General features: G+C 28.5%; 5 protein-coding genes and 1 long non-coding RNA gene across 11 annotated transcripts in view; 3 read left to right on the top strand and 3 right to left on the bottom strand.

The window, feature by feature from the left end:
- LOC100209544 (uncharacterized) overlaps positions 1-1,527 on the top strand; it is a 2,785-nt gene extending 1,258 nt beyond the window's left edge. The window contains exons 1-2 of the mRNA XM_065804251.1: positions 1-842; positions 1,331-1,527. The exon at positions 1-842 is cut by the window's left edge and continues 1,258 nt beyond it. Of these exons, the coding sequence (XP_065660323.1) occupies positions 1-815 (815 nt within the window). The 3' untranslated portion in view covers positions 816-842; positions 1,331-1,527. The remainder of the gene's footprint in view (positions 843-1,330) is intronic.
- Positions 1,528-10,094: 8,567 nt separating this feature from the next.
- Positions 10,095-14,326, bottom strand: LOC136084094 (uncharacterized). The gene is made up of 4 exons (XM_065804250.1): positions 14,185-14,326; positions 11,075-13,887; positions 10,664-10,916; positions 10,095-10,454 (listed from the first exon to the last, which is right to left on the bottom strand). The coding sequence occupies exons 1-4, from the start codon at positions 14,242-14,244 to the stop codon at positions 10,230-10,232; spliced, it is 3,351 nt and encodes a 1,116-aa protein (XP_065660322.1). The 5' UTR covers positions 14,245-14,326; the 3' UTR covers positions 10,095-10,229.
- An 8,494-nt stretch (positions 14,327-22,820) lies between these two features.
- On the bottom strand, positions 22,821-94,617 carry LOC101241576 (centrosomal protein of 131 kDa). Of its 6 annotated transcripts, none has more exons than XM_065804246.1 (22): positions 94,409-94,600; positions 93,925-93,969; positions 85,099-85,145; positions 84,402-84,581; positions 81,299-81,359; positions 73,626-73,710; positions 67,736-67,799; positions 64,109-65,107; positions 57,794-57,922; positions 57,394-57,582; positions 57,030-57,249; positions 53,804-53,940; positions 53,401-53,586; positions 46,545-46,777; positions 40,533-40,719; positions 39,939-40,066; positions 39,526-39,751; positions 39,083-39,306; positions 37,067-37,306; positions 30,674-30,802; positions 24,480-24,540; positions 22,821-23,024 (listed from the first exon to the last, which is right to left on the bottom strand). In XM_065804246.1, exons 4-22 carry the CDS (start codon positions 84,501-84,503, stop codon positions 22,953-22,955), a joined length of 3,672 nt encoding a protein of 1,223 aa, XP_065660318.1. In that variant the 5' UTR covers positions 84,504-84,581; positions 85,099-85,145; positions 93,925-93,969; positions 94,409-94,600; the 3' UTR covers positions 22,821-22,952. The 6 variants fall into 6 exon arrangements, with proteins under 6 accessions (XP_065660318.1, XP_065660320.1, XP_065660315.1 ...); XM_065804248.1 differs by having other exon boundaries at positions 93,925-94,036; positions 94,409-94,590; XM_065804243.1 differs by lacking the exon at positions 85,099-85,145 and having other exon boundaries at positions 94,409-94,617.
- A 7,793-nt stretch (positions 94,618-102,410) lies between these two features.
- LOC136083568 (zinc finger BED domain-containing protein 4-like) lies at positions 102,411-105,031 on the top strand. The gene is made up of 3 exons (XM_065802972.1): positions 102,411-102,941; positions 103,014-103,203; positions 104,838-105,031. The coding sequence occupies exons 1-3, from the start codon at positions 102,411-102,413 to the stop codon at positions 105,029-105,031; spliced, it is 915 nt and encodes a 304-aa protein (XP_065659044.1).
- A 5,139-nt stretch (positions 105,032-110,170) lies between these two features.
- Positions 110,171-110,807, top strand: LOC136084429 (uncharacterized). The gene is made up of 2 exons (XR_010640559.1): positions 110,171-110,476; positions 110,600-110,807. It is a non-coding gene; the product is annotated as an uncharacterized LOC136084429 (long non-coding RNA).
- A 7,829-nt stretch (positions 110,808-118,636) lies between these two features.
- On the bottom strand, positions 118,637-143,273 carry LOC100203647 (chitotriosidase-1). The gene is made up of 7 exons (XM_065804249.1): positions 143,057-143,273; positions 130,232-130,406; positions 129,894-130,019; positions 129,579-129,738; positions 129,230-129,465; positions 119,678-120,025; positions 118,637-119,548 (listed from the first exon to the last, which is right to left on the bottom strand). Exons 1-7 carry the CDS (start codon positions 143,072-143,074, stop codon positions 119,430-119,432), a joined length of 1,182 nt encoding a protein of 393 aa, XP_065660321.1. The 5' UTR covers positions 143,075-143,273; the 3' UTR covers positions 118,637-119,429.
- Between the last annotated feature and the right edge of the window lie 906 nt (positions 143,274-144,179).

Genomic DNA, 144,179 nt, shown 5'->3' with positions numbered 1-144,179 from the left:
CATTTGTGCCACCAAAGCAACTTTTTGATAAACACGGCATTCCAATAAAGCAAAGTTTTGACTGTATGATATCTTATCAATGGAATTTTCAAGAATTAGTAAGAGCAGTATATTGTAATTTGCATATGGCAAATATATCTATTTGGTTTGATATATCAGGAGGAATGATAGGAAACCTAAATGATGCCATGGCAACTGCTATACAATCGTCTAAAGTAGTTATTGTCTTTTTATCAGATAGTTATCAAAAATCAGTTAATTGTAAGTTAGAGTTTTGTTATGCCGTTGCATTAGGCAAGGCATTTATTTTTGTGTTAGTTGATCAAAATTTAAAAGTTGTTGACTGGATAGAACCCTATTTTAATGCAAGTCCTAAATTTGATATAAAAGATACAAATGAAATGGGTATTTTACATAATGGAGTACCTAGAATATTTTGCTTACAACATGCTATTAGAGAATTGGGTAATGCTCAGCCTGATTTTGATGATTATGAGCTAACTGAAGAGATTTTAGACCTAAAAGCTTTACTAAATGATGCTCTTGATGAAATTGCTGAAATAAAAAATTTAGAAAGATTCCAAAAATGTACAAGATGTAATAAAAGCTATGATGACACATGTTTAACTGGGTGTAAAAAACATTCAGCTTATTATTTAGGAGGCACTATTATAGAAGGAAGATGGGTCTGTTGTAATCAACAAAGTAAGGAAGCTTTTGGTTGTTGTAATGTTGATCATATTTCTGTTAATAGAAAATGGATTCTAGATCCTGATTATGGTGTGTATTATTATGATACTGATTATTTAAAATAGACATGTAATGGCATCACATAATGGTACATCAAATGTAATGGTGTCATGTAATGGTACATCAAATGTAGTGGTATAAATCGTAGGTGACATTTAATGATGTGAAGTGTTGTACGATTGCACAATAGTTGTACAAAATATTTTTAGTGGCTCCAGGTGAAAGTGCCATTATTAGATTATCAAAAAATGTTTAGTTTTTACTTTTTTATCATATATTGCACTTTTTCTAACTAAACATATTTTTTAAGTTTTTTACATAAGCTTAAAACTACTTTTGATTAATTATTATTTGATTACTTATTATTATTATTATTATTATTATATTTTTGATTACTTATTATTGATTGTTTTTTACATAAACTTATAACTACTTTTAATTACTTCAACAAAATCGAATTAAAAGTTACATTTTAAAAGAGTTTAAATTTAATTAAAAAAAAAAAAAAATTCATCCAATTATTGTTTTTTGATATTTTTATTATTTCAGTAATTTTACTAGTTAGTTAACATCAGTTGACGTAGTACTAATGACGTAGTTAATGTTACTAATGACGTATTAATGTTACTATTGACGTAACGTAAAGAAAATGTGTAAATAATTTGGATTTTGTAAATTTGGTAAAAAAATGTGTAAATAATTTGAATATTGTAATACTTATTTATAAACATATCGAGTTGTATTATGTGTTGTGTTTAAAAGTTATGAATATATAGGATATACACTCAAATGATTATCATTTAGAACAGAAATCGAAGGATTATCATTTAGAACCGTAGATGATATGGTAAGGTTGCATTAACTTGCCAAGTGCAAAAAATACTTACTAATTTAACCGGATTTAATCCGGTTAAACCGGTTATACTGTTTTAAAAAATTAAGGTTTAAAGAAGAGCAGAATTTAAAAAATAGGGTTAGGGTTAGTCATAACCCTGAAATTTGATTTGATTAATAATTACTTACCTATCTTCATCCTTTGGAAATCTAAAAAAGGTATATTATTTCTGACATTCTTTCCACGCTTGTTTACACAACTGATGGCTGAGCAAAAGCCTGGCATGTTTAATATTATTAGTATTCATAGAAAATGCAACTTGGCTCTTGAAAAGCGAAACTCAATAATATAATATATAGTATATTTAGTAGACAACAAGAGGTTTAATAAATTTATAATGATGGTCTCGCAAGACATCCCATGATCCAATACATGCTTAATTACACATAAATATATGGATTTTTAACGGAATTGGCAGGCATTGATTCAGAATATTCACATGACCCAGTATTTTATTTAAGGTGGAATCCCCCGCCTCTTAAAAACATCAAAAGAATAAAAGTATGATCTTTTTTAGACAAAAATTACCAGAGATTTCATTTCTGTAAATTATATTTCATAAAAGTTATTCTAAATTGCTGAACTTTTGGGTCAGGGCAATAACATCCGTTTTTGCCATGTATAATAACATCCGTGAAACAACATCCAAAATTTCATCGATGTATAATAACATCCGAGAAATAACATCCCAAATTTTATTGATGTATAATAACATCCGAGAAATAACATCCCAAATTTCATTGATGTATAATAACATCCGTGCAACTACATCTGTAGATTTTTTGGATGTAACTACATCCGAATTTTTTTTTTTTTTAATAATGCATTATTTTAACCAGATGTAGTTACACATCTGATTTTTTTCGGATGTAACTACATCCGGAAAATTATTTATTTAATACATTATTTTAACTGGATGTAGTTACACATCTGATTTTTTTCGGATGTAACTACATCCGGAAAAAAACACTATAATAATACATTATTTAACCAGATGTAGTTACGAATTTAATTTTGTGCAACTACATCTGTAGATTTTTCGGATGTAACTACATCCGGATTTTTTTAAATGATGCATTATTTTAACCAGATGTAGTTACACATCTAATTTTTTTCGGATGTAACTACATCCGGGAAAAAAGTAATTTAAAAATGCATTATTTTAACCAGATGTAGTTACACATCTGATTTTTTTCGGATGTAACTACGTCCGGAAGTTTATTTCATTTTATTTTTTATTTTATTTTTAATAATGGATTATTTTAGGCGGATGTAGTTACACATCGAGGAAAAATCCCGGATGTAGTTACATCTTTCTAAAGATGAAATAAAATTTGGGATGTTATTTCTCGGATGTTAATTCAGTAAAGAAAAAAAGCGGATGTTCTTACACAAAAATGCGCGGATGTTATTTCACTACTCCGGGGATGTTATTGGACAGATGTAGTAATCTTTTCCCGAATTTTTAGGTTTTTAAAGGGTATTTCATGTTTTGATTTATCGAAAGCATATTTCTGTCGTAAATTTTTTTTCTATAAGCTGTTTTGAAAAGCGTTATTTGGATGCTTCATTCTGTTGTACTTGTTGTTCAACAAAGCAAGATTAAGCACAAAAACCCAATTTAGTAAAAATTATTTAATTAAGGAAGAGATACCAAAAAAATTGCATAGTATAACCTCGAACCAAAGTTGCTAAAAGAAGGATGGCTTTTTTCCAGTCAAAAAGTCTTTAAATTGTGAAAAAGAAGTTGTTGTTGATAGTGTAAATAAAGAATCTCCTTCAATTGCAGATATTTTAATAAACACTGTGGTTCACTGTGTGAATGATGAAAATAAAAATTACGATTTTGATGCTACTATGAATATCTCAACATCATGTTCAAAAATACAACAAATTGATAAAGTTGAATCTTCTTATAATACTCGACTGTCTGGATATAGAATTATAGATGTAAAAGAGTTATCTGATATTTTTAAAGAACTCACTTGTTCAATGTGCCACAATGGAAAATCCCTTGTGTTGTCTGACAACTTAAAAAATTGATGTTGACTTGCCTCGTTTTTAGTTTTAAAATGTTTGGCGTGTGTATTTTGTGTCAATTTGTAAAAAAAAAGAAGTCGTAAGAAGGGATATGACATAAATAAGCAAGTTGTTTACACAATGCAGTTGTTGTAGTCATGGTCACACGGGACTTGAAAAACTCACTTCATTTATGAATATTCCTCCGCTAATGATTATAACAATTATGACAAGCTTGCTAATTTAACCAATAAAGTTATATAAAAAAGTAACAATAGAAACAATGTGTGATTCTGCTGCAAAAATCAGGTACAATTCAAACACTGTTATTATTGATACTGGTGTTTCATGTGATGGGTCATGACAACGGCACGGTTTTTCTTTAATAGTGGAAATATTTTGTATGTAGAACCAAAGCTTGTGTTTTAATGGAACCAAAATAGAAAAGTAAACCATTTCATTTTGCTGAATGGAGAAACGTACTTAAATGTGCTTATGTCTACAATGATATGTCTGCTGGGGATACGGAGCCATTTGGTATAAAAAAAAAATATTCGAACTTTCTATAACAAAACTCAAGCTTTGTTTTGTAAATTATTTATATGATAAGGACAGTAAAAGCCATTTAAATTCTATCCTGGTTTGGAAGTAAAAAAAACTTGAGTATGTTAGACATTATTAAATACGTATAAGTACAGAATTAGGAAAACTGAAAAAAAAAGAGCAAATTGAATAATCATATTGAATAATAATAATTGAACCTAATAGCCTAACAATGTACATACATGAGTCAGCATGAGTCTTGTTGTATTAAACTAAGTATTAAGTCTTGGTCTTGGTATTACGTTATGATGTTTTGGTCTTAGTCTTGACCTTTACTATCTTGACTACATCTCTGGTTGTTCATAATAAATAAACATAGATATTTAACTAGATACTCAAACAACACTTATATTCAGCCCAAAAGTTTTCAACTTTTATTAGAGGACCAAAAGTATGGAATAAAATTTTATCTAATAACCTTAAAACTCTTGAAACCTTTAACAAATTCAAAGCAAAATTTGGTGGTACAGATGAGCTATTTAAATTTGTTTTCAAGTTTATGTTAGTCAACTTAGTGTCGCTTCGGTTGAATCATGCTTAAATATATATGTTTTACATAGCGAGATTTAGGTCCTTATCAATTTTGCTTTTGACTAATAGTTTAATTAGTATTTAATCTTGAATAATTTACTTCTTTTATATATTTTTATATTATATATATTTATATTTATATATTTTTATTTTAAAAGAGTTTAACCAACATTTTTTTTTTGTTTCTGTTTTTTGTAACTTTTTATTTTATTTTTTCAAAAGAAAAGTTATAACGTATAAATTTTATTGCAAGTTGTATATTTATTTTTATGTAAAGCCTATGAAAATATAAAATCTAAATATCATAAACTAAATATCAAATAGATTTGTTATGTTGTGCCAATTTGTTTTTATTTTTATTTTACGATGTGCTGTGCAAACTTATTTTTATATATTTATTTATATAATACTTTTTCTCATACGAATTTGTTAATTTATTTTTTTTTTACGAATTATTTCATTATTTTAAATCAAACTTATTAAATATTATTTGTAGTATCAACTTTGACTAAAGCGACTAGAAGTCGACTTGTCGAAAGTCGAAAATTAGTCGACTGAAAAATCAAATCTTTAATCGACAAATAACTTACTCATCGACTAAAAGCTAGTTGAGTAAAATTTTAAAAACCTTTTATCTTTTTATTCGATTTAATTTTTCAATTTTTAATTTTTGTTTGTTCACTTAGTAACAATAGTATGTACTACCATAACTATTACCTAGTTTTTTATTTTCTTAAAGTTTTATCTAATTCATACCATGTTAGTATTACTTCCGTTCTTCTGCGGTGCTCTGTGATAAGAAAGTAAGGACTTCTGTGATCACCATAATAACTACAAAGACAACAAAAACAAAAAAATTATAGGGAAAAATTGTGTACCTAAGGCTGGATTTTTCAAATGCCCAAATTCAAGGCTCCAGATTTGTCTAAAAAAAGGTGAAACTTTTTTTTTTTTTTTTTTTTTTTATACATGTTTTATTTTACAACTACAAAGTAATTACAAGTTACCAATTACTGATTGGCAGTAAAGATATACAAATTTAAATCATAAATATAAAGTTCAAAATATACGTGGTAAATAAAAATATAGTTGCTTACAACTCCGAGACATGAATAAAATAAATACCAATTACAACAAGATAATAACGTGTAAGTAAAAATAATCCGAGAAATATACCTCTATTTTACTCCAAATAAAATAAAAAATACAATAAATAAAAATAATCTGCTGATTTTTTGGAGGAGAGTTTAGAAGTTTCACTATAAGTTAATTTACCACATTTCAAGATAATGTTAGTGTATAAAATATGATAAAAACAAAATTTGTGTAAGATTGATAAGAAGAAATAAGGTAAGTATGGGTATTAAGGCCCACCTAAAAAAATGAAAATGTAAAGAAATGCTGATTTTTTTTTGCTGCAAGTGATAAAACCAGATAACTCTAATATTTTAATGTCGAAAAAAAGTTTCACAATTTATTTTTTCCCTAAGTTTGGATTAGTGGGCCTATTACCCGCCGGGCCTTAATACCCACACTTACCTTACTTATTTGTAGTCATAGGAAGCTCGCAGAAGACTTAAGTCAGTCTTGTCATCGAGTACCTATTTCTTAGACGTGTAATACACATAAAAAATCAGTTGCATACGCGGTATATATGTACGTGTTACATATATACCTTGTTATTAATATTATATTTATTATCGAATTGTATTAAAAGTTAAGTTACATTTATTTATTTATTCAAATTTAAAAAAATTCCTTACAGTTGTTTAATTTAATTATTGTAGATTTTAGCTTTTTTTTCAGAGAGTGTTCGTTGTTTAAGTTTAGTAGTGATTCGTTTCTGGAAACTAATTTGTTAAATAAATAGGGACCACGATATGTAACTGAGAATTTTGAGAGTCTTGTTGTTTCAAAAGGTATCTTAAAGTTGCCTGTTGCTCTTGTATTGTATTTATTTATATTGTTCTTAAAAAAGTGTGTTGTAAAATGTTCTGGAACCAGACTTAGTTTATATTTAAACATAAAAAGTATATTTTGAAAAATATTTATTTGGAATATATTTAGTGCGTTCATTTTTTCCAGTAAGGGTTGAGCATGAGTAAATTTGCTTTTGTTGTATACTAGTCTTGAAGCGTGTTTTTGACGTAAGTAAAGTGGTTGTAATTAAGATTTGTGGGTACTGCCCCATGCTATATTGGCATACATGAGATAGCTATGTATGAATGAGAAGTAGATAAGTTTGAGACTTTTTTGTGACAAAAATGGTCTTGCCTTGTAAAGTAAACCTATGTTCTTTGATATTTTTGTGTTTATGTAGTTTATGTGGGGTTTCTAGGAGATGTGTTCATCAATTAGAACTCCTAAAAACTTTGTATTCAGAGCTCTTTTGATGGATATATTTTCTATATTAATTGTTGGTAGGTTCAGGGGTATTTTTTTAATTTGTTGATTAGAGTGAAATAGTATATACTTAGTTTTTTCTATATTGAGTGACAGTTTGTTTGATTTAAACCAAATGTTAACTTTTTTTAGTTTAGCATTTGTTTTTTTATAGAGGTCTTCGATTGTCTTTGACGAGTAAAATAAGTTTGTATTGTCGGCAAACGTTATAGTTTTAAAGATATTAGAGGCGTTTGGAAGATCGTTTATATAAATAAGAAACAAAAGAGGAGCAAGAATGGAGTCTTGGGGTACACCACATTTTGTTTTTAGTAAATTTGAGTTGCTTTTTCTATCTATAATAACACTCTGTTGTCTGTTATCAAGGTAGTTTTTAAACCAATTTAAAGCTTGATTTTTTATACCATAGTTTTTCATTTTCGTTAGTAAAATCTTATGGTTGACGGTGTCAAATGCCTTTGACAAATCAATAAAGATCCCTAATGTGAATTTTTTTTTTTAAATGATCTACTTATCCTATTTGAGAGGTCAAGGATTGCATGCTCAGTTGAGTGCAGCTTTTGAAAACCATATTGACCTTTATTGATAATTTTGTTAGTTTTTAAATATTCATTTAATTTATTATAGATTATTCGTTCTAGGAGTTTTGAGAATACCGAAAGAATAGAGATTGGTCTATAATTGTTTAAAGAATTGGTTTCTCCTGATTTATAGATTGGTATAATTTTAGAGATTTTTAGTTTATCAGGTACAATACCTGTTGAAATTGATGAATTAAATGTTTGGTAAATTGGATTACGTATCTCCTCAAAAACATCTGAGACTACTTTGCAAGAGATATCATCGATTCCTGGGGACTTAATTTTAAGTGATTTAATAGCTATTTCAAGTTCATCTTGATTTATTTCATTGAAATTTAAAGAGCAGTGTGAGTCTGTTTAGTAACTTTTAAATGTATTATTTGGGCATTGAATTTTCGATGCAAGATCAGTACCAATGTTGGCAAAGTATTTATTAAATTCATTGGAAATATCTCGCTTGTTGTTTGATTCACTTTCATTAATTATTACTCTAGAAGGCATTTTGTTAACATTAAATTTACTTTTACCAATAATTTCCTTCATAATGTCCCATGTCTTTTTTAGATCACCATTAAATTTTTGTATTTGATTAGAATAGTATAAAATTTTGTGTTTTTTTTTTATTTTTTCAAATAGGTTTTTGTATTGCTTGTAAAGGGAAAGGTTTGCTTCGCTTCTATTTTTTAAGTATTTTACGTATAGTTTTTGTTTTTGTTTTGAGGATTTTCTTATTTCTTTTGTTATCCATGGACAATTTAAATATTTTGTTTTTATTTCTTATTCTTGAATTGGAAAACTTTTATTATATTGTAGTATAAATAACTTTATAAAGTTAATGTACGCAGAGTTTGTGTTTCCTTGGTCACATTCTTGGTAGACAGTTTGCCAATTTGTTGCCGATAGCAAGTCCTTAAATTTTTGAGTAGACGTTTCATCGATAATTCTTTTATAACATAAGATTTTTGAATTATCAATTTTTTTGGAATTTTGTGACAGAGAGAAGTATATTGGAAAGTGATCTGAAATATCTGTTTTTATTATTCCTGATTTTAGAGAAGGATCTTGTATTGAGTTTGTTAATATATTGTCAATAGCAGTAATTGATTTGGACTTTACCCTGGTAGGTTTGTTGATAATTGGGAAGATATTAAGTTGAAACATGTCGTCAAAAAATTTTTTAGTAATAGCATGCTTGTTGTACATTAAAATATTTATGTTTATATCTCCAATTATGAATAACTTTTTCTGTTCTCTATTTTTTGTAATTATATGTTTAATATAATTTGAAAATTCACAAGTATCACCATCAGGTGGTCTGTAGCACGTGGAAACTAGAAAGTTCTTTGAGGCAGTGTTAATAACTTCCATTGTGAAGACCTCACTATTGCCATCAGAGATTGAAAGGTCATTTCTTATCTTAGTGTTTAGATCATTCCGTATATAATTCACAATTCCTCCTCCTCTTTTGCAAACTGATCTTTCTTTAAAAAATAATTTATAGTTTGGAATTTGGAGGTCAGAGTTTGTTTCTGCTGCTTCGTCAGAGCACCAAGTCTCTGTAAGGCAGATCATACTGAAAGCATGTTTGCATTCAAGGAGAAAGTTTTTTAATTTGTCTATATTAAGAGTCATTTTTTGTAAGAATCAGGCAGTCAATGGAAGTGACCTCCTCCAAATTGCTTGAATTTTTTATATATTGATCAGAATATAGAGAAAACCTGTTAGGGAAAAAAAAAAATTTCAAAAATGTTTCGTTCACTCGGAATCTGGGCTTAAATTTTTGAGATTTTTTTAAAAATTTTTAGAAATTTAGTTTTTGCCACCTTTGAACCCATTTTTTTGGCAAGGCAAAAAGTTGCACATAGCTTTTGTAGTTAATATCAGACGTAAGCCAAAAGCTCTCTCCAAAAAATATAAAAAAGTTGCGTGACACTGTGCGGTTGGCTAATTATCATAGTTCAAAAGTACAAAATCAATCACTTTTGTCAATTTTTAATCGGAGTTAATTCTAGCGGCGAAGTGTTGCACACAATTTTTCTTTTAGGATTTGAAATTATCAAAGGTATTGAGTCTAAAAATGCAAAGAAAGTTATGTGATACCTAAGGCCTATTAATATATTAAGGCTTGAAATTGGAAAAAAATGTTTTAGTATACTTACAAAATGAACCATTACGGCAGAGGCGCTTAGTTTTGTAAAAATGTAAACATATCCAACTGTCAATACAAAAAGGTCCTAACATAATAATAAAAAAAATTCGTGTGATTTTGTCACACGCATGATATAACATGAATTAAAAACTGAACAAAAATCTAACATCAAGATAACTATATTGCTAATTAAATAAAACATAAATCAAACATTTAAATGTTTTTCCATTTAAAAATTAGTTTTTCATTTATTAATAGAGTCATTTACACACATTATCCACCACATCACACATAATTTCTACTCTGCTGCAGTAAGTTTCTCTAAGAATAATGATATGACTGTATTATAGTCTTCTTCGGATAATGAATAATCGCCACAACCACTGATTAGAAAAGGAGCATTTACTAAACAGATAATTTTATCAGTTTGGTTATTTATCTCCTCGGTAGTAACTGGCCAGCGAAAAGTATTCTTCTCTTGCCCGTTAATCATACAATTAACTCTGATCCCAGTTATAGATACCTAAAAGTATTAGCGCAACATTTAAAATAATATAATAAAGAGTTTATGATTTGTTTAATTTTGCTTACATTCAATAAAACTTGTAAAGTCTTATATAATGTCATTCTGAAATTATTTTTACATTTTATTTATATTCCTTTTATTTTAGAGCACTGTTTTGTAAAACAAAATAAAAACTTGAAGCTAATATATACTTTGAATAATATTACCTCCACAATATATCCAATATTCCATTGTTTTTCATATGCAACAGCAACCCAATCATTCACTTTCCATACAAGACAAATTTCTTTTGCAAGATTGGCGATGTCTTCCTCATATTTATTATCATCTTCATTGTCTCCTGCCAGATTAAAGTCATCATTTTCGCCATAAACTTCTTTGTTATCGTTAACCTGACTATTTTCATTATTTTCTGTTGTCGGTTCTACCAGCTTACCTTTTCTTTTCAGGTTACTAAATCTATAACAATATCAATTGTACATATTTTTAAACATATGTAAACAAACACACAAAATTATAACTTTCACCTAAATTTTAATTTCATATTTGTAAAAGAACTATTTAACAGTCAGAAACATAATCTAATTTGCAAAAGTTTTGATAGCAACAATGCCTACCTTGAAAATAAAGATCTTATCTGTTGGCTAGTTACATATTGATCAGGCGGAAGTTCTCTCCTCAGCTGCATGTGAACCTGCTCAGGGCTCATTTTATTACCTGATTCTTCTCCACGAATAAAGTATTTATACAACAGTTCTTTCTGCTGATTTGAAAATCTAAAAGAACTTCGAACTGGTAATGCCCAACCTTGCAATAGAAAAATGTTCAAGCAATGTGGTTTGTCTTTTACGGAAGCACTGTTAGAGGATGAAGAAATTGGCATATTTAGTTGTGAAGTAATTTTCATCTTATGAACAAACGAGTTGCGAACTTTATCCAATGATGTTAATGATTTCGGAACTGTATGAAGTCCGGATAGCATGTGTTCTTCTAACTCAGCATCGCTTTCAAATGATAAAGTACAATTCATTTCAGTGCAAAATCTTAATGAATATAATTGCCTGTCACTTCTTTTCTGTTTTTCCTTAAGTGACTTGTTACGCTTAATTGAATTATCTGTTTTGCTATATGGCAACAACAACTTAATCGAGGGTTGAATTTTAAGATTTCCATACTCTTGTTCAATTCCCTCACCGATATTGAAATAACGCCACATCTTCATACTTTTCTCACCAAACTCAAATGAGTGATAGTTGCTAATGTTCTTAATCTTTGGTCCAGTAACTACAGTTTTATCATTGCTAATTTGAGCAACTGCTACTTTTGCATCTTTAGCGCCAAAACTATAATGCATAGCCTTGTGTATATCTTCAGCAGTCAAAAGATTATTACCAGAGTCAACGTAACTCCTTAAAATTGTCTTTACAACTGCACTCTCCCTGTCACATTGATCTTTTCCACAACAGGGTTCATTATAATCATATCTCAGCAACTTTATATCTCTCTCTTTGCATACATTGTAGATTGCTTCAGCTGAAAGATTTCCCTGATAGCAGCCGGCATTATCAGATTTGGTAAACATTTTCTTGATATGCGGTTGATCAATTCTGAATTGGTCTAAAACTGCAGTGGCTAACGAAACAATATCACCTATTCCCTGATCACACCTATACATTGAAGTAAAGTAAACACGTTTGAATAACTTTCCTGCTATTTTTATGAAGAATATATCCACATGTAAACTCATTCCTTTCTTGCCAAAATACTCTCTTTGGCCCTCTCTGTATCGAACCGGAAGAATTTTTTGACAAAAATCTTTAAGCCAGAAAGCAGTTTCATCGTTTAATTGCTTAAAAGCTTCGATTTTTGCCTTTTTCTGTTGAGAATCTCTCATCAGGTGTTTTATGTAGTTGAATACATCCTTTACAGCAATTTCCAAATCATAAATAGAATCAGCATCGTCAGAATTTTGAATTGTTAGTTCTTTGATCATCTCGATAGCTTTGCACAAATCATAGCAATCGGCACATACCACTTCTGATATCTCTGTGTTGGATTGAAGATTTTTTTCAGATGGATCTGATAAGGCATGTTTTGAGCTATGAGAAGAAATGTTTGAGTCATTGACACTACAATTGGTTTGATAACTTGTTTTCAAATACCTTTTTCCTTTTTCAAGGGCAGCTTCGAGAGATTTAGAACTAAATCTTTGTGCCAATTTTTGTAATGTTTGAAAACCATTCATGCCTGAAGCAGTAACATCATCTAATCCAGCTAAGCTTTTTCGACTTGAAGGTTTTATTGCATGCAATACTTTCCACAAACTTGAATCAGATAATGGTATATAATTGTTTTCACTACAACTTTTTCGATAGAACATGATAGCGTGGCTATATTTTGTCGTCAGTATTGCATGCACTATCTTTTGTTCTTCACCGCTGTCGTATTTTAATTTGGTTATTCCATAAGCAACATCATGCAAAATACCGCTTGTAAATATAAAGTCTAAGAAATGTTCACACTTTGTTTGATCAAGACTAGATCGGACGAATACTTTCTTCTCTGGAAATGCTAACCCTTTATGAGATGCATGCCATTTTCTTGCTGTTTCTATACAATGTTTGGTACGCTCAAATGTGTTCATTATAAACTTTTTGGTATACTTGGTATGGTCTAATAATGAGAGGATAACTAACTTTCCCATGGAATCACTTTGCTTATATACTTTCTGAGCACGAATAATTTCAATTGGGAGAGGGCTATTTATTTCATCAACATTTTTACTGTTAAGAAAATCTATAAGTATTTCCTCTTGTCCAGGAGCAACAGCTTCCGCAAATTTTTTCTTTAATAAGTTTTCTAGGCGAACATACTTGCGTTTTAACTTATCTTTAGTAGTATCTTCCAGATATTCGAACTTCCTTTTTAATCTAAATTTTATTGGACTTGTATTAAGAACCTCAGTTACACTCTCACGGCTTCTTAGAGATTCGTCCAAAATCTCCTGTGAAACATTAATTTCACCGGGATCAAATTCTTCATCTGGAGTAGCAGGTGTCATATATGTTTGTTCTTGTTGTGTTTGTGTTTGTGTTTCTGTACATAAATTGGTGTTTTCGTTGACTCTAGATAAAGCAGTTTCTTGCTTTAAATGGGTAAAACACAGCATTGCACCAACTGAAAATACTTCATTGTATCGCTTTGACATTGATATGACGACATGTATTGGTGACGCCCTTAAAGCGGGAGATTTTTTTCCTTTTATATTTAGATGGTGAGGATGAAAGCATGTTTTTGGAGGACTCCATGCAATACCAAACGTGTACCGGTGAAAAGCACATATTTGTTCATCCTTTTCAAGATTTCTTTTAAGTCTATTTGCAATAAGTCCATTTTCTTCCCAAATATTATTATCGTTTAATCGCATGACCTAAAAACAATTTTTTAAACAATTATTAAGTGTGTCATTTAAAGCATTGTTTATAATCTGACTCTTCACAAAAAATGTTTACAAGTTTGAAATACATTGTAGTTATTATTAAAATACAATATTGCAAGAGTGTGATTAATTTAGTGATTATTTATTAAAAGAGTGAGGAATTAATTAAAAGAGCTATTTTTTTTTGTTTAAAGAACTTTGTCTCAAAATCTTATTGCAGAGAAGTTATAAAGTATGTAATTATAAAAATGATATTACAGTCTGCGTAAATTTAAAATACATAATTACCTTTAAGTTGATGAGGTGTTTCTTAACATCAACATCTCCCAGCTGATGAATGTAGAACATTTTGTTTATAATTTTATGTTTTTTGAATGATCCACAATTTCCTTTTGAAAAGCAACAACAGTTTTCATAAAAATATTTGTTTTGTTTCATACTCAACTAAAAACAAGTTCTATTTATGCAGTACCTATTTCTCAATAGCAATGATAAAATATCTACTCTATTTATGCAAATTTTAAAGATCGTTAAAATAAAGTTAAGACATTTTTATGGTAAAGTAAACAACCGCCCACTAACTTGTTTCTCCACAATCGTGATATCAGCGATTCTTCTTCCATTCGATCACCACAAGTTATTTGGTTATGACGTAAATTTAAATAATTCACTTCTGATCATGTATTGTTTTTTATTATTATTTATTTCAATTGTTATGATTTCTATATCATAGTCAGAAACGCTTAAATTTTTTCTTAACATTACGTGCAATGTTTTGTGTAATGCTAAATGCTAATTTTGGATGATAGAAATTTTATTGTGAGCGAAAACCTCATCTGTGTGTCCAAAAAAATATCTCTTCGTACTTAATCATTTTTAACAATTTGTACCTTTATTTTTAACTTAATATCTAAAGATCACACGAATTTTTTTTATTATTATGTTAGGACCTTTTTGTATTGACAGTTGGATATGTTTACATTTTTACAAAACTAAGCGCCTCTGCCGTAATGGTTCATTTTGTAAGTATACTAAAACATTTTTTTCCAATTTCAAGCCTTAATATATTAATAGGCCTTAGGTATCACATAACTTTCTTTGCATTTTTAGACTCAATACCTTTGATAATTTCAAATCCTAAAAGAAAAATTGTGTGCAACACTTCGCCGCTAGAATTAACTCCGATTAAAAATTGACAAAAGTGATTGATTTTGTACTTTTGAACTATGATAATTAGCCAACCGCACAGTGTCACGCAACTTTTTTATATTTTTTGGAGAGAGCTTTTGGCTTACGTCTGATATTAACTACAAAAGCTATGTGCAACTTTTTGCCTTGCCAAAAAAATGGGTTCAAAGGTGGCAAAAACTAAATTTCTAAAAATTTTTAAAAAAATCTCAAAAATTTAAGCCCAGATTCCGAGTGAACGAAACATTTTTGAAATTTTTTTTTTTCCCTAACAGGTTTTCTCTATATTCTGATCAATATATAAAAAATTCAAGCAATTTGGAGGAGGTCACTTCCACAGTTTCAGGAATTTGCCTGATTCTTAGAAAAAACGGCTCTTAATAAGTAAACTTCTGATGTTTATGTGTATTACCGTAAAGTTATTTATAGTGGTTTTTAGTTCAAATTTAAAATTTTGAATGTCAAAATATCGGAGTATTTTTCGTTTAAAAAGCTAAAGTCGTCATAACGATTATGTGGTAAAAATTTATTAGCAATTTCAAAGATATTTAAACGCAGCGTTTCAAAGTCTATTGTTTCATAAGCCGTAATGATTTTTTAGAAAATAGAAACTTGTTAGAAAATGCGCTCGCTTAAAACAGCTGTTTATTTTTTAAAATCTCTGCAATAAATTTTATCAAATTTAATGATGGCGTACTTACCAGCCTTACGAAGTCGTTTAACCTCCTCCCACAGTTTCTTTCAATGCTCTATTGTTTCTTTCGCGTAGTCTTCGTTTATGAATAGGCCAGTCTCTCTTAATTTTTTTGCGCTATTGAGAACTTTAGTTTTATCTGAATAATTCAGCAGTTTGAAGATTATTGTTCTTGGTAACTTATCATTTCTTGCATTTCCAATGCGATGGGCTCTTTCAATTTCAATTTCATCAGATATGTTAAGTTTGTTTTTAATTATTTCCTTTATCGAGTTTCGACAATCGTCCCAACTTTCACCTTCTTTTTCCTTTACGCCATCGATCCTTAAATTGTTTCTGCGTGAGCGGTTCTCTAAGTCCACTGTTTTTTTTACTAGATAGTTTATATTATACCCTAAATTAGTTGTAATTTTTTCCAATTTTTTATTTATATTTTCTTCTTGAAAGTTCAAGCTCTCTTTAATTTCGTAAATTTCTCTTTCAATGATGGCATCTTTTGAATTGCTTTCTTTTGCTTCATTTTCAAGTTTGTCGAGTCGTTCTGCGATAATTTTTAAGTTTCCACTTATTATTAATATAAAGTTTTGTTCTTGTTCTTTTAATAATTTGCTTGTTTCTGATAGTATAAAAGTTTTTTGTTCTTCAAGCTTTGTTGTTATTAACTTTTCGATGTTTTTTAACGTTAGATCCATATTCTATTTTTTTAATAAAGATTTAGTACCAAACTGGTACTATAACATCTCTATATTAATTACATTGTATGAGTATAAATATATTAACTCAAATTATAAAAGTCTGTCACGTAGAAAGGTTTAAAAATTAGTGGCTCTAGGTATAATAGGCTTTTTTTAAATTGTATCTATGGCCACTAGCTATTGTACCAAGAGCCACTATCTGAAAGTTAGGTTCCAAACTCCATAATAAATTTTTAACAAAGATAGACACATAAATTTGATTTGAAAATAAATGTTAAATTGTTTCCAACAAATTTATCTTGTGTTACAGACAATAAACAACTATATTGATTAATAGTTCTGACCAAAATTGATAAATAAGTCACGTGTAAAATACGTGTAAAATGGTAATCCAAAACAACCGCGAGAAAAAATAAATTCTGCACAACTCAAAATTCAAAATTCAATCTACATCGTTATTACTCAAACTCTTTACGCACATATGGCCCTAGATACAAACAAACTATATAACCCTTGATGCAAAAAATTATAGCCTCATGAAATGTCATATATTAAAGCAACCCAATTAAGAAAAAACTTATAGAACACAGCGTTTAGTACTTTAGTAACAAACAATAAAATATACAAGAACTTATAGAGAAGCCTTTCCTCTTGGATTGTAAAACAATTTAAGATACCAGCGGCAAAAACTTACTATAGACCATAAAAAGCGCTTTTTGATTATAACTTGCCGTAGCAACGCTCTCTGAGAATCTAAATAAGATTAAAAATTAATTTTTTTATAATCACCTTATTGAGAAGCATGACTTAGAACTTTATAGTTGTCAAATAAAATGGGGTGGCCCAAGGTACAAGGTGGCCCTAGAAACACGGAAAAATTATATGAGAGGGAAAATATTATTTCAAAATGAATTTTCTCCCCAGAAAGTATATTTTGAGTGCGGTATAATGGGAATAATGGGGAATTTATATTTCAATTGAAAATTGGGGAATTAATATAACAATTGAAACATCTGCTTAATAAGAGAGACAAAATATTAGGTAACCATTAAAAAAATTAAAATTTCATCTTTTAATACTCGAGACTAAATTTTTCACAATTTATAATTTATTAACAATTCTTGCAAGAATTGTTCTTGAACCAATTGGTTCAAGAACAATTCTTGAACCAATTGGTTATATTTCATCGCGTTGGTTTGACAATGTTTTAACTGATATTTTTTTCCAAAATTAAGATTGTGACTTTATTGGATTATTTGTATCATGACAAACAAAATAAACTTAAATTAATTGGGATCTAGAATAAAATAAGTGAACTACAAATAGTTTTAGTTAACTAATTTTCAGTTTGAATAGGTGCGATTGGTTTAGTTAACTAATATTCATGTTGACAAGGTTACAACTAACAGGTTAGGGTAAATCCTAACTGCAGACTATTCCAAATTTTTTTCAGTTAAGGGGGAACACTCCTCAAAAATTTATTTTCTAAAATATAGCATTACAAAAGTTGTTATATGTTTCAAATAGGAGGACATAAAATGTTAGGAAGATTTATCACAAATAATGGCACCCCGTTGCCATGGCAACCTGGTAACTAGGGAAAAAAGTGAAATTAGTTCCCTCGCCCTGGCAAAGATTGGAGTTGATTAGAATAATATTTTTAGCTGATTTTTTCAAAACTTATAGAATATTGACAGATCTATGCAATAAGCAGACAGTTTTTTCTAACAACCTTTCTACCAGGTGTTATCCATGTTTGATTGTAGAAATAATTTTTAGCACAAAAATCACATACGTTTTTCAATATTTCTTCTGTTTAAAAAATGTTTTGAAAAAGTTGTCTGTTCATTGTATACATCTTTATTAAAGGAAGCCTTCCTGAAAATTTCATACAAATCGGTCAAGCGGTTTTCAAGATATCTTTGCCGGGAGATTAAAAACCAGCGTTCTGAGAAAAATGCAAATAAAGATAAAATTGGAAAAAAAAATGTTATAAAAACAATAGTAACTCAAAAAATACCATATATAAAAGTATGTTAACTATAGTTTTTAATCATGAAAACCAGCCTCATACATATTTCCTTCTTTCTGATCAAATTTATCAGATTTTTTATGTTTGCGTCCTCTCAAAATTTTCCTACGCTTCTTGATGGTATCTTTGTTTTTATACTCCGACATCCTGATTCTTCTCCGGTTCAAGTAATTGCAACTAGAAATGGTATGCTGTCCTGGTATCATAAGTAGTTTTTCAAATATTAAAATACTAGACTTTAATCCTATATTAAAGGCTCCAATAGCATCATAGAGTCCGAACTTTAGCTGTGTAAGCGAAACATACTTTGACTTAGGTATTCTGGACCATATCATTGCATTAAAGCTTTCGTTCTGATTCTGCGTTTTCCCATGAAGTAAACGGTTTAAATAAGAATCTGATGTTAATTCAACATAAATGGGCTTCAATTTAAGAATAATATCAATAGGAAGACCTATTCCTGGTTTATACTCATTTGTACCATTAGCTTTATCTCGATTGTATTTACACCAACTATCTTTACCGACCGGACAATGCGGATAATGATAATTATTTTTCAATGAAGATGCAACATGAAATAAACTTGCTAAGGCTGAGGATCTCATACCTTCAAGGTTGCCACAATTTTGTCTAATAGAAATACCAAAATAATTTTGTAATCTATCAATTGTAGCATTTGTTAAACGGCCTTTACCATTTAAGCCCTTGACTTGTTTTTTTAATTGCCGACAGCGAGATCCAATACGCTTTTGAAAATGTCCAACGCAATCTAATTTAATTACTTCAACATCCTTGTATGTACTTTTAACAGTAGTGTAGCTCTTGCTATCCCCATCACCCAAATATTCTGTGTACCGTAATTTAAATTTCTCAAGAGAGCGATTAAATATATTTACAGCACCAACAGTTTCCATTCCACTAGCAGATCCATCATAGTTTTTGTTACAAACATGTGTTTTTAATTCTGCTTGGTTTTGCTGCTTTGAATTGAGGATATTTCGATTTTCATCGCATATTTTACATTTCCTAGATAAGGCTTCGACATCTAAAACCTTCCCATTTTTTATGGACAATGCTGCCGTAACCCCATTGTGGGAACTATATCCCCTTTTTTGCCATGTTCCATCGACAGAAACTCCAATATCAACTACCTCATCAGGAGATTTGCCTTCCCTGAGTTCTTGTACAGCTTCATGCATAGTTTCATTAGATACTGTTTGCGCTGCGGTTACTAATTTATGTACAATAACATTGTAGCTTTTATTACATATTCCTCTTGGCATATTCATAAGAGTGGCAAACCGATGTAGACCAGTTTGGCCCTGACCCAGTGTTCTCATAGCATATACCACTCTTTTATTAACATCATATCCTTCTACATTTCTTGATGTGTAAAAGTCTAATTTAAATCCACAAATACAACCTATAGATAATTTTGATGCAAATCCTTTGCAAGACTTTTTATTCTCGATTAAAGACAACAGAGGTTGGAAACATTCTGGACATCCAAGTTTATCAAATACGGAGGCAAGAATTTCCATATCAACAAATCTGTAGCCACTGACACATTTTGAGTGTTTACTCGGTACTATTATTGGTTTTACTTTTCTTTTTGATACACTTGCAAATACACTTTCACTATCAACATTATCAACAGAGTCTGTCATATTTACACCATTACTATTAACACTATTTACATCAATATTTACACATTTTTCTTGTTTTCTTAAACCATAAAATGTACATTTACGTTTCTTAAGACGTTTCGTTGAAAATTTAACTCTACCACAACTATATTTCGACTTAAAGCTGTCCATTTTTCTTCACTCGTGTGTAAATTAGCAGCTTAAAAGACGACTTACAATGAACAACACATAAAACACTTTTCTAAATATGTGGTTTTGAATCATGGCTTTAGAGATAGTAGAAAGTATTTATGATGAAACTGCAAAAAAAAAACGGCATAAAGAGGGGACTATATGCATTTTATTGATAATTTTCTTGTAACTAGGGGCGTTGCTAGGTGAGAATTGCAAACAGGTAGTCATACAAAAATGTCATTTATTTTACAAATAAAAGTTAATTTTGAATAATTTTTTCACCATTTAATTTTATTATAAATTTACTTTTAGAATAGCTAAAAAAAAATAAATAAAAAAAAACGTTTTTTTTGAGGAGTGTTCCCCCTTAAATATATTATGATAGAGAATTTTATGCTCATCAAAAACCATATAAAAACATTGGTCTCAATATCAATGTATAGTGGTCTAGTTTGACGTTGACGTAAAAATGAAAACATCGTAAAAACGCTAATATTCGCTATTTTTATAAATCTTTTTTATGATGCTACATTGCACAACAAAAAGTACTGGTTTCTATCACAGTTGAAATAACTAATAAAAACAAAAATAAATGGCGTTTTTAAGGTAAAACTCTTTTTTAAAATTTAATAATAACAGTTCAGTTTTCTCACAAACTTACCGAAGATGTAAGTATATCTTGCCGCACCTATCCTTAACTGTCAGTCAATGAAAGGACTTTTAACTGTGTCTAGCCCCCGACAGTCAATCATGCTTTGTCTAGCCCCCAACAGATAGCCATGCTTTATCTAGCCCCCAACAGTCAGTCACGCTTCGTCTAGCCCCAAATAGTCAGTCATGGTTGGCTTAGCCCCCAACAGTCAATCAGTCTACCCATCACTTATCTCTAATGGTCTGTTAATGTATAATTGAATGAACATAGTTGATGAACAAAATAATATAATTTTAATTTACTACATCATATACATTAGTAATATCAAAAAAATTGCACAATTTGTAATATAATGTTTATTTGCAATGTTAAAAAGCAGATTGTGTTATAAATAAAAAAGATTTTTAAAATAATTTAAAAACACTTTTAAAAATACAAATTAAGTAATGCTGGAAATAAAACTATTTTTTATGAGAGAAAGCAAAGTGTAATTAACTTGGCAGCTTATTATACAACAGCCAAGCAACAATACTGAACATTTTGGGCTGAATCAATAGTGGACAATACCGGCAAGCATTTTTCTAGTGCCTTTTGCAAGATATTATATGTTGTGACAGAGGAAAAGCAACAGGAACAACTTAGTTACTTGGTCTGACTGCTGCGTCCCTTAAAATATATGGAGCAGTATAATACTAAACTGTGTGTTACATTAAAAAATACTCACTTCCTAGTCATTTATGTGTCCAGAAAGTGGATCATGCGCAAAATTAAATTGAAAAGCTAACAAGGATAGCTGATTTTTGTAGTCCACTTGGACTAACAAGGACCCTCAAACAAGTTAACCGAAAAAATCCTTATCATTATTCATGTTAGTCAAAAAAAATCCACAAGACTTCAAGGACTGTTGTTTAACAGCAAAGCTTTTTAACTACAAGTTGGTTCCTTTTTTTAACAATGCTGTACTAAAATTATCTACCCATGATTGAAATGAATTTATGGCTTGTGCTAAATTTAATGAAAAAACTTAACAGAAAAAACGCCGGCACTAGCCCATCAACTGCATTTTAGGGGTATTTTTCAATGAAGAATGAAATATTTTTTAGTTACAAATATTAATACGTCAGGCAAATGCTTATGTTATCATGGGTGAAAAATATTATTAATTGATGCTAATAAATTTTTATGGTAATATGTTTTATTATGTTTTAAGAATAGACCAACTCAATAAAAATCATTAATTTTTTATCTTTCGATTCCCATATGTATTTTGAAAGTATTTTTTTGAATACTTTTTATTTTTAAAGGTTTTTATTTTAAAGCTTTTAATTTGAAAAACGTTTTTTTAATTCACCTTCTGTTGAGCCAATATTGTTTATCAGGTACATTTATATACCACGTTTTTTGATAAACATTTTTGACTCATTGGGAAAATGTTTTTAAAAAAATTGTTTAAAAAAGGCCAACTTTAATTGTATTTCGATTAATCGAAATACAGTTAAAGTTAGCGACAGTTGCACAAAAAATGTGTAAAGATCACATTATAAAACGTCACATTAATAGTTTGTTAAACAAAAAAGAAATTTTAAAGGAAATAAATACAGAAAATTGTAATTGTGAGCAAACAAATAAAAAATTAGCCAATGAGTGAAAAATGTTTATCAAAAAACATGGTATGTAAATGTGTTGTTTATTCTAAGAATATAACTGATATATTAAATAATTTATCCTACATCACATATATTTCATATAAAATAGCTATATAGGATGGATTTTTGATAATTTCGGTTTTTTTAAATTTAATTATATGTAACTTAAACACAATATTTTTTGAAAAATAAGTAAATAGAGGTCAATGTTATATATTACATATAAAAACTGTTTTGAAATAAATAAAAAACAGCAATAAAAACTCATATATACTTATATATATACTAAAATTCTTTTCCGATCAAATTTTCCACTTTTAAAAATTTATTCACTTGGCAAGAATTTTTTTGCGCTGCTCTGTAAGCAATTGTTCGAGATGTTCAGCTCGTTTTTCTGCAGCCTAAGAAAAGGAGAGATTAATAATAAAAAATTTTATATTTAATAAGAGGTAATTATAACTACTTACTAGTTGTATCAATAATTATATTATTAATATACAGTTAATTTCCAGTAAGTTGAAGATCGATTAACTCGAACTTTTATTATCTCAAACTATTTTAATTGGTCCCTTGAAATCGCCTAATCGATTACTTTTAAAATTCTCCGTTCGAACCTCGGATAACTAGAACTTCGTTAAGTCGAACAATTTTTTCGTCCCCTTTCAGCAAACTTTTTCGGATAACTTGAACTTTTTGTATGGGAGTTAAATATATTGATATTTAAATTTTTTTTGAAAAAAAGAAGTCATTCCATATAAAACATAAATAACTGTAGCCTAATAATTTCTTTATTTTTTCGTTGTATTTATATCTGAATAGAATAGATCGTTATCAGATGTAAAATAATGCTATTATAAAACTGTTAAAAGGTAAATCATAATAAAACCGTTAAAAAAAGCAATTATTTTATTGGTTAATGTATTTCTAATTAAAAAATACCTTTAAGACGCAATTTATTACCAAATGATAAAAAAGTCATTGTGTCACTAAACTTTTTAAAATACACTATGTAACTTCTTTCATTAAAACATTTGTATAACGGTGTAAATAAAATGTAAATACTTTAGTATTGAATAAAGGAAAATCGCCTTAACTCGAACTAATATCTTATATCAGCCAAAGTTCGACTTAATGGTATTTGCGGTAATGGTGAAGTGGCAGAGCGTTCGCCTCATAAGCGAAAAGTTCTGAGTTCAATCCCCACCATGTCCCTGGTAGTACCCCGCCCAACTTGTTTCTCCGCGCAGCGGCCTTGTTCGTCAAGGTTTGTGTTTCGAAGTTATAGAGTTGAGAGAAGATTGTAACCACAACTAAAAGTAGCTTCCTCGACTCTAGTAGCCTTTATGGCCTTGGGGAGGTGAATTGAAATTATAAAAATAAAAAGGAATTCGCTTTAGTCGAACATTCGTTAAATTGAACCATTTTCCATGGAGATTGGAGTTATCGGGAATTATTTGTAATTGTTTGTAATTATATCAATAACATAGGCAAGTATTCTTTAATCTAATTTATTCTAATAGAAATAAGAAATTTATCAAGATTAAGAGATGGAGAGGCTTACAGAAATTTAGAGATGATATAGATAAAAATAGCATAACTTATACCCCGTTCACATTGGAGATAAAACACGTTTTATTTTAAATGTGTTTTGTGTTTATAATGTTATAAACTCTGCAAAACAGTAATAAAACAACATGGCGAGGTTGTTTTATATTAACACATGCTTTTTATATTGACAAAGCAACCTTGCAGTATTGTTTTATTGTTGTTTTATACAGCTTTTTGCAATAACAATTTAATACGCTTTTAAGATAAAACGTGTTTTATCGTCAGTATGAACGGGGTATTAAACTCACTATTTTTTGCTGAATAAGCAAATTCGCAGTTTCTTCTTTCTTCGATATAGCCTTTTTTACACTAAACAAATTCATTAACAAATTTTCAATTTTTTTCTAAAGTAATTTATCATAACTAAAGTGTCAATAATATTGTTGTCATAACAACGATAGGTTAATAAATGTTAATAACATCAATGTTTATACTCTAACAAAAGGATGTTGCAATATTTTACTTATATTTTATCTTTTATATTATTAAAATTTTTGAAATAATTTTATTTTCAAAATGTCGTAATTAATATAAATCAAAAAGGAAAAATGAAATATAGTTAAAAATGTTCAAAATTTAAATAGAATGATACACAATATAAATATAAATATACAAAATATAAATGGAAAGGTATAAAATATAAACTGAAAAAGACAAAATTTTAACAGAAAGATACTAAATGTAAAAAGAATAAAAATCCGATGTTTAGTTTACCTAAGAAAAGAACCGAATTTCACAATGAGACAAAATATGCAGCAATATTACCCCAATTCGCCATGGATACAAAGAGAAATCTATTAGAAAAGCTATCTAGCTTCATAACAACAATGAGAAAACTATCAAAATTTAATTTTCTAATTATCAAATTTCTAATTTCAAATTATCAAAATTCTAATTTCAAATTATCAAATTTCTAATTTCAAATTATCAAATTTCTAATTTCTAATCATCAAATTTCTGATTTCTAATCATCAAATTTCTAATTTCTAATTTCAAATTTCAAATTTCTAATCATCAAATTTCTAATTTCTAATTTCAAATTTCAAATTTCTAATCATCAAATTTCAAGCTTCGCAACAAAAAGAAACAGAAACTAGAATAATTATCATTAATTAATATATATTATAATACTAAATATAATATTAATTAATTTTGAGAATTTTATGATTGATAATTATTCTGAAAAAAATGTAAAATCTAGCTTCACAACTTCTATAACACCCATTTTTTAAAATTGAAATTTGTTTAACGTAATATTTAATGTTTAAATTAACAATATTTAAATTAACAATATTTAAATTTAATAATTAAATTAACAATATTTAAAATTGAAAATTGTTTAACGTAAAACTTTATCAATACAACATCATGTTTTAACTGTTCCCAGTTATACCAATCTATATTTATATATCAAGATCTTGTATAAAAAATTTTAAATGTCTTTATAATTAAAAATTAAGAACTGTTTATATATAAAAATTTTATATAACAATTCTATGTAATAATTTTATAATTATCTTATGAGAAAACATTATACTTTAAAATTATATATTACTTTTTAATTAATCATTCCAAACAATAGTTTCACTTTTTGTTACAAATATTTTTACATAAGACAACTTCAATCTATAGACTTCTTTAATGTGCTTTCGTTTAGCACCACTTCACTCTACCGCCTTTCTCTTTGTTCTATATTGCTCTCCTTCATCTCAAGACTGCATTCTTTTTAATGTTATTTCTTCAAGACCGCACTCTTTTTGATGTTTATATTTCAGCCAATATTGTTGTTGTTGGTGACTTTAATGCTCATCACACTGAATGGTTTGGTTTTAGTATCAGTGACTCTGCAGGCGTTATGGCCAACAAATTTTGCCTTTCTCAATATATAACTCAAGTAGCCAACTTTTCAACTCGCTATCCAGACAATCCGAATCATTTTCTACTCAACTTATGTCATGTTTCTAATCCTAGTAAGAGCTCAGTTTCTGCACATTTACCCTTAGGTGCTTCTGATCACGATTTGATCTCTCTAAAACTATTATCTCATTCTTCTTTATCGTCAGAATCCCCTTATCATTGTACCTATTACAACTACCAGCCAACTAAAGCTGGCTGGGACTCTTTCCATGTCTTTATTTCATGATGGCCCTTGGGTAGAAATCTTTTGTCTTCCTGCTGACAAATATGCATTTTATGTAACTTCTTGGATTCAGGCTAGCATGTAATCCTTTATTCCCTATCAACCATTCCAAGTCAAGCCTCACTCTTCTCCATGGTTTCCTCTCATTATACTGCTGCAATTTTTAATCGTAACCATTACTTTCATATCTATCAGCAAAACAACTATCCAGAAAACAGACACCTGTTTACTATTGCTAGAAACAATTGTAAAAAGATTTTGTCTAATGCCAAAACAGCTATTCTCAGATCTTAAAATCTCCTATTTTATCTCAAAAATTAGACTCTAGAGACTTCTGGAGAATCTTTAACAGTGTCTAATAATATTCAGTGTATAATAAGGGCAAATCTGTTATTCCTCTTCTCTTGCATGGTTCAGATTTTGTTACCTCACCTAAACATAAAGCTAAATTGTTTTCTAAGAACTTTTCATCAATATCATCTCTTGATTCCACCTGTTGCATTTTAACTGATATAGCCGACAAACAGGTTGATCTATTGCTTGACATTTGTATTACTCCAGCTTCTGTATCTAAAGTGATTTCCTGCTTAGACTCTTCTACAGCTTGTAGTGCGGACAACATAACCGTTATAGTCTTGCATAAGTGTTCTCCGGAGTTGTTGTCTATACTTTCAAAACTACTTAACAAGTGCTTTTCAGAATCTTGTTTTCAGCCTGCTTGAAAGCAGCATCTGTTATCCCTATTTTCAAAAAATCTGGAAAACGATCTGACTCGTCTAACTACCATCCTAATAGTCTTCTTACTATCATAATCAAGGTTTACTATCATAATATAGGTTTTACACAATTCTTTAATCTCTCTTCAATTTCTAAGCAAAATCTGACACATCATCATGGAAGGCTAAGAAAAAGTCTAGCGGTGCCTAAGGAAAACAAGAAAAGAAGTGATTTGCTTCAATCAGGGCGTGATTCTAAACAACATTATTAATACGTTTAACAATAAACATATAAATAAAGTTGTTCCCAACCCAAACCCAGTGTTAATTGAGGAAAATGCTTTTTCATTGAATAAATAGGTTTTTGAGTCTAAACACTTAATCTCTCATCTTGAATCTAATAACTTTCTAATGTCAATATGGATTTTGATCTTATTTTTTGCTGTTCACCAGCCACTGAGAGCCTCATGCTGTAGCAGAATTCTTTTGTAGCAGAAGTGAAATCCTTTTCAAGCATTTCGGCTTGAAAAGGATCTCACTTCTGCTCTCAGTGGATAACACTCTCTGATTGCTTGGATCTCACTTCTGCTACAGCATGGAGCTCTCAGTGGCTGATGAACTTTAACTCTTAAATAAAACTTAATTTTTTTCAGCTAATCGTTATTGCAACATTCTAGATCTTCCTATATTTATAAATAGTAATGGACTCAGTGAGTCATCTACCTTCCGTCTTCTTGGATTAACTCTTACTTCCGATCTTTCTTGGAAACCATATATCAAACCGATTGCAAAATTAGCATCTGCTATGGTTGCATCTTTTTATTGTGCTCGCCACTTATGTATTCTGGATTATATTCTTTATCTCTATAAATATCAAAACCTTCTTTGTACGGAATACTGTTGCCATATCTAGAGCAGATCTTCAAACGATGCCCTTTCTCTTTTAGACAAGGTGCAAAAATGCATTATAAACATAGTTGGACCTGCTCTTGCAACCAACCTTGACACATTGTCACATTTTCCTAGTGTTGCTTCTCTTCCTCTTTTCTATAAATACTATAACTCTTGTGCCATCTACTTAAAGTCATTCTCATGTTATTCGTCATTCAACTTTCATCTTTTCTCCTCCAGTGTATTCCAACTCAAATAGCAGTTTCTTGCAGCATTGTTGAAAATGAAGGTGTTTAAAAAAAAATAAAGAGAATATTCATACAGTTTTTCATTTTTATATTTATGAAAAACACCATGATATTTTGCAGTGATATGTGGATTCCAGTTGAGGTATTATTTTCAAACAATTTGAGTAATTTTAAAAAGTAAATTTTATTGTCTTTTAACTATTTAAAGATTATCAAAACTGATCTGTGTAAAAGCAAACCCGACGATATCCCCTTTATTTGTTTTAATACAGATCTGTTTGATAATATTTTTAAAGACACTGAAGTATTGGAGCTCTATTTATGAAAACTCAATAGAGAAAATTGAAAAGGATGCAAAAAGTCCTTATATTTTTTTGATCATTTTTGAATTCCTAGTAGAGAACAGCAAGTCACAGAGCTCTTGATTAAAGTACCACTCCAGGTTAAAAAGAAATGAATTATGTAAATGACAGAAAAAGACAAAAAAACAGTAAAAGTTTTTTTCAATCAATACAAAAGTAACTAAGTAAAATGCTGACTAAGCAAAAAACAATTTACCCAAAAAAGTTAATAGATAAATATTTTATAATTTTTCAAAAAATTGTGCCAGGTTTAAAGTTAGCAAATAATTACCATATAAACAATTTAACACTAACATGTTGCTACTAACAACCGTAATTGTGAATTGTTGCCACTAACAATTCCTTTATAAAACTATAAATACTATTTGAAAAAATTTTAAAAAGCTTAAATTTTTTTTTCTAATTCAATGCAACTTTATGTCTACATCTTCCAGAATTTCAAAGACCTGTGCGAGTTTTTAAAGTATTGGGATATTATATTAATATCCATTTTATTGATATCTGTGTTGACTGGAAGAAAAAACATGCTGAAATGCAGGCACATGTTTAAAAAAATAAATGATATTTGAGGAAAATCCTCATCAAATCCTTATCATGTGATCAGAAGCACCTAAGGGTGAATGTGGAAAAATGAGCACTGACTAGGATCAGAAACAAGACATAAGTAGACATAAACTAGAGCCAAGCCATTCAGTGTGATGAGCATTAAAGTTGCCAACAACAACAATATTAGCTGATGTATAAAGAGAGAGGGCTTGGTCAATTTGATCAGAATTAACATCGAAAAGAGTGCAGTCTTGAGATGAAGGAAAGCTATATAGAACAAAGTGAAAGGCGATAGAGTGAAGTGGTGCTAAACAAAAGTACATAGAAGAATAGTCTGTGGATTCAAAACTAGTTTCATGACAAATAGGTGAATTCTTACGAATGTAAATACCCAGGCCAAGCATGGGACTATTGAAATCTTTCGAATTAAAGGAAGATAACCATCAAAACTAAGATCACAAGATGAGACAGTTGAACTCAAATTAGTCTCACAAAGAGCAAGTAGGTCTGGTGACCTTTGCAAGAGATAGGACTCAACAGAAGAAAAGTTACTTCAAAGACTACGAATATTAGTGAATGATAGGTTTAGAGAACTTGGTGATTTTATTCATTTTTAAATATGGTAAAGAACTTGACTCAAAGCATAGATAGTATTCAGTACACCGTTTAATAGCCCAAGCAATTGCCTCATTACTATTAATAAACCCTAAGCCGTAACAAAGGGCTCCAAATGTGGCCTTGGCAATGCACACCAAAAGTACAAACAGAGACACCATCCATACGCAACATGGCACTATTAATACTTTTATATTTTTCAGCTGTTGATGGAATCAGCCTCTCTGAGAGCTACCACAGAGTTCAGGAAACCTGACTACCAACTGGCCTCAGAACCACAAAACTGAGTTTTAGAGCTGTACCCTCATTAGGAGGTAATAGAATGAGTTGCCTAGTCATAAAAACAGAGACACAACCAAAACCCATGCATTGAGTTAAGAAGATCTTTTTTCTGGATGCGTTTAACATCTGCCCAAGATGAATATTTTTATCGAGACACCATCAATACATATATAACATTATATATGTACAAAACACATATATAACCTTAGACAAAATACATATATAACATTACAGTAGAGACAAAATACATATATAACACACATATTCAGACAAAATACATTTCAGCACAGATAATATATATATATATATATATATATATATATATATATATATATATATATATATATATATACATATATATACACATATATATATATATATATATATATATATATATATATATATATATATATATATATATATGTATATTATTAAATTAAAATTACAAACAGTAAACATTACAGTAAAAAAAAAAACACACCAAAACAAACCAACCAATCGAAACACACCAAAATAAACATACCAATATAAACACACCAGAACAAACCATTCAATAAAAAAAATCAATGGAATCTGCGTTTACATCAATTAATACCATAACTAATGGAAGAGGTTGCAAAAACAATCAAACAAAAAAGCTACCGATCATGTAGTTCATCCATTTCTTTTTCTTTTTCTTTTGTTATTCTTTCTACTTCAAAACGACGACGAGCTTTCTCTTCACTTAGTTCTTTTCTCAAGCGGTTAGATTCTTCTTCAGTAGCCACCAATCTGTTTTAAAAACTTTATTTACTGCTTTTACATTACAATGACTACATTTAAGTTACCATGACTACTTTTTTAACTAAGATGATTTTCTATTATTTTTTGAAAACTAAATAAAGTTTCATTTGTAAACTTTAAAACTTTAATCAAAAGAAATAAAAACTACAAAATGAATGGAAATAATAAATACTATAAATCAAAAGAAATAAAAACTACAAAATGAATGGAAATAATAAATACTATAAATATAATAAAATAAAATAATAAAAGAAATATTAATGAATAAATACTCAGGAAAAAAAAGTATTTACACATATTTTCAATAAAAAGAAAGTTTAAAGGTTGTAAAATCTGAATATTTATTCTTCTTAATTATTATTATATATTCCTAATAATATCTTTTTATTGAATACTCAACAATGGACACTTAACTTGCATTTAAGTATATTTATCAATTGACTGGATTGATATCAATTGACTGGATGCAGCAAGTTGCAGTCATTATGTTGGAAATTCTGACTTTTATTAAGAAATAATAAAATAAATGATTATGTTGATCTTTACGTCCTCACAAAATATCGCTGACTTCTTTCTTGTAATTATTTTGTTTAATTTTTTTCATTTTTGTAAATATTGTAATTTTGTAATATTGAAAATTGTTTTTTGAATTGTTTATTGAAATTTATTATTTTATGTAATTAAAATAATAACAACTATTTTTAGTTGTTGCCAGTTTTCATAAATAATTAATTTTTACCGCAAAGTTATTATGACATCTAGTATATATATATATATATATATATATATATATACATATATATATATATATATACATATATATATATATATATATATATATATATATATATATATATATATATATATCACTTTTTTCCTAATTAGTATATATATATAATATATATATATATATATATATATATATATATATATATATATATATATATATATATATATATATATATATATACTAATTAGGAAAAAAGTGACTTCACTTTTTGGATCGATGTTAGACATCTAGTATATAAAATATATCATTGGAGCTAAATAAAAGATAATGATTGGTTAAGATAATGGACGGTTTAAACACAAAAAGGTTTAAAGTAGCTCGTACTCATTTTCATGTAGTTAAACAATAAATAAAGAAGTTTTTCCAGGAATTTAATAAAAACTATTTTTACATTAAAATTTTTACTTTAATGAGAGCTGTTGTCAAATAAATAGTTATATAAATAACCAAATATTTTTTTTTAATTTTAAATTGCTTAAAAAATTTTCTGGTTATTTAACTAATTCAAATAATAACAATAATAATAATAATAACAATTTTTGTGCCCAGTTTTAAAAAAAATAAGGGAAACATAAATTTTTTCTGTTTTTTTTTTCATTTGATTTAAAACTTTTTGTTTACATTTTATTCTTGCTTGTTCAGCCAACAAATTTTATTCGAGGAGGCTGAATAAGTGCGAATTTCATAACTGCGAATCTGCATAAGTGTGAAGCAGTTGCAAAGACTGGCATAAGTGCGAACTGGCACAAGCGCGAACTGGTATAAGTGCGCCGAAAGAATTTGCAAACATTGGCATAAGTGCGAACTGGCATAAGTGTGAACTGGCATATGTGCGAATCAATTGCAAAAACTGGCATTAGCGCGAACTGGCATAAGTGCGCTGAAAGAATTTGCAAACATTGGCATAAGTGCGAACTGGCATAAGTGCGAACTGGCATAAGTGCGAATTGGCCTAAGTGCGAACTTGCCAATTCGCTACTTATGCCAATTTGCACTTATGCCAATGTTTGCAAATTCTTTCGGCGCACTTATGCTAATTCGCGCTTGTGCTAGTTCGCACTTATGCCAGTTTTTGCAATTGTTTTGCACTTATGCCAGTTTGCACTTATGCCAGTTCGCACTTATGCCAATGTTTGCAAATTCTTTCGGCGCACTTATGCCAGTTCGCGCTTGTGCCAGTTCGCACTTATGCCAGTTTTTGCAATTGTTTCGCACTTATGCCAGTTCGCACTTATGCCAGTTCGCACTTATGCCAATGTTTGCAAATTCTTTTGGCGCACTTATGCCAGTTCGCGCTTGTGCTAGTTCGCACTTATGCCAGTTTTTGCAAGTGATTCGCACTTATGCCAGTTCGCGCTTGTGCCAGTTCGCACTTATGCCAGTCGCAATTATGCAGATTCGCAGTTATGAAATTCGCACTTATTCAGTCGCCCCTTTTATTCTTGTTGCTTGCCAACAAATTTTATTCTTGCTTGTTCAGCCAACAAATTTTTTTCTTGTTGCTTGCCAACAAATTTTATTCTTGTTGCTTGCCAACAAATTTTATTCTTGTTGCTTGCCAACAAATTTTATTCTTGTTGCTTGCCAACAAATTTTATTCTTGTTGCTTGCCAACAAATTTTTTTCTTGTTGCTTGCCAACAAATTTTTTTCTTAAAGTAAACAAATTAATAATTTTACTTTTAATTTTGTTAAGAAGAAATAATAAAGTTACATAAGTTTTTGAAAATGGAAAATCAGTGGATTGTACCAACTAAAAAGCATTTTGAAGTTTTGAAACATGTTTTAATTGGTCCAATTTTCAAGTGTAAATATTACTCTGGAACATTTTAACTAGCAGCCACAAGACAGATGAAATACCATTTTAAAAAAGGTGAAAATACTAAAATTTAAAAACCTTTGGAGTTAAAGAAATAAAAATTAGTAGACAAAAAGAGTAGATTTCAATTAGAACTCGTCTTAGAACCAAGATTGATTCACCTGATGTTGTTCTTGCCAAATTTGTTCAGTAGATCATGTTCAGTATTTTTCATCATTCAGTTTCATAAATATTCCAAGTAAAATGCGGTAGTGGTGTAGTGGTAAAGCGCTCGCTTTATAAGCGAGAGGTTCGGAATTCGATTCCCATCACGTCCCTGGTAGTACCGCGCTCAACTTGTTTCTCCGCGCAGCGGCCTTGTTCGTCAAGGTTCGTGTTTCGGAGTTATAGAGTTGAGAGAGGGTTATAACCACAATTAAGTAACCTCCTCGTCTGTAGTGGCCTTCTGGGCCTTGGGGAGGTGAACTAACAAAAAAAAAAAAAAAAAAAAAAAAAAAAAAAAAAACAGAAAAAAAAAACAGAAACAAAAAGAAACCCTTTTGAAATATTTCAAAAAAGCCCAATTTAGCTGATGACTTTGAAAAGTTGAATAAAAAAATACTTTTGTTTTTCATTATCTTTAGATGAATGGACAAATTATCTTTAGATGAATGAACAAATTATCTTGAAATAAATGGACAAATTATCTTGAGATGAAAGGATAGAAAAATTGGTATATGTTTTTAAAGATGCTTTTTTAAAAAAACTTTAGGGCATGTTAAGAATTATTGGTTCTTTGCCATCAGAAAAAGCATTTGAAATGATTGTAAAAAAACTTAATTTCAATTTTAAATTTGATTTCAATTTGAATCTTGATCAATACATTCTTGGATTATTGAGTGATGGTGCCATGAATGGCACAGAATTATTTAGTGATAGTGCCAGTTTGATGAAGAAATTAGTAAAACTTTTGAAAATTGTTTATCAACTTTGTCACTCTAATGGTAATTATTTTGCTGTTGTTGATGTCATTTACAAAAAGAAACATTTCAAACAATTGGAGACTAACGACAAAGTGGGAAATGGCAGGAAGAGTTGGAAAACAATGATGTGATTGAATCAGCAAATAATATTTGTGAAAAATTACTCAGGAGACCAAAAATGATATTCTTCAACAACATTGTTTGAGAAACAAAAACTAATAATTCTTGACACAAAGCCAAGGTAAAACTCTTTGATCAAAATGCTCTTAAGATATGTAAAGATAAAAAAATGTTTTAGATACCATTCTTAATGATCTATGTGTCACTAAATTAATACTCACTAAATAAGAAGTTGATCTCATAAGGAACTTAGTTGATTGTTTAAAAATAATTGAGGTTGGAGCTACTGGTCTTTGTAAAAGAGATGTTGACATCTTGACAAGTGAAAAGAATTTTGAATTTACAGTTTCAAAACTAAAGGAAGACAGAAGTGTTGTTGGTAGAGATCTATATCTAGATTTCTACCAACAACACTTCTAGAGTATTTGAAGACTTTTTAGATAGAACAATTCAAACTGTTATGATAAAGTTACTGAAAACTCAATTCTTAATTATTCAAAAGAGAAGGATCTTCCAAAGAAAGCAAAAGATCTATACAAAAGACATCTTTCAGAAGATAGATCTTAATCTCAAATGAAATTAATCAATTGATTCAAAATAATTTGAATCATTTAATTAATTGATTTAGATAATAAGAGTGCTGCTCAAGAATCTAAAGAATTGTTGCCAAAAAAAAGCATAATTGATGAATATTTTCCTGACACAGTTGTTTATTAACTAAAAATACAACATTAACAAAAAATATCTTATTGTTTATTAAAACAGAACTTGAATTTTATAAAGCGTCTAATGATTGACCAAAAGGATTTGAAGAGTTAAAATCAAGTCTCTCTTTATTGACGTCTTTATCTGTGGAGGCTGAAAGATGCTTTAGTGTGGCTTATTCATTACTAAACTTAGAACATCATTAAGTGATGAACTGATTAACACATGTTTTTAAGGTCATATTCAACCAGAAATAAATAGTTTTCATGTGTTTGGCTGAAGCAATTAGTCAATTGTCTTATTTATAAGATAAAAAATGCTACCATATTTAATATTTTATTATATTATTGTATTGGTTACTAGGATATCAGCCCAAAAAGGGCTGCCTTTAGTTTTTACCATGTATCATTAACAAATGTAATTATTAATACCATAATTATTTGAATTATTTATATAATTTTTCTTAAAATTATTTATTATTTTAATAATTTAGTTTTTCAATAATTTAATTTGATCAATGAAAAATCGAATTTGTGTAAGTTAAAGCAATGTAATCACAACCTTAAAATTTTCCTAAAATTTAAACTTGGTTGCAATATGCAGACATTTTACATTACAAAATTTTACAAAAATTTTAAACTTTTGAATATTAATTGATAAGTTTAAATGAAAGTTATTTGAGGTCAACCTTCAGATTTTTAACCTTCTTAGTCAACCTTCAGAGTTACAGGGAGGGTTACAAGGGTGAACTCAGCTTTTTTAAATAAATCCAATCAATAGCCTTGAAATTTACTAAAATCATACTTATGCCTCAAACATGATAGAAGCCCACAAAAACAAATACAATTATTTAAGAAATTTACTAATTAAATACCAATACAAATATGCCAATTTAGCCTATTATTACCAAATACAAATACGTATTTAAACTCAACCCCACACATGGGTTTAATAAATTTACTAATGATGCAACATAGGTTAGACTTTTTTTTCTTTGAAAATACAAACTAAACTGAATTTCTATAAATTATCAGCCTAATACCATTTAGAGATTCAGTAAAATATGTTAAATGTGTTATGGTAACCTGTTTCTTTTCTTGGATATATTTTTATTTTGATGGAATTTTTTTTTTTGTAATAAGTATTGAATTCGTTGTGAATCTTTAATTAAAAAAATTAAGAGACTGGGAGCAAAAGATATTGATATACATTTTGATAAAGAAGTTGTGAAATTCAAGTTAAAAGTGGTTTATGCAAAAAAGCAAGACGAAAATAAAATTAAAAAATTGAAAAAGATTTCTTTTAGTTGACAGAGTGCCTGTTTAAACTACAATTCTCAGCCATTGTATGCACACTCTACTATGCATAGGTTAAAATAATGTATGTATACTCTGTTGTGTAAAGTGTATATACACTATGCTGAATAAGACCAAAAAATTAGTAAATGTATTTACATTCATTAACTTCTTAAATAATTAAGTTGTTGTTGTACACTTTGTCACAGGTTAAAATAATAATTAAAGGAATAAAAATAAATATAAAAAAATTTATGAAAATTATAAAAAACAACATATTTATAAAAATTTATAAAATTTTTTATAAAAATTATAAAAAATATACAATTATATATTTTTTATAATTTTTATAAATTAAAATAGTTTATTAGTGGTTTTTAAAAGAATGATAAAATTTAATGCACTTCAGCAAAGAATTTAATGGCTTTAAAATTTAGTCAAGTATAAAACAGCTTTTTGTTTAATTTTTAATCCAGTTGTAAAAAACATTTCTCATTAACATGCACTTAAAACAATCCAATCATCATAAAAGAAATTAAAATGGCTAATCAAAATAAATTACCTGTCTGCATATTCCTGTCGGATGATGTCACTTACTTTTCCTCTTTCTTCTTGTAACCGATCAGTAATTTTTTTGACATCAATTACTTCTTGATCTTTGTGCTTTAAACTGCTTTTCAACTGAATGAGATCATTTTCAAGTTTTTCAATTTGTTCTTTCAAATTATTACATTTATCCTGAAGTGCTCGCTCTGATTGCTCATAATCTTTTATCTCATTTACGTATTTATCACGAATTCGTCTAACAATAAAATTTTTTTTACACACAGAGATATATAGATATATATATATATATATATATATATATATATATATATCAGGGACTATTCTAGACCATTTTCAACAGCGCTGAGCATATTTGGCTGCCACTCAAAATCAAATTTTGAAATTGAGGACCTCTTTTTTTTTTCACCCAAAAAAGACCTACATACAGCAAATTTCCTTACAGAAGTTGCCAGAGCAAGGGGTATACTGCATACAATATTTTTCATTAGACAACTTGGCCACAGTTTTTTTGCAATAATTATTAATAATATATTATAATAATAATAATTATTATTTAATAATAATTTGCGTTTTTAAAAAATGCTCTGAAAAAGCCAAAATAAAAATAAACAAACCATAAACTAAAAAGAGAAACCAACTTAACGAATGATAAAAAAATTAAGGAAAAACTAGAAAAAAAAAGAAGCACAAAACCAATATATTTTTACATTTAGAAGCGTCTCAGTTAATAGTTCAAACATAATTAATTTAATTTAGAAGCGTCTCAATTAATAGTTCAAAGTTAAATAATTTAATTTAAAAGCATCTCAGTTAATAGTTCAAACATAATTAATTTAATTTAGAAGCGTCTCAATTAATAGTAATAACTTAAATAATTTAAAAGCTTTTAATTAATAGTTTGAAGAATTTTTCTTTCATCATCACATTGATGTAGCACTGTGGTTGACTAAATGTGTTGTTTGAGGCGCGGCTGTTATATTGCGCCTCAAACAACACTTTATTTATATTTTTATTTTAACAAATTAAAATAAAAATATATATTAATTTTAATCTTTTATTTTTTCTGGTTTGTTCATTTTATCATTCATTTTTATTCTTTAAATTCCTTAAAAATTTAAAATATTTTTAGATTAGTTTTGTACTTATTTTTTAGTTTTTATTTCTCTTTCCAGTTATGTTTTGTTTAATATATTTATTATAGTTTATTAGAGTTTTTTTTAAATTTAGTTTAAATTTAAATTTGTTTATTCAGTACATTTTTAAAATATGCTAACTTAAAACATGCAGGGAGCTGTGGCCATGTTGATAAAACAAAATATTATAAGCGTGGTCATATAAGGCATGCAATGACACATGCCTCCTGAGAAGGCTTGATATATATATATATATATATGTATATATATATATATATATATATATATATATATATATATATATATATATATACATACATATATATATATATATTTATATACATAAATGCATACATACATATATATATATATATATATATATATATATATATATATATATATATATATATAATATATATATATATAAATATATATATATATATATATAAATATATTTATATATATATATATATATATATATATATATATATATATATATATATATATATATATATATATATATATATATATATAGACACACACACACACACACACACACACACACACACACACACACACACACACACACACACACACACACACACACACACACACACACACACACACACGTACACATATATAAACAACAAAAATAAAATTACTTAATTTTACATTCTTGTTTGTTGACATAACTGTTGTTGCTTGTTTGCTTGTTAATTATGCATACTGTTGCAATGATTTGTTTGTGTTTATTGTTTGTTGATGTCATTTTTTTGCGTGCTATTGCTTATTTATTGTTTTAAGTGTTTTTATTGTTTTAAGTAATTAACTTTAAGAAAATTATTTTGTATGAATTAAAAAGAGGTTTAATGTCTCACTTGATTCTGTTTTCAGCGGCACGCTCAGCATCTTCTCTGCTTTGTGCAGTTTCTCTTTCTAACTTATCAATGACCATCTCAATTTCTTGATCTCTCGCCACCTTTACTTTATCTTTTAATTCACGTTCTTTTGACAGAAGGTGAGTCTCTTGCTTTTTCATAAAATTTTCAATCCACTGTTGTTTTTCAATTTCTAATTGCTCTTTGTAATTGCGCATCTCATTCTGTAAACAAAAATATTATTAGAAAAATAAAAAACTTTGCAAAGCTTCTTTATTTGATTTTTCAATATAAAATATTTAAAAATCCACTAAAGGCTGACTATCTGCCTTCCTAAAGGAACAAACTCAAATAATTCTTACAGTAGGTATTATTTTTTGAATAAGTTATATAATGTTAATACATCATTCATTTATTAATATCAAAGTATTTTAAATAATTACTTGACAGTTTTCTTGCATTTCATGCAGCTGCTTTTTTAAATCCTCTTGTAAGGATACCAACATTTGCTTGGATGTGTTTTCATATTCATTTCTTCTCTCATCAAATTCTTTTTTTGCTGTTTGAAGCAGGTCACTAACTCGCTGCTTTTCTTCTTCTATTTCAGAATACAAGCGCCGACGTTGTTGTTGAAATGAGTTTTCTTCTTCTTGAATTTGTTGTTCAAATCTAATAAGATGAAAACAAACAAAAAACTCAGTAAGATTTTTTTTGTTAATACTCTTCTGCTCATCTTCTTAAACCTTTTACCACATCTTCTGCTCAGTGACACGATTTTTTAGAATTTGCAAAATGAAGCAAAAAAATCTTAATCTTAGAATAAAATCTTAAAAAATTCTATTTAGTATAAAATTACCGCTCTCTGCAGTTTTCCCGTTCTTTTTGAACTGCAGTCTCCGTATCTATTTCATATTGTACCCTTAAATCATCCAACTGCTGCATATATTTTTGAGCCACTCGTTCATCAGCATTCATAACTTCTGTCTAAAAATTTAAAATCTGAACAGTTTCAATATACACAAATATAAACATAGCTACAAACAATAACATTAGGAACTATATTGATAAACATTGCTACAAATAATGCCATTAAGAACTTTAATATTATTAATATTAATATAATTAATATTAATATAATACAAAAACTATTAATATCATACATAAAAGAAGTAAACTTTTGAAAAATTTCCCATGTTAAAACACAAATCATGAAACAATTAGGAGTAATAATTAGTAAAATTAATAATAATTAGTATAATTAATACTAATACTAGTTAGTATTAGTAGTGTTAGTATTAAAACATTTAAATATAAAATTTAAAATAATAAAAATGTAATTTAAAAGTTTTATAATTTTAAAAACTAAACATGAAATATACAAAATGGAATGCAGCATGTTTATAAGAAAACAACAACCTGGTTAGCATTTTTATTTGCTTAAAATAACAACCTGGTTAGCATTTTTAATTGCTTTTATTTCAGCTTTGTGCTTTGTGATTAGTCGTTGAATTTCTGGTTCCAAGCCTTTAACAGTTAGCTCTTTAATTTCTTGTGTTTTTTCTTTGATCCATTTCTCTCTCCGAACTTTCTCAGCTGCTTCATTTATATCTTTTTGTTTCTTTAACTCTAGAGCATGACTGAAAATAAATAACAAATTGTGTGTTTTAATAATGTACATATAAAAAGTAAAAAATTATTTCAAAACAAAACTTGAAAAATGTTTATATATATACATATTATATATATACATGTATATACATACATATATATATATATATATATATATATATATATATATATATATATATATATATATATATATATATATATATATATATGTATATATAAACACACACACACACACACATATATATATATATTTATATATATATATATATATTTATATATATATATATATTTATATATATATATATATATTTATACATATATATATATATATATATTTATATATATATATATCAGCGCTCAGAATTAGGGTTGGCATTCGGCAATGCCGACCTAACTGCTGACCTCAAGGTGTTTGAGGCCAGTAAAAAATTACTGACCTTATTTGTATGTTTTATGGTAACCCCTTTGTGTAAAACTTTTTTTTGCTAACCTGATGCTGACCTCTAACAATTTGAGGTCAGCAATTCATTGTGACTTTGACTTTTCTTTCATTCAGCAATTCATTGCCACTTTGACAATTCATTGACCTCATTTTTATTAATTCAGATAGTTGATATATATATATATATATATATATATATATATATATATATATATATATATATATATATATATATAGATATAAATATCCTATAAATAATCAAGTTATTAGACGAAGTTATTATTACGACCTGATAAATTATTGTTGTATTCCTTTTTCGAATTTGCGTTTTTTAATCACATTTAATAAAATTAAATCAATATCAAGGGAGAGATCAATTTTAAACATAAGTCTGTAATGCTAAGGGCTGCTACTATGGTAAAGTTATCAGATAAGTCTAAATAAAGAGTAATACCTTACTGCAAACCTAAAATTGTTTGAGGTCAGCAAAAACTTGCTGATCTCACTTCTAAGTTTTATGGTAAAACCTTTTTGTCAAATTTTTTTTGCCGACCTTCAGCCGACCTCGAATTGTTTAAGGTTGCCGTCCAAATTTTTTTTCTAGAATAGCCCCTGTATATATATTAGGGTGGAGAGATTTTAATAACAAAAAAAAAAAGTTTAAATTCAAAATACCTGAGGTGCGAATTGTTGCATATTATTAGGAATAGGAAAGTGAATTTTTTTTATAGTTTTCATAACTTCTTCAGGTTCCTCCAGAGTATTGAATCTTAGAAAAACATTTATTTAATTTTCATATTCTACCTAGTTTAATATTGTTTGGTACTATTTAATTTCTCGGAAAAATGACTTTTAAATGTAAAATTTATTATAGAACACAAAATAAACATTACTTTTAACAAAAAAAGACAGAAAATGCGAGAAAAATTTGTTTAAAATGGTTTTTACTTTCATGACTTATGTTGCTTAGCAACACAATGTCACTATAGCTCATAGCAGCGGCATATTTACTATATAGCTTTAATTATAGCAAATATATCAACTGTAAAAAAAAAAAGATTTATACTGATGAAAAATTTAAATCAAAAACAGAACATTTATTAAAACTCAAACACGGTTGAGGTCCCTATTATGATCAACTATCAATCCACTCATCGTCTAATTTATGCTTGTTAGCCCTCGCTTTCGGCAATATTTTAAAGCTTTACTTTTGTAATTGCTACTTTTTATATTTTTACATTTATTTTTGAAAAATGTTGACATAAAATGAAATAAGTTACTGTTTAATTTTGTTGATTATTAAGAAATTGTGGGATTGTGGGTAGAATCAGATGTAATAATACAAAAATTGAGAGTAGAATCAAATGTTCTGCATTGACGGCAGAAGAATATAACTTTATTCAAATTTATAATTGTTTGTTTTTAAATTTATTTTTTTTATTAATTATTTTTTTTTAGATATTTTTACCAATAAAAATTAGAATAAAATATTTTGTCCAATCACTAACAGAGTTCCAAACAGGGAAACTACAGCCCCATAAAAAACTTAAAAGTTCTAAGTTTTATTCAGAACTTTTTTTATTTAAAAACCAAACAAAACTGAGGTTCCCATATAGCCATTAAATTCATTTACTTTGTTATAGTAATTAGGTAACTAAGCCATAGATTCTATAGTGATGGCAAAGACTCATTACCTAGACAATGTAAAATTGGAACCTTAGAAATAACAAAAGAAAGAAAATAAAAATAAAAAAGCTGTTGAGTGTTGATTTCTTTTAAAAATCATTTAGGCAGAATTTATATTTAATTTAATGAACTCATAAAATATTTTTTAGTTTCAAACCTTGGTAATTCATACTGAGATGTAAGCTTAGCTCGGATGACTCCATCTCTTGCTTTATTTCCACAAACTGATGTAGAAGTATTTGATACAAGTTTTATACATTGTTCAACTGCTTGAGTGTGGCAAGGTATTTTTTTCAATACTAATTGTATCAGAAATCATTTTTTTAAAATTATCAATTGAGATGTGTCTTGTTAAAGGAGGCTCAGTAACATTACCATATTGTCAACTAGTTATATCTATGTAATCTTCAGCATTAAAATTTAGATTTGGCACTTTAAATGGTCGAATAGTTCTCTGATTGTTATATGATTCTCTAAATATGATAATTCGCCTTAAAGCTAATTCTCTAATGTGCATTCTTTTATCCACTAGCATAGCCAACAAAATTTTTTCTGGATGACAGAAATAGTCATTTCTTTGTAATACTGGATTGACAATACCTTTTAAGTTCATCAGACAATACCTTTTAAGTTCAACAAGATTTTTTAATCATGCCAAAGAAATGATTAAAAAGGTTGGTTTCTTTTTTTTCTCAAACCAGCTAGCAGAGTATAATTTAATCACATAGTTAGTTAAAATTTTCAGATCTATTGATAGATCTAATGTTAAAACATATAACCTTAAAATTTTGTTGGGTGTTGTTGACCAACTTGAATGTGAAATTTTTCTCAAGATCTCGCAGTTACAAAGACATTCTTATACTACCTCTTGAAATTCCATTACAAATGTCAAAAAGATATTTATGATCAGTACTTAACTCTTTTGCATCAATTTTCAGGAGTTCCACATCAATAGGTTCAAAAGAAACAACTGAAAGTTTCTCACAATTTTCTAACATTTTTTCAACTGCAGCTTTGAATCCTGTAGGATTATTTGTTTTCCCAACTAAGTATTGTATAAAATGGCACAGAGGCAACTCATTAGTGTGTAGTAAGCAAACAAGCCACTGTACAGGACGGCCAAGGAATAATTCTAATTGACTTATAACACCGTTTTTCCATCCTGTATTTGTGATGGTACTATCACATCTAACAGCCTTTACCTGTTCTAATATAAATTTTTTATTTGGATCCTCTAAAAATGTTTGAATGCTTGATGCAATACCCAGTGTAGTTTCTGATGATGGCGTTACATGATACAATTATTTTAATCCAAGTTTGAAAACTAGAATAATATGTTCTCCTCTGTAACATATCTTCTGTAATACTTTGCCCCTTTCTTATCCTGCTGAAATGTTACATTCTTTATTCCATCAAAAAATAGTCCTTGAATCTCAAAATAACCCTTTCTTGCTCATTTTTGAAGATCTTTTTTTTTCATTCTCTTCTTTTTTTACTTGGATCGATTATTTTTAATGAATTTTCTTTTGTTACCATTTGAAAATCATTTAGAATAGCATTAACTAATAATGAAGCAGATCGATCTGAAACATCAGTTCAATCACATTTTTTTTTTTTTTTTTTTTGTTATTTCACCTCCCCAAGGCCCAGAAGGCCACTACAGATGAGGAGGCTACTTAATTGTGGTTATAACCCTCTCTCAACTCTATAACTCCGAAACACGAACCTTGACGAACAAGGCCGCTGCGGGGAGAAACAAGTTGAGCGCGGTACTACCAGGGACGTGGTGGGGATCGAACTCGGAACCTCTCGCTTATGAAGCGAGCGCACTACCACTACACAATACATGCTAGAGCTAGATTAAAGAATTTCATTTTTTTTCCAGAAGGGCAAGTATAGTAAGATTCTAATGATGTGTTGGGATCAGAAGTTTTAATTCCAAACAGTTCTTCAGATATATTATCTGAGTTTACAAAAGATGTCAATTTCTATTTTACATGTAAATTGAAAAGAAAATGTTCTTTTAACTTTTTTTAACTATACTGTCTGCATAAAAAAAGTTTTCCAGTCGTGATGATTGTATTGCTTTCCTTTTCATATTTTTATGAAGAAGTCGAGTTACTTTTCTATCAACATTACCTATTACCATTTTCAGTACGGTTTGTTGATTGAAAAGAAAATATCTTTCCCTAACAGCAGCTTTAATTTTGCAATGACAGTCAATAAAATTTTTACATTTGTAAATGCATATATCAAACAGGGTTATTTCATATTTTTTTCTAAATATTGTCGCCTTGTCTTGTAATTTATGAAGATTTTTTTAATAGACTTATACTCTTCATTTATGTTTGATATCAAGCTCAAAACTTGTTGATTGAATATAATTGGAACAGATGCTTTTTGCCATATACCTTTCAAATCTTGCAGTACAATATTTGAAATATCCTTCACAAAAGGATTCTTTCCATTAGCATTCTCTTTTTATACGAGTCTGAAATAAAAAATTAATGTTTCATAAGATCTACTTGTGTAGGAAGAACATTTTTATTGAATTCTTTGGCTCAAACACTTTGCAGAACAATTCCTTACGAGTTTGTAACACCTTTTCCTGATATTGATATTTTAAAATCTGTTAAAAAACAAATGTCAATAAGATTAGACAAATTAAAAAGCGGACGCGGGGAGCAACTATTTTAGCATTTTAAACATATTTGACTTGCACATGCATGTCTTCACATTAGATTACTTTTTTAGTCTATTTTGGGCAAAAATTTTTGAAACCATTCCACCCTATTATATGTATATACATATATAATATATACATATATATATAAATATAAATATATATATATATATATATATATATATATATATATATATATATATATATATATATATATATATATATATATATATATATATATATGTATATATATATATATATATATATATATATATATATATAAATATATATAAAAGAAGAATAATAAAATGATTACAATGAAATTTGAAACATGAGTTTCACACTTTAAGCAATCATTAGCTGTTACAAACAAAATTCTACAGAACTTTCTAAATATATCTCTCAACTTTCTAAATATATCTGAAATAAAAAAAAAAGGATATTTAAATCTTATTTTTACATGGAAGATTATTAATAGGGCGAAGCCATTTAAATCTGGGGAAAAATTGCGTAATCTTTGTTTATCCGAAAAATGCCATATCATTACATGCCATATCATTACATCACCTTTGAAACTATTGAATAAACAAAATGAACTAGTATCAAAATGCTGCCACAAAAACAAATTTTTTATTGGCAGTTTTAAATTAATCTAAGCTAACACTGTATTGCATTTTTGTATAAAATTTTTCTTATCATTATGGTTGTTTGTAATGCCTGATGATCGCATAAAGTGTTAAACACCATACTATGTTTCAAATTTATTATTTTAAAATAATTTAATTTATAAAATTATTTTATTATTATTTTAATATATATTTGCTCTTTTGTATTGTAATTATTAGCTACTTTTGTACTTGAATCTCTCTAAGAAATTACTTTTATTAATATAACAATATATATATATATATATATATATATATATATATATATATATATATATATATATATATATATATATATATATATATATATATATATATATATATACATATACCAAAAAAATCTTGAACAATACTAGCCTTTCAGTCATTTGTTTAATTTTGGTAGTAAACCTTTGATCCATTTCCTTCAATTTAGAAACAAGATCTTCACATCTTTGGGTAAGAACTTTCTTATCATCTATCAACTGATCAATAAACGACAGATGGCGTTGAATGGTAGCTTCATACTCACTCCTTTGTAAGGACAGTTGTTGCTTGTGTTCTTTTTCCATTTCTATTATTTGGACAGAAGAAAACTCTTTTTGTTGATTCTATAATATATATATATATATATGTATATATATATATATATATATATATATATATATATATATATATATATATATATATATATATATATATATATATATATATATATCTTGAATGTCGTAATAGCATAAAATAAGTAATTATTTTTAAAAATAACACAATATTTTTTATTCTTGACATGTTTCGTAAAATTTATTTACATTTTCAAAAGATTATTTTACAATAATAAAAAACTCTGAAATAAATATCATAAAATAGAAGTCTTAATAGAGAAATATTACCGGACAAAAAATTATACAAAATAAACCAATACATTTATTACAAAATAACTCGGTAAATAACCAATCAAAATAACCAACTGTCAAAAAAATAATAATAATAATAAACTGATAAACTAAATAGATAAGTTTATAGCATAATGTAAAGTTTGTTTATTAAGTGAGGGACTTTCCCATTTAATGTGGAGGGCTTCTTTTATCTTTAATTTGTGTTTGGTTGGGGCATTATCCAAAATCTCAAAAGAATCACAGATAGCCAAATTTTTGCAACTAATAGATAAATTTAAGTGTTTAAATATATGAGACTATTTATCACTTTTAAGGTGCTCATTTATTCTAGTTGTCAAGTGTCTAGTTGGAGGTTATTCCAAAATAACTGGCATTGCAGCCAGTGCAAGAAAATTTATTGACAACATGAGATTTAAGCAGTTTAGGAAGTGACTCTTTTAAGCAAAAACAATCTTGTATTTTATTAGTAGTGAAAATTAATTTTATTAGAACATCCTTGCAATATTTATGAACAATTTTTGAAATTTTCATTTTAGTGTTATTAGAATACATTCCAATGTAAGGAAGCTTAAAGCATCTAATATTTAAGCTATTAGCAATGTTAGAAACAGATGGGTTCATTTTTTTATCAATATAGGATTTAATTTCATAGTCAATCATTTTTTGTGGAAATTTATTCTTTTGTAAAACTAATGATAAATTCTTAATATCTTTATCAAAACCAACCCAAGAATTATTAATTTTAAATGTATGATCAATCAAACAACGAACAAGTCCAAATTTATAGCAAGAGGGAATAAAACTTAAAAATTTTTGTAAAAGACCTGTATACGTTTTTTTGTGATAAAATAAAGTCGAAAACAAATTGGATTTTTTAATAAGTACATCTAAAAAAGCAATCTGGTTATCTTTTTTGGTATTCTTTTGGTATTCTTGGTATTCTTTTGGTATTCTGGTATTCTTTTTCCATAGTAAATTTCAGATTTTTATGTTGTTTATTGAGGTGTTTGAAAATTCTTGAGCTTCATATTCGGAATGAAAAATAGCAATTATGTCATCCACATACCATTTATAAAAAAATGGTACTGTAAAGGAGCAGTTATTGACCCATGTTTGTTCGTGATATCCGACGAAAACATTAGCTAAGATGGGCGCTAAAGGAGAACCCATAGCAACACCATCTGTTTGATCGTAATATTTTCCGCCAAATAGAAAATGTGAACCGAATATGAAAACCTGAAGTAATTTTTTTAAGTGAATTTTTGAAAAATGTTTTGAACTAGTTTTATCTTTAAAAAATAAATCAGTTGCAATGTTGATGGTTACCTTAAGTGGAATATTTGTGAACAAACTTTTAACATCATATGAAACGATAAATTTATTAGTTACATTAATTTGTTTTAATTCTTCTACAAAAGAAAATGAGTCAAAAGTGCAAAACTGTTTAGGTATATGTGGAGACAATAAATGAGAAAGATGTTTGGCAAGGTTGTAGTTATATGTTCCGATTGTTGAGATGATAGGTCGAAATGTTGGGAGAGAAATATCTTTACTAACTTTGTGCATCTTAGGTAATGAAAGTTTCAGAGTTTTTTATTATTGTAAAATAATCTCTTGAAAATGCAAATATATTTTACAAATCATGTCAAGAATAAAACATGTTATTTTTAAAATAAAAGAATGTGTGTGTGTATGTATATATACACACACACACACACACACACACACAGATATATATATATATATATATATATATATATATATATATATGTGTGTGTGTGTGTGTGTGTGTGTGTGTGTGTGTGTGTGTGTGTGTGTGTGTGTGTGTGTGTGTGTGTGTGTGTGTGTGTGTGTGTGTGTGTATAGGTTTAATACATCTTAGTATTAGGATGTCAAAGCAAAAAGTTTAAAAGTTTAAAACATTAAAGCAAATGATTAGGAAAGAAATAGCAAGGAAGTATCATGAAAAGTTTATCAAAAATATTGGAAAAAAAAAATCAAACAGACTACAAATAGATTTTGTAATCGAGTTAATAGAAACTGAAAGAAAAACAGTATATGCTATTTTTCAAGAAAACATTTAGAAAAGAAATACTTTTTATATCGGTAAAGAATATTGAAGATCTTCCTTTATTTATAACTATAAACTGAATAGTGCAAAAAATGAAAAAAATTTAAAGCAAAAACTAGAGATGTTGTAAAAAGATCTTTGACAAAAATTAATGTAAAAGTTAAGAACCTCTTTAAAATTTTTACTAAAACATTGCGCTTATACTTCTGCATATCGTATATATGTGTATATAACAGGTGATGCGGAAGTTATCGGACAAATCCTAATTTAATTATTTGAGCATAAAAATTAGTTTTTGTGGTTTTATGCATAGGCATAAACGTTCTATAAAATATAAACTTTATTATTTGAAACATAATTATTTAAAATGAGGTTAAATGCAGCTGAACGAGAATCTTTTCGAAAGCGACTAAAAATGTTTTTTGTAAATAAACCTAATATATAAAAAAAAAAAAAAATCGTAAATCATTTTGAAAAGGAAGGATTTGCTCGAAGTACAATATATGATAACCTAAAAAGACTTGAAACTGTTCAATCGTTTTCTGATAGAAACCACCCTGGTCGTCCGACATCCTGGACTAGAGAAAAGAAAGCCGAATTAACGAGACTTGTCAACAATCGAAAAGGGGTCAGTCAGAGAAAAATAGGTATTAAATTCGGTGTAACTCAATCGACAATTGGTCGTCAGTTTAAAAAAATGAATATTAAATATAGAAAACGTGAAAAGACTCCAAAATACACTATAGAACAACAAATAAAGGCAAAGAAAAGAAGCAGGAAACTAGTTAACCAACTCTATAACACAAAATCGCTTCTAGTCATCAATGACGAAAAATACTTTTGTTTTGCAGGGGACAACATGCCTGGAAATTCTGGATACTACACAAACAACAAAAAGACATGTCCAGAAAGTGTTCAATTTATAGGAAAAGAGAAATTTCCAAAAAAATTATTAATGCGGATAGCCATATCTGACCGTGGTATGTCCGAGCCATTGTTTCGCACTTCCATGGCTATTGCGATCAACTCATCAATCTATATTAATGAATGTTTAGAAAAACGACTTCTTCCATTTATTCACAAGTATCATGGAGACTTTAACTATTTATTTTGGCCAGATTTACCAAATTCTCATTATTCTAAAGATTCTCTAAATTGGATAGACCAATATGTCTGTTACGTTGATAAAGAATCCAATCCCCCAAATGTGCCTCAAGCATGACCAATTGAAAATTATTGGGGACATTTGGCACAGAAGGTTCCGAGGGAGATTGGCAAGCTTCAACAGAGCAAGTTTTGATTGATCGCATTAAACTAAAACTACAAGAAATTGAGTTAAACTTTTTACAGTCGCATATGAAAGACGTCAGAGCAAAATTGAGATCAATTGCAGATGGTGGTGTTTTTTCATATAAAAAATAATATATTTTTATTAAAAGATAAATGCTTTATTTAAAAAAAATATAGTAGTAGTTTGTTTTTTTATTTATAAAAAAGTTATTGACATTTTTATTTTGTCCGATAACTTCCGCATCACCTGTTATATGCGTATATATATACAAGGCTGCCTGAGGGGTATCTAACTCTCCTAGGAATATTTTGTTAAAAAATTAGACGGCAAATTTGGACGCTGGAGTTGGCAAATATGGATCTTAAGTTGGTAGCCAGCTAATGTCAGCCAACTAAGACTTTTTTTTTTAAAGGCCTTACTTGGCAAAAACTTTTTTTTTAGCCATAGCCAGCAAAATCTTTTACTTTTCTAATAAGATGGTTCTCTATTCAAAAATCAATATTTTTATGATGGTATTGTATATTTTTATGATGGTATTGTATATTTTTATGATGGTATTGTATATTTTTATGATGGTATTGTATTTTTTATGATGGTATTGTATATTTTTATGATGGTATTGTATATTTTTATGATGGTATTGTATATTTTTATGATGGTATTGTATATTTTTATGATGGTATTGTATATTTTTATGATGGTATTGTATATTTTTATGATGGTATTGTATATTTTTATGATGGTATTGTATATTTTTATGATGGTATTGTATATTTTTATGATGGTATTGTATATTTTTATGATGGTATTGTATATTTTTATGATGGTATTGTATATTTTTATGATGGTATTGTATATTTTTATGATGGTATTGTATATTTTTATGATGGTATTGTATATTTTTATGATGGTATTGTATATTTTTATGATGGTATTGTATATTTTTATGATGGTATTGTATATTTTTATGATGGTATTGTATATTTTTATGATGGTATTGTATATTTTTATGATGGTATTGTATATTTTTATGATGGTATTGTATATTTTTATGATGGTATTGTACATTTTTATGATGGTATTGTATATTTTTATGATGGTATTGTATTTTTTTATGTTGGTTTTGTATATTTTTTTGTTGGTTTTGTATATTTTTATGATGGTATTGTATATTTTTATGATGGTATTGTATATTTTTATGATGGTATTGTATATTTTTATGATGGTATTGTATATTTTTATGATGGTATTGTATATTTTTATGATGGTATTGTATATTTTTATGATGGTATTGTATATTTTTATGATGGTATTGTATATTTTTATGATGGTATTGTATATTTTTATGATGGTATTGTATATTTTTATGATGGTATTGTATATTTTTATGATGGTATTGTATATTTTTATGATGGTATTGTATATTTTTATGATGGTATTGTATATTTTTATGATGGTATTGTATATTTTTATGATGGTATTGTATATTTTTATGATGGTATTGTATATTTTTATGATGGTATTGTATATTTTTATGATGGTATTGTATATTTTTATGATGGTATTGTATATTTTTATGATGGTATTGTATATTTTTATGATGGTATTGTATATTTTTATGATGGTATTGTATATTTTTATGATGGTATTGTATATTTTTATGATGGTATTGTATATTTTTATGATGGTATTGTATATTTTTATGATGGTATTGTATATTTTTATGATGGTATTGTATATTTTTATGATGGTATTGTATATTTTTATGATGGTATTGTATATTTTTATGATGGTATTGTATATTTTTATGATGGTATTGTATATTTTTATGATGGTATTGTATATTTTTATGATGGTATTGTATATTTTTATGATGGTAATAGGTATATAGTAGTATAATAAGCAGTGGTTATTTTATTAACCTGAGATCAGAAGTGAGTATTTTTATTATATATTACCTTCACCATGGTAACAACAACCTCAGCTGCTCCAATTTAACAATTAAACCAACAAACAAACAATTAAATAGATAAAAACAATAAATAAAAGAATAAAAAGATTAAAATTTAAAAGGTTAAAAATTATGTTATAAGTATGTTATAAAGCAGATATAATATAATAACTAGCATAATTAGTATAAAAGCATCAAAACATAACATAATTAAAAGCATCAAAACATAAGATAAAATTTTTTTTTTTGAAAACTACTTAAGTTTGCTCTGTTAACTTTAACTTTAATTAATTTTGTTTTAACAGAAAGTGTAATCATAAGCAAAAAATTCAGAGTTCAATCCCCATCATGCCCCTGGTAGCACTGTACTCAACTTGATTCTCTGCGCAACCCTCTTTTAATTCTATAGAGTTAAGAGAGAGTTGTAGCCACAACTAAATGCAGCTTCCTCGACTCTAGTGGTCTTCATGGCTTTGGGATTTAAATTTCTTGTCTATTTCTGGTTTTTACAGTAAAAAACAAAAACATTGAAATAGTTGTCTATAACTTTGTGCCATTTATTTATTATCAAATTTTATTATTTATTATTAAACTATCAAACACAATGACATTAATAAGTAAAGTAATGGTTGAACACACTTATATGCAAAGCATATTATGTCACCTTGTTTATCAGTGTTGATAACTTGGTGAAGTAATATGCTTTGCATTTGAGTAATTGGTCAAGGAAGTGTTGTGAAATTAGAAAAGATATTTTCAAAGGCCCTGACTGCACACCACAAACAATCTCATCTTTTAGAAGGTAATCATGGGTAGTCCTATGTTTTAGAAGATAAATATGGGTAGTCCTACGCTTTAGAAGATATCATGGATAGTCGCATAGTTTAGAAGATAATCAAGGCTAGTCACATGGTTTAGAAGATAATCATGGGTAGTCCCAAGCTTTAAAAAAATCGTGGATAGTCATTTACTATTATTTTCTATTTTAGAAAGTTACCTTGCATTAAATAACAAATAAAACTTACAATTGCTTTTTTCATCATTTCAACGGTTTTTTGTTTTTCTTTAATCTCATTTTTTTGAGCAGAAATTGCATCACTTATTTCAGAAGCAACAAAAGAAACAGAGTCTATTTCATTTCTTTTATTGGGTTTCTCATCAGATTTAAAAAAATCAGAATTAAGCCTTGGTGAGTGGAAATGACTATTTGCCTATTAAAAATAAATCAAAACAAAAAACTACAAATGAATAATAACAAGATAACATCAAGCAACAGAACAACAAATACAATGACAACAGACAAACAACAAATATGACAAAGAAGTTTATATTAAAGTGAGTGCAAGACAAAAAAATAAATTAAAAGAAAAAAATAGCAATGAAATTGTTTTTTTATGAAATAACTCATCTAAATTTTAAACAACTCACAACTGATAAGACCTCAGTTCTAACTTCATCTTCTACTTTGACAACATTGTCAAGAAAATCCATGATGCTTTGCAATTTATCAGCAGATAGCAATGAACCTGGATCGGCTTTTCTAAATGTCAAATTTTCATCAGCATCTATAAAAATTAAAAAACAATCAATAAATGTTTGAAAACTTATAGAAAAACATTACGAATGAACTTATTATTATTTTTTTCCATCGGTAAACAATATCTTTCCTGCATATTCGAATATTATTGCATTTTTAGAAATTTAGTGAAAACATGTGGTTTTGCAAATCTGCTTCAAAATTGAAAAGAAAAAAAATCATAACTCATCCATGAAATCCATTTTAAATACTGGTAATCACCATTTTGTGCTGCTAAGGATTGCACAAATTGTTTACGCCATACTGAAAGAGTAAATAAGCACTGGACATACATTGACCGCAAAAATGTTGGCAAGTATAAACATATAAGTTGGCCCTGCAGTTATGTTTTTGAAAAAATTGCCTAAGTTTGGTCACTTAAGCTTTGATCATTCATATCTTAAAATCGCTGAACTCAATTAAAAAATTTTTTTAAATAGACCTCTTCACAGTTTCGAAAAAATTTGTGCATGCATATTTAATAGTACATAATGATTCCTTATGCGCAGAATTGTATGAAAAAAAGTAAATACACAGATATATTAGGAAAGCATTCTTGAAAGAAATAGTTGTTTACTTTGAAAGAAATAGTTGATTTTGAAAAGAAATAGTAGAAAGAAATAGTTGAAAGAAATATTTGAATAGTTGAAAAGTAGTTGAAAGATATAGTTGATTTCTTTTCTTCTTTCATAATAAAAACATCGATTTTGCTTTATATAATTTTATATAATATAAGTTTATTTTAACCATTTTAAGTCTAAAATTTATACTATTTATATATTTGTATTATAGAATATATATGAAAGAAATATGAGGCGTTGTGAACGAAAAGGGCACACCAACCAAAATCAAGTTTTGAGTAAATCGCGATCGAAGTTTCTAGACTGAAATTTGCAAAGGAGCACACCAACCAAAATCAAGTTTTGAGTAAGCGCGCGAAATTACACTTTTTCCTACCACGTGGTAGAAGAGTTTACACCACCTCCCCCTCTGTGGTAGTTGGTGGTTTTTTTCAGACCCCTCTTTCGGACGAACGTTTTACTCATTACAAAGTGTGTTTCTTCAGATTTTATCACGTGTAAATAACAAGGGATTTTCAGTCAGAAAGAGGCCCACTGACACGCTGATCTTGTGTTATATTGTAAATGACAGACTAAAGTAAAAAATGGTTAAAGAAAACGGATTTTTGAAAATTGGTTTGTGTGCCCCTTTCAGTCGCAACGCCTCATATAAGCTCTTAAAAAGTGTTAAATGCACAATGACAATTAAATTTATATATATATATATATATATATATATATATATATATATATATATATATTTTATTATAATTATTATAATTTTTTGATAGAAGTGTGAGCAGATCATTGGAACTTACATTAGCTTGGTATGTTTTTTGATGTTTTGTGCATTGGTTTTAATAAAGGGCAGGTATTTTTATTAAAGCAGTTGCAGTTAGTTTTAAGTGGAATTTTGTTGTTGTTTATAATGCGATAATTGTGTGCATTTAAAATAGATTTCATATTCAGCATAACTGTATCATCAGCTGTAAAAATTTTATGGAGTTTGTAACTTATTGAAAGTTTATTGATTAAGGTTAAAAAGTTCCTATATTAGTACTAACATTTTTACCGAAAGAAAGTTTGAACCAAATGATTTTGCAACAAAATTTTAAATATGTCAACAAAATGTTTTTTGATTTTTTCTATTTTTGAGGTTTTGGGTCCACTCAAATTTTTAAAAATTGCTAATTTATTATTACGGTATAATCCTCAATCATTTTTATTATAAAACTGTGCAATTTAAAACAGAAGGTAGATTTCCACGAGTTCCCATACTTGGGCACCATCAATAAAATATTTATGAAGACATTTATCACTAATGGAATTGAAAAAAATATAAATTACCACAAATTACCAATATGTGATAACTTGTGTTTTTTCTACTGATTGAGATGGAGTATGTTCACAAGTTTAGAGTTTATACTAGAAAGTATAACTTTACTAATTCTGCCAATTTCATTTTTAGCAGGGTTTAATTTTTTTTTATGTTGCTTTTGCGCTATTGCATCGCCTAAACCCAGAAAATGTGCCCAAAATTTAAAAATCATTTTTTCAAAACAATGTAAGAACACATGATCCTAAAATCCAGGAAATGTGCCCAAAATTTAAAAATGGTTTATCAAAACATGTTAAGAAGTTTGTCAAATCAAAATGTGCATCAACTAACAAATTGATTTGATAATAATAAATGAATAAACATCAATAAATTTAACAATAATTTAATATTTGATAACAATAAATTTAACAATAATTTACAAATTATTTCACACAAAATGTTTTATGATATTTAAGTGGTTGGTTATAATACTTTTTTACACCACTATATAAATATTTAAATAAAATTTGCCTTAAAAAAAACACATACCATCATTTTCAATAATTTATGTCATCAGTTAATTTAAATACTATCTAAATAAGTTGCCAATTAATCATAAATAAGTTGTCACTTAATCTAAATTATTCAATTTTTACTGAAACACCTTAATACCAAAATCTTTTTGTGTTCTTTGCAGTGATTTAGAATTTCTTTTTGAGGCAAAAATTATACTTAAAAACTATGCACTTATTGTATATTATGGTAAATGGCTAAACTTCTGATGGCTAAAAACTTATGGTAAATGGCTTGACAAACATCTTGAAAAGCACACATAAGGAACTGGATTTATGCAGCTTTTACAAGACAATACACAAAAAATTTGCCTAAAATATATATTTTGTTAGGCAAAATGTTGAAGTGCTTTAGTCTTTTAAACCAAATACATTTTTAGCCATATTTCCATACCTGGAAACATCAAATATAAATCCTTGAGCTTTAAACTTGTAACTTTTAACTTGTAACTTTTTTTTTTCTTGCATGAAAGAAGCATAAATATAATCTTCGTTACACGTAATTTAATATTAAACATTAATATTTAATAATAAAAAACTATTACTTGAGCCTCAAAAAAAGAAAAAACCATATGGATATAAAAATACGTAAAAACATGGATTAAAAAAAAATAAAATTACAAATTACCAAATGTTTGTTCTTTGATAATTGGTTCATCTTCAAGTTCCTTTAAAGTGTTCATTATTTCCATAAAAGCATTACTGTTCGAATGTTCTTTAAACTTCTCTTCTTCAATTGTTTCAACTGTTGGATTCATCTCATCTTCAACAGTCAGATAATTCATAAAATTTTGTTTTTGATTGTTTGGTTGATTGAATTGATGGCTTTTTGTTCCTCTATTAGATGACTAAATATCAAACAGAAATATACATTGGAGGGAATGAAGAGGGGGGGGGGGGGGTTGATTTAGAGAGAAAAAAAAACTTTACCTAGAGTTGATACAAAAAAAGAAGAAAAAACATATTTAAAAAAAAACAGAGAAATTACTAACCTCAAAATTAGTATCTGTCAACCTAGTAACAGATGATGATGTATCAGGTCTGGATAAAGAATACAATGTTTCAGTTCTAGGAACTGGAGAAATATTGGTTTTTGCAATGTTTAATGTACTTCCATTATCACATGACAGTTTGATATTTTTATTGTTCTTTGAAGGTGTCAAAAAAGAATTGTCCTTGGGCTGAAACAAAATACGACTTTATTTTCATATTCTTATTTATATTAAAATTTTGGAAGAAAAATTCTTAAAAAAAAAAAATTTCTAACACCTAAAATTATTCAAAAACAAATTATTCAAAATTATTGAAAATTTTTAATAAAAATTAATACAAAACACATATATGCTAAAATTTCTAATGTTATTCAACAAAGTTATTGATAAAAATAATTACTTGAGGTTTCATATTACTTTCTTTTGTCAACCTTTTTGCATGCATTTCATCTATAACTTTTTGTCTGGCTAATCGAGCTTTTTCTTCACGTCGTCTTACTTGATCATAATGAACCTTTTTACTGTCATCCTATTTCAGACAAAATATGTTTTATAAAATGTTGTTTATAAAATATTTAAAAATCTTGTTTAGTATTTTTTTGCGGATCTTTTTTTTTTTTTTTTTTTTTTTTGAAACATCTTCGCTTCCAACAAGGCTGCAAGCAGCCACTAATTAAAGTTGGAAGTTACTGTAAGAGAAAAGATGAAGGTTGTAGAGCAAGATAACGATTGACAGATGATTTAAAAGATTGCAAATTATATGAATCAGGAAAGCAAGATGAAGGAAGCGAATTCCAAAGAACTGATGTTCGAGGAAAAAAACTAGACGAATAAGCGTTTTTGGAGCACTTAGGAACAGTCACAGAAAAAGGATGACACTTAATTGAATGACGAGTAACACGAGAATGAATTTTAGTAGATGGCACAAGAGAGGCTAGCTCTTTAGAGCAGTGCCCATTATAGTATTTGTAGAAAAGAGAAAGAAAAGCAACACTACGACGATGTGATAATGGTTGGAGGTTGGCTGCAAGAGCAGGTCCAATTATGTTTACAATGCGTTTTTGCACCTTGTCTAAAAGAGAAAGGACATCATTAGAAGATCCGCCCCAGATATGGCAACAGTATTCCATACAAGGCCGGATTTGAGATTTATAGAGATAGAGAATAGAATCCAGAGTAAGAAAGTGGCGAGCTCGATAAAGAGATGCAACCTTAGCAGATGCTAATTTTGCAACTGATTTGATATATGGTTTCCAAGAAAGATTGGAAGTAAGAGTTAATCCTAGAAGATGAAGAGTAGGTGACTCATCGAGTACATCACCGTTCATAAAAATAGGAAGATCTAAATTATTGCGATAACGATTGGCTGAAAAGAATTGAGTTTAATCTGAATTAAAGTTCACCAGCCACTGTGAGCCCCATGCTGTAGCAGAAGTGAGATCCTTTTCAAGCTCAAATGCCCCATCCAGGCAATCAGAGGGTGTTGGTTTCTTATCACGACAAGAATAAATGGTAGTATCATCAGCAAACAATGCCACCTTAGATGTGAGAATATCTGGAAGATCGTTAATGTAAATTAAAAAGAGTATAGGGCCAAGGATAGAACCTTGAGGAACCCCTGAAGTTACAGAATAAGAAGAAGAGTGTTGTCCATCGAGGACAACTTTTATGCTACGATTGGAAAGGAAGGATTCAATGATCTTAAAGATGTTGCCGGATACACCATAAGAAGAAAGCTTATGGAGAAGACCAGCATGCCAAACTTTATCAAACGCTTTTGAAATGTCAAGAGCGATGGCCTTAACCTCTCCACCTTCATCTAATGCACGATAAAACCTGTCAGTTATTACTGTTAGCAAATCAGCTGTAGATTGAGAAGATCGAAATCCATATTGATGGTCAGAAAGTAAGTTATTAGATTCAAGATGAGAAATTAAGTGTTTGTTAATTAAAGATTCATAAACCTTGCTTATGATAGGAAGAAGACTTATGGGACGGTAGTTAGACGAATCAGATCGCTCCCCAGAATTTTTGAAGATAGGGATAATAGATGCGGCTTTCCAGCAGGCTGGAAAACAAGACTCTGATAAGCACTTGTTGAATAGTTTTGAGAGTATAGACGACAGCTCCGGAGAACACTTCTGCAAGACAATAACAGGTATGTTGTCTGGGCCACAAGCTGTAGAAGAGTCTAGGCAGGAGATCACTTTAGATACAGATGCTGGAGTGATATGAATGTCAAGCAATGGATCAACCTGTTTGTTGGCAATATCAGGTAGAACCCAATTAGTGGAGTCAAGAGATGATATTGATGAAAAGTTTTTAGCAAACAGTTCGGCTTTGTCTTTAGGTGAGGTGACAAAGTCTGAACCATACAAGAGAGGTGGAATTATAGATTTGCCCTTATTATTGATATTATTAAAGATTCTCCAGAAGTCACGAGAGCCTAATTTTTGAGATGAGATACGAGATTTCATGACCTGAGAATAGCGGGTTTTGGTGTTAGACAAAACCTTTTTACAGTTGTTTCTAGCAGTAATAAACAGACATCTGTTTTCTGGAGAATTGTTTTGCTGATAAATATGGAAGTAACGGTTTCGATTGGCAATCGCAGCAGCACAGTGTGAAGAAAACCATGGAGGAGAGTGAGGCTTGACCTGGAATCGTCGAGAGGGAATAAAAGATTCCATGCCAGCCTGAATCCACGAAGTTATGTAAGAAGCACATTTGTCGACAGGAAGTTGAAAGATTTCTACCCAAGGGCCATCACGAAGAAAATCACGGAAAGAATCCCAGTCAGCTTTACTGTAGTTGTAAGAGGTTCGATAATAGGGGGATTCAGGTGATGAAGAAGAATGAGATATTAGTTTTAAAGAGATCAAACTGTGATCAGAAGCACCTAAGGGTGAATGTGGAGAAACTGAGCACTGACTAGGATCAGAAACAAGACATAAGTCAAGTAGAGAAGGTAAATGATTAGGGTTGTCAGGAAAGCGAGTTGGAAAGTTGACTATTTGAGTTAGGGATTGAGAAAGGCAAAAGTTGTGGGCTTTAATGCCTGCAGAGTCACTGACACTAGAGCCAAGCCATTCAGAGTGGTGAGCATTAAAGTCACTGACAACAACTATATTAGCTGATGGATAAAGAGAGAGGGCTTGGTCAATATGATCAGAAATAACATCAAAAAGAGTGCAGTCTTGAGATGAAGGAGAGCGATATAGAACAAAGAGAAAGGCAATAGAGTGAAGTGGTGCTAAACGAAAGCACATTAAAGAATAGTCTGTGGATTCAAACCTAGTTTCACGACAAACAGGTGAATTCTTACGAATGTAAATGCCCAGGCCAAGCATGTGACTATTGGAGTCTTTACGAATCAGAGGAAGATAACCATCAACACTAAGATCACAAGATGAGACAGCTGAACTCAAATTAGTCTCACAAAGAGCAAGTAGGTCTGGTGAACTTTGCAAGAGATAAGACTCAACAGAAGAAAAGTTACTTCGAAGACCACGAATATTAGTGAATGATAGGTTTAGAGAACTTGGTGATGATGATGGTTTTTTGTGTTTTATAGTTTTTGGTACTTTATTCATTTTTAAATTAGTTTGAAGAACTTGACTCAGAGCATAGATAGTACTCAGAACACCGTTTAATAGCCCAAGCAATTGCCTCATTACTACTAATAAACCCTAAGCCGTAACAAAGGGCTCCAAATGTGGCCTCCGCATTGCACACCAAAAGTACAAACAGGGACACCATCCATGCGCAACATGGCACTGTTAATACTTTGATATTTTTCAGCTGTTGATGGAATCAGCCTCTCTGAGAGCTACCACAGAGTTCGGGAAACCTGACTACCAGCCAGCCTCAGAACCATAAAACTGAGTTTTAGAGCTGTACCCTCATAAGGAGATAATAGAATGAGTTGCCTAGTCGTAAAAACAGTGACACAAGCAAACCCATGCATTGAGTCAAGAAGATCCAGCATTCAACATCCTAAACTGGAAACAATGTATTAAAAATACATCTGCGCCAGCCTAATAGATGAAGAAGGGGTGCAAGGCTGGTCAACAGATAGAATCTGTTTACCCCTTAAGTCTTTGCCTAGGAGGCCTTCTACAAGACAGTAGCTGGGTGCATTTAACATCTGCCCAAGATGAGTATTTTTATCGAGACACCATCTCTAGCCTTTACTCAACCAAGAGCCCCAAGGCAGGGGGTGTTTTATATCGGAGTTGGCATCTCCTAGCCTTTGCCTAAAAAGGCGTATCCTACAAGGCAGCAGGACATGAAGCAGATTGTACTGGGTTACATGTTACCAGTAGCAGGATAACCTGATCTGACAAAGAATCTTAGCACAGTACAAGTATATTGCCACAATCATTTCACAATCGCCTCAATCATTTTTCCATGTGAGATATTAAAAAGAACAATCACTATTTTTTCTCTTACATCATAATAAAACAAACAATAAAAACCATTTTCTAATTATTTAAGATAATATTTTAAATTATTCAGAATTTTTTTCTTTATTTTAATTTGATGATTTTTAAGGCTATTGCAAAATGATCGTGATGATATGAAGAATAATAAAATTTTAGAATTAGAACAAAATTTGTTTACCAGATTTATATATGTTAAAAAAAATATAAAATTATAGTTAAATATATAAAATATAGTAAATGTTTGTTATTTAAAATGCTGCATAACTTAATTGTTTGCAATTTTAAACAAAATATTCAGTAAATTTCAATATAATCTGTGTCTTAAAAAATTCTTAAAAAAATATATACAAGCTTTATACAAATATTAAATTTATACTTTTATATAAATGCCAAACAGCCCAAATATTTATAGATTTATACTTCAGTACATAGACTAGTCAATTTACTGTGTCAATCAATGTGGGACTCGATGTAAGGTAAACTCAATGCAGGTCCTTATATGAGGTACTAGCTCAACTTGAAGCTTCCATCAAAAAAAGTCTTCAAAAAAAATGACCAGAATTTCGATTTGTGGTCATTATTTTATCACAAAAAAGATCAAACAGAGTTTCAACTTATGGTCAGTATTTTATGACAAAAAATTTTTTGAAAAAGATTTTGATTTTTCTAAATGCTTAAAAAATTTTTTAAATATTATCTATATACTTGCACTGTCTAAATCCACTGTACAATTTTTTTTGTTCTGAAAAGCTGAAGGCAACTATTGTTTAAGTTAAAAACATTTTTCGCTTGTAAAAGCTGCAGGAAACCATTATTGATGTTAAAAACATTAAAACATGTTTTGAATAAGTTGAAACTTTATGATTTATCTAAATAAAATTGAAAGATTTTTTATAAGTTTGAGAGATAATTTTTTTTTTTAACAAGTGCTTGTACCATGGACAGCCTATCAAACTTTATCAATATTTTCAAATTTTTATCTCCATAAATAAAACAATATTGAAATACAACAGGTCAAATGTCATCTGTTGTTAAATTATGCTTCCATGTTAGGAATAATAATTAATACTTTTTCTTGTGCATTACAAAACATATTTTTTTGATCTAAACCTTGGAATACCTTTGTTTAATGCTACATTTCTGTGTGACATACCTTCTACAACAATATTTTTCACAAAATACTGCAATCCTGCAAGAGTTTTATTCTGCAATCTTGCCATAAAACATTTTGCTTATTTTATGTGCAATTTTTCAAAAACATTTATTAAAAAAAAATCATTATTTAAATTTAATTTAACTTCGTTATACTGAAAGCTCTACAACAAAACAATTTATCTTTAAAAATATTCTATTTACCAGAGTTACTAGTACAGTTGTACTATTGGTAGTAGTAATAGTATTCTGTACTAGTACAGAGATACTAGTACTGATAGTAACTAGTACAGAGTTACTAGTTAGCTAATACAATCAAGTTGATTATAATATGATTATAATAAAAAAATTTAAAAAATTAAAATTAGCGAAATACTTTAATTAAATTAGGTAGTAAAAATTATTTTCTTATTTACTAACTTGTTAAGCTTAAAAAAAAAAAAAATTCAATGGTATCTATTATTGAAATAGCATTGAATTTTTTTTAAGCACTAGCATTTTTCAATGGTATGTTATCATTAATGGTATCTACCTTGTATTTAAATAATGGTATCTACCTTGTTTTTAAACAATGATATCTTGTCTTTGAACAATGGTATCTTGTCTTTAAACAATGGTATCTTTTTTTTTTTAAACAAATCTGATTTTTAAATGGTAAATTAAATGCAGAGGTATTTATTAAAAGTATGGAATATTGAATACAATATCAATATCAATTTAAAATTAAGTTGAATTAATAATCAAAACAAATTAGACAAATTTCAAAAATTGCTTTTTTCAAAACTGCCTTAACCTAAATAAATTTGCATTAAGTTTTTATTAGGCTAAATAGAAGATTTCTATTTCAGGGCGGCCAGCCTTTTAAAATATTAAGTAATATTAGAATATTTTAGGATTTATTAGGAGGCATGGCTACCCTGCATTAGGCTTCTATTTTCCCTGAAGTATAATTTATTTCTTATAATTGTAAATTTAAAAAGTCAATGACAGCATTTTGAAAGGAAAGGTAATTTTTTACTTACAACAAATATTTATTCATTGTTATTGAAAAAAAAGTTATATTATTACAAAATAAACATTACCAAAAATTGATAAAATCTTAAACAATTTTTACTTACTTGTTTCTCTAAATTCATTCTTTTTTCTATTTGAAATTTCTTGCTTCCCATCATCTTCTGTATTTTATCAGCACCTTTATCTCTATTTAAAGAAACTTGTTTCCACCATGATTGGATTTTCTTGGCAGCTTGCTCTTGGATTTTAATAGGTGGTGATACATATTTGATTTCATTTATTTCTTCTTTTAAATGTGGTTGGCTTGTTATTTTGTTAGTTCTATCAGCAATTAGAGAGTTAACTTTTGATACTTCATGCAGAACGGTTTCATCTTTGTTACCTGAACTTTCATTAAAAGATGAACATTGGTTTTTATTATATGGAAATTGTTTTTTATTAGACAACTTATTTTTATTAGTAAAGATTTCAATTTCATCAGGCAAATGTTTTTCTTTATTAGTTGAGGGTTGTACCCCACAATGCAATAGCCTATCTTTATTTTTACTACTTGGTGTTTTATCATTTGGCAATATTTTTGTTTTTTCTTTTGCTTGTACTTTTATGTCATTTTTTTTTGAAAATTTATTTGAGTATATAGAATTTGAAACTTTGTTAAGAGACTTGTTATTAGATTCAGATGCTGGAGGTATTTTATGCTTTTTTGAAGATAACTTAGTATTCCAACTTGGAAAACTGTCATCGCTGTCAGAAAAATTTTTAATTATTTCAAAATCATCTTGTGAGGAGTCTAACTTAACTGACTCTACCTGAAGATTAGCCTCAACAGAAAAGTTTTTTCCTGAATTATTATATTTACAAGTGCTTAAAGAAGATTCTTTATTTGAAGAAGACTCAATATCAACATTTTTGCAAGTAACTGCATTATGTTCAAACAGTTCCTTTTTCTTGGAAGCATTTAAAATGGTATTCTGGAAATTACTACTCTTAACAGAAAGAGTGTTGACTGAACATACAGAGACTGGTACATCATGAGTTTGAAAATCAAGAAAATCATCAAGTGAAGGGCGAGACCATGTTGTATTGGATATTTCACATCTGGGCTAAAATAATTGTACAAAAAATTATTATTCTTATTTTAAATTAATATTCAGGTATTTATATAGTAATGATCTAGCAAATTAAATTTGTAAAATACAACAACAAACAAACAGAAAGTTAATGATAAATGTTAAAAATAAAAACTTTTATCATTTAAAATGATGATTTTTAAATGAGGTTGATATATTATAAATTATTGGATAAATTTCTTATAATTTCTTTTTTTCACTACCCATTTCCAAAATTTTTTTTCCATTACTATCAATTATGTTTCATTCTTACCTCCACCTTACTTCATCCTTACTTCCACCTCTAAATCACAGAGGATATCCAATAATTTGTATTTTTACATTAAAAATACTTTCTATAACAAACTCATTTATATACTAAACTGAACTTTCCCTTAAGCATTTAATCAGAAACAATTCGTGTTGGTTTGACAAAATTATCATAAAAACGCTAATATTCACTATTTTTTATAAATCTTTTTTATAACGTTACATTGCACAACAAAAATTATGGCTTCTGTCAGCATTGAAGTAATTATTAAAAACAAAAGTAAATGACTTTTATGAGGTAAAACTCTTTTTTAAAGTTTAATAATGACAATTCAATCTTCTCACAAACTTACCATAAGTCGATGTAGATTTTGCCGCGCATATTTGTAACTGTCAGTCAATGTAAGGATGTTTAACTATGTCTAGCCCCAACGGTCAGTCATGCATGTTTATTACCCATCACTTATCTCTAATGGTCAGTTAATGATTTAAAATGGTCAGTTAAATGGTTTTGAAGAACAAAATAATATAACTTTAATTTACTACATCATATACATTAGTAACATTAAAAAAATTGAACAATTTGTAATAAAATGTTTATTAGCAATGTCAAAAAGCAGATTGGGTTATAGATAAAAAAGATTTTTAAAATGATTTAAAAACACTTTTAAAACTGTAAATTAAGTAATGTTGGAAATAAAACTATTTTTTATGAGAGAAAGAAAAGTGTGATGTACTTGGCAGCATATTATAAAACAGCCAAGCAACAATACTGAACATTTTGGACTGAATCAATGGTGGACAATACCGGCAAGCATTTTTCTATTGTCTTTTGCAAGATATTAGAGGAAAAGCAACATGAGCAACTTAATTACTTGATCTGACTGCTGCGTCTCTCAAAATTGGAACAGTATAATATCAAATAGTGCGTTACATTACAAAATACTCACTTCCTAGTCATTTGTGTGTCCAGAAAGTGGATCATGCGCATAATTAAACTGAAAAACAGAAAGTGGATCATGCGCATAATTAAACTGAAAAACAGAAAGTGGATCATGCGCATAATTAAACTGAAAAACAGAAAGTGGATCATGCGCATAATTAAACTGAAAAACAAGATTAGCTAGTTTTTATAGTTTTTTTCATTTTTTTTCACTTTTTTTTAACGATTGATAAAGACCCTTAAAAAAGTTAACAGAAAAAATCCATATTATTATTAATATGGGTTTATTATTATTATTTATATATTTATCATTAATTTATTATTACATTTAACTTTAATGAATAAACCTAACAGAAAAAATGCCGGTACTAGCCCATCAACTTCTAAAGTTTTGAAAGTTAAACCAAAATTTAAACTTGAACACTTTATTATACTATTGTTTCAGGTTCAAAATTTAAAAAAAGAACTACTTCAATCACAAAATTTTAAAGTAGCTAAAATGTTTTTAACTAACCGTTATAAGAGCAGTTAGAACCTTGTCATAGTAAAGATATGACTATTTCACTATGACAAGGTTCTAACTGCATTTTGGGGTATTTATTTTTCAATGAAGAATTAAATACCTTAAGTTACAAATAGTGGTACTGAAGGCTTATGTTACTTAAAATACTAATAAATTTTCATGGTAGGAATATAATAATTTTTGACATCAATTTACTCAAAACTATTCACGAATCAGTTAGAATCTTGTCAAACCAAAGCAACAAATTACTATTTCTAATTTGCTTTAATCACTTGTTTTCCAGTCCTTTTTACAACTACAAAACATCTTAAGTTTTGCTTTAAGTTTTACTCTATGCAGCTCTTTAAATCGACAACAATCTTAAAATTGTAAATGACTTTTCAAAGCTTTACTACCAAATCTCTAAGTATTGACAAAACTCAAAAAAATTTATGGGTTGTTTTAAATAAGTTGTGTTGGCATGTCAAACTCAAAAAAAAAATATTGGTTGTTTTAAAAATTTAATAATCAAAAATAATTACACTCAATAAACATGAAAATAAAAAACAATAATACATTTAATATATTCTAATAATTTATTTATTTATAATATTTTATTAAATATTTATAATAATTTAATAATAATTTGAACTAGCTTTTATTGCGGCAAAACTTTGCAAGCCTGCAATGATTAAAGTATTTCACTATTGTGCGAAACTGAAATCCTTTGGATTTTAAGAGATGCATGAAATTTGTATTGCTTTGTACTAATTAATAGTTTAAATTTTAAATAACAAAACTTTTTACTTCCTTCTAATGATTTAAAACAAAAACACTTTTACTGTTTTAATAAAACTTTTTTGTCTTTTGTAATTATTATAAATTATTAAGATAAAAAAATTTATACCGTTTCGTCATCTATGGGTGGTTTTAAGGCCCATGCAGGTTTCTTTATTGCTTTCCCATCTTCTCTACAAAAAATTAAGATTTAGTAAAATCTTTTTAAAAACTTTAAAGAATTGTTAAAAATAAGAAGTATATATATATTTGACAATAAGAAGTATATATATCTAACAATAATTATTTTTTAAAAGAAAAGTATTTCATGAAATAAACAAGTTTATTGAAATAATAATAAGATTGAACTGTGGCATAAAGTGGAACTGACCAAATGAATATGGTCAACTGTGACAACCGAGCTATAAATTTTCATATTGTTTTCAAATAGATGTTGTAATTGTTTTTTAACGCATTTGTTGTTAGAGTTTATAACTGCATTTTATAGAGTTTATAACTGCATCGGAAAGTATGTTCCAAATGCCCAGGACAATTGCAAGATCTAGAACTTTTTGGTGGGTGAATTTTTTGGTGGTAGAATTTTTTGGTGGGTGGATCTAGAATGTAATGTTAAAAGCTGCACTTTCCTTGGGGTATTGAATTGCATCTACTCACGTGCTTCAAGCTTTGACCTATTGGATATAGAGCAGGCTAGTTGATCTTAATATTTTTTACCCCATAGTAAATGATGGCTCTACTTTGTACTTTTAAAAAAAACATATATAATTCACACCCAAGCAACCGCTGCAAGCAACCACTGCAAGCAACCACTATTAAGAAGACTTGAAAAATTTTAGAGTCAGGAGAGATTTCCAAAGTGCAGTTAAAGTGCGGGGGAAGTAACTAAACGAATAAAAGTTTTTTAAATAAAAGATTTGATAATTTCACTTGTACTTATTTGATTACTTTTTTATCAGCAATAGTGATATCATGTGATAGGAACTCATGCTGGGTTGTCATATTTAAGGTGGGGCCTCACAAACATGCTATAAAGTGTTTTAAACATTGAAGGATTTTACTACCTAAAGGTTCTAAAGTTTAACCCTAACCCAAAACAGATACTTGTGGATAAATTCTTGGTCCAACTCCCCATTCGAAACTTTTAGAGTAAGTTTACATCAACAAGTACTCTTTGGTTTTGGCACAAAAGGAAGAGTCCTAATAATAATTAATGAATAATAAAATAATAAAATGAAATAATGATGAGATATAATAATGATGATAAATAAATAATGATGAGAAATAATAAATAATTATTATATAACAAAAAATGGCTAGAGTTGCTTGTTAGGGATGCACCCTTGCTATCACTATCATTGCTTATAGCCTAAATCATATCAGTCATTATTGCAATAAAACCGTACTCACAACAGAAAAACTAATCACTCACACTCCTCCCAAAATTAGGCAACATCAATAAATTTTAGAACTAGAAATGTGGATATAGAGACAAACATGCAGAAAAACCTAATTAATATAACAAATACAAGCAACAATATATAGTACAAACACATACACATTAAGATGTATGTGTTTGTACTATAAGACCACATAGTACAATATTATTCACTATATAATAAATAAAGAAAATTTAGATAAGTATCAGACATATTTGTTATTAAAAAGTTTTCAAGTGGAAAACTAGTCATGGTAGCTGACAGATGTAAAACTAAAAACAAAACCACTGTCAAGAAAAACAATAAGATCTTGATTAAAGACATTACAGTTCAATGGAACTATATTCCTAATAAAATAACTAGATAATTCAATTGCAGTATAGGGTTAAGCTTTTAAAACAGTCTAGTCTAGTTCAATCAGAAGCCAGTAACAAAGGTGAATTAAAACCAAAACAATCAGGGAAATGTCAGTCATATATCAAAGTGCCCACAATGGGTTAGATACCTATGCATGGAGAATCTCAGACATAAGACCTCACTAGGAAATGCCCTGGATTGAGGTCAATCCCGTAAAGGACCAGTGTAAAGAGCTGTTTGACAATGTAGTCATACCTCTGGGAATCCACAATGGATAAAACACTTGCGCATGGACAAATCTCTGAGCTATGACACAAAGAGAAACCTTTCTAATACACACCAGTATACCAACCCATGGCAACTCAGATTGTGCTCTGTGTGATAGTTTAGAAGACTTGTGATGTTTGTAATAGTTATAAAAACTTAATAAGCAATATACGATAATAATAATAAAAGTATCACACAATATTAATTAAAAAAAATATGTATGTAAATACAAAAAAAAAGAAATAAAAAAAGTGATAAGTTAAAAAAAATATAATCATAATAGATGAGTAAAAACAACAACAAATAAAACAAACACCAACAACAAGATATTTATTTTCCTCAAAATTTACAACCATATAATAACAATAATAATATAATAATAATAATAATAATAATAATAATAACAATAACAATAATAATAAAAAAATAACAACAAGAATTACTATATTATTTTAATAATAAATTTCATAATATCATTATTAAAAATAATTATAAATAATTGATTGACAAGGAAGGAGTCATTCATGCAAAAAATGAACAAAGGAGTGACACCAAATAATTATATTAATAATATTAATTTAAAAAATAATATAAATAACAATTATAACATTATTCATTAATAGAGCAAAAGTAACAGCAAAAATAATAGTAGTTATAATAACTATAATAATAATAGTAATAATAAAAAATAATAAAAATGATAGATAATAATGACAAAAACAATATAGTTTCTATAAAAACAGTAAGAAGAAAAAGATAAAAAATTAAAATAAATTTTTTTAGAATTTGTTTAAATTTATTTTGTTTTAAATATAGAAATGAAGATAAATTATTTTAAAGTTTTAACTTTTCAAACTCATTCACAATGCACACAAGACTTCGATTCCATTCACTGATGCATTGATGTGTAATTGAATACTTACCATACCTCAAAGTTTCATAGGGAGGAAATTTAGTTTTCCATTATTGATGTTTCTAGTAGAATGTGAATGTATAAATCGAGTTTCCATGAAAAAGATTGTAATAGAGGAAGGTAAATTTTTATTAAGTCAAAAACAAAAAGAAGATTAGCAAATCTAACAAGTGCTGACAAGGTAGAAGTTTTAAGTTTTTTGAAGAAGTTTGAAGTTTCTGTATTATGGAGTTGAAAATTTGTTAATTTGAATTGATTGGCATTGAGCTGATAACAATTTAATAATATTGCAGTTACCTATTTGTCCCAAACCTGACAACAGTAGTTGAGATAAGACTAAAAAATTGCAAAGTACAGATTCTTAAGAGTAGTTTTATCAACATAATGGCAAATTATTGAAAGCATGCCATTAGCTCGATTAAGTTATTTATGTAGTGCACCTATATGAAAATTCAATGAGAATTCTATAAAAATACCAAGATATTTAACAAAATGTGTTGGATATAAACATCTATTATTAATTTTAATTTTATTTATATAATTGTTGTATAAAAGTTTTTGTCTTGGAGATATTGAATATTAGTTAAGTTTTTTTTTAAGTTAAGAAAAATTACATTTTGCCAATGAACTAAACATTTTAGATCTAAGTTTATATTCTTACACAAGGAATGATAAGACATATTAATATGCAAGATATTAGTATCATCAGCAAACAAATGGACTGATGAGAAGTGGACAGAGTTATTTAGATCATTAACATAAATAAAAAACAATAGGGGGCCAAGAACAAAACCCTGGGGAACGCCACAAACTATATGTTTGTTATTTGATTTGTAACCATTAATGTTAACAAACTGCTTCTGATTTGAGAGATAAGATTAAAACCAATTACAAGTAACTCTTTGGATTTTGTAATGTTCAAGTTTAGAAATTAAAATGGTAGGATTAACGGTAGTGAAAGCTTTTTGTAAGTCGATAAAAACATCACCAAAAAAATGACCAGTACCCAGTGTCTTTTTTATTTTTTTGGTTATACTTATTAAAGCGTGAAAATTAGAACTTTGATCAAAATCCAAACTGAAATTCATTTAAACAGTTAAAGGAACTCAAAAATAAGTAAAATCTAGAATACATTAGTTTTTCAAGGAGCTTGCTAATGTTAGATAGAATTGAAATTGGTCAATAGTTAGTACATGAGAGTTTTGAGCCATTTTTTGATAATTTATAATTATATTTGCGAAATACCTGCAGCAAAATAAAAGTTTGGCAATACTATAGACAGAGTTGCAAAAATGGTGTCACTAGCATATGATATTGATAAAGCTTCTTTAACTGCAGAAACAAACAGCACCATTTCTAACAATAAATTAAAGGAATATCATGATCTAGAAATTTTAATGTATAAAATCAAAAAGAAAATTTCTGTAACTGACTCTGTAATCTCCATAAAATGCAAATGTTAACTCTTGCACCAGAATTATGGAGATGTAAAAAGATAACAAGTTACTTTGAAGTGTCTGAGTATTTTGTTTGAACTTCATGACAATAAAAATGAGCTTGGGATTCTATCATTGCCAGAAAAAAAAATTGGAAACCCTCTTTCCCCAGAAACAGTTCAGTTAGTAATTAACTTTTATCAAAATGATGAGCTTTCAAGAATTATGCCAGGGAAAAAAGACTTTGTTAGTGTTATGAAAAACTGGTTAGTGTTAGTGAAAATATTTTACAAAGTTTTTTCAATAGTTTTTCTTGAATGATCTAAAGCTGGAATGTTTATCAAAAATTTGTAAAAAAAAATTACGTGTATAATTATATAATTTGTATTTTTTTTGTTTTTTTTTTACAAATATTATGTATTGTACACTGTTTCTTAGGCAATTAATTTTGCAAAAAAAAAAAATGTAATTTTTTTTACATATTTTGAGTAAGGCTATGGATTAGGGTTAGGTATTTGTTTTTTCCTTTTATTTTAGACCCAGTGAGTGGTGGAGGGGGGAAGAAAGAGGTTGGGGAGAAGTTACACCCCCACTTGCCTTCATTGTATGTCCATGACTAATTATGTCCTAAACTAGTTAATAAATAACATTATATAAAGTTTTAATTAAAAAAGTTGTTTAAAAAAATATTTGATTTATTTTGTTACAAAATATATGTTTTTTAAAAATTGGAAAAGACGTTATTTGTGAGTACTTACTTTGATTAAATATTAGAGAGACAATTCATGAATCTAATTTTTTTCAGTAAACCTAGGATAAAATAATGATATACAGTCAACATGTTTGACATCAATTTCGGAAGATAACCTTCATTTTAACTCCAAAAATCAATAATTTCAATTCAATAATTTTGAATAAAACTGGAAAAAAAAGGCATTATTTTGAGACTATCAAGTCGTAAAAGTAGTATTTTTGAATTCCTTGAGCAAAAATCTACTTAGGTTCAAAATTTAGGAAAATCATCCAAACCGTTGTCAAGATATTATTATTGTTGTCAAGATTATGTCAAAGATGCTTTTTTGTCTTTCAGATAACCATAAAATGCTGAATCAGCATTATTTCAACTGACAATATATCAACAACCCATGTATATTTTTAGCTAAAATTTTTTATCATATAGCTATCATTTATTTAATATGGACTGCAAATGCAATTTTGAGACATGTGTAACAAAATTATTTTTTTATGGATGATTTCATATGAAATGACTCTAGAGTAAAAAAATTAGAATAGAATATAGGCACCACACATGGAACAGAAATGATAAACGCTAAAGTAATCAATGCAATGCAATCATTTAATCAATGCATAAGGTTTAAAAGAAATTGAATGAAAAACACGATAAAAATTAATTAAAAAAAAAAAAGTAAAAGGTTAAATTTCAAAACAAAAATAAAGTTTTAAAACTCAAGAACATATAAACCTCAAATTTAGAACACAGGGTACAAATGTGTGCATGTGTATATGTGTGTGTGTGTATGTGTGTGTGTGTGTGTTAATGTAAGTAAGGTAAAAAAAAATTATAAACACCTGGAACTAAATGAATCAACAATATGAGGTTTCAATACTTGTGTTGTTTTATTAGGAACAAGGGCAGGCTTTACTTTTGACTGAGCTAAAAACACATAGAAAGAAAAATTCATAATAATATAAAAGTATTGAAGTAATTTTGGTTGCTAAACTAAAGTTTAAGAATCCATATTTTTCAATTTTTTTATCTTTTAAAGTCTAATGATCAAAAAATAGTAATTAACATTGAGAATAAATTTTCAGCATTTTCATTACACTTTAATTATTTAGAAAACTCATACATAATATATTTTGAAACAAAACACCATTTTTAAGATATAAACAGATTTTTGTATATAAATATATATTTAAAAATATGTTTATATATATATATATATATATATATATATATATATATATATATATATATATATATATATATATACATATACACACACAAATAATTTTAAATGTATTTTACAAAATAGAGTGCTCAATGCATTTAAAAGAACAGAGCAATAATCAATTTTCTGACAAGTCTTAATAAAACACAGTATAAAATAAAAAAAGTTAGACTTTCTTTTGTTTTATTTTCTACTAATTTATATATATATATATATATACGAGGTGGTGAGAATCAAAGTGGTATAACTCACTTCACTACAACTTTTCAGGGCAGAGCGTTTTATCCCAGTAAGTGCAAAAAATAAGGTATTTATATATATATATATATATATATATATATATATATATATATATATATATATATATATATATATAGTATATAAAATATATATATATATATATATATATATATATAGTGTTTTTTTACTAATTTATATATATATATAAATATATATATATATATATAAATATATATATATAAACATATATATATATATAAATATATATATATATAAATATATATATATATATAAATATATATATAAATATATATATATATATATATATATATATATATATATATATATATATATATATATATATATATATATATATATATATATATATATATATATATATAAATATATGTATATAAGGCCTCTTCTAGAAAAAAAATTTGGGTGGCAGTACCCCCTTGTTCCAGTAAACTTTAGCAGAAAATCAGGGTTTTTTTTGTAAAAAAAACAAACAATATTTGCCATAAAAAACATAAAAAAAAAAAGGTCCTCAAATTTTAATTTGAGCGGCGCCCAAATACGGTCAACGCTGTTAAAAACGTTCGAGAATAGCCCCTGATATATATATGTTTCCGATTGGGTAAGCAGCACAATTTAAGTAATAATTTCAAATAAATAACAAAACTTTTGAGCAACATGTTTCATCAATAACAACTGACATCATCAGGTATAAATAATTAAGCACAATATTTCTGAACATAAACAATTTTTTTGGCTGCATTAAAACTTTAAAAATCTTTACAATAGTTACCATAGTTACATTTTTATAAAATAAGTAATTACCAAGAAATTTTACAAAAGATTATATGAAAGGTGGTAATAAAAAAATTAGGAAATAGAATGAAAGGAGAGATAATTAAGAAATTATATTGTTATAGCAATGATGCATGATTTAATTGTGTATCAAATTAACGTTTTCCTATTTCAACATGGATACCTTACTTAATTTTGAGATTCAATAATGGAAAAAGAATCAAGATTTGTTGAATTTTTGCTTTTTTGGGATGAAACAAGATGCTTGTAAATATGGGAGGCAGGGCCGGATTTAGGGGTGGGCATTGTGGGCATTTGCCCAGGGGTCTTCACAATTAGAAGCCTCCACATATAATCGTCATTTTATGCATGTTTTCTGTGGTTAGTGGAGTTAAAGTACATATCAATGACAATAAAGTAATGTAATTATAGTAAAGTAACAGCACCTAAAATTATATAACCATACAAATTTTTTTGGCACATACCATGATAAACTGTATAACAAAAGTAATATATTTATCTAAATAAAATATTATGAGACCGAAAAAATATTATTTTGTTTAAATAAATCATCTTTTGTTTATATTCAACTTATATATTATATTTAAAGTTTGAATATAATATATAAATGTGTGAAATTAAAACTAGTTGTTTGAATTTCAACATTCAAAGCCTTATATAAATGTTAACTGCATGCAATCTTCAGATTGTAATTTAAAATTATTCAAATAATTCTTATCTTTTTGTAATTTTTAATTCATATTCAGTTTTAATATCATATTGAGTTCTTGACTTCCATTCAAAGCAAAGTTTTTATGCTATTATCTATCACCAATCACTATGTTTTAACAAATAATATAAACTTATTTGTTGATAACACAACAACCGCGAACTATTATTGAGTCAGTTAGGAGGCTTAAATTTGGGACTATAAAGAAATGCTATGTGACCCAAATAATAAAATCTGATTGTCTTATTTTAACCAGTTAAATATTCTCATAGGACGGTCGCGTTTAAACTGGCCGTTGATTACATCTAAAATTTCTTTTTCTGTTGATTCTTTAGCCGCATGGTCGCTGCAAAACTTCGTAAGTTTATTATAATAATTAAGTTGTTTGTTTAACATTTAGTTTAATAACAGAATTAATTTGTTTGTTTTAACATTAAGTTTAATATAAGAATTCAGTTTAAGATTAGGATTAGGGCATAATCAACTTATTTTTATTTTAAGAGATTTGTTTTAAATACTTTACCTAACACATTTGTTTTTAATACTAACCCTAATGCATTAAAAAATTTAGATCAAGACATGTGTTTAATTTGGTTGAATAATGATTCTCATCATAAATAAACATTATAAAATAAGTTTAATAATAAACTTTGTAAAACATATTATTGAATGAGATATTAACAAAAGCATTTGTTGTTTTGCCGTTATACTTCCAAGCCTTCCCTTCCCATTTTTTTATTAAACATTCAGATGCAATATTTCTACTTTATAATGTTTTTTTACAATGTAATGTATTTTTTAGAACAAATAATAATTAAATAAGCTTTTAATTTTTGTAATATTTATTTTAATTTACATTAAGATAAACTTAATGGACACTGACAGATAAAAGGTCCACAACATTTTCAAAGTGGTGCTGCAAAAAGGAAAGCATCAAAGGATTGCTCTGAACGAGAGGCTTGAGAACTGAACAAAACACCTCGAATTACTAAATTCTTAATTGGTCAATCAGCTACAGAAAATGAGACACCAGCTTCATCGTGCAGTATGTCTATTGCTTACAAAAATTCCAAGGACAGCCAGAATGTTGAGAAAACAGACATTGCTTTAGAGCAAGAATTGCCTGAATTTCAGGGCAGTCAAGGGAATATACAAGCTGATGACATCAGCAGGTGGCCAGAAAAAATTACAGCAGAATTCATCAATTACTGGGCTGGCAGAGGCCCTATGGATCTCTACCACAGTGATGTCAAGTCTTTAAATGATAAATCAGCAATCCAGAAAGCTGCAAACAGTGTCAGTCGGAAATGTACACCAACAATGTTTCAGCGATCGAATCGCAATGGAGAAGTTGTAAAACGTTCTTGGCTTTGCTTTTCTCCAGCAAATGGTTGAGTTTACTGTTTTTTCTGTAAGTTAATGGGTACTGTGAGATCCCAATTTACACACGATGGTTTTTGTGATTGGAAACATGCTACGGTTCGACTCAGTTCACATGAGCAATCCAAAGATCATATTGAAGCTGTTTGGAAAACAGCAAGTCGTGCTAAAAAAGCTGGACTTATAGACTCTGAACTTGCCCATGAAATGGATCAACATGAACATTATTGGCGTAGTCTGCTTAAACGACTAATCAGTGTGCTTAAGTTTGTATGTGAACGAGGCCTCGCTCTTCGTGGAGATAATGAAACGATTGGATCGCCTAACAATGGTAATTATTTAGGGTTACTAGAACTTTTGGCAGAATACGATGATTTCTTAGGACAACACATAAAAAATCTTGCCAGTCGTGGTTCTGGTCATACAAACTATTTGTCATCTACTGTCTGTGAAGAACTTGTTAGACTAATGGGCAATTGAGTTTTAAACGTGTCTCTTGATTCTACTGCTGATGAAGGTCATGTTGATCAAGTAACTCTAATATTAAGATATATGGAACAAGATAGACTAGTTGAAAGATTCGTGAAATTTTTGCCGAATCAAGGACACAAAGCAAAAGAAATGTTTCGTGGATTAATGAATTTCCTTGAAGACCATGACATTGACATTCAGAATTATCGTGGGCAATCTTATGATAACGCTTCAGCTATGAGTGGAAGATACAATGGCCTTCAAGCTAAAGTGTCAGCTGTAAATCATCACACAACTTGGATACCTTGTGCTGGACATTCACTAAATCTGGTTGGAGTAGCAGCGAGCGAATGCTGTGCTTCAGCAGTAGCATTTTTTGACTTTCTTGAGGCACTGTATGTGTTCTTCACAGTTTCCACAAATCGTTATGCACTTCTCACAGACTCTCTAAAAAGTGTGGAATCTGGTTGGGTGCATGAACCGAAAAGGGTATCTACAACACGTTGGTCTTGCTGATCCGATGCAGTAAAAGCTCTCATCGTTGGATATCATCCTATCCGCAATACACTTCAAAATATATCGGAGAATGAAAATGAAACACCTAAAACACGTTCCGAGGCAAATGGCTTTCATGGCAAGATGTGCAAACTGGAAACTGGTATCTATGCTGCATTTTGGCACGACATTCTTGCTTGAAGTAATGCTACAAGTCATATACTACAAGATCCCAAACTCAATCTGAACACAGTTATAGCAGCACTGAAGTCTCTGCAGTGTTTTGTGAGTGAAAAACGAGAGCATTTTCGTGATTATGAGGAAAAGGGGAAGGAGATGTCTGGAACTGATGAATATGTAAAAGCATGCGAGCGTTATCAAAGCATGCGAGCGTTATCAAAGCGTGCGGCTCACTCCATTAGATTATGGAGAATCAGAAGAAGCTAGACTTACGGCATCTGAAAAATTTCAGGTTCAGAACTTTCTCTCTGTAATAGATCAATACCAAACCTCTTTGAATCAATGCTTAAAAGCATATGAGAATACCTGTTCTCTTTTTGGTTTTTTGAGAAAACTGGATTCACTGGAGTGCAATGAGATAGAAGCAGCTGCAAGAAAATTCGTTGATGAATATAAGGATGATTTAGATCCAGCACTTAGTGGTGAACTTGTGCAGTTTACAGCTTTCTTCGCTGAATTTCTTCTTGAAGAAGATGATAACATTGGGAGGGAACATTTTCTTTACAAACTATTGCTGAAGAAGCAAGTTGTGGATATATTTCCAAATGTTGAGATAATGTTACGAATGTACTTGGTCCTAATGATTACAAACTGTTCTGGGGAACGTTCGTTCAGTAAAATGAAGTTAATAAAGAATTGACTCCGCACTACAATGACTCATGATAGGCTTAGTTTTCTAACTTTGATGAGTAGTGAATATGATATTCTCAGAGAGATTGACTTTAGCCAATTGATTCAAGACTTGGCAAAGATGAAGTCTCGTAAAGTGCCGGGCTTGTAATTATAATTTCAATTCATCTGTTTCCCTTCTCCAGATATCTTTGACTTTGCGTGTTAATTGTGTTTAACTATTTGCTTGTTTATTAGTGAAATATAAATATTTCATCAATCTGTTGTGCATGTACAGTTCCTAATATGATCACATTATTATGAATAAGAATGCTAACTTTTTGTGTTTTTAAGGTAGAGTGTTTTATTTAACTATATGGTTCAACTATGTTAATTAAAGATGCTTAAGTAATGCACATCACTATTAATAAAAATATATAGAGTTATCTTTTTTGTGTTTTTAAGGTAGAGTGGGCCTCCACAAAATATATGCCCAGGGCCTCCACATATCTAAATCTGCCCCTGATGAGAGGCCTTATCAGAACTAAATCTTCTGAAACCCTTGTTGTGTAGTGTCTGGTGGTTTCACTAATATATCAAGCATTACAGGTGGGACAAAATTATGAACAACAAAGGATTTTAAACTTTGGGTTAAGGGGTATTTTGAAAGCATACTACAAATTTTCAAAGAACTAATCTTGCTTATATCTTATTTTCACAATACTTTTTGATATATTTGTTAAATTGATGTTGAAGTGTGTTTGAAATTTGTCCAATATAAGGCAGCTTAAAGCAATGTATTTCAGACGGTTTTTAAGATGACATGTGTTCTTTAGGAGAGATAAGGTTGTTTAAGAAAAGTACATTTTCATCTATATCTAGATGAAAACGTACCCAATACCTGCTGATTTTGAAGGCAGAATTTTATTAAGTCAAAGTTTAGAGGAAAAAATGAAGTACATTAAAATAGAGGAGAACTATTTGACAAACAAAGTTTCATATTTTGACAAAAATAAAGAATAATAGAAGATTATTTAAAACAAAATGACAAAAATATAAAAATATAAATATAAAATATAAAAATGACAAAAATAAGACAGACATTGCACAGAAACAATACTCACAATATTAAAAAAAAAATAAAACTTTTTATAAACACTTAAAATGAACAAAGATATACAACACATATATCACAAAACAAAAATTTACAAAATAAAATATTGATTAAAATATTGCAAAATAAAAAGTATGTATACAACAATGTAAGGCCAAAGAATGAAAAAAACAACATTGAGGCTAATGTGTAAACATAAGTAATAAACATCTCCTCAGAGTTGCATCTATTTTGGCTTAAATAACTTTGAACATTTGACATTTACTGAACATCATGAAGTGAAACTTTTTAAAATAAATAATATTTTATGCTTTTATTATTTCTGGTTTATTTTTTATTTGAAGATTATAAAAAGCCGAAAGATATTAGATTAAAACAACTTTATTATGTAATGTTGCCGTTTGGCAACATTACATAATAAAGGGTTCCCTAGCAGTAAAGATGATTCCTAGCAGTAAAGATGTTTCCTAGCAGTAAAGATGTTTCTTAGCAGTAACGAAGTTTCCTAGCAGTAAAGATGTTTGTAGTGTTTAAGAGGTACTAAGATTAATACAATTAAGATAAATACTTTTTTTTTAACTTTTTATTTTTGTTTTTTATTTCTGCACTACTACCATTGCAAATGCATTTAAATTTATAAAATGTTCTTTTTCTTCATTTTTTTTGGGTTTTTTTATCTTCTTCTGATTCCATTTTCAATTGACTTGACCTTTTGATGATGTTTTCTGATTCCATTGATACATGTATATATTTGTTTTAATTATATCTTTTAGCTTTACCTTGATTACTGTAAGCAAACCTATTATATTTTTTAAATTTTAACTTTTCTCATAACTTCCATAACCATCTCAGATCAAGTTTCTGACAAGCTCAGACAAGTTTCCGATAATTGCTAATCCCTGTCATGAATATTTGTTTCATAATTTGGTTTTTAATTTTTGTGGTGTAACAGGTGTTAACAATGTGAAAAAACTGTCATAAAGCCTTTTTAGTTTATTGTTTGGAAAGTTGTAAAATGTTCATCCCTTTGTTATATTTGCAATACAAATACTGATTTGGAAAAAAAAAAAATTATTATAAAAGGAAATGCAGAACTTAGCAGTCAAATCCTGCACCCATCTGCTAACAATGGATTTTTAGATTGTATTCAATATATATATTTTTTTAATTATAAAACAGTAGAAAATAACAAATAAACAACCTGACTTTGACTTTACATTTGAAATCCCTGCTACTTGTAAAACATCTGAAACATCACTTTCCTAAATAGAAAATGTAACAAATATTTTCCTAAATAGAAAATGTAATATGAAAGTAATCATGTAGTTGAATTAAATACCTGCTACCCAATCCCCCTACCAGTATTACAAAGTGTTTAAGTTTATTGTATATAAGCATTATAAAATAAATTATTTTAAAAGAACTGACTATTTATTTTTAATCATTAAACTAAATAATTCATCCCTATTCTGTTGTGTAACAAATTGAAGTTAACATATTTTTTCTAACTAAAATGACGTAACTTAGTGACCTAATGATTTTTATTAATTAGTCGTTAAGCTGCCTAGACTGCAGCTTAGGGCCCTATGATTTTGGAGGCCCTAAAGTAAGTTCAAATATGTTTCAATTTGTTAGAATTTTTAGAGACTTATTTTAAGAAAACATATTAATAAATGCTACACAATTCCCTTTAGACAATTATTAACAATTGCAACACTGTGACTTCCTTGGAGATAATTTCCAACAAACAAAGGAACTTAGGATTGAAGGTATATAAAAGCTGTAGCCCTTAACTAAAGAATAGTTGATGCAAAAGAAAACAAAGTTTGACACTATATAAAATATATTGTGTACATATATATATATGACATTATATACCTATATAATTATTTTGTAATACTTAATTTATTTATCTATTCAAATAAAAGTTATAAACATAAAAAACATTCTAAATAACATGAATAAATCATTATATTAACCTTTGTTTTGTATTTATTTATATTTATTATCAAATTTAAAATAAATAAAATTTATATCAATTAGCAATATTCAAGGTAAATAAATAAACTTCACATTCACTTAATAATTTTTTTAACTTTAACTATTATATGCAGATTTAACTATTAGATGCAGAGTCTATAGAAAACTTTTAAAAGAGAACAACCAGCTGATGAAAATGTTTTTCAAGATTCTGTACAGCCAAAAGCTCCTAAATCATTTAATAAATATTGCGTGTTGAGCATTAATAGATGAAATTGGCTTATGGTCACTCATTCCAACAACAATACTTTATTTTGGACAAAAAACTTTGATTTAAATAATTAACATAACTGTGATTTTTAAGAATCAAAACAACTTTACGATGATCACAAGTATTTTTTTTTCAAAATTGATTTTTACAGGCTAAATACTAAACGGTAAAAACTATGAGTGGTTGATAAACTCGCCAGCAAAAAGAAAATTTTTCTGTTTTTTGTGTAAAGTTCTGAAGATTAAAAAACAAAAAAATTTCCAGATAAAACCATATTAAGAAACAAAAATTTCAGGAGCTGATGCTTGTCTAAAAAATTATCATTCAGTAAATTTAAAATTCTTGAAAACAATTCATCAAATATGGTCTAACCACTTTTAAAAACGGATGGAGTGTGAGACAAGATTCAGAAAGTGTTATGAAAATATTTTAAGATCAGTTGAACAGCAGAGCTAATACTCAGAATATTTTATCAAAAATGGAAGAGCTTGAGTTTGCTAATCAAACAGCTTTTTGGAACACAATTCTAGAGAGAACAAACTCAGTTTCAAAAGAATTGCAAGTTTAAAAAATAAGATTAGACATATGTTATTCATTTTTTTCTTCACTTGCAGATTATATCCAGACTCTAAAAAATTATTACTTCCTGATACAGATTTTTTATTAAAAAAGACATCAAAGAAAGAATTTTTTTTTGATGATCCCAAACTTGAAGAATGTGTTCATAACACATTCTTCAAAAAGTAAAGGAAAAAAAAAATAAAAACTTTTTTTATCAATCCTATAGAAACGATTCACTTAAAGTTAAAAAAAAGAATAAATGTTTATGAAGAATCTAACAAAACCTTTGGATATTTGATTGATCCAACATGTAATTTGGATGATTGACCTAACATGCTTCTTTTTGAAAAGATCGAAAGGCTTAAGAAACAAAGAAATTGTTCAACAATATCAAGAAGATATTGACATGTTCTTGTTTGAAAAAGTTGTGCAAACCCATAAATTCATAAAAGACAAATTTTAATAGTCAGATGTAACATCATTGCTTATAAACATTTGCTTATATACAACCTGATCAAAGAAATTTATATTATCGTAATATGGAAACTGCATTTCCAAATCTTGAGACAATTTTGAGAATCTTTAAACGTTTTATTTTAATGCATTGGTCCAGAGAAAAAAGTTTTTTCAAAACTTAAATTGACCAAAAGTTATTCAAGATCAACTATGAACCAAGAAACTTCAAACAACTTGTCAATATTATCAGGTAATGTAAATTTGCTTATTTTTACTAGGTTCTCTAATTGCTGAATTTTCTCAAGAAAAGCATTGAAAGAAATTTATGTAAACTCATTAACATTTGTGTTCTTAGTTATAAGCTATTTTTTAGTTTGTCTTGTCATTTTAGATTTCATAGAGAAAATCTTTATTATATTATATATGCAATAAATTTACCTCCTCAAGGCCGAGAAGGCCACTACAGATGAGGAGGCTACTTAATAGTGGTTATAACCCTCTCTCAACTCTATAACTCCGAAACACGAACCTTAACGAACAAGGCCGCTGCGCGGAGAAACAAGTTGAGTGCGGTACTACCAGGGACGTGGTGGGAATTAAACTCGGAACCTCTGGCTTATGAAGCGAGCGCTCTACCACTAAACCACTACCGCTTTATCACTCTACTGCTCTACCACTACACCACTACCGCTCTACAACTACACCACTACATTTAACTGAACAAACAAAAAAGTATTGCAAAAATTTTGTTCTTAAGAAAATTTTTAAAAAAACCTCCTGAAAATTATTTAAATTTGATTGGATTTTTGATTGTGACAACAAAAAAAAAAGGAATCAAAAAAAAGTGCAAATTATTTTTAAGGGCCCCAAAAATGGATTTGGCCAGGGCCTCTGGGGATGTAAATCTGGCCCACCTCCTTATTATATAGTAACTAAAAATTCTTTTTTTCAATGAAATGCTTAACAAATAATAACCGCAATTATTGCTACTATTTCTTAATTTCATATTCTATTTAAAAAATATACTATAATATACCTGACTTTTAGTTGACCTAGCAGATAAATTTCCATTTTTTCTTCCCGAATTTAATTTCTGCAAAGAGCTTGCAGAGTTTGTTCTTTTTAATGATGATGACATATGTACTATTCTATATTTATAGCAAAATGACCTTGCAATCCAAATAAAGATGAAATCACTAGTTCCAGGCTCATAAACCTACAAATCATAAACGGCACGCATAAAAACAGAAACAGTGAAAAGAAATTTTGACAAAATAAAATCAAAGTTGTTCTGAATTAAAACAATTCCTGATTTGTGAATTAATTTGAACTTTAAACAATTAATTTAAACTTGAAACAATTAATTTGAACTTGAAACAATCAATTTGAACTTTAAATTTGAAATTTATTGTATACCATTAAAGTCAATTAAACCTTCAAATTTAAAAAGCTAGAGTAAATTTAAAAAAGCAAAATATTAAAATAAAAAATTAGGCATGTTTTTATGACAATTATGTTATACCTTTATATTGCATGATGCAAAAATCTTCAAAGAAGTTTTATGCAAACTTTAAGGATCTTTGAAGAAGTACTTTAAGTATATTATGTTTTTTTAAGTATTATTACATTTTATTAAATATTTTATTAAATTTCTCCTCAAGGCCAAGAAGGCTATTACAGTCAAGGAGTCTAATTTGTTGTGATTACAACCCTTTCATAACTTAAAAACAAACCTTGATGAACAAAGTTGCTGCTTGAAGAAAACAAGTTGAGCCTGGTACTACAAGAAATGTGGTGAGATTGAATATATTTATATATATATATATATATATATATATATATATATATATATATATATATATATATATATATATATATATATATATATATATATATATATATATATGCATGTATATATATACATATATGTATATATATATATATATATATATATATATATATATACATATATATATATATATATATATATATATATATATATATATATATATATATATATATATATATATATATATATATATATATATATATATATATATATATATATATAAATATATATATATATATGTTTTTATGACTAGGCAACTCATTCTATTATCTCCTAATGAGGGTACAGCTCTAAAACTCAGTTTTATGGTTCTGAGGCCGGCTGGTAGTCAGGTTTCCCGAACTCTGTGGTAGTTCTCAGAGAGGCTGACTCCATCAACAGCTGAAAAATATCAAAGTATTAACAGTGCCATGTTGCGCATGGATGGTGTCCCTGTTTGTACTTTTGGTGTGCAATGCGGAGGCCACATTTGGAGCCCTTTGTTACGGCTTAGGGTTTATTAGCAGTAATGAGGCAATAGCTTGGGTTATTAAACGGTGTTCTGAGTACTATCTATGCTTTGAGTCAAGTTCTTCAATCTAATTTAAAAATGAATAAAGTACCAAAAACTATAAAACACAAAAAACCATCATCATCACCAAGTTCGCTAAACCTATCATTCACTAATATTCGTGGTCTTTGAAGTAACTTTTCTTCTGTTGAGTCTTATCTCTTGCAAAGGTTCACCAGACCTACTTGCTCTTTGTGAGACTAATTCGAGTTCGGGTGTCTCATCTTGTGATCTTAGTGTTGAAAGTTATCTTCGTCTAATTCGTAAAGACTCCAATAGGCACATGCTTGGCCTCGGCATTTATATTCGTAAGAATTCACCCATTTGTCGTGAAACTAGGCTTGAATCCACAGACTATTCTTTCATGTGCTTTCGCTTAGCACCACTTCACTCTATTGCCTTTCTCTTTGTTCTATATCGCTCTCCTTCATCTCAAGACTGCACTCTTTTGACATTAATTCTGATCATATTGACCAAGCCCTCTCTCTTTATTGATTACAATTGGCTGAAAAAAATTGAGTTTTATCTGAATAAAAGTTCACAAGCCACTGTGAGCCCCATGCTGTAGCAGAAGTGAGATCCTTTTCAAGCTCAAATGCCCCCTCCAAGCAATCAGAGGGTGTTGGTTTCTTATCACGACAAGAATAAATGGTAGTATCATCAGCAAACAATGCCACCTTAGATGTGAGAATATCTGGAAGATCATTAATGTAAATTAAAAAAAGTATAGGGCCAAGGATAGAATCTTAAGGAACCCCTTAAGTTACAGAATAAGAAGAAGAGTGTTGTCCATCAAGGACAACTTTTATGCTACGATTGGAAAGAAAGGATTCAATGATCTTAAAGATGTTGCTGGATACACCATAAGAAGAAAGCTTATGGAGAAGACCAGCATGCCAAACTTTATCAAAAGCTTTTGAAATGTCAAGAGCGATGGCCTTAACCTCTCCACCTTCATCTAATGCACGATAAAACCTGTCAGTTATTACTGTTAGCAAATCAGCTGTAGATTGAGAAGATCGAAATCCATATTGAGGGTCAGAAAGTAATTTATTAGATTCAAGATGAGAAACTAAATGTTTGTTAATTAAAGATTCAAAAACCTTGCTTATGATAGGAAGAACACTAATGGAACGGTAGTTAGACGAATCAGATCGCTCTCCAGAATTTTTGAAGATAGGGGTAACAGATGCCGCTTTCCAGCAGGCTGGAAAACAAGACTTTGATAAGCACTTGTTGAATAGTTTTGAGAGTATAGATGACAGCTCCGGAGAACACTTCTGCAAGACAATAACAGGTATGTTGTCCGGGCCACAAGCTGTAGAAGAGTCTAGGCAGGAAATCAGTTTAGATACAGATGCTGGAGTGACATAAATGTCAAGCAATGGATCAACCTGTTTGTTGGCAATATCAGGTAGAACGCAACTAGTGGAATCAAGAGATGATATTGATGAAAAGTTTTTAGCAAACAATTCAGCTTTGTCTTTTGGTGAGGTGACGAAGTCTGAACCATACAAGAGAGGTGGAATTATGGATTTGCCCTTCTTATTGATATTATTGAAGATTCTCCAGAAGTCACGAGAGCCTAAGTTTTGAGATGAGATACGAGATTTCATGACCTGAGAATAGCGGGTTTTGGCGTTAGACAAAACCATTTTACAATTGCTTCTAGCAGTAATAAACAGACGTCTGTTTTCTGGAGAATTGTTTTGCTGATAAATATGGAAGTAACGGTTTCAATTGGCAATCGCAGCAGCACAGTGTGAGGAAAACCATGGAGGAGAGTGAGGCTTGACCTGGAATCGTTGAGAGGGAATAAAAGATTCCATGCCAACCTGAATCCACGAAGTTATGTAAGAAGCACATTTGCCGACAGGAAGACGAAAGATTTCTACCCAAGGGCCATCACGAAGAAAATCACGGAAAGAATCCCAGGCAGCTTTACTGTAGTTGTTTGCTGATGATACTACCATTTATTGTTGTCAATCCTTATCGCAATAATTTAGATCTTCCTATATTTATGAACGGTGATGTACTCGATGAGTCACCTACTCTTCATCTTCTAGGATTAACTCTTACTTCCAATCTTTCTTGGAAACCATATATCAAATCAGTTGCAAACAAGAGACAAAAGCAAAACTTATACATTGAGTCAAGAAGATCCAGCATTCAACATCCTAAACTGGAAACAATGTATTAAAAATACATCTGCACCAGCCTAATAGAAGAAGAAGGGGTGCGAGGCTGGTTAACAGATAGAATCTGTTTACCCCTTAAGTCTTTGCCTGGGAGGCCTTCTACAAGACAGTAGCCGGGTGCATTTAACATCTGCCCAAGATGATTATTTTTATCAAGACACCATCTCTAGCCTTTACTCAAATAAGAGCCCCAAGGCAGGGTGTGTTTTTAATCGGAATTGGCATCTCCTAGCCTTTGCCTAAAAAGGGGTATTTTACAAGGCAGCAGGACATGAAGCAGATTGTACTGGGTTACATGTTACCAGTAGCAGGATAACCTGATCTGACTGTAAATATATATATATATATATATATATATATATATATATATATATATATATATATATATATATATATATATATATATATATATCTTGAGCAACCTAACAGCAATAAATGTAAATTTATTTTAAAGAAAAACACAAAACCTTTTTATATTGACGTGTTTCATAGATAACATACTACATTTTCAAAAGATAAAATTACAATTTAAAACTCTGAATATAAATATAAAATCAAAACGTGAATATATTATAGAGAAATATTAACAGACAAATAGAATTGTTACAAACAAATAAAAGTTGTAATACAAATTATGATACCGTAAATAGCAAAAAAAATAAAAATAAAATTATAAGTAAATAAAAACAAAAAAAACAACAAAAAAAACTAGATTGACAAATTTATATTATAATGAACAGTTTATTTAAAGATGGGTTTTCCCATTTCATATGGAGAGCTTCTTTAATTTTTAATTTGTTTTTGTTATCTCTAGCCTTTAACCAAGAGCCTCCTACCTTGGGGCTCTTGGTTAAAGGCTAGAGATAGTGTCTCGATAAAAATACTCAACTTGGGCAGATGTAAAATGTATTTAATTACTACTAATTTAAAAAATAACTATTTTATTATACCTACAGCCTTTGTGGAGCATGAAATATGCAAATTGATGGGTCATTTAAAGAACACTTTATTTAAAAAAACTATTAACCAATAATAGCAATTAAAAAAGAAAAATTAACAAAAAGTTTTTTTATTCTTGCGATGATGTTAAGTTGTTATGAAGTTCTGGAGAATAATATATAACTTAGCATCTGGCTACTGTCTTGAAGAAAGCCTCTTAGGCAAAGACTAAAGGGGTAAACAGATTCTGTTGACCAGCCATGCACCCCTTCTTCATTGGTGCTTCTAATCATGGTTTTATACCTCTTAAACTACAATGTCATTCTTCTTTATCATCAGAATTACCCTATCATTATACCTCTAACAACTACAATAAAGCTGACTGGGACTTTTTCCGTGATTTTCTTCGGGATGGCCCTTTGGTAGAAATTTTTAGTCTTCCTGCTGCTAAATGTGCTTCTTAGGCAACTTCTTAGATTCAGGCTGACATGGAATCCTTTATTCTCTCTCGACCATTCCAAGCCAAGCCTCACTCTTCTCCGCGGTTTTCCTCTCATTATGCTGCTGCAATTTTCAATCGTAACCATTACTTTCATATTTTTCAGCACACTAAGCAATACTAAACAGCTGCCTGTTTAGTATTGCTCGAAACCATTATAAAAAGATTTTGTCTAATGCTAAAGCCCACTATTCTCAGGTACGAAATCTTGTATTTCATCTCAAAAATTAGGCTCTCGTGACTTCTGGATAATCTTTAACAGTATTTATAATTAGGGCAAACCTGTTATTCCACCTCTCTTGTATGGTTCAGATTTTGCCACCTCACCTAAAGATAAAGCTGAATTGTTTGCTAAGAACTTCTTATCAATATGATCTCTTGATTCCACTAGCCGCATTCTATTTGATACAGCCAACAAACAGGTTGATTAACTTCTTGACTTTCATATCCCTCCAGCTTCTGTATCTAAAGTGACTTCCTGTTAAGACTTTTCAACAGATTGTGGTCCAGACAACATACCTGCTATAGTCTTGCAGAAGTGTTCTCCGGAGCTGTCGCCAAGTGCTTATCAGAGTCTTGTATCTGTTATCCCTACAGAGCTGGAATACCTGTTTGAGCAGACAAACATTGTATAGGCAGATTGGAGGCAATGTTTGTTCAATGGAAAGGTCTTTTGAAACATAAAAATCGAAAGGCAAAAGGACATAAGATGAAAGAGGATAAATTCATTGAATGTCTTTGGAATCTTTTTGATATTGCACATTCCAATGCACTTAATATGATTTCAATTGCTGAAGATAGAGCATTTTTCCTTTCTCAGAGACAAAAAGATCAACTAGGTTCAATTGGTGCCTCTGATAAAGTTGAAAGACATAGAAGAAAATGTGCTTAGGAAAGAAAAGAGAAGCAATTGAAGTGTCACAAATTATCACAAGAAGAACTAGAAGCATGTTCAAACAAGTTTGTTCTAAAATCTGATTCATCAACTTCATATAGTGCATCAGAAGAAATTGATAATAATGAAAAATTAGACAATAGTAGATGTGGCAAATTAATAACACCTAAAAGAGCTTAAATCAACATAATGTTTCCTGGACTTATATCTGCATTTAATAGAACTAAGATCTCATCCCAAAACGCAGCATATGTTCTCTGTAAAGTGGCATCAAGTCTTGGGCACAATGTGAAAACGTTAAACATTATTTTGAAATCAATACAAAGGTCTAAAAAAATTCATCGAACAACAAAATCCAACAATCTTACATCAAAATTTTCAACAAGTGTGCCTTTAATGGTTCACTGGGACGGTAAACTTATGGAAGATTTGACATCTCATGAACACGTAGATTGTCTTCCAGTCTTGATTTCAGTGTTGAGCATTTATTAAGCGTTCCAAAACTATCATCAATAACAGGTGAAACACAAGTATCTGCAATTGTTGAAACTTAGGGTATTGGAGATCAGGTAGCAGCATTGTGTTTTGACACAACAACATCAAACACTGATCATCATGCTGGTACATGCTCATTATTTGAGCAGAGACTAAATAAAGATCTTACGATTCTAGTCTGTCTAACAAAAAATTTCAGTTATAACCATTTCAAACCAACATGACGAACCATCAAACTTTGATCTTTTAAGTTAAAAAAAAACTTTTATTTTAACTCTTTTAAATAAAATAAAAACTTACATCTAATTATCATTTGATAAAATAAAAACTTACATCTAATTATCATTTAATAAAATAAAAACTTACATCTAATTATCATTTAATAAAATAAAAACTTACATCTAATTATCATTTAATAAAATAAAAACTTACATCTAATTATCATTTAATAAAATAAAAACTTACATCTAATTATCATTTAATAAAAAACTAACCTTATTTTAATTATCGAAAAGTATTTTTAAAAAAAGTTTATTGAAATGTCGTCATTGTTTATAAAATTAAGAATACAAATTTTTAAAACAAAATTACATTCATCATTAAAATTACATTCATCATCAAGTTAATAAAACAATAGTTTTTGTTTTTGTTTATAAAACCAACTGTACAAAATGTTTTCAAAAGATTTTCATTTATTGTAAAAAATACACTTTTTAACAATATCATATTTTTCAATAACTTAAATGTCTTTTATATAGTATACAATCTTTAGAAGCAATTTCTTGCTTTATTACATTATACTTTATTTAGCAAATTTTTGAAACATTTTAAAAATCTAAAAAACCGTGGTTAAGTTGTCTAAAAAAAAAACTAATGCATGGTCATGAATAGAGTGCAATTGCACACCTTTCCTTGAATCCGTGTCACACCATTTTGTTCTGACAACCTGGAACTTGCATGAAAATATCTGAAATGTCAATAGCCATGAGATGACTACAAGGAGTTCCTTGAGCTTTCAACTAAATTTCTTGATGATTATCCTTCTCAAGGAGTGCAATTTTTAATGTCTGAGGCCATACACCTGGCGCAATGGATATCAAAAGTTATTTGCATGATCAAAATGTGGCTGTTCTGCCGCCAGCTTAACATAATGGCATCAGAAGAACGCAGTGTCAGAGATATGGCTAGATTTTCTGTGATTATTCACCTCCAAGCCTGGACAACTGCATTATTAGCAGTTGAGGCACCTCTGAATGACTTCAGACTCATGAAGTAACTTCTGTGTTATCTACATTTGGCTATTTCGGCTGCTACAAGTAAGTAGTTTGGCCTTCACCTATGGCACTTATCAGGGGAGTTAGTTGGATTAGCCCTGTTTGACACTAGAATACAACATGATTCCAAGAGACTAATGTTTGCTGTTATGGAAGAAGTAGCTCCAGATCATTCATCAAAAAGAGCAACCATAAAATCTGATACGTTTCTTGGCGAGCGAGGTTTGCAATAGTTCTGCACAACCAATTCTAAGATCTGAAACTTCCTGAGCACTTGCTTTCTAAAGATTCTTCTAAGTGGGAAGAAGACAAACCCTACAACCAAGCATTACATGTAGTAAAAAGTCTAGCTGTCGCCAACTATAGGGCTGAGCAAGGTGAGACTTTCTTCCAGGATTTCAATAAAAAATTAACCAAAGACAAGGATCAACTTCATTTGATCCAGTTCATTGGCACAGATTAGAAAGGTGCCAGGAGACGATTTCAAAATTTTTAAGGGCCACCCTTATATATATATATATATATATATATATATATATATATATATATATATATATATATATATATATATATATTAGGATGGCCCTAATATATATAGTTATGCGTGTATATATATATATATATATATATATATATATATATATATATATATATATATATATACATATATATACACATATAAGTATGAATGTGTGTTTAGAGTACATATATCAACTATCTTATAGCCTGATGCAAAAGAGTGCCGCTGCATCAAAAAAGGGGTTTGGCACAGACAGCAATCTTTGCTTTCATTATTCTTTGTTTTTTCCTTCTTTTTCTGAAAACATTATATGCTATAAAGTTATGAAAAACTAGTGACAATATGATATCTAAACACACAATATTATATATATATATATATATATATATATATATATATATATATATATATATATATATATATATATATATATATATATATATATATATATATATATATATATATATATATATATATATATATATATATATATAAATTACTAAAAAACACTTATCTAACTTTTTTCTTCTACTTGAAGTTTCACCATTGCTGGATCATCAGGAAGAGTTCTGAATATCTAAATATCTGAACTCTTCCTGATGATCCAGCAATGGTGAAACTTCAAGTAGAAGAAAAAAGTTAGATAAGTGTTTTTTACTAATTTATTATTGCTTTTTTACTAATTTTTATTGTTTTTTACTAATTTATTATTGCTTTTTTACTAATTTATTATTGCTCTGTTCTTTAAGAACATTGAGCACTCTATTTGTAAAATACACTAACATAATTTATATATATATATATATATATATATATATATATATATATATATATATATATATATATATATATATATATATATATATATATATATATATAATAAAGAGGTACCTTAAACTCCCCTTTCAATAAAAAAATTATTATCAGTGTTTTCACAGATGATTTGTGCTTACTAATAACACTAAAACAATTTACTAATATATATTACTAATCAATATATGTTTAATAAATTTGTGGAATGTTGATGCTATTATAAAAACAACTATTATAAATAAAACTAGAAATATAATTTAGTTCAACCCCATATAGCAAAAATGTTTCCACTATTCAACGAAAAGTGCTTTTGAGATTGATGAATAAACACTTCTGAACCTCAAATAAATTGCATAAAATTTTTTAATTGTTATAGAATTAAAGTTAATAATGGTTGCAAAAAAAAAAAAAAATGTAGAAAGAATTATAAAAAGTCACAACTTTTTGGTAAACAAAAAAGTAATCCTTAATGAAAAAACTACTGATTGTGAACAAAAAAAAATGTCTAATAAATGGAAAATGCTTACCAAAAAACGTGGTATAAAATTGTGTTTTTTCTTCTAAGAATGTACCTGATAAACAATATATAGGGTTAACAGAGGGTGAATGGAAAAAATATATTGCCCATCATAAGCAAACCTTTAAAAATAAAAAGTATTCATAAGACACAATGCTGTCATAACACATGTGGGAATTGAAAGATAAAAATATAAATGATTTTATATTGAATTGGTCCATCTTTAAAACAGCACCTGCATATAACAATATTTCTAAAAAATGGATATTATGTCTTATAGAAAAGTTTGAAATAATTAAACATGCAAAGCAAGAATGATAGTTAAATAAAAAATCGGAATTGATTTCTAAATGTAAACATGAAAAAAGTTTCTCCTAAAATTATAAAAATAAGTGAACTCAAATAAGAATTATAATTAATCTCCCTTTAAAAATATATTAAAAAAAAAATTATTATTATTAAGTTTTTTTCTAATGTATGTCGAATTTCCTTACTTTATCATCATTTCCAGGTAGAAAGGGACCATATAGCACAGTCCATAATTAAAAATCTATTTAATCTTTATTAATTATTGTTATTATCAATTTATTATTAATCACAAATCACAGCAATAAAAGCTTCCATAAGGGTCATCAAAGAATCCTAACATTGGATTTTGCGTGACCCCCCCCCCCCCTACCCCTTTTTTTTTTATCTTGAAATTAAAGCCTTGTTTACGGGCGCCGTCAAAACATTACGGGCGCCGTCAAACAAAGTCAAAATCCATAAAAAAGTGGCAAAAAACCCCCCATAAAAAACTATTGCTAGAAAATAATTAATCAAATTATAATGTAACTAAATACCACTAAAAGACAGTTATCAATGGTTTAGAGAATAATTTTCAAGATTTCACCAATTTATAGGCCTTTTTCCGAGACTTTTTTATTTTATTTATCGGAAAACTCGTTAACAAGTCTCACTTTAGTGTCACTGTTTTAAGATTGATATGGATAAAAACAGTTCAAAATTTAATAAGAAGTCATATGTTTTAGATGTTTGGTAAACTATTAACAACATTTTTGACAATAAATTTCAAATTTAGATTTTCATTACAGAGATCTCAAAAATGTGTCATAAATTGATTTTTTTAAAAATTAGTTTAATTATGAGTTGAGCTCAAAAACTACAAGATTCCACTACATTCCATCGTAGTGTTAACATTTTTATATTGATAAGTATATATGAAAGCAGAAAAAATAAAAACCATTTGCCCCAACTTGCCCCAATTCAAATAAGACCATTTAAATACTTTGTTTTTTTTTTTTTGTATGTTTTTTTCCGCTTTTTAATAAAGCATGCGTATAAAGTAGCGAACATTAGTTCATTGCTTACATTCATTACAAAATATAATAAATTTAGTTCCTATTAGTAAAAAAGCTTATGCTCAAGCAGATGGTGCTAATAGGCCGGCGTCTGTGGCATGAAATTTAATCACTTTCGTTAGACACATCGAGTAACTAAGTTCTGAAAGCACCAACTTGCGTTTTAAGTATCATAGAATCTAAAAGTAAAAAGGTTTCTTATAAAATATTTTGCAGAACGTTTTTTACAAATAATTTATTCGAATTTTTGGTGTAGAAAATAGTTCTGTAAAATAATAACCTCATAAACCTTAGTATACAAATTTTTTTCTAGTTGAACAATATGAATGCATGTACTATTCACTTTGGTGGTTTTTCTGACAATTTGATTTTAGTTTCTGAAAAAAAACAATTATCTATTAAACGTGCCAAAAATTTATGGTTACTTTATCCTGGATATAAACAACACTTGGTTAGGTTATTTGTTAATGTTCAGCTTCTTCGTATGCCATATAATGTGTGTGTTTGTGTAAACTTCCTTTTTAAATAAAACAAAAAATGAACTTTTTTAAAAATCTTTTTGAATGATTTCTATCAGAAAATTTTTTATCACCTTCATTAAAGTCTCTTAAATCATTTTCATCATGCTCATTTTTCATCAACAGGTAGCTTTATCTTGTGGCATTACTCTTGACTATGAAGCAAATGAAATGCAAACTAAATGTTTCAGTTTCTTCACCAAAGAAAACGCAATTGTCACAAGTTTTAAAACAAAGTAGCAGCAGACCAGCCGTTCTCCCAGATATATGTATCATTTGCAAGAAAAATGAAAAATTTGTATGTATTTAGTCTAGCGGTATTATTATTTTATAGTTTATTTTTTATATTTTTTAAAGGAGGTTTGCTGAAGTTAAATCAGTTACTAAGTTTATTTTAATAATATTACATTTATTGATTAACCAGGCAGATAATTTATTGGTAACACTCCCTCTAAAATCAAAGGTTTAGTTCTCAATAATACTTTGAGTTGCTGTATATTATTATTATTATTATTATTATTATTATTATTATTATTATTATTATTATTATTATTATTAGTAGTAGTAGTAGTAGTAGTAGTAGTAGTAGTAGTAGTAGTAGTAGTAGTAGTAGTAGTAGTAGTAGTAGTAGTAGTAGTAGTAGTAGTAGTAGTTTATTTTGATGTATCTAGTTATTTAGGTTTATGAAGTAAATGACAACGCGCTACTCATTGATGCTATGGCAATTTTACAAAGCTTAAAAGCAATACCTGACACATTCAAGGAGCTAGCAAATGAAGTACTTAAACAAGTAATACAATTAGCTGCTTACCATAAATCATCTCGTGTTGATTTTGTATCTGATCGCTACTCAATAGTTAGCACAAAGAATGCTGAAAGAGAAAAGCGTGCTCAATTCGGTGTACAAGCATTTACCATCAATAGTGCTACTCAACAGGTACCAAAGCAGTGGAAAAAATTTATGTCTCTCGGACGAAATAAAGAGGAACTAATAAATTTTCTATACATGTCGTGGTATGAGTGTGATCCACAAATTCTTGGCAACATAACTCTCGACGTAAAACACACAAACTTGTGTAACAAAATTCAGTCAATTGATAAACTTATTGTTGTAAGTGGATTCCATGAGCTTGCCAGTGACCACAAAGAAGCTGGTACTAGGTTGATTTTATATGCATCACATGCGTCACTGTTGAACTTGGATTGCTGATTTAGTTCATCTATCTAAAGCAAAATTGATTTTTTTTAAAAATATTACTCTCTACATAACTTGATAATTGTTTATGAACATCAATCAAACTGTAGTTATTAGTAGTCCTGATACTGATGTATTTGTGTTTGCTCTGTCAACTTGCCTTCCGTTAACTATATACTTCTATTCTGGTGTTGGTAACAAACGCCGTATCATTAATATAAAAAAATGTGAATCTGATCTTGGTAAAGATTTGTCGATTGCTATGACTGACTTTCATTTGTTTACAGGTGACGACTTTTGTTTCTTTAGAAAATATGGTAATGTTTAGACGGGGTAAAAACTGTGAGTTTAGATTTTTTAATTTATTCAATTTTATATTTATAGTTGTTATTTAGGATACGATTCAACAAGTGCATTTTATGGAATAGGAAAAGCAATAGCTTTTTAAGTCCAACGGAAGAATGCAAAATATTTAGAAGCTTTTAAAACTCTAGGTGATTCAGTACTACCATCTGATGAACTAATAAATATGCTGGAAAAATATGTCTGTAATTTATACGGGGCTGAACAAGAAGAATCAGTCAATGTAGCTCGTTACACATTATTTAAATCTGGTAAATTTAGCGAGGAAATGTTGCCACCGAATAAAGATTCGCTTGTGCAACACATAAAAAGAGATAACTACAAAGTTTTTATACGAAAAAGATCACATGTAGCATTAGTTAATCCTCCAAGTCCTTTTGGAAATGGTTGGTTTAATGATCAAGGTTCCATTGCCATATCTTGGATGTAATTGCCTGCTGTACCAGATTCGGTGCTTGATTTTGTTCATTGTTATTGCCGTGGTGATTGTTCCAAAAAAAGATGCTTATGCAATAAAGCTGGTGTAATTTGCACAGATCTTTGCAAATGTAATGTCTGCAACAATAACCATCGCAAGGAGGAGGGTGACGAACAGTCAGACAAACTATCCGAGTCTGAGTCCGATAGCGATAGTAATACGGAATAAATGTTTACTTTTTTTTTATTATATCTTATTTTTATATTTTTAGACATTGAACTGTGAGATAAGCATTGACAGTAGTAATAAAAATAAAAAATTCTGTTATAATAATATTTATGTTTTAAATACAATACTCTTTTGAAGCGAAGCATCAATATGGTAACTGATAATTATCCTAAGAAAACAGCGCACAAAAATACAAAGGTGTAGAAGTCAGGTTACCCATATCATAAATTATCCAAAATTTTCTATAATATTGGTAATTTATTGAGCAATACACTAACAAAATTTGAAATCACAAATTTGTTTATTTAGGGGTAATTAAACAAAAAGCAAACTTAGGTTTTTTTTAGTTAGTAGAAACCGTCTTTGTTAAAATCACAGGATGGTTTTTATATACAGCAAATGTTTGACCTCAGTTATTCAGTTATTGTGACTCTAAAAATCTGGGATCTTTTGGGTATTATATCAGGTGATTTAAATATTCAAAATATCGCTTTCGAAAATTAGTTATTAAATGTGTCTAACGAAAGTCTTTGTCTAGAAGACTTTTCTGTTAACAGACGCCGGCCTACAATTATCAAACCTCAAAAACGAAAATATGGAAGATTTGACGGCGTAGTGCATGTTTTAAAATAAAAACTTGCGTATAAAATAACTAACAATAGTTCATTGCTTACATTCATCATTAAAACTTTTTAATATTCATCATTAAAATTTTTAATATTAATATTCGTCATTTAAAGAATACATTGAGTTGTTTATAGCAGTTTATTCCTTTAATTCAAGAGTTAGGAATTAATCATAATAATTTACTCGAGGCTCTTCTACGTGAGTTTTTAAGACTGGAGGGTCTACACTATGAAAGTATTGACAAACCTGAAAGGATAAATCTAAAAAAAACTCTAATAATATTTAAATGTAAATTCCGATCAATGTTGCGGAAATATTCAAGAACCTTCTCAAGACTTCTGGAATACGAGCGAACTTGGTTGGAAAAAGATATAACAGTTAACAAAAAAACGTTGCGGTAGTTTCAGGTAGAAAGTGCAAGGACTGGGAGATTTAGGTGATAGAAACAGAAGACCTAAGGTAATAATAAATCAATTAAATTCAACCCAGTTTATTAAATAGTTTACACGCTTTAATATTAAATATTATTTTATTAAAGGTTAACAAATTGGCTGAACATCATGCAGAAGCATTGGCATTAGCTTAAATAAAAAAAAGCCACTAGAGATCCAAACAAAAAAAGACTTTGTTGTTCTCATGAAAAATGCATCAAATTTTAAAAAAGTTAAAAGTACGGAGATAAGTTTTCCGAATAAAATGAAAACCGAAGATGCCTTGAGCTTACAATTCAGTGTGACCTTTCTGATAAACAGTATCAAATTATTCAAAATTCATTAATAATGCATAATGCAAGTATTTATCCTTCAATTCCTGAAATTAAGAATGAGAGATACAAATGTTATCCTGAGGGATTTATTGTGACAGAAACATCTGCTTCAACTCTTCTACAGGGTATGTTTAATCATACAAGGATTATTAACTTTCATGGAATGCCAAGATTCTATGAGAATGTTTGCTGAAAGTGGGGGGAGGTTTAAAAGTTTACTTCACTTTAAAAGTGGTTTTGATAGTGCCCTAGTCAAAGTGTCTATAAACAAAAATATACTGATACAAATATTGGCAAGGCCAGGCCCAAGTTACTGAGCAAAGTCTTTTCCAGACAGCTATTGTTCCACTTAAATTAACCATTATGAATAAAATGTATGGTTAAATAAAAAATCCTCTAGTACATATTACTGCAGACCCCTCTCCAATATCAAAAAGAAACAGAAAATTTGATATAAAATGAACATGAACTTTTAAAAGCAGAAATGAATAGACTCGTCAAGGTTGAGGTAAAGTTAGAAGTAGAGAAAGGCAAACCGAAACTAATATCACATTTAAGTTCAAACTAGATTTTATCATGTTTGATGGTGAGTAGTTAATGCCCTCACTAATACTCTGTCCTCCCAATAATATAATGTTTGTGGAGCTAAGCTTAGTGAACTTAATAACCCAACATTGATTAGATCTAAACCAATCAATAAAAAAGTTTTATCTTTGGGCTTTTCTACTATGCATTGCTGGCTCAGATTTTTTGAATATATTTTACATTTAGGATTTATTTAGACATTAAAAAATACTTTGCCAACTCCCCTGATGAAAAAGCATCAGAAAAATATAGAAAAAAGAGCATTCAACTGAGGTTTAGAGAGGAGCTAAGTCTTATAGTAGATATGCCCAAACGGGGTTTTGGCAACACTAACGATGAAAACACCGCCAGAATGGCATTTGAAAATGCTGAAACTTTTGCTGATTTAACGGGAGTAGCAGTACATAAAAGATTAGTTAAATGTTAGATTGAGGGCAACCCTAATATCAGTATGCTTCTGTTATCAGTTGAACTCTGAAAGTTTTAGCCAGATTGCTATAAAACTACAGCTCTTATACTCAAAATCTATTGCTGGTGAGTGAATACCACAAATGTTCATAAATTCTTGAAACATGGTGTGCAGATATTTGAGGCATTAGAACTGCCAAAAGAGTCACTAGAGGCTCTAAATAAGGAAATTCGCAAAACTAAATTAAACCATACAGCCAAGATATCTAGAAAAAATGTTATAAAAAATCAATAACAATGCCTCTTGATCAGAAGTGATCCTGAAAAGTGATCAAACATTTGTTTCAAAAAATACAAGTTTTAAAATGGAAAAACACTAACCCCTGAAGTTTTATTTTTTTAATGCCGTAATAATGTCATAAAATTTTTTTTTATTATTATTAGGTTTTCTTTTTTTGTTTTCTTGAAAGAAAAATTAGATAAGATAAATATTTATTTTGTATTTAATATATTTTAGTTAGAGATGGGCCGATTCCGATTCCGATTTTCCCGATTCCACCGATTCTCAAGGAATCGTAAGAATCGCGATTCTCAACTTTTTTTAACGATTCCGATTCTTTTTTAAAAGACTTTTTAACGACTTCACTTCTTTTATTATTACTCCCTTGATAATTTAAGTTAATATATACACTCTTTGCCGTTGAGATTTTTTTTGGTTAAATTTACGTTAAATCTTGACTTTCGCATTTAATATCATCGTTGAAGTTAAGTAACTGTGAAGGAAAACCTTAACAACAGTAAACGTTGAAAATAAAAGTAAAATAAAAGTGTCATTATTATGCCGAAACGTAAAAAAAGCGAGGTATGGGGCTATTTTGTGATCAATTCAAATGACACTAACTCTGCAATATGCAATTTTTGCAAAACTGTTATATCCAGGAGTGGTGGCAGAGTTTGTCAGTCATACACAATATCGAACATGCTAAAGCATTTAAAAACCTTTCATAAATTTGAAATCAAAAATCAGAAACATGATAAGCGTTATCGATTTTAATATATGCGAGGATAGCTCTACCGCAGGACCATCTTGTAAATCCAGTCCTAACCCTGCTTTTGAAACTCCTATGCCAAGGGAACCTTGATCTACTACACTCGCATTCGCATTCACAAGTCTCAACCCTACGTCTGAGGATGCGGAGATAAATACTAGAAGCTCTTCTTCCACAATTAGTTCTATAAAAATGAAGCCTAGATCTTCATCTACTAATCAACCAACAATACATCAAGTGTTTGCAAAGACCAGGCATCTCAAATCTATAGATCCGAAGGCAATAAAAATTACAAGGCTTATTGCTGAAATGATATGCACAGATAACCAACCTGTTAGTATAGTAGAAAATCCCGGTTTCAAGAGGTTACTACAGTTTTTGGAGCCAAGGTATACGATACCAAGCAGAAAATACTTCTCGACTATTGAAATTCCTAGCATTTATCAGAAGGTATCAAGTAAAATTCAGTTCTTGGCAAAAAAAGCTAATCATGTTAGTATAACTACCGACATGTAGAGCTTAACAGCCAATGTTGATTACATAAGCCTAACAGCACATTTCCTCACAGAAGATATGAAACAAATTCACATTTGTCTTGACGTGGTACCTTTTCCTTATGAGTCCCACACCGCAACCAATCTTGTTAACTTTATGAATGAATCACTTGAGCGTTGGGGACTACTTGAAAAACTCAATGAAGTAGTAAGAGATAATGCCAGAAATATTGTTTCTGCTATGGTAGTCGGGAAGTTTACAAATATTCCTTGTCTTGCCCATACACTTCAGTTGGTTGCGAAAGATGGCTGCCTCGACAATGAACGCATATCTTTACTAACTGCTACCTGTAGAAGAATAGTATGACACTTTAAATATTCGGTTAAGTTATACAAACTTTTGAGACAATATCAGGAGATTCTGGGACTGCCTAAACAGAGCATTATTCAAGATTAGCCAACTAGATGGAATAGCACCTTCCACATGCTGAACCGTTTAAAAGAACAAAAAGATGCGATTCTGTTGGTAACGCCACATTTCCCAAAAGCTACTCGACAAAACAAGGAGTTGTCAACCGGAGAATGGGATAGTTTGGTTCCTCTCGTTGCTGCTTTAAAAGTGTTTGAAGAGGTCACGCTTACTGCAAGTTCATCGAAAGTGACCACATCAGAAGTTATCTCAATAATAAATACAGTTAACGTGTCAATTGATCGCATCAAGGACTACGGAAATTTTAAAGAATCTCTGTGTCAATCTTTGCATCGATGTTACGGAGACTGCGAGAACGAGCCTATATATGCTTTTGCAACAATATTAGATCCCAGATTTAAAAACAAGATTTTTAGGAGCAGGACGATGGCTAAGAAAGCTCTTACTTTATTAATTGGCGAGTTGAATGCATTAGACATAGACAAGGGTTATGAAATTAAAGCTGCTGAAAATCAAGAACCTACCACACCTGCTACAGGTGCTGTCTGGTCATTTTATAACCAATTAATCAACACAAGTTCTGTAGTAAGTATTGTGCTTCTATATTAGTATTGTACTTTAAATATTGTAAGCCTATAAATTGTTTTAATGTTTTAGATTTATACTGCGCATTGCACAATGTCAGACGAAGTAGCAGTGTACTTGAAAGAACCTCTACTTGCAAGTCACGAGGACGTCTTTGAATACTGGAGGAAATCCAAATTTCTTAACATGAAAAAACTAGCACAGAAATATTTAGGGACGCCTCTATGTACAGTGTTTTCGGAGCGGTTGTTTAGTACTGCGGGTCTTATCTGCGACCGGAAAAGAAGCTGGTTAACTCCGGAACGACTGCAAATGCTTGTGTTTTTGAACAAGAACCTCCCGTTTCTTAACTATCAGTACTAACGGTATCAGGAACAATATTTTGATATATCAGGAACAATACTTTACTATAACTATTCTCGGATTATTTATTCATAGTAAAATCTAATAAATTTATATATTTTGTTGCATACCAACATAATATTAAAATTTAAACATTATGATCGTTTATCATATAAACATTGTTGCAGTCACTGTATACAGTCAGCATTCTTTTGGTCTAAGTGGTCTATTATAAAATGCTATTAGCTTGACATCACATTTGTCTTAACTCACCCATCCACCCAAGTCACGTTTTGTGACTTTTTCAAGGAACCCATTATTCACTCGAGCGTGATATTGTTATGCAATGGACCCCTAGACTATATTTTTCCAAAATAAACATGCAAACTTTACGCAAATATTGGCGCAATATCACTGTCTAAGTGTACTTGGTACACTCACCAAGTTATCACTATTTTTATTTTACTACAACTATTACTACTACTATTAATATTAATATTATTATTACTATTATTATTATTATTATTAATATTATTAATATTATTAATATTATTAATATTATTATTATTCGGTCAATTTTTAAAATATAATTTAAAAATTGACCGAACTACACCTATTTTTAAAGGAGGAGGTAACTCCCATATTTTAGGCTGCAAACCAATTTCTTTCTTGCCTTGTTACTCTAAAATACTAGAGCGTTAAATGTACAACAGACTCTGTGATTATCTAAAAAAAAACGACATTCTGTATTGAAAGTAGTTCGGTTTCAAAAAAAAAGCATTTTACTGAACACGCTGTGGTCGAGCAAGTCAACGAGATATCTGACGCTCTAAACAACGATTGTTTTAAAGTAGGAGTTTTCATTGATCTGTTCAAAGCTTTTGATACAGTAAACCATAATATACTGCTAACTAAACTTGGAAACTATGGCATCAGAAACAAATATTTACTTTGGTTCAAAGACTTTCTAACTAACAGAAAACAATTCATATGCTATGATTCAAAAGTTACTGGTAAATAAACTTAATAAATTGTGGGGTTGCTCAGGGCTTTATTTTTGGGTCATTATTATTTCTACTGTACATAAATGATCTATATTTATCTAATCTATATCTACCAAATCTATCTATCTATATCAATTAAATCTTATAAAATTAACTCTATTTGCAGATGATTCCAATCTTTTTTAATATGTTATTGAGCAATTAGAAAAGGTAAATGAGTGGTTTTTAAGAAACAAAATCTTATTATAAACAAAATTATTAAAAGGAAAAATTATTAAAAAGAAATCTTCAGTAATCTTTTTAGGCGTGGAGTCTGATGAAAATTTACGATGGAATTTTTATATAAACAGTCTAAAAAAAAAATTTAAAAAAACATTGGAATTATATATAACATGTGAAAACTAAAAATCTGGACAAAGTTTGTGTAAATATAAAAATACAAAAGAATTTTGTATAATTGCAATCACTTCTATTATGTTGCAAATTTAATTCTTTAAATTTATTATTAAAAAATAATTTATTTAGGAATAATTAAAAATGAAAAAAAAAGCTTCTAACGAAGACTCCCTTAGAAAACGAGTGTACACATTTTTGGATTTGCATCCGGATGACAACAAAAACTTTATTGTAAATCGTTTTCGAATGGAGAACATACCAAAATCTACTATTTATAATATACTTCAAAGAAAGGGGAACAATATAGGACCAGAAAGAAAAGCCGGAAGTGGTCGCAAAGCAATATAGATGCCTGCAAAAGAGATAAAGCGCCTTAAAAAATCGATTGATCAAAAGGATGGTATTTTACAGCGTGGTCTTGCAAAACGATTTCATGTATCACAACCGTACTTATGCAAAATTATTCACCTAAAAACTAGCATTCGTTATCGTAAAAAAACCAAAACACAAAAAAGAACACCGGCTCAAAATGCAACTGTTTGTTCCAAGTGCCGCAGGTTGGTTTCGACTTTTCGGAAAAAAATAGTTATTATTGACGATGAATCGTATTATTATTTGAGCAACACTAATATTTCTGGAAATACTGGATTTTACTCTCCTGACATTAATACAGCATCAACTAATGTAAGGTTAAAAAGAAAAGACAAACTTGAGCCAAAATTACTTGTTTGGATTGCATTCTCTACAAAGGGAATCTCTCAGCAGTACATTGCTCCGTCAGGCCAAGCAGTCAATGAAGATGTGTATATTTCAAAACGTCATGTTAGATTGGAGAAATTCATTGAAAAACATCATAAAAATTACAGTATTGTCATTTTTATGATGTTTTTTTAAAATAAAAATAAAAACGACAATATTATCATTTTTATAATGAAGCTAGATCAGGTCAACTTTGACCTGATCTAACTTCATTGCATTATTCACGTAAAGTACAAAGTTATCTTAAAGCAAAAAATATTTAGTTTGTACAAAAAGAGCATAATCCTGCTAATGTGCCAGAATTACGTCCAATTGAAGATTTTTGGTCTGAACTTAAGTGATTAGTGTACAACAAAAACCGGCAAGCTGAAAACCTAGGCAAAATTAAAAAGCGGATAGAGTTTTCAATTATAAGAATCAACGTAGAACGTGTACATCGGCTTGCTGTCGCCACATTTACAAGAGTAGACACTGTTCGTCGTCATGGCATGAAAAACTTATACATCTATTTATTCTTATCATTTAGATGTTTTATGTTATTATACTTTTTAAATTGTTAAAAAAGATGACTCTGTTAAAAATTTATACGATTTCTAATTTTGTCCAGATATTTAGTTATCACCTGTTAGAGCTAAACCATTTCTTAATTTTAAATCACTACAAGGTTTATACTTTGCTTTTGTTCATAGTTACTTAACATACTGTAACATCGTTTGGACAAGTAAAAATCATACAAAACTAAAAAAGCTTTACAATAAACAAAAACATGCATGTTGGATATGGTAATTATGTATTTGGAGCTAAGACAAAAGAATCTTGCAAACCTCTCCTGTGTTTACTTGGAGCATTAAGTGTTTATAAAATCAATTTACATAAAATTCTAGTCTTTATATATAGAGCTAAGTTAGGATTGTCGCCAAAAATGTTTTTATCGTATTTTTGTGAAACCTGTCATAAATACACAACAAGATTCTCGAGAATCAGCTTTGTTGTTACAAAATATAGTTTGAAATTGAGCTCCTACTCAATTAAGTGTCGTGAACCATATCTATGGAAAGCATTCTCAGACATAGCAAATAAAAAAATAACCTCTCAGGATCTATTATAAAAGGAGTTTAAACGATTCTTCTTATTTATGAATTACACTATGCTTAATTTTAAATGTTTCTTTTAAATAAAGTTTAACTCAAATATAAAAATTGAGATAAATTAACAAAAAATTTTTTTAATCAAAATCCATATAACAAAGTTTATTAATGATATTACCTCTTTCTTAGAATGGTATGTGTATGTGTGTAATGTTTATTTGTTTTTTGCTACTGTAGAAAATGTAAGCAGTTTGGTAATTACTATCTGCTTCTTAATGTATTTGAACTTATATAAAACAGGACGATATATTATCTTCTTGTTTATATATCAACGTCTTTATAATAAAATATTTGTAAATTACGGTTTTATAAAAATAGCGCTCGGTGATAAGACATTATGCCTTCTTTTTGCTCAAGCTATTTATTTTATTGTATATGTAATAAAATATTAGAGAACAGTGGTCAGATACGGTTGAAAATGCGAATTAATTCATTTTCCTTCTCCAACACACAAAATTTGCAAAATTTAAAACACTTTTTAGGAAAAAAATGCTATATAATATTTTGATTTATCTATATAAACTCAAATAGGAATAAAATTTAACAAAAATAAAAAGAATTTAATAACACATGTGCTCATAAAAATTTTTTAAAATGTAAATTTGAAAAAATGCTTCACTTTTCATTGTCACAAAAATTTCTTTTTAAAAAATGTTCGCAAAAAATTAATCAGAATCACTATGATCACAAGGTTGGAAGACCTTTCCATCAATTATTGTTAAAAGTCCATAGTAGGTGACTTGCACTCTTAGACTGTTTGAAAAAATGCATAAAAAAAGTTTTGTTTATTCCTTCTGAAGCCTACCTGACTTATTTGTGATGGCTTCTTTTGACTCCTTTTCGTATGCAATGGCCGACATGACTGAGCAGAGTTTGGAAATGGGTTGAGGTACGCTATCTTTTTAGGACAAATGGCATCAATCATTTGCAATAACATAAGTTGACTCACCATTAAGGTACTACCATCTGGGATATTATCATTAGAGTCTTGATGATGAAAAGTGTGGAATGATCCACCGCCATCCAAACCAAAGTTGAAGTAAAGATTATTGCTGTTATCTGCCATCATTTGAATAATCGGATTTTTATCAAAACTCTTTTTAACAGTGTGATTAAGGAGATTTTAAGTTAGTACTGAATAGTCCAAAAGATTTAACCAACAACAAATTCTGGCATCAACTAATTTGTTGTAGTTTGACCAAAGGTTGGCATTGCTTGCGGTACATGAGCTCTTTATGGCGCAATACTGATTTTTTGATAAACCATTTAGCAATAAAAAACCCAAAGCATCATCAGGGCTTTTTTGTCTGACTGACAATAATTTTTTCTGAGGAAATTGCATCTAGTGCAAGTTGTGCAGTTTCCTTAACTTGCTTGATTAACTTTCGAATCACTTTTGCCAGAGTTGTGTTTTGTTGAGAAGCAGCCTTAGTAATGGCATCAGATTCAAGTTCTTGGTAAATTTTTTAAATTTAATTTTTCATAAGCGTGAGAAAGAATATAGTTGATCTTTGATTCCAGGTAGTGAAAATCAATTCTGCTGATATTTGAAGGTCTTTGAAATAGCTTAAAATTGACTTTTTCTATCAGAAAAGGATACAATGCTCTCTTTCATGACCTGAAAAACGTCATCATTTTTTATCTGAATCAATTAAGGTTCTTTTTTGAAGATGCAAAAAGAATATTTAAAAAAAATAGTATTTTCAATAAGAATATAATAAATTATATTGTAATATGACATCGTAAATTGCTTAACACTTGACAACTAAAATTTTAACGTGAATTTATTAAACTATACACTAAGAATGAATAAATGAACAAAGTTCTTTTGCTGAAAACATTACACAAAAAATAGAAATTGAGATAGATGACACTTATATTATGTTTTGAAAAAGCCACATTTAAAAAACATATAAAACTTGCCTTTTATTCACAAAGGTATTCCTCTAGTAACAATAACAATAAAAATTTTTAGTTGTACTCATTTATGCACTAAAAAACGCTAAATCAAATTTTATGAAAAAGCGCTCATTTATTGTATTGCCTAGTTTAGACTTCAGATGGTGCTGTTTGCTTAAAATTCTATTCAGATGGTGCTATATGCTTAAAATTCTATTTTCATTATTTAGAAATTTTACAATTTTTAAACTTTAAACTTTATCATTTTGTAGCTAAAATTCCAGCTTTCCAATGAGTACCTATATTTTGTCGCATGATATTTTAATCAAAAGTTATGAGTTTAACTTTTATTTCATTTTTCGTTATTTCAAGATATATTTACCGCGAAAAAAAGCGCGGCATTTTTTGTGCATTTGCCAGTAGCACAAGTCCAAAAAGGGGATAAAGATGGTTAAGATTTTTTACCATAAAATAAACAGGTTCCAAATCAATACTTTGGAAGTAATTTTGACTTGGACAGAGTTGGACAGAGAGCACAAATTGAAATTTTACAAACTAAAATTTGAAAAAATTTGTGCTTTTTGAAACCACTTTGGCAGTCATTACCGAAGAATTTGCATTCATTTAATTTTAAAAACCTGAATTCTTGAATAACGTATTAATTCATTTGAATAACGTTTCACTTGAATAACGTATCTATTCATATCTTGAACAACGTATTTTTTCATTTACACATAGTTTTCTCTACCGGAGTTCTTTTGGTATGATAAAAATTAATAATTCAGAGACCTACGGAGAAATAATGTTGTGCATACCCTACCAGAGGTTTAAAAAATGTTTTTGAATTAAAAGTAGGCGTGTTATTTAAAGATAGCAATTTTGAATTAATTCACATTTTCAGACATTTCTGACCACTGTGCTATCTGGTTTAGAACCCAGAGGTCGAAGGTTCGACTCCAGCTCCAGCCCAATAAGTGACATTGGTAAGAAAAGAAGCGTGAACTTCCTAGCTATATTCTCCTTCGCAAATGTAGCATATAGCCACACCAAACTCTGGATAAAAATTCAGTCGGATTGGTTTACTGGTTAAAGATTTATGGCAGTTTTAGTTAATATTTTATTAATTTTTTGTTCAATGTTAGGGTGAGTTTTTGGAAATTTTCTGATACCGCAACAAGAATTTGTCTTTTAGCTCTAATGTCTTTGTCAGTCCTTTGAGTGAGAGGTTGTTTTTGAGGCGGTGAACTGCCCAGTAAACACAGATTGGTTCAGAATTGGTCAATATTTAGTCGAAATTGGTAGAAAAATTGATAAAACGTTTAGCGACCTATTATTGACTAAAAATCGACGCTTAATTTGAAATGTATAATTCAAACTTTTTGTATATACGTTTACTAAACGTCGATCTAACGTTTAGAATATCGACTTACATTAGTCAATATTGTAAACCTTTATTCGACCTTAATTAAACGTAAACATTCATAGATTTAAAATCTACGCTTTAAATCTTTTAATTTAACCGTTTATTAAACGTCAATCAAACGTTTACAATATTGACTAATATTAGTTGTTATTCTAAACGTTTGATCAACGTTTAATAAATATTTATTACATTATAATATAGTAATATAGCCATTGGTCAGAAGACTCGCATAACAGCTTAAGTCACGCGGTTTAAATAGGCATAATTAAAACGAAATAAAAAAAATTACTTTTTATTGGCTAAATAACTAATTTAGATGCGTTTTCAAGATTCACTTCCTTACAACAACTGAAAGCAAAACGACTGATTAATAAATAATAAACGAGTGTCGGTAGCGCCATTTTAATTCAATGAAGTTAAAAGCCTCTTATCACAATAATCTACCTTCCTAAATGCCAACAAATTAATGGACTCAGTTGTTTTAGAAAATATTGATTGCAACATAGTTAAAAATATGAGTTGCTGGTCTGTCGTTATGAAAGTCCTGCTGCAAGAACTTTTTTCGTAAGTTTTATAAGCAGTTTAAATTCATTTCGTTAGGGCTAGTATGATTGTGTAACAGTAGATGTTCATCTTTGCATTAATCAAGAAGTTAAATTAGTAAATTTTTAATTTTTTTATTTTTAGATGCATTTTAGCTTAATTTAGTTACATTTGCTAAAGAAAATTGGTAGAACAGAGCTGGTAAAATCCACTGCATATAATATGGCGCGACGTTACGAAATTTTTAATGTCAAAAATAAACATGGATGGTACAGGAAATTTCTGAAACTTCCATTCAGAAAATCCTCTATATGTAAAGTTGTTCAGTGTAATTCCAATTTTGATTTATGAATGTACATTTAAAATGCTAACTATTTTACCCAAGTTTTTTGCGGTTACTAATCAGGTTACAAAATCAGACGATCAGGATACGATTGCAGAAGATGATGTTGCACAAACAGGTGCAAGATAAACAAGGGTAGACGGTATTCTAGGAAGATTTTTGATAATGCATAAACTAGTGATCCAAAATATTTGTTTATAAGTTTATTAATTTTATAAGTAATCTTTGAATTAATCTTAATGTAAACTTTTATTTTCAGCTAATGAGATTAAATTTAAAAAATATTTGATAGAAAATTATTAATATAATATTTCCACTACCAAAAGCATGGTCATTTAATTTTTTTAAATTATCTAAACATAAAATAAAAGTATAGTATACGTAGTATAGTATAAAAGTTTATAAACATATTGTAATAGTTATAAAAAATATAAAAAATAAGACCAGGTCTTTTATAACTATATCTTATTTATAAATTTAATTACTTTTATAACTATATCCTATTTATAAGTTTCACGACCTAATATAGCTCTTATTACTTATATAAAGTTAAAAAGTTATAACGTAGTTTTAACTTATATTAGTTTTAAAACTTAAATAAATTAAATTTACGTTAACAAAATTAAAGAAACTAATAGACATGTTTAATGTACGTTTACTTAGACTAAATCTAAACGCTTTGTATACGTTAATTAGACTAGATTTAAACGCAAATTAAACAAAATCTATACGCTTTATATACGTATAATAATCCTATAATAGACGTCTAAAATACGTTTGAATATAGACGTTTTATGGACGTTTGTTCTAAACGTTAATCCGGATTTCATTCTAGACGGATAATTGACCAAATCTGAACGTTTTGTTGAAACGTTGTTTTGACGTTTAGTAGACGTTTGTGTGTTTACTGGGTGGGATCAACCCTTAATGCAGTATCAACAATGTTTAGACAAAACTTAAGAAAATTTTTACCAACATTTTACAATTCCGAGCTTTACAAAATATCCACTAGAAATTTTGCGAGATTGAGCAACATGATTTACAAGACTTGATAAACCATTGCAGTGAGCAACAACCCGAACTGTACCAGAATCTCCTTTTCCGTCGCTATTTTTTATGTCACTCTTTTGCTAATAGCCTAACTTATTTGTTTAAAGATTTTTCATGGTATAAGTAGCAAAAAACTAACAAAATATAAATTAAAGCATAATAAACTTATTGCCATAAAACCTTAACCAGTTAACTAATCCGGTTGAACTTTTATCTAGAGTTTGGTCCGGCCATATGCTACATTTGCATTAATTTTTATCAAATTATATTAAGTGATTCTAATTTTACAGGTGTTTTTATTGTTGCGCTATAAAGTCAAAATTTCGCTTAGTTTGAACATTCAAGTTAAATCATTTTCCGCGGACAAAATTAAAAGATTTCAAAATTTGCATTACTGAGTACCTTGATGTGTATGCTATCACCCCATACAATTGGCGTTCTTAGGTCAGCTAGGTTAGCATTATCAGGATCCGTTCTAACCGTGTCTATCTACCATTTTTATCTGTCGGTTTTTATTTATTTTTATAATATTCTTATGTTTATAATTGTATAACTTTATTTTATTAATTTTGTTATTATTTTTTTAACAAATTTTGAAATTGTTATTTTTAACTTTAACTTTTTTTTTAATAGTGTTGGAATTAACAATTAATTAAACAAAAAATTTAAAAATTACATAATTAATTTTATAAGATTAATCATAAAACATTAAACAATATAAAAAACATGTTTTATCAGTATAAACAAAAAACTGAATAGGTATTGCGCTCTTAAAAAGACAAAAAAGTTATATTATTTATAACTACTGTTTGTTATGATTATTGTTTAAATTTAACTATTGTTAAACAAAACTAAATTAATGTTGGGATATTCCAAAACTAATTAACTTTTAGAAAAAAGTTAAATTATAATGCTAATAATCAAATAATTTTCTAATTTTGTTTCAGAAGATGGTACTTCAAAATATTTGAGAACTAAAGTTGACTAATAATAAAAAACATAAAATCTTTAATTTCCGTCCGTAAACTAGAGTCGAGAAAAAAGCTATGGTTCATTGTCAGAAAAATAATCATTTTCACTTGTTTAAAATGAAAAAATTGTAAAAATTAAAAATTTTAAAGAGAATGTTTTTAAGTTATTTAAACTATGTAGAAAACGCCGATGTAATTTGTTTTTAAAAAAAACTATATAGAAAATATCTAATTTTCCATTTTAAAATATGTATTAGTAAACTCAGAACTAAAACTTTCATAGCGACGCCCCTAGCAACCAATTTTAAATCACTTAAAGCCTCTAAAAGTATGTTTCTTTATAATTTAGAATCCCAGGGTTGGTTGTTGGTAAGTCATTAAAGTACTTTACATAGTTTTAAACTGCTATGCAAAAAGTCACTAAACTGATAAACGTTTACATGAGGTTTTCATTGAATAAAATTTTATCTCGAAAAGTTGGATGAAGTTGTATGTAAATCAATATTTGTTCGTGTTTATAATCATTGTTTGTTTGGTTTTGTTAATTAGTTTTAATTGAAATGAGTTTTTATCTATTATTATTATTGTTTAAATGACTTATTATTGTCATTTCCTTTAGTTTTAATAAGTAAAAAAAAAAAAAAAAAATAGTAGAGCTTTGTTATAGTTAACTTAATAAGTAAGTTAACTATAACAAAGATTTGCTACTTTTATTGTTATTAAGTTAATTGGTTTTCATGTGCTACTTATTTCTTTTGTTATAGTTAATGATAGTATATAATAAAAAAAAAAGTAGAGCTACGTTGCAGAGAAAGTCTGGCCATTCGAAGGCATTTTCTAGACGCTCGTTTAAAGGTAATCAGCATACAAAAAAACAAGAAGAATCACCTGAGGTTCCTTCATCTAACCCACCTGTTTTTTCTTCAGGAAAGAAAATAAAACTATTATATTTATCAACAAGTCAACCACTATATTCTAAAATCACTGATAAATCCAATTAAATTAACATTGCATTGTCCTTTCCAACCAATAACACCGATTTGTTACCCTATGTAAATTATCCAAACTCAACAGTGTATAATTTGTTTTTTCTACTTTTTTCTACAGCTATTCTTATAAAAATTATTAATTTAGTAGCTACACATCCTGATAGTGAAAAGAAGACTATTAGTCTAATACTTGATGTCTTGAGAAAGCAAGGCTTATCAATACCGTTATTATTGCAATGTTCAAATTGTAGTTGGTGTGCATCCTTCATTCGAGTAAGAAATGCAAACGGAAAAGCAGTTGCGGTAGACCTCCATTTGAAGTAAATGTACGCTCTGTTATTGCAATAAGGGAATTTAGGAAAAGGTCACAACGGTTTAGAAAAATTGTGTGGATATTTAAACATGCCACCTCCAATGAATGTTACTGTGTTTAATGAATTACGAAAAAATGTATGTAACTCATATATTGATGTTGTAACGTGTTCTATGAACAATGCCTCCGTTGAATTGAGAGATTCCATATTTGCAACTGACAGAGATGAAAATGGTATTTCAAATGTAACTTTATCATGTGCTGGATCATGGCAACAAAGATGTTATGCATCGTTAAATGGTGTTGTTACTGTAATAGCAAGTGACACAGGAAAGTGTTTAGATTATCGTGTACGATCTAAAGTTTGTTAGTCATGTCAATCTTGGGAAGCAAAGAAGGGTTCTGATGAATATGAAGAATATATTTTAACTCATGATTGCAACATCAACCATACTGGTTCTGCTGGTTCTATGGAAGCTGCTACTTTAGTAGATTGTTTTGTTGCTTCAGAAGATAGTCGTAAGCTCCGATATACAAAATACATAGGAGATGGAGACTCTATAGAAAGGAATAGTTGTGAAAAAATTAGAATGTGTAGGCCATATCCAAAAGCGAGTTGGAGGACGATTACGGAAACTCAAAGCAACAAATATGCAAAAATTATCTGACGGAAAAACGTTAGGAGGTGCAGGTCGTCTTACTGAGAGAGTTATAAATAAACTGCAAAATTATTTTGGTATTGCAGTTCGGCAATCGACAGGTACTACTGTTTACTAGTTAAAAAAAGCTATTGGAGCAGTGCTTTTCCATTGCTTTGAGGCAAAAGATTTTGAATCAAGGCACCAAAATGTGCCAACGAACTGCTCATAGTTGGTGTAAATATCAGGCTGACAAAATAAACGGTACAGCGACGTACAACCATAAGGTAGGATTATCCTTTGCTATCCTTGAAGAAATAAAGCCTGTTTTTTTAAGTTTGAGTGATGATAGTTTGTTAAAAAAATGTCTTCATGGCAAAACACAAAATACCAATGAGTCATTAAATGGAATGATTTGGAAACGATGTCCAAAATATATTTATGTGTGTGAAACGCACATAAATATATGTTGGACATCGACATCTGTTGAGTTGGGTGCAGTTATTAATTTGAATGACCATTCAACTGGAATTTTAAAAGTTTTAGAAGGATTAGGTGTTGTTTCTGGATTTTATTCAAATGATTTCTGTGTCTCAAATAACGACCAACGAATAATGCAAATGGAAAGAGAATCGCTTGATTCAGTTAAGAAGAGGAGAAAGCATATTCGAGGAGTGCGTAAAGGTTTTACGAATACCAATGAATCAGAAGAAGAACTGAAGTATGGTTATGGTTTATATTAGTCTATATTAGGTTTTATTTCTAATCATCAATCATAACAATTAGTTTTTTTGAATATATAGAGAAAGTTTAGTGATTTTTTAGTGAATTCTTACTTAAATTGCATTTATCTCAATATTAAAACTTTTGGATGGTGCGTCATGTAACTTTTGATTGGTTTGAGCTTTGCACTTGAAATTTTGCATAGTGGTTATTTTTTATTAGATGCAGGTTTTGAACGAACATTTTTTGAAAAAATATTTTTCGAACCATAATAAGCTGGGCCCAAAGTTTCATTTTCAAGCCTTATTACAAATAAGATATTAAAATTTTAATTATCTTAGATCTAGTCATCCAATCTCCAATCAAATCCAATCAGGCAAATTCTGCTTCCATACCTGTAAATTATACTAAAAACAAACTGTAAAAATTCCAATTGGTTTTTTCTCAATAAGACGCACCGTAAAGTGACCATTTTGTGACTTTTGGGCCAAAAAAGGACTACTTTGTAATTTTTTTTTTCTTTCTTTCAAGGTTTAGTTACCTATATTTAATAAATGTATTAAAATATCAAATTAAAATAATAAGAAATAAAGAGTTTTTCACCCAAGTACCACCTTAATACGAATATATAACTTTGATTGTTTAAGAAGTACTTTTAAAATGTTAATATATTTGTCTTTTTAAGAGCACCATATATATTTTTGACTTTTTTTCTAATTTTTTTTTTGTACTTTTAAAGGAAAACTTTAAAAAAAAAAAAAACTGTTAATAAAAATAAAAAAATCGATCTAATGGAGTCTATCGAGTTACAAGATCTTAAATACTGTCAGCAGACTTTTAATATAACTTATTTGCAACGGTTGTTTTTTTCGATGTATATTTAGGTAAATTTTTAATTCGTCTTTTACCATCTTCAGTGCACATTGATTTACCACATACCAATTTATTTGACACATTGTTTTAGCTTTGCAACTTTGCAAATTCTTTTGCATCAAACGGATTATTCCTTGCATTGCACATAAAATCCTATCTATTAAGTGTTTAATGTTATCTTAACAAATTTGCTCTCGCATTTCCGTGGTGTACAGCGCACTGTTGGTTTGATTGAGAAGTACGTTACCGCAGTAGTCTCTGGAGGTGTTATACATATATGCATTACTTTCTCTCTAAGAAATCAAAGTAAGATATGATGGAAGCGAGAAATGTGACCATCGCTCAGTACAACAACAGGGCGAAGTATGCCTTTTGCAATCAAGCGTCTATCAAGTAATTTTCAAAAATGCAATTAAAGATTTATGATCTTGCGATCTATTCTCTATTGTCGAAAAAAATGAGTTTGGATTATTTCGAATAGCATCTAGTGGAGCCAACTGACTAGTAATTACTTGAGCACCAAATATTACATGGCAAATGTATTTTTCACCTAAATAACTATTAAGCGTTGAAAATATGTCTGAACATTCAAAACATAAAGTACATGTTTTGTCTTAAGATATATTTATTTTTAAACTTGTTATTTTTTTGACAATATCCAATTATACTAATAACCACTTAAAGTAAAATGTTCATATATGTGAAATACATAAAATACGTTTAATAATAAAATAGAATAACTATAAAAAAATAAAATATAGAATAATAGTTATAAAAAAACAGAATAAAATATATGAAATACGTCTCATTATTTAGTTTTATATATTAAACGTTAATATATTAACGTTTAAAATTGTATTCACGATTATGTCGAATCATTTTTTGACAGCTTTCATCACGCCCACCATTTTCAAATCCGTTAGCTGAACCATTAACACCATAGTAGACAAACAGTGATGTTCTATCGTGATTTAAGAGCATATGTTAGTCAATTTGACCTGTCCAATGACCAGATGCTTTTTGATTTTCTTGAACTATGATGCCGCAAATAAACAATTCATTTCCAAATCATCTGAAAAGTAGTAAACAATATACTCAGGTAAAAAATAGTACAATAATAATAAAATAGAAAATATAGTACAATAATAATAAAACTTGTCAATGCTGTAGTAAAGAGTTATATGTGTTAACAGGTAAGACTTTGTACAGATAAATAACAAAAGAGTTTTCAAGACTGAATTTTGTTTGGGGTTTAGATGGGTTAGGGTTACATATAACAAAAATTTACATATAACAGAGCACTGCATTTTTTTTTGATGTTCTTTTTTATTGTAAATTTGTTTGAAACTAACATAGACACAGGAACTTACAATTTCTATATTTAGTAATACAATAAAAAATTCTTACTTATTCTTCAAAAGAGATTTCCTTCCATTTTTCAGGCAAACCAATACACTTTATTCTTCCAGAATATCATCGTTTTCCATTAATTTCACACCACTCTACAGCTTTTTTTATCTGTTTTTTTGATCTCGGTTAAATTGCTTTGCAGCTGCTTAAGATTTATTCCTTAGCTTTTTAATTACAGAATTCGTTGCTACTCTCAAGCTAAATTTTTGTTTCATTTTTATTTATAATAACAAACATTTTAAACTATTACAATACTGACTGTATAAATAAAGTATTGTAAAAATAAAGCACAGCAACTTTTTCATTTTTAAGGCATTTTTTAAAGTTGCAAAACAAGAAGAAGCTGTTAAAAGAAGTTGATCTGTTAAAAGAAACTACTATCTTTCAAAATTAACTGTAAGACATAATGGGAAGAAAAAAATATTATATTAAAAAATTTCAGAAAAAGAGGTTCGTAATGCTCATCATGAAATGGATTTTTTGGGTGAATATTCATGATTTTTCTAACTATTTATAAAAATAATAAAATAATGCGATATTTCTTTCTATTATAAGATATCAATATAACGCAGAAAATACTATGCAAACTATCTCCCTAATAGAGTAAATCGTTAAGGAGATACCAATAATAACAGTATTGTCTTTTTAAGAGCACCTTGCATAAAATAGACATTTTTCAAATACAAATAAAACATTAAAAAAAATTTGAATACTGCTTTCAACCGCCAAGATGAAATTATGTATCGCTAGAAAAAATAAAAAATTAATGACTGAAAAAAGTAGGCCTCCCAATATTTTTAAAGCTAATTTAAGTTTGTAGCTTTTTTAAGGGCACTTACCAGTAAAGTATTGAAATAATTGAAAAAAAAAGTTTTGTGTAAAAAATAATTCTAATTGTAAAATAATACGTCACAATTAAAATAATACATCACAAGCAAAATAAACGTAGTCATAATTAAAATAATACGTCACAATTACAGAGGTTACATTGTTTGAATAGTTAAAACTACTTTAGGAAGTAGAATTTATTTGTAGCAGAAGTGTATTTCAGGCACCCCCTTATAGTATGTCAGTAAAAAGTCTTATACGAAACGAATATTGTTGAAAACCATGCCCTAACGAATCCCTAACCCTGACCTTTAGGGTTAGGTGCAGGGTTTGGGCTAGGGTTTGGTTTGAGTATGGCTTTCAATAAAATAAACTTTATTGTTGGGTTCAGAGTTATAGTATGGTTTTCAACAAATGTTTTGCGTAAAACGTGGGTTGTTTTTTACGGAATTTCTAAAGGGGATGCCTGACATACACTTCTAAACTACTTTTCTAATAAAATTTTAATAGGTCAGATTCTAATACAACGCTATACTTTTCTATTATTATTATTTTTAGTTACTTTAAAGATCTTTAGCAAGAAGAAATAAAAAAAAAAGTCAGCTAAAAATTCCTAATATAAGCAATTGCAATAGATAGATTTTTAAATACTTAACATTTAGAAAAATTAGTAATGAAGTAATCCTTTATCACAGTTATCGCTAAACCATTGATCTTCTCGGGTCAAATTCTTTCACTTGGATGATTGATAGCGGAACGATCAGTAGCAGCACTACTGTTTTCGGGTGTTGATAGTGTTTTGTATGTTAGGAAAAAAACTGTTTAACAAAAGGAGTTTATCCACCAAGTAGTTTAGTTACTGAAGATATTAATGGGTAACGTCCTTGACCGCAATTACGACCATTGAAATCATCAAGATCCAAGCACCAAAACATGGCACCAGCAAGCCCCTTTTCTAAAAAGACATAATGTTATTTTTTTTTTCAATATAAGCATGGTTTAAATTGTTCTTCTATTTTTAATAAAGTGTTGCTTACATTTATATAAGCAACTTTAAAGAGGTTTGACTATAAAACAATCATACTGATAACTTGAGATTCCACTTTTTTTTTTAAACTTGCTTGATCATCATATCCAATCCAAGTTTTGTTTTTATAGCCGTATGGAGCATCAACAACACTGTTTTGTACAACAGTTAAGCCCATTTTACATATTTCATAATAGGCAATATAACCCTGTTCGCGTGTATATTGTCCTATAGGAGATTTATCTTCTGTAGGGGCACAGAGACCGTGATCTTTTGCACTTTTAAGGGAGAAAGCGCGACCGTAAGTGCCCATACCAAGAGCGATTTTATTAGCTGGAAAACCAAGTTTAATCCAGTGATCAATGGCATAAGGTATGGTAAATTCTTTACGATTTGGTGCGTTAACTAAAACATTTCAATTTAAAATTATAACTTATAAACAGTAATTACTCCCAAATGTGATATTTTTTTATATCTTTTATAGTAGTAGTATAATTTGATATAATTAATAGATGTTTGATTAAAACATCTTGAGAAATTATAATAAAAAATCTTTTTATGCAATTACTTTAGACGTTATTCTGCATATACTGCAACTGTATATATGAATAAAGAGACGTAAACGTATGTTTGTGTGCGTAATATATATATATATATATATATATATATATATATATATATATATATATATATATATATATATATATATATATATATATATATATATATGTATATATATATATATATATATATATATATATATATATATATATATATATATATATATATATATATATATATATCAGTGGCGGATCAAGCATTTTTTGATCTTTGAGATAGCTAACTTCCAGAAATGGAGCTAACTCCAAATATTTATATGTTTACACTTATGTCAGATGATGAGAGTTTGCAAAAAATTGCGATGATTGGAGGCTGAGAACGAAAAAGCCCTAAAATTTTTGCTACACCTTCCCCAAACGTGAGAGCAACAAGTTGATTAAATATTTTTGTATTATTCTCGATTAGACTTATATTCATCAATAATTTTTAAGTTTCATAGAATTATCTTTAAGCGTTCAAAAATTATGACCATATAAAGTTTAAACCCCCCTCAATTTGAGGGGGTTGTAATTTTTATATGGTCATAATTTTTGAACGCTGAGAGATAATACTATGAAACTTAAAAATTATCGATGAATATAAGTCTAGTTGAGAATAGTACAAAAAATATTTTATTATTTGACATAAGTATAAACTATACTTATGTCAAATAATAAAATATTTTATACTTATGTCAAATATTTCATTATTTGACATAAGTATAAACATATAAATGTTTGGAGTTAGCCCCATGTCTGGAAGTTGGCTATCTCAAAAATAAATATATATATATATATGATATATATATATATATATATTGATTTTTGATAAATATATATATATATATATGATATATATATATATATATATATATATATATATATATATATATATATATATATATATATATACATATATATATATATATCATAATATATATATATATATATCATATATATTTATATATATATATTATGGAAAAGTCGGGTAGCCCCAGACGAAGGGTAACTCCGGACTTGATGTAGCGCTTAAACTAAGAAGCTATGGGATTTTAAGTACTATAAAGACATAATTTGTGTAAAAATATGACATTCACAAAATATCATATATGCCGAAGCAATTAACTGGGAGTGCAAGATATTGTTTCCCACCACCAGAACAGCAATGTATCATCATATTTGATTTACATATAATATACCTAATTTTTATGTAAACTAATAACTTTTTATTGATTAAAGTAATATTACATTATAAGTAATATTGCATTTTTATTTACAATAGTTATTAAAAAAATATTTCGTTTAAAACTTTAATTCATTGGTTTTAAAACTAATGTTTATGAATGAGGTATGGGTGGTATGATCGGGTGGTATCGGACACGTGTTAGGAGGGTGATTTCGGACAACTTAATCAGTTTACATATAAGAATTAAACAACTTTAATAAATTTTAATACATTTAATATAATACACAAACTAATAATAGTAATTTGTTGAAAACAGCCCAATTCTAAATTATCAAATATTACATTTGTGTCACACTGGTAAAAAAGAGGTAAAATCATGGTTAAACTATTTGTCCAGGGCAAACCTCCAATTTCGAAACATGCCTTTTTTCTAACATTTTTTTTTATGTTTTGTATATTTTTAAGGTACACAATAATTATTTTTTTGTTTCTAATTCGATAGATGAATGCTTATACTTTTATGTATATATATATATATATATATATATATATATATATATATATATATATATATATATATATATATATATATATATATATATATATATATATATATATATATATATTAGGGTGGGGCATAAAACACCAAAGTGAATAAAAAAAATACCATTCTAATTTTTCTGGTTCCATCTGATATGTGTATTAAAAAAATGTAATTTTTTTTTTATGGGTACCCCTATGGTCGGTCCCAGCAGTCCAAAAATTGGAAAATTTATAATTTTTGTAAATAATAAGGGGGGCTGGGTCACTTACAAATATTTAAAGATATCTTAAGGGTTATTTTTGTAGCCTGGTATATCTATTTTTAGATTATGTTTTGTTTTATTACAAAAGATGATGGAAATGGTCAGCCCTACCCATTTAAATACATGATGTTTATATTTGGGTGGTAGGGGGCATATATATTTTTTTCTTACGTATTTTAAATAAAAAATATATTTACATTTGCATTTATTTTTTAAAGAAAGATTATTTTAAAGTTTTCAACCAAGATTTTTTTCTGTTGCCTCAAATTTTAGCCGATGATCTGCAACAACTAATAAATTAGCTTGGCCATCTTCTTCGTTTCTGAAAGTTTCAATGAAGTCTTGACCAAGTTTAATAGCACGTTCTGCACTATCATTTACAACAAGAAGACCAGTGACATGATTTTTGAATCTAATATAACCCGAAAATTTTTCCCAGTTTGATGAACTGATTTTAAGCCATTCTGTCTCATGTAATGTCATTTTTAATAAATCAAATAAAAACCAGCTTTCAGGATCAATAAAATCTTCAATATTTTTTTTTATTTTTTTTTTCATTGTCAGTAAAAGTTTCGGAATTCAGTTTCCCCATCTTATAACTGGTAGGCTTTGCTCTTTTATCTAATTTAAGAGCAAATTTTTGTAGCTGATCTACAGGGAAACATTTATCAGCAAGACACAAAGCCACAAATTTTTCAGTTAAATACCAATTGTGCTTTTTAAGTGATTTCAGTACGGCTTCTGCTGGTTTAAAACTGAATTCAGAATATTGTATCATTTCATTAATATCTTTTAGATATAAAGAAAATTTTATGGCAGGGATAGGAGCTTTAATAACCCATGGAACATAAAATAGTGCTGTAAATGAAGCAATTTCATAAATCAGCTTTCCCTCTTGCAATGATATTATGTTAGGACAAAAGTTACTGAATTGTGGCTGAAGAAGATCATATGTTAAATAATAAACTCCCTGTGCCATGAACGTGGCATGATGCAAAGCCATTGGAAATCTAAATTGAAATTTTGTTACTTTGCCACCTAACCAAAGAACTGCTAATTGTATAAAAAACAGGAAGTCATTTCCTGGAAATATATCATTATCTAAGCAATTTTGAAGGAATGTTAATAATTCAGAAGCCTAAATTTCAAAAAACTTTATTATTAAAAATAATAATTAAACACATTAATCTAAATAGGACAATTAAACCAACCTGCTTTTCCAAAAAAAATAAAATTTTTTTTTCTGAGTCAAATCTCTTTAGGTTATCAAAATTTATCTTCTTTTCAAGAATCGATTTCCAATTACCCTTCAGCCTATCAAATAACTCAGTCTTTTGTTCACTTGTTTTACCACGAGTAAGAACATTTGAAAAGTGCTAAAATATATTTATTTCAAATCATTTAAATAAATTTTATTAATAAAGCATTTCATTCATCAAGAAATATTCATAATTAAATATATAAATAAATATAAAAATATTGTATGATTTTTTCAATATTTACCTTTATATGTAAATCATAAATATGATGACAACAAGCCATCTAAATTAAAGCTTTTTCTCTCCTCTGCTCAATTAGAGTAAAGACTCCTTTTACCCAACCAGTATTTGTAACTGTGGTGGTCAATCAATCAAAGTTCAGATCAATCAAAGGACAGTCAATCAACATAGTCAAATAGCTCCCAGTCTTGTAAAGTTTTTTTAATTGCTTTCCCAAGAGACTCAGCAGTGCCATCTTTCACAATTAAAATACCCAAAAGTTGGGATTGTGAGAGATCTGGTGAACTGGTTAGTACAGCTACTCTTTCAACTTTTTCTTTACCAATTTCTTTCATTTCTAACATAACTTTTTGAGTCAAAATGCACAATAAGACTTTTACCCTTAGACAATGTAATAAAGTTGTCTTTAATATTACAGGCAGTTTTTTTTATACTTAATTTTTTCTGCCTCAAAATACTTCGTTTAGAAATAGAAAAATCATCTGTCGTTCCAGAACTATTATTTATAAGAGAAGCAAGAGTTTCACTCAGTGCAGTCGAACTTATTCCATATTGTAATGCTGTTGGAGCTAAATCTTTTCCTATATTTTTTGAAACGATAAGAGGAGCAACATTAGATTTTCTAATTTTTCTAGAAGGCTGTAGATACTCTTCATCTTGGTTATCATCTAAAGTATTTAAAATTTTTGTTGTGTTTTCATATTTCTCAGTATCCAACTCTTTCTGTTTTCTTACGGATTCTTTTGTTCTTTGATTTTTTATTTTTGTTTCTCTTTTTATTTTGTTTTTTAACAAGTTTTTGTGAAATTTTATCTTTACCTAACATTTTCTGAACACGCGCTCCTTTCTGGTCGTTAAGAAAATCTGCATCTTCTTTTTATATCTTTAGTTTTATCTTTCATAATAATACCTTCACAAATCTTTTGACTTACATCAAATACCTCCTCTAGCTTTCTTGAAAACTGTTTTCTTTTTAAAACTAAATTTGTACTTAGGTGGTTCCTGAGTTTGTTTAAATCTTTTCTCTTCTTTTCTAAGTCAACAATCTTGTCTCTAAAAAAAATGTAGAAGTATGCATTAAAATTAATGCAATTTATTATAAATATATAAAATTGTATGACTTTATAATTGTTACTAATATAACATAAATTTGAAATTGGATTAAACTAAAAATTAAAATTATTTTAATTTTATAAAAACTTGATATATGCTTGTCAGTATTAATAAAAAGAATTCCTGCTTTTTTCCATATTTTCTTCACCTCCTAAACAACGCATGGTAAACAGTTTTGGAGACAACCGCCTATTTCTGCACATTGTGCAGTAAAGAAATCACCAAGAGGACATGAAGCTATACTAACTGAGGAAATGTTTAGAAAATCAGCTTTAAGCAAATATCACTGTAATGGTAATACTGCAATAGTTTTTTTAGTTGGCAATTGTGTATTAGGTATTGTTCCAATTCTTTTTCCAACAAGAAAAACTTCACGATGAGATATTTTTCCAAAACTATTGCTTGTTGACATTATTTTTATTTACACTAAGATAAAAACTTTAAAAATTACCAATTTTTTTTACTTAACCCTCTCCCCCTACCTCCCAAATATAAACATCATGTATTTAAGTGGGTAGGGCTGACCATTTCCATCATCTTTTGCAATAAAACAAAACATAATCTAAAAAAAAAATATCAGGCTACAAAAATAACCCTTAAGATATCTTTAAAATATTTGTAAGTGACCTTACCCGCCTTATTATTTACAAAAAGTTATAAATTTTCTAATTTTCGGACTGCTGGGACCGACCATAGGGGAACCCATAAAAAAAATTACCTTTCTTTAATACACATATCAAAAGGAACCAGAAAAATTATTATGGTATTTTTTTTATTGACATTAATGTTTTATGCCCCACCCTAATATATATATATATATTTTTAAAAATAACACGATGTTTTTTATTCTTGACATGTTTCGTAAAATTTTATTTACATTTTCAAAAGATTATTTTACAATAATAAAAAACTCTGAAATATATATTTAAAAATAGAAGTCTTTACAGGAAATATTACCGGACAAAAAATTATACATAATAAACCAATATATTTATTACAAAATAACTCGGTAAATAACCAATTAAAATAACCAACTGTCAAAAAAATATAGATATATATATATAAACTGACAGTAAAATTAAATAGATAAGTTTATAGTATAATGTAAAGCTTGTTTATTAAGTGAGGGACTTTCCCACTTAATGTGGAGGGCTTCTTTTATCTTTAATTTGTGTTTGTTTGGGGCATTATCCAAAATCTCAAAAGAATCACAGTTAGCCAAATTTTTGCAATTAAGAGATAAATTTAAGTGTTTAAATATATGAGATTGTTTATCACTTTTAAGGTGCTCATTTATTCTAGTTGCCAAGTGTCTGGAGGTTTCTCCAATATAACTGGCATTACAGCCAGCGCAAGAAAATTTATAGACAACATGAGATTTAAGCAGTTTAGGAAGTGACTCTTGTAAGCAAAAACAATCTTGTATTTTATTAGTAGTGAAAATTAATTTTATTAGAATATCCTTACAATATTTATGAACAATTTTTGAAATTTTCCTTTTAGTGTAATTAGAGTACATTCCAATGTATGGAAGCTTAAAGTATCTTATATTTAAGCTATTAACAATGTTAGACACAGATGGGTTGATTTTCTTATCAATATAGGATTTAATTTCATAGTCAATAATTTTTTGTGGAAATTTATTATTTTGTAAAACTAATGATAGATTCTTAATATCTTTATCAAAACCAACCCAAGAATTATTAATTTTAAATGTACGATCAATCAAACACCGAACAAGTCCAAATTTGTAGCAAGAGGGAATAAAACTAAAAATTTTTGTAAAAGACCTGTATACGTTTTTTTGTGATAAACTGAAGTCGTAAACGAATTGGATTTTTTAATAAGTACATCTAAAAAAGCAATCTGGTTATCTTGTTCTTTTTCCATAGTAAATTTCAAATTTTTATGTTGTTTATTGAGGTGTTTGAAAAATTCTTGAGCTTCGTATTCAGAATTAAAAATAGCAATTATGTCATCCACATACCGTTTATAAAAAAATGGTGCTGTAAAAGAGCAGTTATTGACCCATGTTTGTTCATGATAACCGACGAAAATATTAGCTAAGATGGGCGCTAAAGGAGAACCCATAGCAATGCCATCTGTTTGATCGTAATATTTCCCGCCAAATAGAAAATGTGAACCGGATGTGGAAATCTGAAGTAATTTTTTAAATTGAACTTTTGAAAAACGTTTTGAGTTAGTTTTATCTTTAAAAAATAAATCAGTTGCAATGTTGATGGTTTCTTTAAGAGGAATTTTCGTGAACAAACTTTCAACATCATATGAAACAATAAATTTATTAGTTACATTAATTTGTTTTAATTCTTCAACAAAAGAAAATGAGTCTAAAGTGCAAAATTGTTTAGGTATATATGGAGACAATAAATGAGAGAGATGTTTGGCAAGGTTGTAGTTATATGATCCGATTGTTGAGATGATAGGTCGAAATGTTGGAAGAGAACTATCTTTACTAACTTTGTGCATCTTAGGTAACGCGTAAATTCTTGCAGTTTGAGATCCTACAGGATAGATTTTAGTGTAAATGTCTTTTTCAAAACATTTAAGCTTATAAAGTTTTCTAAGATACCCTTGTAAAGATATTTTTTTTTTAATAGTTGGATCCTCTTTTAATTCTTTAAATTTAGTCTTATTACTTATAATATTATTTAATGAATTTATATAATCAATTTTATTAAGAACAATTATACCATTTCAATATATATTTCAGAGTTTTTTGTTATTGTAAAATAATCTTTTGAAAATGTAAATAAAATTTTACGAAACATGTCAAGAATAAAAAACATCGTGTTATTTTTAAAAATAATTACTTATTTTTTGCTATTACGACGTTCAACAAATATATATATATATATATATATATATATATATATATATATATATATATATATATATATATATATATATATATATATATACACACACAAATTTTGCAGCTTACATATCTTTGTAGCAACTCCCAGTTGAACGTTTTGTAAAATATGTAATCAAAGAATCTAAGTAAGTTAAGTAAAATATCTAAGTAAGTTTTTTGGTCTTAAAATTTTATTTTTACTAAAGATTAGAATAGAATCAATTTACAGAAATTTTAACAAAACTGTTATTTTTTTTCAAATAAATGATTATTTGTTTAATAAATAAGAAATTGTTAAAAATCCTAAAGAACTCACTTTTTTTCGGTTCAATGCGCTTTGGGGTAGTCCATTAATTACGTCAACAAAATAGAGGGAAGAAAGGGGGTCTGAAATTTGTTAACTATGGTGGGGGAGGAAGGGAGACTCTGGAAGATTGAAAAGATGTTGATAATGGGGAAGTGGAAGAGATAAAAATTGCCAAAAAATTGTTGGCGTTATTAGTAGACAGCCCCTGTGAAAGCAATAATTGGGAGTAGTGCCACAAAACCCAATACAGCCCGTATTTTTAAACAAATGCTCTAAAATAAAACAATTCATTTGTTTACGGGTACGAGTTTTGTGTAACCAATCTTTTGCTTTTCTTAGATTTTAAGGTCTTTAAAATTGGTTTTTTTTTTTACTAAGCGTTGATCTGAGAGTTAGCCGCTTATAGTAAAACTCATCTTTATTGGAATATATATATATATTTTTATTATTTTTATATTGTTACTTAGGTGCCCCAAGAAGGCCTAATGGTCTGGTCACAGAGCACCGCGGATGTGCATTTAACCAGGAAGTTTATGCCTCCTTCCTTACCGTGACGCGAAAATATGTCCAAAGCTCGTTTCGAACCTGGATCTCTTGCTTTCAAAGCAAGCGCTCTAACCACTGCGCCACGGCCGCACAATATATACACAAAGGTGTCCCGACGGGAAAGCGTAAAGTTATTAGTCGGCAAATTGGACTTTAGAATCGGAAAAATTGGATCTATAGTTGGCAGTCGGCAATGAGGACCTTTTATATGTTTTTATTAATTTTATAGATCTTAGTCGGCAGAAAAAAATTTTCTAGACCTCACTTAGCAAAAAATAGTTACCGCCCTCTTTTAAGATCTTCGGGACGGCCCTGCATATATATATATATATATATATATATATATATATATATATATATATATATATATATATATATATATATATATATATAATTTTTACAGCTTTTGGCTGCATAACTTGTTTAAATGTGGAAGATCATTAATTTGCATGTTCTTCTGCAAACCGAGAGCTTGAGTTGCGAAAAAAAAAATTTTTTTTTTTTTGCCCCGAAATATAAAAAAAACTCGTGCACCTTATTCGATAACAATCGCGCAACAACAATTTGTAACGCATTGTATTCTAGTTTCGTATTCTTTCTCCCTATCTTGAAAATAAAATTTTGAAAAAAAAAAAAAAGAATAACAATATTTACAAAAAAAAAAAAGTTTTTTTTTACCTCCATCACCAGCCATAGCAGTATGATGACCAGTTATTTTATCCCAATCACCATGCAAATCATACGCCATTAGGTTCAAAAGGTCTAAGTACTTTCCAAGTTCGCTTGCTTCATACCCAGCATTTATGATTAAATAAGAAGCAGGTACAGCGGCTGAAAGTTGAAGTCTGGGTAATTGTCTAGAAATACCGTCTTTATCAAAAGCTTGTATCAGCTCTTTGCAAAGCAAAGTGAACCTAAAAAAAAAATTAAAAAAATTAAAAAACGTACTTTATTATTTCTTTTCAAACAATAAATTTAATTTTTATTTTAATAGTCTTTATTATTGCTATAATCAATTTTTATTTACATCTTTTTGTCTCTAGGGGGTGAGTTTCCTCTTCCAGCTGGATACTCCCAGTCAAGATCAAACCCATCAAATTTCCACTTACGAAGAAGTTCAACAGTTGATTTAATAAATGCCTGCCTATTTGTTTGGCTGTTTACCATAACTGAAAATTTTGAATTACCTACGAGAAAATATGTCAAATATTAAAATGAGTGGACAACGAAAAAATTTGTAGCATAGTATCCACTCAAAAATACTGTTTAATTCACTTTTATTTTAATACAATTAAAAATTCCATCTTGTGCAGCAAAACTAAATAAAAATCATTTAAAGTACTTCCGCTTTCATGATTCCAGCCTCCTACTGCAAGAGATATTTTTAGATTTGGATTTTTTTTCTTAAGAGCCATGACACGTGGATACATTTTGTCGTCATTCCACTCAATCATATCAAGTTTGTTGTCTAAAAGGTTTGAGAGTATTTTTATAGATAATTATAAACGTGTAAATATTTATTAACAGTATAGTAATATACTGTTACAGAATCATATATATACTCCACATATTAGTAACATTTTAATAAATATAATAACTTTTTTAATATAGAATGTTAAATAACTTTATTTATATTTTTACAAAATAGCAAAAAAATCAAAGTTTAATTAAAACACTTACAGTTAGTAATCTTCGCAAATGAATACATAATGTGCGTGCAAAGCTGTGGATCAATATCTTCAGGAAAAAATTTCATGGGGTCGACTCGGTATTGAGCCCAATTAGTGTAGTAGCAAACTCTAACATAATTCAAAGCGTTTGCGTATGTCGCGAAGAAACCCACCAAAAACACCACCTTGATGTTCAAAATATTTTTTTTTTAAGTTTTTATATACAAAAAAATGATTTGATACAAAATTATTTAAGATTATAACAAGTAATTAACCTTTATCATATAAATAATAACAATTATATTTACCCTTTATTAAATTTGACGGCCTTTAAAAAAAATTAGAATGTAATTTTATTCAAAACTTGCAGGTTTATATAATGCATTTTGAAAGCAAGTAGGTATTTTTAGGTAGGTTCGCTTATCAGGAGATAAAATACAATTAGCTTTGTGAATTATTTTGTTATCTTTATTTTTTAAATTATCCATGATAATTTACTTTAAGATAGAGTAAAATAGGATAGAATGAAATAGTTATGAGGTTTTCTGCTCCTATATTTTTTATTTTATTTATTTTGCTATTTAACAATAAATAATCAACATGTGTATATACAAGAAATGTTAATCAACATACAAATATACAAGAAAACAAAAATACGTCGTAGAACAAAGAAGACAGTAAAATCTTGTCAACAAGCACTGTTTTTATATATACAATATAAAGTACAAACTTTTCTATTTACAATGGTCTTTGTAAAGTAAAGAATTAAATAGACAGAGGCTCAAAGAAGATAAAGATGACAATACATAATTGCAATCTTTTTATAGAGTCCCTATATATTTTTTCAATAAAATATAGATACTATATTAATAACCCTAATGGGTGTAAAACTGTCGCGCTGATCAGTAAATCAAATAAAGATAAAAAAACTAAAAAAATAGAATCAAATAACTTATGAGTTATTGAGTTACTCAAGCTCAAATGAACCTCAAAATTTAAAAAGTTTTTTTTTGATTTAAAACTTTACTGAACTTTGCCATACATTTAAATTCTTTTTGATAAATGTTCCATATATTTGGATATCGATATACAACGTTATTTTTAGTATATTTATTAAACTTTTCAGGCAGTTTATGTGTTATTTATATTTGCTCTTTGATAATAGTTTTCATTTCTTATTATTTCAAACTTTTTATTAAGGTTTTCAGGAGAGAAAGATTATCGTTGAATCGATACTTAAAAAATAAATGCTGGTATTTATTTCAAAATTATCCATTATTTACATATCATTCATTATAGGTTTAGCGCGTTCACGCTTACTTCAGAGTAAATGATTCTGCACGCATATTTTTGTAAGCTATAATTTTTTTTAAGTTTTGATGGTTGCGTACTTGTCCATGATATATTTGCATAGGTTATAAAGCAATGAATTAATCCAAAGTATATATTAGTTTGAGACTTTGTTTATAAATACACGAAGGAACTCGATACATCGTACCAATTATATTTGGTTATCTTAGATTGAATAAATCTTATATGAGAAAGCCAGGATAAATTCCCATCAACAAAAATTCCTAAGAATCTTATACTAGGTTGTTTTTAAATTAACTTATCATTTAAAATAAGGACAGGCAACTTGAGAAAAAGGTTTTCTTCTTGTGTTGTTTTTTATGGAATATTATGTAGTTTGTTTTCTCTGAGTTAAGCCAGAGTTTATAAGCCCTAAACCAATTATTTATTTTATTTAGTTCAGTATTAATCCTCGTATAATTTGTTAATATCATTGTTAATAAGAAATAGATTTGTATCATCAGCAATTATGCCTGAATTCAGTTTTAAAGACGCATTGCAAAAACCATTTAAATAAATTAATAACAGGAGTGGACTAAGGATAGACCGTTGTGGAATTCATCATAAAACATTTAATACTCCAGATTGTATATTACATACGTATTGTTTTTGATAAGATTGGTAAGATAACTTTTAATCCGATTGTAAGTTTTATTAATTATACCATGATCAACTGTATCAAATGCTTTTGATAAGTCAACAAAAACTCTCAAGGTAAACTTGTTTTGTTTAAAACCATTAGTTATTTGATCAATTAATGATTGCATGCTCAATTGAGTGGTTTTTTGAAATCCAAACTGGTTTAGGTGAAATAATTTGTTTATAGTGAAGAGAAAATATAGATTATACCATCGGAAAGTTTTGAAAACACAGAAAGTATTGATATAGGTCTATAGTTAGTTATGCCCGAATGTTCATTACATTTAAATATAGGAATTACTTTTGCTAATTTAAGTGCATCAGAAAAAATCCCAGAAGTTGTAGAGAGCTTTAGTATATGAGTCAGATATCTACTTAGAATGATTTTGTTAAAAATAACTATATTGCTAGATATTTTATCAAGTTCTGGTGCTTTCTTTTTTTATAAAGAGGAAAACACTTCTTCAAATTCTTTATAGTTAAATTCATTATCCTACACGATACCGTTATTTGCGGTTTTTAAATGAATGTTGAAATTATTTTATTAGCAAGATTTGGGCTAATATTTATAAAATATTTGTTAAATTCTTCCGAGATTTTTTTTACAAAATATGTCAGTGTTATTAATATTAATTCTTTTGGTAAAGATGTTGAATCTATTTTTTTGCTTTCCCATTATGTCATTAATGACCACGTTTTCTTACTATCAGATTTGAGTTGAATGATTTAATTACTGTAGTAATTTTTTAAGCATTTTTAATAAGATTTTAGTAAAAATATTTATATTTTTATGTAATTTATACATTGTCAGTGTTTTTATTTTTTAGAAATTTATTACAGAGTTTTTGCTTCTTCTTTCAACATTTTATCAGCGGTTTTTTTATCCACGGATTAACAACTGCTTTTGTCTTAATTTGTATGTCCTCTTGAGAACAGGTTTCATTAAAACGTTCTAGAAATATATCTAAACAATTATTGAAAGATATATTAGTGTCATGACTTTTATACACGTTGGACCACGTTTCTTGTTTTAGTCTAATTGATAATTCATTAGTAAAACTTGTTTTGAGATTGCGTTTTTTCAAAATTATAACTTTTGGTTCACAACTAGAAAGGGTTTTTAAATTTCTTGTTTTTATAAATATTGGAAAGTGATCGTTAATGGCAGTCATAAAAATCCCGGTTTTAAATTCCTTTTCTAAATAATTATTTATAAGAATAATGTCTATTGCTGCAGCCGAAATTTTTGACACTCACGTTGGCTTATTAATTGCTGATAACACATTAAATTTAAGAAGCATATCTAAAAAAGATTTTATTTTCAGAAATTTTGAATAACTTAGAAGATCGAGGTTTATGTCTCCAATAACATATAAAGTTTTTATTTTTTAATTTTTTTTTCAATTGTATTTTAAATAAAAATTTCAAAAGATTTGATCTTACCACTTGGTGAACGATAAACGCATCCAAGTAAATTATTTTGAAATTTTTTATTTATAATTTCATAAATAGCCTTTTATAATTATCGTTTGAGAAGTTTAGTATGTTTTTATCTTAAAATCATGCTTTTTTGGAAAATAAAGCCCAAACACTCCTCCTTTTTTTCCGCTTTCTCTTGGTTGACTAATAAGTTTAAAAATTAACAAGTTATAAATAGAAAACTTTGAAAAAGTTATGCCATCAAACGTATAATTTATAATTTAAAAAAAAATTTATTTAGTATTTCAAAATTTTGCAGCATGCTGTGATCGTTTATTATTTTAAAATCAGAAGGATCATTTTGCGGTGTATCAATTATGTTCATTTGAGTTTCCAGGAAAATATTTATGTTTTCATTAGACTGGTTATTTATAAGATTACTCTCAAAAGGGTCTAAATTTTTGAAAAAACTTTTTACAAACAACTTTCAATCATGTTGTAGATAATCTCTTTACGTCATTATTTAAAAAATTAATCTTTTTTTTTAATAAACTGTTAAATTTTCTTTTGCAAAAAAAGGCATAAAACTCTTGAATGTGAAATTTGAAATAAGTGAACTTAAAATGTATAGCTGTGCAACCTTTTACGCCGGTCAAGAATCAATTTTTAAATTTTTTTACCTGGTTATTAGGGTGCTCCGAGACGATCTAATGGTCTTGTCACAGGGCACTTCGAAAGATAATGTAACTAGGAAAGTTACGGAAGGCCGTTGATGTTGTAAATATGTCCATAACTGGGATTAAACCTCGGACCTCTCAGTTCCTATTCAAACGTTCTGATTTCCGCGCAACGGCAGCTACTTTAATTTAATTAGTCATTATGTCAAAAATGACCAACCAAATTAAATTTGTAAATCCCTGTAAAAAGTCATAGCGTAAACGATGAACTATTTGGTTAAATAAAAAAAACCTAGTTGTTAACTTGGTAGATGGAACTTTTATTTAGTTATGACTAATCAATCTATTTATAAGGTTTTTAGTATGTTTCAGATTTTACGCCAATACTACCAGCACCAGTCACTACACCATCTTAGCTACTTCATTCGGAATGAATACCAAGATTATCTAGCATTACTACACGTCGTATAGCATCACCTTATAATATTGAAGTAACAAATATTGTATTGTTGTCAAATTTTTCTAGACTTAAAAAAAAAATAATAAATTTTTCTGCATTAATTTTTGACTCTATTATACTCAATTATCTCATCTTAGGCAACCCACCAATAATGCAATATAAACAAACAAATTAGTGTTTTTTTTTCTGACTTGTTATATTTATGTTCAAACAAATCTAAAGAAGAATAAAGTCTTTACTTTATACATTAATTTTATTAAAAACAAATAACTAACAAATTATATTATAATTTGTTAGTTAATTGTTTTTTACTCTTACTTTTAAAACCTCATTTCATTGAAATACATAGTTTTTTCAGTCTCCTGTAAAATTTTGCTTTTTACACAAGTGAGATATTACCTGGCCAACGACGATATGCTGATTAGTTATATATTATTAATCTACAGTAATTAATTAACTATTAATTATTGATTTGTAGTTTAAAGATGCTTTATTAGAAGAAATTGAATTCATTTTTATTTAACGAAAGTAATTGCTTAAGTTAGTTTTGTTTTGAATTGGTTTAGAGAATAATTAGTTTTCAGTTCATAATTTAATATTATGTTCGACAACTTTGGTCCTTGGTTTACAATAGAAAATTTAGTAGCGGAATAATAAGTTTTTGAATTGAATATAGTCGTATTTTGAAAATCTAGTAGGGTACTTACGCCAATTACTGGCCACATTTTTACAAGAAACACCCTTTACAGAAAAATACCTAAGTATATGTTACATACCATATATAAAATTTTAGAAAATTAAAAGCTCTGACATTTTAAGTAAAAATTATTGTGATTATAAATAACATAAAATTATATATAACCCAGATATTAAATGTAAACAGTTTTACCTAATACTGGCCATCTTAAGCATTTATTGGCCGTTGGCTGTATTTGATTGAATAGGGCATTGTAATTGATTTATTATCATAAAATTAAAAATAAAATAAATAGCCTCTTTAATCACATTATAATATGCCTCTTTAGGAATAGCATCTGGATTAAAGGGATAAATTCCACAAGCTCTAAATCCTGAGCGTATATTTGTGTCAGTCATGGCATATTTCCACGCTTTTGAAAATAAACCGCAAAAGTTATTTTGTCCAGCCCTTTTCAGACACACTCCATGTTGCTCCTTTTGGAGCATTTTCGGTATCAAAACCATAAAGAGTTCGAACAGTTTTTCCTTTCCCTATTATATGAGGTGGTATGACTTGACCAGCTGCATTTACGCAACATAAAACAGTAATTGTTTCCTTGTTGCCACTTGCTCGACTCTGAATATATTTTGAGCCTTTCCTGGCAACAACACGTCTAGGTTTATGCTCTAGTTGCATCCCTGTTTCATCCATGTTCCACATACATTCTGGTTTGTCCTGTAAATTCTTACTTTGTATCAGAACGTCTAAAGAAGTAAAATTTTTGGAAACCTTTATCCTATCCATACACATGTGTCGTATAGAAGCCATAGCTTCTGGACAACGAAGACTAACACAACTATGTCTCTTTTTAAGTAGTTGCCATCACTTTTCACTAGGTCGACCATTTTTAAAACTTATGTTATGTTTTTTAGCAAGCTTAGCAGCATAAGTGAAAAAGGTTTTTTTCCCAAAACCGATTCCCATTTGGGCACGATTGCCAGCATAATCAATTAGTTTTTCTTCAAGATCACCTAGCATTGGCTTTTTCCCTGGTTTCACCCCTATTTTGGACTTTCCAGAGATTATGGTTTGCAGAGTCGATTGCAGAACTTTATATGATACACTTGCTTTCCGTTGAGATATACCTGATGCAACTGCATGTACTGCTAGTTTCATGTTATTCTCAGTCCATAGCATGCATTTTTTTATTATCCTTGTTGAAATAACTGGTTTCATATAATATTATTATTTATTAAAAATAAAAAATAAAAACATACATTCATAAAATACTTTTAGGAAAATCATATATTTACTTTAATGGTGTACTTTTATCGAATCAACATTATCAGAACATAATTAACTATAATTATAATTAACTAAAACTTTCTGAGTTCATTCTACTTTTAAAGTAGCTTTAAAATTAGTAACTTTAAAATGATTTTAAAACTAACTCAGAAAGTAACTTTTAAAATTAACTCAGAAAGTAACTTTAAAAGTATAATGAACTCAGAAAATCAGAAACTATTTTAAATGTGGATTTTGTTAATATTTTAACTTTTGTTAATAACTTAACTTTTCTCACACATGAATAACAACTAAGTGTGAGAAAATCCTATATAAAAATATGAAACTAAAAAATTTTATACCTGATACCATTTATTGGCCATGGCCAGTAAATGGATTAAATAACCGGTCAGTAAATGGTTTTAATTAGAAAAGGATTAATCTAATTCAGTTAAAACATTACTTTTTTTTCCTTCCTGAATGGACTGGCACAAATACTTGCAACGCACAAAAAAAAAGACTCTAAAGCAGTGGCGGATTAAGACTTTTCGGGGTCCGGGGCTATTTAAAAGTAGGAGGCCCCGTTCCACTAACAACGACAAAAATGAGTAAAACAAAGATTTTCTTGAAAAAGCTTTCACTGATATTTATTTATATACAACTTTTACATTTATTTTATTGAATTAAGTTGAGTGATTTTTTTCTGCTTTTCTTCCCCGCAAACTCTGCAATCACATCGCTGAAATCCAAAGTTTCTAATAATTTTGACTCAATAGTTAATCTTGCTATATTACTTAAACGACTATGGACCATTGTTGATCGGTGCATGTTCTTAACTCTTTTAAGAGTAGAGAATGATCTCTCAGCCTCGCAATTTGTTATGGGAATAGTTAGAAACAAGCGATATGCTATATAAACATTTGGAAATACATCAACAATATCGGTTTCAACAATCCAATTTAAAACATGCAGAGGAATCAATGTGTTTTCAGTCTCAGATTTATTTTTTTATGCGAAAAAAAACCCGGAGGCTGCAACTTTAATAATGTTACAAATTGTTCTATTTCAAATATGAAACTATCTTCTAAATCATTTGAGTACACTTCTACAATTTTTTTCGCGCTAACTTGCAATTCCATGGAACTAATAGTTAACAGCTTCGATAGAAATCCAAATAACTTATTTATGTGGTTGTAACCATCACTTCTTATAGTTAATTGTGTCACAAGTTTGTCAATAATGACAAAAAATGTATTCACTTGAAACTTTGGTTTTCTCCGTTGCTCAATTTTTTAATTACCTTTCTTTTGTTCTTATCAGAATAGTCTTTTTCAATAAACGAGCTAAGTTTTTTTGATTCATTCTCAAATCTCGTAAAGTCGTTTCGTAAGTTTTTTACAAAGTCAATTAGTGAAAGTAACATACTGCTTGCTGTATGCAAATCTAATTCAACTTTTTGAAGAAATTTGCTAACTGCATTAAACCTCTTAAGTATGTGATGCCAAAGTACAGCCATGAATGCAAACTCTAGCATAGTGATCTTATTTAATAAACACAAAGCTTCATGACGAGTATCAGATTTTTCTTCTGTATCCTCAGCTACATGACATAGCGCTGCATGAATCCCATCAAAATTTTCTAACAAACTTTTTGAAGCATCTGACCTACATGACCATCGTGTATCTGATAGGCGCTTGAGTGTAGCATGATTTCCTTTCAATAAATCCCATCTATGCGTTGAAGCTACAAAAAATGAATACAAACTCTGGAGAACGCCAAAATAGTTGATAGAATTGATACACTCACTGACACTGCACTGCCCTACTAAATTTAAAGAATGTCCAGCGCAGGGGATATAAAAAGCTAATTCATTCCGCTCTTTTAAACGTGCCTGTAATCCAGAATATTTACCAGACATATTGCTTGCATTATCGTATGCCTGTCCCCGACAATTGGTTATATCAATATCATATCTTTCCAGTAGATCTAAGATGTCAGTAATCAAATACTTACCATCGTGGCTTTTAATTTGTAGAAAACAAAAAAATCGTTCATACACATGGCCATTTAGATAATAACGAAATATCACAGAAAGTTGATCCACGTGAGAAATATCAGGAGTCGAATCTACGATAATTCCCCAGTATTTTGCTTTTTTTATTTCGGTAATAATGTGCGTTAAAACCTTTTGAGACATAATATCAATTAGCTCTTCACAAATAGTTTTAGACAAATAATTTACATTACCTTTGCCTTTATTTGCAAAAGTGTCAATGTGTTGCTTTAAAACTGGATCAAATTGAGTCAACAGTTCTAACATGTCTAAGTAATTTCCGTTATTTGACGATCCTATAACTTCATTATGGCCTCGAAATGCTAAACCTCTTCCGGCTAAAAAACGAATAACTGCAACTATTCTATTTAAGATTGCAGACCAATAATTAAATTCCCTTTTAATCTGGCTTACCATATATTCATCGACATGAGTATTTTGTTTTATGAATTCTATCCACCTAATCATACATTGAATATGTTCCTTGCTGTTTTCGTGGCCGAAAATAGTTTGTTTAGCTTTTTTCCGATTGTAAAAACCACTTTTGACAAATACGTTGTCGTAATCGGTTGAAAACAACTTGCAAACATAACAAAATACACATCCAGTGGATTCAGAAAACATTAACCATTTTCGGTCACACTTTTCGCCATTGTTCATCATTTTTTGAAAATATTTAACCGAATAATATCTGTACTGGTTTTTGAACATCCGCTTCGAAGATTCGAAATTAGAGTCTTTATTTTGAAAAAAAGCATACCCCTTGTTTAAATACTTCATACGTTCATTTTCCTTTAATTGTAATAGCCATAAAGCAGGGTCTTCGCGTAGAATGGTATCTAGGAAAAAAAAAGTCATGATAAATAAGCCTAATAAAAAAATAATAAGTGACAATTTATAGAATAAAAATATTAACTGCCTAAAAAGTAAATTGTTTGTTTAGCAGATGTTAGAGGTGTCATTAAAAACAGTAAAAATTGGAGTACCTGAGTCAAGCTCATTGTTATGCATTGTAGATTCAACACTTTCAACTTCTTGAATTTCATTTGAAGGACCTTGGCAGGCTATCTCATTTTCCGTGTTATTGTTTTCATTTTTTATTTCATTGTTTTTATTATTATCTACAGTTTGTGGAAATTGCATAATAGTTTGGTTTGATGAAAAAAACTTTGTCATTTTCGGAAGTTTAGCTACCATTTCCTCTCTCTCTTTCTTCAATCTTCTTTTACAAGCTCCACTTTCATATTTTCTTAGCATTTTAATTATTACTGTATAACCTGAAAAGTGTTAAACTGTTCTTTTTTTCTCTTTCACGAATTTAGCGCTTCAGCTATTAAATGCATTCACACAAGAACTCTTTTGTGCGGAAGTACAAAAGAATTGTAGAATTGCAATCGTTAATGCATTTTCAATAACAAATATAATTATTTAAGTCATTATTAATTTTCCGAAGCGAATTGTTTTTGTAGCAATTTGTACAAATGTTACATTCAATTATTGCTACAAGGCGCTGCTACTAATTTAGTAATTTTTTTTTTGTAGAAGTATTTTTTTTTTTTTTGTTATTCACCATCTCAAGGCTGATAAAGCCAATACAGATGAGGAGGTTACAGATTACAGATGAGTTGCGCTCCATCGTTGTCAAAAACCGGAAAAAATATATAAAACAGCGTTTTTGTTGACAGTTATTTTATTTTTGTGCTTTTGTTTTCAGACAATTTAGTCAATTTAACTTTGGCTCTTTTAAGTTAATAAAAGAATAAATTTTCAGAGTTAATAAAAAATTATTTACTTTGAATCGGGGCCCCTAAAATTGTGGGGCCCGGGGCTATAGCCCCCCCTAGCCCCCCCTTGATCCGCCACTGCACTAAAGTATGAATTTAAGAAAACAAAGCGTAAAATTGTTACATTTTTTATGTTTTTGACTTTTAGTTTTAGCGACTAAAACCTTCTAGAACTTTCCTGAAATTGCGATATTTACAAAGTTTTAATGAAGTCATTGAGTTTAAATAATAATATAGGACAAGTTGTGTCATAGTTTTTTATGAGAAAAGCTTTTAAAAGTGGCCAGTAAATGGTTAATGACCGTTAATTGGCGTATTTACCCTATATGTGATTTATTTTTTCAAAAGTTGAATAAAATAAGATTGGTAACATATTTTTATCAAGTTTGAACGTGAAAATACAAACATGATAGAGGTTTAGTTTATATACTTTTAGAATATTGAGTTCATTAAATAGTGCTTGTGTGTGTGAGAAACGATCTACGTTTGAAACTATCCGTATTGCCTGTTTTTGTTTGCTAAGCAATTTTTTTATTTTCGTCGCGTTAGTGCTGCACCAAGCAATGTTCGCATAACTTAAGTAGCAATGAATAAAAGAAAAATAAATGTTTTTTAAACAAGATTGATTTAATAACTGCTTAGCTTTGTACTTTATAACTAAATTTTTCGGTATTTCATCTTCAACTACGCCTATATATAGGCTGGAGGGAACATATATGTTCCCTCCAGGTTACATTTTCGTCTAGAAACACACCGATGTCATGCTTTTTTTTGTATGTTGTGCAATTGTCTTCATATTCCATACATTTATCTTTATATGTCGTACATTTTTCTTTCTATGTTGTATAATTTTATTCTTAAATCCTTATAATTTTATTCTTGTATAATTTTATTCTTAAACCCAGATCAATTAAATTTCATAAAAAATCAAAGAAAATAACTGACACGTATAATGACAAAACCGCAAAATAAAAACAATGTTAACTAATTAACCATATTAACTTCATTTTCGTTAAATTATGGAGAATTCATTAAAAAACTTGAGTTCATTAGAAAAATTGACTTCCACATAATTACGTGAATTATTAACAATTTTTGAGAAACTACCCGTTTAGAAGTTATAAAGATTTAGGTTTCAGGGGCGGATATAGCATTTTTTGATGTTTGAGAAGCAGCAAACATTTATATATTTATACTTATGTTAAATAAGAATGCCTTGCAAAAAATTGCAATGATTGGAGCCTGGTAAAAAAATTTTGACGTTTACTGACCTCAACGTTACAACAACAAGTTCAGTAATAAATTCTAAATTTCATATAACAATCTTTTAGCGTTCAAAAGTTATGACCTTAAAATTTTTTTAACCCCTTCATATCGAGAGGGTTCAAATTATATTATATATAAAGATAAGATGAGCCCCCGCAAACCACACTAAAGCGAAATATTTATGTCCAAAAATTTATGTTTTTAAAGATATTTTTTATTATGAGCTTCTTCCGCAAAATCAAATAATTAATTTGGAGAGATACAGTGAGCAACTTGATTGCCTGAATATTGCCTGAAGCAATAGAGGAAAAACGTTCCAATTGCAGCAATTAATGAAAAACGCACAAATTGGCTAATTGTTATGGAGTCATAATTCTTAACTAATCATGGTAACTCTGAACTTTCTTTTTCATTAATTTTTTTTATTTTAAGTTCCCTAATTAATGACTTTTTTCAACTTCGATTGCGGTTTAGTTGTTTTAAATTGAAACTGTTATTAAACAATCTTAATAACAAAAATTAAACAACATGAAATAAAACATTAAACGAAAATACATATATTAAAAAAAAAAAAATGTTGACAAAATACTTCAAGTTATTGGTACTGGATGGTTTTGATTATTAGAAGTATTTTAAAATTTAAGTATTGTTGAAATATCCTGTCAGTTTGTAATCTAATAATAATCGATAGAAAAAATAATAAAATAAATAAAACTAAATGCAATATCAAATGTGCTTTTTCAAACTATACATATTTTCACGATAGTAGTGCTTTCCACTTACTTGTTAGCTTGTCAATATAAAAAATCTTCGAACATTTCATCTATTTTCGAATAACTTGTTTTTTTTAGAGAAAAAACAACTGGTTTTTTGTTTCTACAAAACTAAACTAAAAACTGATTAATCGGTAGCAGTTTCCACCGGTTGCCAAGCCCTACGTACAACGTTAATTTATGTATTTATGTATTTATCTTGTTATATATATCGTTGTTAGACATGTTATTTAGATCAATATAAAAAAAAATCCATAGATAATATAAACTCATATTTTTTGAATTTTAAAATTTACATTAAAAATTTTTTTATTTTTAATTTAAAACTATTTGAAAGTAGTTAAAGTAAATATATGAAAAAAATCGCAATAATAATAATAATAACACTTTAAATTTAAACTTAAAGTATCAAAGTTATTAATCTAATTCTTATTTAGAAATTAAAACTCACTGAATGGTATATTGCCATTTCCGACTCAAAATTCTGTGATCTCTACTTTTGTCAAATGTTCCAAAAATGATTTGCGTTCTTTATTATTTTTGTTTTACTTACAAAAGTTTTTTTTACTTTCAAAAGTGGTGTTTTCTTGATAACAGCAAAGCATGAATAAAAAAACAAACAAACAGATATATAATTAAAATTATTGTTAATTTATGTATAAAAGTATAATACACGCTAAAAGAGCAAATTTTTTATACGACATTTACAAAACTCAGCGGGGCAAAATCCTCTTAAAAAGCAAAATTCATTTTTAGGTGCGCGGCAATAAAAAGATTATTTTAAGTATTATAAAGTAAGATTTAAGCGCCTTAAGTGCTTTATAATAAACAGCATTATAAAACGTACATATATTCCCATACAATCCATATATATATAAGCGCATTATCACTTATAATAAACTGACAATATGACATTGTAAACCCCGTTTACAATGTCATATTGTCAGTTTATTATAAGTACATAATAAAAATAAAATAAATAAAAAAACTTTTTAAAAATAGCTTTCTATTCAATCGACTAAAAAGTAGAAAATAACTTTTTTCTGTTTCTGGTACTCGTGGAAATCATGTACTTAGTAATAATCACTTTTGTAAAGCCAATACTGGAAGACATTGAAGGCAATTCATGTACGTATGTAAACAAACAAACTCATCGAAGTAAAGGAATAGAAAGTTTGGCGCCTTTAGCTTTATGTACATTTAAAACGAATTTGATTTTGAAAGCATCTGACTTAAAAGGCGCCAAACTTTCTATTCCTTTACTTCGATGAGTTTGTTTGTTTACATACGTACATGAATTGCCTTCAATGTCTTCCAGTATTGGCTTTACAAAAGTGATTATTACTAAGTACATGATTTGCACGAGTACCAGAAACAGAAAAAATATATTTTCTACTTTTAGTCGATTGAATAGAAAGCTATTTTTAAAAAGTTTTTTTTATTTATTTTATTTTCTAGTTTTTAGTCTTGATAAAATTGAATTATTACACTTATTGATTATGATTAATATTCAATAAAAATTTATTTTGAATTCTGTATATAAAAATTAACAAAAATATTTGGAGCATATTTTT

Source organism: Hydra vulgaris, chromosome 08 (genome assembly GCF_038396675.1).
Source record: "Hydra vulgaris chromosome 08, alternate assembly HydraT2T_AEP".
Taxonomy (NCBI): Eukaryota; Metazoa; Cnidaria; class Hydrozoa; order Anthoathecata; family Hydridae; genus Hydra; species Hydra vulgaris.
The sequence above is the reverse complement of the archived record's forward strand: the minus strand, read 5'-3'. Positions and strand labels throughout refer to the sequence as shown.

Coding starts and splice junctions, on each gene's coding strand:
- LOC136084094 (XM_065804250.1), bottom strand. CDS start 14,244: ATGTTCTACATTCATCAGCTGGGAGATGTTGATGTTAAGAAACACCTC. Junction 13,888..14,184: donor AACACCTCATCAACTTAAAG/GTAATTATGTAT, acceptor AATTGTTTTTAG/GTCATGCGATTAAACGATAA. Junction 10,455..10,663: donor ATATTGGATATATTGTGGAG/GTAATATTATTC, acceptor TAATACTTTTAG/GTATCTATAACTGGGATCAG.
- LOC101241576 (XM_065804243.1), bottom strand. CDS start 84,503: ATGTCATCATCATTAAAAAGAACAAACTCTGCAAGCTCTTTGCAGAAA. Junction 57,583..57,793: donor AAAGTAATATGAAACCTCAA/GTAATTATTTTT, acceptor ATTTTGTTTCAG/CCCAAGGACAATTCTTTTTT. Junction 23,025..24,479: donor TGCTTATTCAGCAAAAAATA/GTGAGTTTAATA, acceptor TCCTTTTCTTAG/GCTGCAGAAAAACGAGCTGA.
- LOC136083568 (XM_065802972.1), top strand. CDS start 102,411: ATGCTGAACCGTTTAAAAGAACAAAAAGATGCGATTCTGTTGGTAACG. Junction 102,942..103,013: donor TAATCAACACAAGTTCTGTA/GTAAGTATTGTG, acceptor TTAATGTTTTAG/ATTTATACTGCGCATTGCAC. Junction 103,204..104,837: donor GCGGTTGTTTAGTACTGCGG/GTCTTATCTGCG, acceptor TGAAAAAAAAAG/CTTCTAACGAAGACTCCCTT.
- LOC100203647 (XM_065804249.1), bottom strand. Junction 129,739..129,893: donor CTGGAATCATGAAAGCGGAA/GTACTTTAAATG, acceptor ATTTTCTCGTAG/GTAATTCAAAATTTTCAGTT. Junction 120,026..129,229: donor TGCTATGGCTGGTGATGGAG/GTAAAAAAAAAC, acceptor GAAATGTTTTAG/TTAACGCACCAAATCGTAAA.